Raw genomic sequence first — 144,179 nt, 5'->3', positions numbered from 1 at the left:
CCTCGTTATGGTAACTCCCAATCTTGAACTTCACCAAACATTGTTCACTAACCAAGACCTTATGATCATCTCGCATCCAAGCAATTTGATATGGATGGGATTGTTTCTCCCTTTTGAGCTTTATCTTTGATACCATCTCCTCTGACACCAAGTTGTCATTTCTCCCACCATCAATAATTATATCACAATATTTACCCTCACACTTGCGCCCCGTAAAAAATAGACTCCTTTGTCTAGGTTTAGTCTCAACACTCAGCAAGACCCTTTTATTAACCAAAACCTCTCCTCTTTTTACATCCTCTAAATGCAATGACATAACATCATCATCCATGTGAGAAACCCTTGCTTGACCGTCATCTCTCCTATCTATCCTTCCTTGGCATTGAGGGTACTCATAGGCTCGATGGCCTTCTTCATTGCGGTGAAAACATGTACCATAGAAACCTACTCTTCTTGAACCTTATCAACATCCTCTACCTCTTTTTCTTTGATCTCCAAAGTTTTTATCATAAGAGCGACTGAAACCCTCATTCCTCTAGTTTTAGCTAGGATCCATATTTTCATTTTTCTTCTGGTCCTCATTTTGGCCCACAAAAGACCTACCACCACCCCTTCCTCCTTGATCGTGCCCTCTTTTCTTTCCATCAGACCTTATTTTTATCTTCTCTTCAACTCACAAGGAAAATTGGTATGCCTCTTCAATGTTGGTCATTCTAACCAGACTTAAATCCTCATGAATGCTAGGTCTCAACCCATTAAGGTAATGAGAGACCTTCTCTTTGTTGGATTTCACATACCTTGTGCTAATAAGGACTTGATAAAAATCCTTTGTATATTCCTAGACATATTTCCTCACTTTATTTAACCCTTGCATATTCTTGAACAAATCAAGCTTGTAATCAACATGAATGAACTACTTCTTTAGTTTGTCCACCATGCATTCTCATCTTGTGATTTTATCCTTCCCTCTTTATTCCTCTCTAACTAAATCTCTTGCCACCATATTTTTGGCATGGCCCTTCTATTTGGCCATCATAAACATAGCCCTATCAAGGCCCTCAATATCCTCATACTCAAAATATTCCTTGAGCTTATTGATCTAGTCAATCAACTCATCTAGGTTAAGATTTCCCAAAAACATGATGACCTCAAGTTTAGGTCTTTTGCCCAGCTTGGAAATGGCCTTAAAAACCTTCTCCTCCACTTGGTTCAAGACTTCTCCTTCTTCTTCTCCTCCCTGCATAACATTTCCTTCTTCTTCATTTTCCTCCTCACTTTCATCCCTTACAACAAGATTCATCCCTCTACAGATCTCCTCTTGCAATACCTAAACTTGTCTCTGGAGGGTTCTAACCTCCGAGGAAAACATCCAAATATTCCACCATGCTATCTTTGTAGAGGCATATTCTCACTATCTCAAAACCCACAACCACACAGTCCTTATGCAAACTACCTCATAGTGTTGTTCTATCTACACACTTAGGAACTCTGGCTCTGATACCATTTGATAAAGGCACAACCCAAGACAAAATGAACACAATAGGAAAGGATAATTTTATTCTCAAAAATAATATGCTAGTACATTCATTATAGAAAAAATAGACTCAAATATATGCCGTATGGGCTTACAACATAACCATATTATGGAGGAAAAACCCTTCTCACAATACCTTCTCCCAAACTCCACAAAAACTACCTTTACAATGCAAGAAATAACCTTAAGTAACCCCAATTAGGTTTAGGATTAGGAATTCATTTTAGAATATTCTATTTGGAATCCACTGCCAAAGTAGAAGGTTCTAGAAGACATGTCATAAGTTGGTGCAAACTTGGAAGAATCAAGAAATGGTAGTCCAACTTCTATGAGGCATAACTTTTGATGTGGGGATTTGATTGACGATCCATGTACATTTATGGAAATCTCTCTGAGTGCTCTATATGCCTATTGACAAGATTATCTCATCCCCCATTTTTTGGGCATGTACAAGGTCATTTAGTGCCTCAAATCTGACTTTGAAGTGTTCTTAGGTCTCTTGGCAACTTAAAACTATAATAACTTTCAAATCGTAAATCCTTTTCACCTGATTCTTTTTTTGGAATGCATGAAATTAAAAATAAAATAATCCCTCCAAATTACACCCTCTTAATCATCATAATTATGGTTCAATTACAAAATAACTCATTTTCTATAATGGCACGTGTCCCGAGTTGCTCAAAAACACTAACCCAGAAAACTAATAATGGAACTATGAGAGTTGGAATCTCTATTTGGACCAAATGGGTATATAAAAATACAAAACAAAATTAAACAAAAACTAACACTAAGAATATTTTTGGGTGATACATGATTGACCTTACACCATAGGATGCTCCTACATCAAAAGATAGGTCAAGAATTACAACCCAATCATAAAGTGCATATCTTGCTTTTGCAAAGAAAATTTTTTGTTTGCCAATCAATTCATTTGAATCAATTTTCTAGATCAAATTATTGTTATGTGGTACGCTCACTGTTTGAAGTCATTTCTTATCTTTTTCCCCATGTTCGGGCTTGAAGGCCTCTGGGATAGATTGCAATACTTTGAATGAAGTAGAAATTGGAATTGACTCTTGTTTGGCATGCTTTGATTTGCCTTGAATTCTAAAGAGTAAATGCTTCACTCTGATACTCGATCTAGAATTCTCCATTTGTGAGAGCAGAGAACATATTACCTTTCCTTCAAAATTTTGGCCCCACTTCTTTTGTTATTACTTGATCATTGTCTTCTTGTCAAGAACAGTTACTTTCTTTGAGTTCTTCTTGTTTAATCTACTTGTTATAGCATTTTTTCTAAAGAATGGTATTATTGTCTCTGCTTCTCTTCAAAATTCACTTTGACTCGTTGGAAAGTTTAAAATCTTATTTTTATTGATTTCACTTTAACATTATTTGGAAATGGAATTTCTTGTACATATGAAGGTTAATGACGTTGAATTCACAGTCTACTTTAGTTCGCAAGAAAATGCTTGTAGGTGCTTGTATATTCATAGTCCTTTAATTTGTAGTCAATAGTAAGATATTATATTGCTTTGAATAATATTCTCTAGTTTTTCTTTGAATATTATTACTACTTTACAAGAGTAATATAATTCACACAAAGAATATACTTTGCATACAAAATATAATTCTTGCGTAGACACATATTTCTTTATTTGAATTTATAATTTAGTCCAATTAGTTATTAATGTAAAAAAAATACTATTTTCATTTATAAAATTTTAAAGCTTCTCACTTATAATATTATTTATATAAATAATATTTATATATTACGTAATAATTTAATAAAATATATTATGTGTGTTAATACTAAAATATTCACATGCAATCTAATTTCTCAAAGAATTAATTAAAATTTGCTACTAGTTTCATATCCAATTGAGTATACCAATAACTTTTTATCTACAAAACGCATGTTGGTTGTTGATACCTACAAAATAATATTTAAGAAAACTTGTAACAACTTTAGGAAGCACTTATCAAATTGTTTACATGAAATATTTTAAGTCTACTGTTACCACTTAATTGATATTAAAAATATTTTTTTAGGCTTTTATCTACCTTAGAAAATGTGAGAATATTTTCACTTTAGAATTGCAATATGATGGGTCAAATTATTTAAAATAAATAAATTCTAACTTTTGGACCAACATATAGATTTGATAAAATGCATTGTACATTGGTGGTTGACAATATTGCTTCTTGGATATTAGTGTGTGGTTGTAAGAAATTGTAATCTCAATTTATGTGTTTTATGGAAAATACAATGAAAATAGTTTTACTACCCAAGATATAATAAGTAGGTTCTCTTATCTATAATATGTATAAGTTTTTGGTAAATACATAAATAAGTTGTCAATGTAAGTTGATTATGTTAATTCTATATCAGTTGTTGGAGATCTGAAACTATTGTAACTTTAGTTTATCCAAAATATATGCTACTATCTAAAATACTTCCTTCTACAATGCTACATGTTTTAGAACATCATTTTTACACACTTCATTTTATTACATAAATCTTCATTTATGCTTTTTTAAATAGAAAACTTACCAATGTATCCCTTGCACCTCAGTTGGGTGCAAGTGCTAGTTAGATATATGCAAGTGAAATCATTTTGTATGAAGAGGAAAGTGAGAGAAAAAGGAATAAAGAGAAATTAATTGTTCCTTAATATGAAGATGTATTCATGTAAAAGAAAAAAATAGGGATGTGATTGTTGGAAGCTAAAATTGGAACAATTGTTATGTTTTCAAAAGAAAACCAAGTTTTACAAGGATCCTAAAATCCAAAAGTTGTTACATATCAAAGGGTTGTAAATAAAACAACATAAGCCCAAAAATAGAATTATGGCGAATAAAAAGGCCAGATCGAAAGACAAGCAAAAAGCCAAACAAAAAACCTACAGAAACCAAAAGACAGAAATTGATAATCCTTTACTTACTCCTCTGCCTTCCTTTCAACTTCCTACATAGTTTTCGCCGCTTCATAGGCTTTTTGACAATCCTCAACCATTTGTTCTTGATTCTTCAAGCATATTCAATCCAGCTAGCTATGGGTTATATCTATGATGGTTTCATCATCCATCCTACCTTCATCTCTATCCTTTTCCTTATTATCCTCCAGAAGACCCCTGACTTTTAGCTTTCCAGCAAGAGTAACAATGTTTTCATTGAGAGAGCTCACAATATAAATCATTTGGTTAGCCATGTTATGGTTGTAAGACTTCAAATTTTTCATCCTTTTTTGATGTCAAACCTTATTGGAAGATATTTACTACCTATATTGAGTGTCATATCTATTGATTGATGAAGAGGATTTGAAGAGAGATAAAATTAGATGAACTAGTGAAGATGATGAGTGATGTTTATGAGTGAGTATGATAGAATTACAATGGGCATTTCATCAATTAGTCTTTGATAAGATAATGTGTTATTTAAATATTAAATGAAGTGTAGAAGATAGTTGAACTTGATGTTTTGAAGAGAAGATAAGCAATTGAGTAAAACTCTAAGCTTGCTCAATTACCAGTGTTGGTCGATAAATGAAGCAAATGAAGTAGAAGATTAATGAACTCAAGAGTTAGCCAAGTAAATAGTATTAGTTGAGTGTTTTTTATGACTAAGCAATCTAGTTGAAGTCAAGCATCAATGATGACCGAGAAGAAGAGCATAGTGATAACTGAGCAGAAGATTAAAGTGATGACCCAGTGTTAGTAAAATAATAATTTATGAAAGAATCAAGTTCTGAGGTTGATATATTTAGAATTTTGAGATGGTCAAAATGTGTGAAAGATAAAAATTGATGAGATCATTTATTTAATGCACAAAATTTAGTTTTTTATTCAATCAAAGGAAAGGATTTGATTAGATGTTTCTAGATATATTAAGAAAGGAGAGGAAGAACAAAATAATGGAAGGATTTGATGAATCTGACCTAACCAGGCTAAGATATGTAGCAATGTTTAAGCTAAAATAGATCAAAGCTGTCTATTGAAGGAGGCATAAGAAATATTTTAGGTGGGGTTATTGTTTGGTTGATAAAAAAAAATTGGATAACTTGTGAAGAATGAAGTAGAAGAAGAAAAGTATGAAGATTGGTGAAGCATGATTGCTTGAAGGGTTGCCAAGCATATCAGAGAAGGAGAATATGATGGAGGCCATTCAATTAACCATCATGCTTCAAATAGATATTTGAATATGGAAAGTGAGTTGTGTTTTATAAATCGAACATATTGTTACTTTCTAACCATTGTGGTAGTCAAAATCCTTTAATCAAGGTTGACCTAATAGTCATTTTATAAATCGTTTACTCAAGGTGACATTCTAAAGGAATTTTCTAAGTCATCTAACAAGGCCACTCCTAATAGGGTGATTAAATCCTTTAACAAGGTTGCATCTAATAGTGTGCTTTGTAACCTTTAATAGGGTTGGATGTTAACCGAGCTCACTTTAGAAGAGTGGAAAGTTGGTAGCATGTTTCTAGTGATTTTTCCCAAATTGGATTTCCACATTAAATCTTGGCATCATTTATTTGTTTTTATGATATTTTATGCATGTTATTTTCATAATTATTCATTTTACTATTAGTCAGCACATATCAAAAACAAAGAGTCAATAAGTGAACAAAATGTTAAACTGATGATGAGAAGTTACATTGACCGAGCTATTTTATGAATTGGACTGAGTTGTTTGAATTTAGTAAAATTTAAAGTGGTAAATTTTGCTTGAAGACGACTAATTCACCCCACCCACCCCATTATTCTAAATCATTCTAACAATTTGTATCAGGAATTTGGTGCATGAAAGAAAATTTTAAAGGGACTCAAGTAAAAGATCAAGATATACGAGAGAGAGGTACCTAAGTTGAAGAAGGAAAACTTCCCTTCATGGAAAAGACTAATGAGATTGCATCTATCTAGGGTTGGAAACTCTACAACATACTACCTAGAAAATGGTTGCAATGATGTACCCAAACCCATGACTACTAAACAAATGAAGGAGAATTAGGAGCGTAAACAAATGATGGTAGATTGGGAATTTGCACTTAGTTATGTTGAATTTTATGATGTGAAGCAATACACTACTACAAATAAAATGTGGGACAAAAGGATTACTTTAGTGGTGAATATTTGCCAATTAGAAAATCTCACTCATTGGCGACCCCAAATTTGCCAAAAAATTTACACTTTTGAGGTGGTCCTATCACCCAAATTTAATAAAAATTAGGTCCCATGATTAGACCAATCGCCAATAATGATACAACATTATTTTAGTTTTGGTGATGTCTTTGCCAATAGAATTTAATCTTTTCACATGATACATTAAATATTTTTTGCCTACAATTTCTAAGGCTTTCCTTTATTGATAGTCATATTTGCCATTGTGTGGTATTAATCTAAGTTAGGTGAGATTTTAAGTACATATATATGACACATGTCTCTATTTTGGAGAGTTTCCTTGGAACTTTATATTCTTTCTCACTTTGTCCCAAAATACATATTATTATAGACACATGTCTTTATTTTGAGAACTTTCTCTAAAACACGATGTCCTTCAAAGATTTTTCCCAAAATAAGATTTGGGTCATTGATTAAGGACCATCCAAAAATTATAGAAATAGGGTTTCTATATGGTATATAATATAATATTAACTCAGGCTCATTTAACTTTCAAGTTCGATAATTAATTATGCTCCATATAATAATAATAGAATAATAGTTTCTAGGTATGTGTACTTATGAGCCTATGGCTTATTAGCTTTGATTTTCTTCAATAGTGAAAGATTCACCAATATTTATAAAATTTCAATAGGATTTGAAAAAATTTGCTGATAAAATTAAAAAATTTCCTACTTTGAAAAAAATCGGCAATAGAAAATTAAAATTTTCCCCTAAAATAATGTTGGATTCACCAAATTTTTATAGATTTTTAAAGAGGGAGGTTTCTTAAAGTTTTCCCTAGTGGGACAAGTTGGAAAATGTCCATAAAGGAGACAAAAATGTGTTTAGAGCTAAGGTGGAAATCTTGAGAGGTAAGTTTGATGACATGAAAATGAAAGAAGGAGAAATTGTTGCACAGTATTATAACCACATCAAGGAGGTTGTGAATTGTATTAGAGGAGATGAAGGAATCATATTTAATGAAACTATGATCACTAAACTATTAAGGACTGTACTCTATCTATGCAATTAAAGTATTTGTAATTCAAGAGCTAAGGTGTCCCCCTAGTAATGATCTTACCTTGGATAGTCTAATTGGTAGACTTACTACATTTAAGACGTCAAATTTTGATAATTATTCACCTGCAAGTGTTGAAAGTGCTTTCAAATCTCAACTAACATTTGATGGATCTAACAAAAAGAAGAAGATTAAACATGTGGAAAATGACAGTGAATCAGATGATGACCTTGGTGAGCTTGAAGCATTATTGGCAAGGAGACTACCAAGAGGAAAAGGAAAATACAAAGGTAAACTTCCTTTAAAAAAAATAACATGTAAGAAGGTTGGTCATATTGTAGATAGATGTCCTGACAAAGATGAAAAGGAGGAAAGGAAAGACATCAAATACAGAGGAAGGAGAGACAACAAACATAACCGAGGTAACAAATATTGCAAAGCAAAATGTAAGAAATCTTGTTACATTGTTGAAGAAGATGGTTTTAATAGTGGTTTTGATTAAAAAAAATCATGAAGAAGTTGTATATGTGGCTATGAAAGATGATTCTAATGAATATGAGAAATTTTCTTTAATCTCTCATGTGAGTAGGAATGATAAATGGTTGATAGTGGTTGTTCACATCATATGACTCATGATACAAGTAATTTTGAAAAGATAGAACATTATAATGGAAGTACTATTAATTTTAGAAATGATGCATCATGTTATGTGAAAGGCAAAGGATCAATTAAACTGAATGATAAGATTAGATGTGACAATGCATGTTGGGTTGATGGATTGAAATATAACCTATTGAGTTTGGCATGGTTGAACGGTTTAGGCTACCAAGTTGAATTCATAAATAAGAAGGAAAAGCTATATGATGTTGTTGGTGAACTAATTGGAAGTGGAGAGAAAACAAGAAGTAACTTGTTCTATCTAGACCTATCTGAAGATACTTGTCTATTTTCACAATTTGAACATATTTGGTTATGGCATAAGAGGCTATGTCATGTAAACTTTGATAATTTGGTAAGAATTAGTAAGATGAAAAGAGTTAGAGGGTTAAAAAGATTGAGAAAACCTAATAAACTAATGTGCAAACAATGTCAAATGGGTAAAATGACAAAGTCTAGTTTTAAGAGAAAAATCTATTCTTCTGATGATATTTTGGAGTTGGTTCATACTTATTTACGTGGTCCTGTTAGAGTACAAAGCTATTATGGTGAAAAATATTTCATTCTATTTGTTGATGACTTTTATAGAATGGTGATTGTGATGTTTCTAAAAGAAAAATATGATGCATTTTTTAATGTTAGTGGTATTTGGCTAGAGTTGAAAAGGAAACAGGAAAGAGTTTGAAGTGTATGAGATTAGATAGAGGAGGTGAATTCATATCATATTGTAAGGAAACTTGTAACAAAGAATATAACCATTTCCACATAACCCATAAAAAATTTGAAATAAATATAGAATTAAAATCCACATGTAAGAGAATAGACAACATACCCACAAAGATGTTACACAAGATATACCCTAGGAAACCCTCATTGAGGGAAAAAACCTAACCTTCAAAAGCATCCATCACCATGTATTATTCAGCAAAAAATATCATTGTAATACAACCATGGAAACCTTCAAAGCCATAGCCACAACCAAGCAATCCATGTGAACAAGCATGAAACCACACATCCCATGCCATGCTTCCAACTTTCACAAATGCTCCCTTGGCTAACTTGTCAAGTCTTGTCTTGCTCAACTCTTTCCTTTTTGCCTTTTGTCTTCTCACACAAAAACTACCCTTGTGGCTACTTATATAGTATCATATCCCACAAAACCACCAAGTGGTATTACATAAACCATATGCTAAAACCATGTGCTACCTAACCCATTGACCCCACATTTAATATTGAAAATTCAATTCTTTTCTCTAATATTAAATAATTACATGAAATATTATCACAATGTTACAATACAACTCATCAAGTATATACATGAGAATATTTATATGTTGCATGTTCATCTAGGTGTAACATTACATATATAAAAATAATAATAATACAATATTATGCAATGAGTGCAACACCCATTATCTCAACAATCTCCCACTTGTTGTATACATTACATAGGGTCAATATGTAGCCACATAAATGAGAAAGGGAACAATCCCGCCTAGCACATCCACCATCATGTATCAAAGTACACCATGTTCTCCATCCTAGTACCGACAAAAAATCAAAGTATCCAGCATCTCAAACATGAATAGTCTCACCTCCTATTATACCATTGCCATTGTACATACATAGAAGCCATCCAAAGAGATAGCCACCCAACTTGTCACATTAGAAGATCATAAAATTCTTTACCAACTAAAATTTCAAGCACAAAAAACCTAATCCAAAGGTAATCACATGTATCCATAGTTGTCAAAATATCTATAGCTGAAATAGCACCCATAGCAAGTGCCAAACCATCCAACTATCCATACCTCCAAAGGTATACCAAGTGAATCTCACATCATCAACATATCTAATTTGTAACCTGTAGTCACAAGCCTCAAGAGCAATACCTACCACATATATGCCAAGAAACTCTCACTGCAAAAGATAATGTCAAATTTATAACCAATCCACTTACAACATCTCAAAGAAGTGAATCCATGTAGTCTCAAGGATATTCACAATACATAAACCAATAACCTACAAGAATAATTCTCATAACCAATCTCCAATGCTCTCCCAAGTTCTCCACAAAAAATAGAGGAATGAGTTAAAGGAATAACCATGTCATCTCTTACATGACATATATGAGCACAAACCAATGATCACAATCTCTAAAAAACCTCAAATCCAATGTAAGAAAAACCAAACATCCAAGAAGATAACCAAGACCAATGAGAAACTATGTAAATTATAACATGTATCATGTCCTTCTACACACACCTCTAGATGTAAACTATACAAGTATGATCTCCTCCATAAAATCCCAACCTAGAAGCCTCAACAACAACCAAATCATAACATATAACTAATCATGGATGTAAGCCTCTCACAAGAAGATCAAACTCATAAACCATTCCTAAACCAAAGAATATACCCAATATAAAACCATCTCCCAAACTCAACCAACACAACAACATATGCAAATGGATATAACCAATGTTAATTCATCTCTTAAATGAACCCTCCAGAACTAACTCATATACCATAGCTTAAGATCCATATCCATGAAAGACAAGCATAAACATAATGCACTTGAGAAAATCAATGAGTTGTACCTTTCAAGTAGACAACCGCTAAGTAGACCAACAGTGGGGAATGAGAATACTCCTTTTGAACATACTATAACATGTCAAAACTCTAAATGTGTATCACGAGTATACCATGACATAAAAATAAAACCATCCTAACACCAAGGATAACATGTCAAATGAAAGCATAAACTACACCTTTACCAAGAACCCCATTAGTTCTCAAGATGCAACCATCTCTATACACCATCAAGAAAACCATCTCCACATACCATGAAGAACCATCTCCACACACCATGAAGATAACCAAGAACCCCATGAGTCCTCAAGATCTAACCATCTTCACATACCATTAAGATAACAAGTGCACCATGCAAATGTCAAAGTTGGTTTTGCAATAACATGATCTAAGAAAAACCTCCAACATTTGCAAACACTCAATAAATATATCAAAATTTATGGAAACATTGACTTGAATTTAATGGTGAGGTTTGTTTTTTCCTAGGAGATCATTTCTAAAAGCCACCCCCTAAAAACCTTATTTAAATGAAACATCCAAAAAACCCTTTTGTCAGACAATTTCACATGCCCAAAATCTACCAACATCCCATCATAACAAAAAATCCAAAACTCTCAAATCTACAATAAAAAACTCATATATCTTGCCCCTTTTTTTATTCTCTCATGCATTCCCATGTATTCAATCTAGGGTTACAATAATAAAACCATAGATCTGATACCACTTGTAAGGAAACTTGCAACAAAGAATATAATAGTTTCTACATAACCCATAACAGATCTGAAATAAATATGGAATTAAATTCCACATGCAAGAGAATAGACAACATACCCACAAAAATGTAACACAAGTTATACCTTGGGAAACCCTCATTGAGGGGAAAAACCTAGCCTCTAAAAGCATCCATCACCATGTATTATTCAACAAAAAATACCATTGCATTACAACCATGGAAGCCTTTAAAGCCATAGCCACAACCAAGAAATCCATGTGAACAAGCATGAATCCACACATCCCATGCCATACTTCCAACCTTCACAAATACTCCCTTGACTAACCTATCAAGCCTTGTCCTACTCAACTCTTTCCTTTTCACCTTCTATCTTCTCACACAACAACTACCCTTACGGCTACTTATATAGTAGCAAGTCCCACAAAACCACCAAGTGGTCTTACATAAACCATGTGTTACCTAACCCATTGACCCCACATTTAGTATTGGAAATTCAATTATTTTCCCCAATATTAAATAATTACATGAAATATTATCACAATGTTACTATACAACTCATCAAGTATATCCCATGAGAATATTTACATGTTGCACGCCCATCTAGGTACAACATTACATATAAAAATAAAATAATACAATATGACAATATTATGCAATGTGTGCAATAGCCATTATCTCAACACAGATGAGTTCAACATATTTTGTAATGATAAAAGAATCAAGAGACAAATGAGTGCACCAAGGACTCCACTACAGAATGGAATAACTAAAAGAAGGAATAGATCAATCATGGACTGTGCAACAACACTAATGATGGAGAAGAATATTTTACAAAAGTATTGGAGAGAAGTTGTAAGCATTGTAGTCTGTACTCTAAACCAAGTTCAAGTGAAGAAAGGTATAGACAAAAGACCTGTTAAACTTTGGTATGGATATGCATCTAATGTGAATTATTTCAAAGTCTTTGGAAGCAAGTATTACATATTAAAAGATGCAAGAAAAGGAAACTTCTACAAGGAGTGATGAAGGTATATTTCTAGGTTATTTCACTAAAAGAAAAGCTTATGAGTGTTTGAATTCTAACACTAACAAAATTATGGAAAGTGCAAATGTTAGAGTTGATGAATTTATGAAAAAAAAGAGTAAGAATGCAAGAATGAACTTGAATATTACAAGAATTTTTTCTATATATAAAAGGTGAACCAAGTACCTTACCTAAACCAAAGAAGGTAGTTGTCGAGCATCAATAGCCAAGTACTTCTAAGGTTCTACAAAATAGTTCTCTCAAGCATCAGTAGATTGTCAACCATTAGGCTATTGGAGATGAGTTACTAACAGAGACTACCAACCATCAGATAGAGGATGAGAAGGAGAGTACACTAGATGGAAATGAACAAGTAGAACCAAGTGAACCACAAAAAGAAGAAAGAATACCTAAACATATCCTGGAAAAGTATGTGAGCAGACATCATCCACAAATCAAATCATTGGAGATAAAGATTTAGAAGTCATGACAACAAGAAGAATGAATAATGATACATGCTTATTATGTGAGTTTGAAACTAAGTCAATTAAAGATGCTTTGGAGAATGAAGATTGGATCAAGGAAATGAATAAGGAAATTGATCAGATAGAGAGAAAAAAGACATGGACATTGGTACCTAGGACAAAGGATAAGAATGTGATTGGAACTAAGGGGATTTTCATAAACAAGCCAAATGAGAACTGTGAAGTCACAAGAAACAAAGAATGACTAGTTTGTAAGGGATATGCACAAGAAGAAGGCATTGATTATGATGATACTTTTGCCCCAGTTGCAAGGTTGGAAGGAGTGAGAACTTTTCTTTTATATGTTTTTTACAAACGATTCAAAGTGTGTACCAACTGGATGTCAAATCTACATTTCTGAATAGAATTTTGGAGAAAGAAGTTTATATTGAAAAACCTAAAGGATTTTTTGATCCTAGCAAGAGGAATATGGTATAAAAACTACACAAAGAATTTTATTATTTGAAGCAAGCCCCTAGAGAATGGTATGAAAGGTTACACATTTTTTTGGTAAAAATTGATTTTGCAAGAACAAATGAAAATAGCAATCGGTACTTGAAAAGTGAATTTGAGGGTAAGATATTACTAGCTGAAATTATTGTTAATGATATCATATTTAGAGGAAAGATTTATTGTGCAAATATTTTTCTAATGAGATGAAGGAGTTTGAGATATCAATGTTTGGTGATATCAAATTCTTTGTTGAATTTCAAGTTTATCAAATGACGATGGGTATTTACATTACACAATCAAAGTATATCAAGGAGATTTTGAAGACCTCTAGAATGGAAGACTCAAGACTGATTGGAAAACCTATGGTGACTAGACATAAACTTGCAAAGAATGATGATTCTACTAAGGTGAATCAAGCATTGTATAGTTCAATGACTGGAAAATTGTAAAATATTGTTCATAGAAAACCTAGCATTACATTAGTTTTTGGTATTGTAACTAGACTCTCTTCTAATACTAAAGAAAATCATATGATGGAAGTGAAAATAATCTTGAGATACCTGAAAGGAATGAAAGACTATGGATTATGGTACAAGAAGAATGACAAGTTTGAACCAAAGGTTTACATAGATGTTGATTGGGAAGGAAACATTGATGATAGAAAGAGTACAAGTGGAAGAGATTTCTTTTTAGGAAAGAGATTGATTTCATGGACAAGAAAGAAGCAAAATTGTTTTTCTCAATCTACAACAAAATCTTAATATGTTGTTGCAGTAGTTAATTGTTCTAACGTTGTTTGGATCAAGAAATTATTGAAAGGAATGAAGGAAGAGATCACTGAATCTATGGTGACATACTGTAATAATACAAGTGTTATTAACATGTCAAATAATCATGTGATGCATACAAAGAAAAAACACATTGCTATCAAGTATCATTATTTAAGAGAACTAGTTTAAGAAAAAGAAGTAAGACTAAAATATGTGAACATAAAGGAGCAGATAGTTGACATATTCACAAAGGAATTACTAAAGGATACTTATGAGTTTCCAAGAGGTAGGTTAGGGTCCATTTCCTTATCTATTGGAAACTAAGGAGAGATGTAGCATTGCATCAAATGTTGTGATTAGAATATCTTACACATTTATGTAGGAACCTATCACACTTTAGGAGCTGTCTAAATGTGTGAAAAGAGTACATATGAAGTTGGATGGAGTCATGAAGAAATATGAAAAATGGAGTGACATTTCTATATCAGTTAGAATAGTGACATGAAGGTAATGTATACTGAAACAAAACAAGGAAGATGGGATGGTGTCTTTGGCATTATTTTCAAAGAGGGAGATAATATTGCTACGTTACCATCCAAAGAAAGATGAAGAGTATATGTTGAGATGGAAGAGGGAGAATTTTTGTAAAGAATATTTTTGTTAAAGAGGAAGCCATCATATTGATGGAGATATATATGATAAAGGGAACTATTATAGTTTTTATTACAATTGGTATTATATTGGTGATGGTAATGATGAGAATCAGAATGAAACTAAGAAAAAGAGAACACAAATACATAGGGAGTTGACATTACAAGCACAGAAGGCATAATGAAGATTTTTGGATTACATGGTAGCTTGAACTGGTTCCATCAATGCCAAAGAGGGATGTTGTTGGAAACTAAAATTGGAACAAATTTTTTGTTGTCATTGTTGTCAAACCTTATTGGAGAGACTTTTACTACATGTATTGAGTACCATATCTATTGATTAATGAAGAGGATTTGAAGAGAGAGAGATAACTAGATGAACTATTGAATATGATGACTGATGTTGATGAGTGAGTATGATGGAATTGCAACGGGCATTTGATCAGCTAGTCTTTGATAAGATAATGTGTTATTTAATCATTATATGAAGTGTAGAAGACAGTTGAAGTTGATGTTTTGAAGAGAAAATAAGTAATTGAGTAAAACCCTAAGCTTGATCAAGTAGCAATGTTGGTTAGTCAATGAAGCAAATGTTGTAGAAGATTAAGGAACTTAAGAGTTAGTTGAGAAAATAGTATTATCCAAGTGCCAGTTATGACCAAGTGAGCTAGTTGAAGCCCAGCATTAGTGATGATTGAGCAGAAGAGCAAAGTGATGACTGAGTGTCAACAAAATAATAATTTGTGAAAGAATCAAGTTTTGAGGTTGACATAGTTGGAATTTTGAGATGGTCAAAATGTGTGAAAGATAAGAATTGATGACCTATCATATTTAATGCACGAATTGTGTTTTTAATGTGATAAAAGGTAATGATTTGATCAGAAGTTTATAGAAATGTTAACAAAGGAGAGGAATAACAAAATGATGGAAGGATTCAATGAATATGACCTAACCCTAAGGTCTATGGTGATGTTTAATCAAAAATAGATCAAAGCTACCTATTTAAGGAGGCATAAGATTTTTTTTTTAAATGGGTTATTGGCTAGTTGATTAGCAAATGTGTAGAGAACGGGTGAAGAACATAATAGCAAAAGAAAAGTGTGAAGATTGGTGAAGTGTGATTACTTGAATGGTTTCCAAGTAGATCAGAGAACAAGAATATGATGGATGTTAGTCAATAAACCAACATGAGCCAAATGGAGCCTTGAATTTAGAAAAGTGAGTTGTATTCTACAAATCAAATCTATTGTTACTTTCTAACCATTATGGTAGTCAAAGTCCTTTAATAAAGGTTGACCTAACAATCATTTTGTAAATCCTTTAATCAAGGTGACATTCTAAACAAATTTCTAAGTCCTCTAACAAATCCACTTATAATAGGGTGATTAAATCATTTAACAAGATCACACTTAATAGTGTGTTTTGTAACCTTTAACAAGGTTAGCTCTCAACCGAGCTCACTTCAAAAGAGTGAAAATTTGGTAGCATGTTACTGGTAGTTTTTCCCAAATTAGGTTTCCACGTTAAATCCTGGTGTCATTTATTTGTGTGAGTAATATTATATGCATGTTATTTTTTATAGTTATTTATTTTAGTATTAGTTGGAACATATAAAGAATAGAGAGTTAATAAGTGAACAAAATCTTAAACTTTTGATGAGATGTTACATTGACTAAGTTGTTTTATGAGTTGCATTGAGTTGTTTGAAGTTAGTAAAAGTTGATTTGGTACATCTGGACATTAGGATAATTGATTCACCCCGTCCCCCCTTCCCCCCCTCTCAATTATTCTAAATTAATGTAATAGTGATAAATGTGTGAGCATAAGAGAATCAGGTTTTACAAAATTGAGGTAACGTGATGTGACAAATTATAATTCGAAGGGGGGTTGATTGTGAGGTTTTTTTCAATCTAATTGATGAAGAGAAATGTTCCATGTGTTAAAGGAGGAGTACAAATCTGATTTGAAGGATGATAGATGTTGGATTGGTGTTCAACTTTAAATTCTCCTCTCTTCTAAATTATCTCTTTATTCTTCATTGTAAGGGGTTTAGGTGCAAGATAAATTTATTGTACAAATTGTGTGGACGTTCAAATTATTTTGATAGTAATATAAATGCCCAATAAATACAACATTCCCAAAATAATTACTCAACCATACTTAGTAAACCTAAATTTGCAAATATTAGCTCACTATATGTACTATTTTAAATTTAATTTCTCTCTGACATGAAGATCAAATACAAAACATACAAGTGTAAAATGCTTTTCCAAATGAAAATCATGAAGTACCTTGTTATTTCATTCTTGTATGAAATACAAAACATACAATTTAGAAACAATCAAGTGGTTATCACCACTATGAATATAACCTGAAAAGTAAGCACTAAGACATGTGCATGTATTCACCTAAATGAAACTTTATCCTAAGATTAATAACACTTATAGATATCCCCACAAGTAAATAAGAGGACCAACTAACAAGACTTGAAATTTTTTCTTCTCTTTGGCCTCTACAAAGTTTAGGTAGGTAGACCCTAGAGTTTATTATTTATTCACAAAATAACATTTATTACTATAAACTCCATTTTAGTAGAACATTTGCCTTTATATCTTCTAATTTAGAGAGCATACAAGGGATGTAAACTCGCTATTTCTCCATACCCTAGATAACTCTAAATCAAGTACAAGAAAATATTTTCTAATCTATAAATTAAACATATGAAATTTGATTTGGATTTAAAGAATTTATAATTATGCAAATCATAACCCTACTCAATTGATAATCTGATTAGTAATTTATCCAGTTGGGTAGTTTTCTCACACATCTGACACCAAAACCCTGTGATCTATTTAATTACCTTGTAGATAAGATCAATACACATTTGGAGCCTATACTTATCAACTTCATTTGCTCTCTTTTAATAAACTTCTCAAAATACATTAAGCATTTACATAATCCATTAGATTATCAACAAAACATATTATGAAATACAATTCAAAGAGAATTATAACTAGAATTCAATATACTTTGCTACTGAATTACATAAAATTGGGAAAATATAACCAAAGAGATGAGATCCAAATGATGTAACTCCAATATTTGTATTCTTTGTATTACTTCCTTGAAACAATACATATATATTGTCAGACAATGATCTAAAAGACCCAAAATAGACTCATAACTTTAATATTTTATTTCACTAAGTATCAAAAAATTGACATAGAAAATTGGACCAAAAAAAATAAAATCATTCTTGACATAAAAAGTTATTGGGCCCTTTTTCCAAGACTTGGAAAAACTTTTATAAAATAAGGATTACAACAAGTTTCAAGCTGTAAAGAACTTACAGATGTCATGTTTTCATTTGACAAATAAGTTTGTTACAAAAAAGAAAAAATAACATGAATAAAATATCTGGAGATAGTTCAAGATTGAACAATTGGCATGATGGGTGTTCAGGATCAACACTTTATTTATAATGTGAGAATACCCATAGCAAGTGAATCACAAAAGTAAAGTATCTCATTAAGCTAGTTTTCCTTCCTCTATTTGTCTCTCATAATTGATCCAAATTTGTTCAGTCACTATCTCCATCTGGCAGTGCTTTAATTTCAGCTATAACCTCCAATTTAGTAATGTTTGTCTCAACATCCATCCAACAATATTTAACTCACTCAAACATTTACCCCAATTTGAATCTATTATAACTCTTACTTTTGCAACAAACTTATTCATGTCCATTTCAACCTTGTACAAAACATCAATCATATCATAAATGGTTGACACAACTATTTCACCATTACAATAAGCATCAAATATATGATGCTTCAAAACATCTTCAAAATACATAGCCCACTCTTTCCATTCTTTTAGCTTTCCTTCATCATCAATGATTTTTGGCACAAAGCCCATTGTGCCCTCGAAAATTATTATTTTTATTTTGTATCATTTGCATCTTGCCTAAGAAGAAATCATCTAACTACTTGACTTTGATAATAAGTTTTTTGGTGGGGATAATAATTTCTTTTGGAAATTCTTTCTTTTGAGTCTGGATGAGGACACTTTTATCAAAAAATTGCATATATGGACCCTATTTTTTGAACAAAGGAGAAAGTAAGGATAGTGCCTTAGACCGCTAATATACTACACCTTGCAATGCAATGTAACTACTATAAACATTTTATTCAATGCACCTATCTTGCGAGCAAGCATATTCTTCATTGTGCTTAGCTCCACTTCTTTATCTATATCTTTTTCATCCACATCCATACCCAATGGTTGATTAGTCATTCCAATGTTGTCTCATGCATCTCCTTTTGTTTGAACCTCTTTATCACTTACCTCAATGATAGGCCTAGTAGTGTAAGGAAACTCAGGTGCGGAAATAGCTTCCTACACTAATCTCTTAAGGAAAGTATTGTGCAAATTCTTTTAAATCCTTACAATTTCATATTCAATATTATGTAAATAATAATATTGCAATCAACCATGAATACAAAAAATAGATAGAGAAATAATAACACATAAACACAAAGCTATGCTAGTGGGGAAAAACCTTTTGGTAAAACAACCCCACCCCTCCAAAACCTGCACAATGTATTATCTTCAACTCAAAGGTTACAACACACATACAGTGCAAGTTCTTTCAAGACATGGAAGACTTATCCAGTAGCAACCAACAATACACTACTCACCCTCCCTCTATAGACCTAAATGTTCTTATATAATGCACTTTACATTTTTAGGGCATCTTCCAAAGATATCTCTTATGTCTCACAAGAATTTGTCATAACCATTTCAGTCATGATTTTCTTACACATAATTAAATCTTCCAAAAATAGTTCTTACATGTCATAGGAATCTATCATAACTATTTCAATCATGGTTTCCTTACACACAATTAAATATTCCAAAGATAGCTCTTATGCATCATAGGAATCCATCATAACCATTTCAATCATGATTTCCTTACACACAATTCAAGATGCCAACAGATTCAAGTGGACTGACACATCAACATGCCAACTAGACATGTACAATCACACTTAATTACATTATTTGCAAAAAATACATTTACACAAAAAATAATAAGAATAGGAATTATCCAAGGTTGAGACACCTTATTCCTAACAAGTAGCACTTTTCAATGTTTTAACTTCAAGTTCCAATTATGCAATCCTTTGCTCAAATACATATGTCTTGTTCATTTCTTCTTCATATTTCTTTCTACTATATATATACTTTACCATAAGCCTGATATAATTTCTCTTCAAATAAGTTCATTTTATCCTCATTCATAAGTGACACTGTGTTTAACAAACTAAAAATTTATTTACCATAAGTAGAGTGGATGTTCCAAAAAATTACACTCCCCTATGGTGAATCTTTTATTTCCATCAATCTTGGTTTTTTAGATTCTAGGGAAATGCTCCATACTACCATAGTTTTGGCATCAATATTATGCCCTAACCCTCTTAATTGTCCATCTATGCTTACATTATCAAAAGATATAGACTTCTTGTGTCTTTTGATCTAATCCAACATAAATGAGGAGCTCAAATTTCACTAGGAAGCAATAGCATACCACTTCTCCTTACTAAATCTTTAGCCTCCTCCAGTAAAAGTCTCATTGTCAAGATCATATGCTTGCAGCTTTCCTACCATCTCAACCACTTTTTCATTTTAATCTCTTGGTTGCAATTGTAAGGACAATTCATTTTGTTTTGACTTGAAAATAAAACTTTTGAACTAATCAAATTTCACAAAGTCATCATCACCCAAGAAATCATGAGCTTGAATGATCCTATCATTTATCATTTTAGCTTCAATTTCTAGTTTTTTAGGAGTCTTATCAATTTTAGTGGCCTGTCTCATTAGAAATATTTTCCTTAAATCATCAAAGTATTTATTTTTCTTGGCATGATTTAGAGGGCCTTCTCTCTAACCTTTTGTGGAATTTCAATCAATTTTTTGTTTATTTCTCCCTCCTTGGGCCCAAGATAATGTTTTAGGTTTTTCTTTCTCCTCATCCACTTCTAGCACAATGTCTCATTGAGGAGACTTAGGTTCCACTATGTTTCTCAATTTTGGAGGCACTTGAGACATAATCTCTTGATCATTTTGAAGGCATTTATTGAACCTGTCTAGATATTTCTCTTTATGGTAAAAACCTTTAAATGAAGGATCAATTCTCTTCATTCCGTCGTCAATAACCATAATTTATCTCCATTTTAAGTTTTTTTTCATGCATTTATCTTCATCTAAAAAATCAATTATCATGTCTTCTTCCCACATGGGTGTGCTTAGGGGTAAATTGTATCCCCTCATTTGTCTTAGGGCATTCCTCAAAACATTATCAGGATCATATGTCCTTGTAGGTGTAGTTGGAAATTTAAAATCTCTTATAAATGCATCAAATTTCTTAATTGCCTCCTTTCCTATATTGAAATCACCAATATTAAAGTTTCTATAGAGAAAAGTCCCCCTTCGAATAGTAGGCCCTCAATACTCCCTATTCATTATAGTCAACTACCAAATGAATTTCATAATTCCCAACCTCTCAAGGACATATTTAGGAAAAATATGGGGTGGCTATGGGAATCCATAAACCCTCATAATAGTAAAATTATCAAAAACAAAAAACACTCCTCTAATCATGTCCCAATTTGTGGTATTCATCATAAAATCTAGTTGGTTTAATCAATTGTCTAACAATTCTTGGGACCCAGTAAGAAACAACACCTAACATGATTAAAATGGGATAGACAAATTATTGTAGAAAGAGAGAGAATTTACATAAGGGTAAAATATGTTCCATACCCTTGTCCACTGTTGTACTAGTAACCTTCCTTCCATATCTTCTATTTGTTCAATATAACTAGGGTTGATATAGCCAACATTTTCAAATAGAATCAAATGCATCAACAATGAGTAGTGGTGAAAATTAAAATTCTTCAACTCGCCTTGTGTCACAACAATCTCTTTGTCAATAGTATTTATTATATGTGTGACGTAATCATATCCTACATTTGTGAATTGATCTTATATATTGATAGCCATTATATACATGGCACTAGTAGCATTCATAGTTCCATCAATTCCCAATACTTTATCTAGGCCTAAGATGATATTCTGGAGATACCTTCTAAAATATTAAAGAGGCATGAAATCCCCTACTTTCTTTGGAATTTAACCCTTTTCCTTCAAAGATAGAGGAATATTCTTTTTCATGACTCTCCTAGTGAAGAAACTTTTATGTGTTTGAAAAGTTCTTTCAAGTTTCTCAAAATCAATTTTAATAGTCAGGGGTCATCCTAGATCAAAAGCTTCAATGAAAGTCTCCCTGTCTAGTATGCACAATACACTTTGATCCTTCTTGTGAAATGAATGGATGACTAGAATGTATTCTTTAATCAATGCTTTCACCAAATCTACATTGACAAAAAACTGGCATTACAATCTTACCGAAATTTTTCCAAGGATTTGAAGCAAGAGGCTTCCTCAATCTAGTCTCATAAAAGAACCAAAAAATATCATTTTTGTTTGTATTAGTCATAGTTGTGTCTCTATAGAAGATGTATGGATCTCTCAAAGCATGGGAATTCATGGTTTGTACATTTGAAGAACCTGGTAGGAAGTACACCCATTCATATGCAAAAGGACCAGGGATTTTTTTAGTGGCGATTAGTCGCCAATTGGCGAATATGTCCTGATCAGGCTATAGAAATTGGCAAAAAAAAAAATTGTATACTAGTTGACCGGTTCGCCCAAATTTTATAAAATACTCGTATAGTGGTTGAAACGTTCACCACTATTATTACATAATTTTAGTTTGGTAGTCGGGTTCTTTGCCCATATTTCTCTTTAATGTTTACTCTTATTCGCCATGAAATTAATTGAGTGTCTCTTTCGACGATCATCATTCGCCACAAAATTAATTGAGTGTCTCTTTCGACGATCATCATTCCCCAAATTCCCATTTTCCTATGTGAAATTTTTATTTGTCCTAGGACCCAATTCACCATGCATCACACACAATGGGGTCCCAAATTCCCACCCTATTCGTCCACTCGATTACTTGAAATTATGTGAGCTTCGCCAAATATTAGTTCTTATCATATGTAACGGTCGGCCCATTCACCAAAATGAAAACGATTTATTTGTAGTTGTCTATTTAAGATATATGAGTTTCATTATTGAAACATGCCAAAAGAAGGAGCCTTCTTCATAGTATTGCAATTAGTAGAGAACTGAAATGACTACGACTACAAGTCCATAGTATTTTATTGCAGCCTTAATTTGATAAAGGTGTCACAATCAAATTTAAATAGGAAGAGGAGTAGGACTAATGAAGGTGGAGATGTCCAAGAGAGGCCAATGAAATGCAGAAATATATCTTCATACTTTGGCGAGGGTAGACGCAATAGTGTCGGTCAAAGTAAGGAAGGTACATCATTAGAGGAGCCTGTACAATCTCAACCTACACAAGAGTCCATTCAAAAAATTGGGGAGCTTAATAAATCTGGTGACGGAGTTGCAGAACCTGATATCTCTAATGAAGATGACCTTGAAGAATAATATCCAATAAATAACCAGTACCAGGATGAATCAATCGACTTCGGTGATGTTGATGGTGCAATTAACAGTAACACTAAAGGGAGAGGAAAATTGAAAGAAAAAATTGATCATCACTGGGAGATGGCCAGGAGATTTAAATTTGATTGGGCAGCAAAGTATCCATTCATTAAGCCCATGGACAATCCAATTGTAGGTGAGCCACCAGTAGAATGCAAATGTGCAATTTGTAGTTGGAAGTATAAAAAGGAAAAGCGGTTGCAGCTTAAACTAGACACCATAGAGAAACATGTTGGTAAGATTTACGAAACCTCAACTGTAGATGGTAAGGAAATAAAAGTGGTAAGATATAAAACAAAGGAGCAATGTCAACATAAAAGGAATGCTGAAGAATATTATATGTTTCAAAAAATTTAGACAAAGCCTGGTGAAGTTCAAGGTTCTATTAATGCTATTTTTGCAAAAGCAAGTGAAGTAGAAGAACGTGGAAAAGTTGTTCAATTAAGTAATGTTTTCTATATTTTGAGCAGAGAGCATCCAATGACAGACTATCCAAAAATGAGTGGTTTTTTACGCTTTCTAAAAGTTCCTAACTATCCTGTCAGTCATTGGTTGATAAATAGTGGAAAGAAATGAGCAAGTTGTATTGCGCAGGTTGAAATAGAGGATGTACAAAGAAAAATAAAAGAGTCAACCTTTATTGCATTATCCTTAGACGAAGTTACGACAATAGATAATACGTCGTGGGTATGCATGCATGTTTATACTATACAGAATAATGTTTGCCAACCACATTTACTATCTATTGCTAAGTTGAGAGACAATGCGATAGCAAAAACTTTATTTCAATTAGTAAAGAGAAATTTAATTGAATATGGAGCTATGGATGAATTGACAATAGCGAAGAAGTTGGTCTATGTTGGAGCAGATGGAGTTTCAGTAATGCAAGGTCAAAGGAATGGTCTTTGCACAAAGATGCAGGCTTCTTGTTCACCATATGTTGTTGCCATTCACTGTATGGCCCATAGGATGAATCTTGCTTTTAGAGTTGTGAAGAAGTTTCCTTCAGTAAACAAGGTTGAAGATTTAGTAAGAGAGTTGTATGCATATTTTTGTCGAAGTCCCAAGCATTTTAGGGAATTTTAGCACTTTGCTGATGGAATTACCGATGGAAACAAGCTTCTAAAAGATGTTGATACTAGATGGATCTCTTTGGATGGACCAGTGCATCGAGTATTTTTCGAATATCAATCTTTGATTGGACTGATGCACGAAAATTGGGACAATGCAGAAAATCAAAGATGTGGCGACCTGCTTCAAAGGTTAAGCAATATAGAGACACTTTTGACTTTGGCATCTCTTCTTCCCATGCTAGAAGAAATGAGGTTAATTATGAAAAAATCCCAGCAAAGAGCCATGTATATTGCAAAATACGTTCAGTTGTGTAAAATGTCATGCCGAGCCCTCAATAGTCTCTATCGTACTGACCTAAATTTATCCGATGATAGATTTAATCATTGGCAGAAACTAACATATTTGGACAATCCTGATAATTATTTAAAGATCATTGAAAATGGAGATTTATGTGTTTGTGTAAAGGGATTTCAAATACCAATGTACTATAGTGCCCCAAAGAAGCGAGCTATAAGAGTTACAAGGGAAGAGTTTACCAAGATCATCGAGTCTATAGCATCTAGTGCAAGGGACATAGCCTATAGAGTTTCCTCTAAAATAATATCATGATTCCCATATGATCAACTGATTGAGGCCATGGCAATTGTGTTTCCTCAATATTGGTCCTTCAACAATAAGGAAGATTATCGTAAAAGGATGTTGATTTTGATAAAGGAATTTTGCAAATCTATAGAATTCAATGGAGTGACTATCAACAGAATATTAGATGAGGATCTTCTTAGATAGCAATCGAGCACCTTTGCAAGGACCTTGAAGCATCAATATCAATTAATGCGTAACCAAAATGAAGAGGGTTTGGCAACAAAGATTTGGATAGAACTAAAACAGAGCACATTGTTGTGTGAAAAAAATTTAGAGTACTTCAAGCTTGTTGATCTATGTCAAACCATGATACTAGGTTCAGTGGAGGATGAGGGAGTTTTCAGTGCTTTGGGCTTCCTAAAATCAAAGCTAAGAAACAAACTAGACAAGAATTTGGAATCATGCTTGAGGGTATACACATCTAGGTATAATGTCAATACTTTTCCTTTTCAAAAAGCAATGGAAATTTGGAAGACAAGATGCAAAAGAAGAGGGGTGGGACAAGGCAACACCATTAACCAATCTCCTATAGCGACTTTAAGTGGGACAAGTACAGTTGGCACTGGCAGTGGCACTAGCCATGGGATTGGGAGTCATAGAAGTGGAGGTCAGAGTGAACTTGAAGTTGAAGAAGACACAAATGAAAATGAAGAGAACAATGAAGCAACTGGACTACCAAAATTAGATGATGATGATGATATAGAGATGAATTGGAAAATTTAGGAAATTTCTGCTAAATTAGCAGTGGCAACCAATAGGTTTTTTTGAACTTATTAACTACTATATGATATCCTATCATTCAATGTTCATTTTAGAAAAGCAAGAAATTAGAATGTATTATGTTTCATCATTAAAATTTGAGAACAAAGAGTATTATTACTATAGAGTGTAGTTTATATCATGTCATCAATGATCATTCATATTTGAATTTGAAATTCCTAAATGAAATTTTGTTTTCTATTTTATTCATTTATTCAACATACATTGAATTGGAAAACATGAAAATTAGATAGAATCATAGATTCAATTCCACAATTAATAATTATTAATGGTTTTCATTTGCAATATTTAACTAATATGGTACAATTCTTGTAAGCCAATGACCCTGAATTCCCTTTTATAGAAACAAGGGAGCAATAATAGCTTTAGGTCGATTTGCCTAATGTAAAGTCTCAAAATCTAAATCAGTAAGACATCTACAAGTCTACAACATCTTTACAACTTTAGTTGTACATTTCTGCATTTGACAGGCCAGTTTAGTAAATTAACAATTTTAGCATAAGCAATAGCATCTGCAAGACTACAACATTGATCCTATTCAAAAAACAAAGTTCAAACTTGTTACTTTAAACTCAATTCTAGAGTCTAGACTATAGTATGTAGGATAATATGTAAGATATTCATATATAGTAAAGATATAGAGATGATTGAAACTGAAAGGACTTTCACATACAGACTATAAGTTTTTGTAGTATGCTCCATTCTTCTTCGGTTGGAAGGGCAAAAATTTTGATGTTATGGTAAATGACTTGCATTCTCGTCAGCATTCCATACTTGGAAGAGCGAATTTCAAGCAATGTTCGTTCCAGTAGTGCATGCAAATTTGTGAATGTTTTGATGCACTTTGCAATGCCTTCATGAGTTCTGTCCTAAGGAAGGTTGCCTAAATCAGAGGTTATTTGGTCCTCCAACTTTTGTTTGTAAACTTCTCTTCCAATGAAACCCATTGTTGAGAAATTAGGTCCAGGACTTAGTAAACCAAGAGATATCAATTTTGTTGTTTTATTGTTCATCTTGGTGAGCTTTGGCCCAAATAAAGAAAGAACTTCTGCTTCTGTTAGTTTTTGACATTTATGAAATATAGAGGTCACCTTTATTATTGAACCAATGCGGTCCTGAATTCCCTTGCTTGCCAAATGCCTATCAGCAGTGCTATTGATTTCTTCCATAATCCGCTTTGCATTTTTCTATCTCTAACCAAAATTTTTGTTCTCCTCAAGTTGCTCTTTCAGCTTCCCAAAAATATCTGTAAGAGCTTCGTAGAGTTTGAACCAATCACACAACCTATCAGTAGAAGTCTTTATTTGCCCCCAGAAGTAATTTTTTATTTGCTTTACTGTATTATTTACATGGTCATTCAAGCCGTTTTCATATTTTTTAATATTATCATTTGCCTTCTTTAGATCTTCCTTCATTTTTGAGTACTGGTGTTCACTATGTTTTCTTATTCGCTCTACTTTATTTTCCCACCCTTTTGCTTTCGCTTCCCACTCTTTTGTTTTTACCCTCTCATTTTCCAATTCTTTATTTAACTTATTATTTACATTTGCAGCATTCTCCAAGTTTCTGCATAACTTTGTTGAAGAGTCTTTTTCATCCTAAAGTTTTTTTTTCCATTTTTTCCAAATTTTCCCTCAGAGTTTTCAGTTCTATGTCCATTTGTTCTTGCTGTTCAATTGCTTCTTTAGAGCTAGAGGATGAATTTTTTATCCTTTTCTCTAATTCTTTGCACCTATTTACCGCTTCTTTCTCACTTGCCTTTACATTTTCCAGGTCTTCCTTTAACTTATCTATTGTGCCCTGAAGCTTTCCTTTCTCTCTCTCCAACTTCATCACTGAATTGTAGACCACTTGGTTGGTCAGTTTGGACACATTTACCTTGTCCACATTTTTTATTTTGGATAAATCCATTTGGAGGGTGCTAACTTGAAATTTAGATGGATCTAATTGATTCTCTGGTGGATTGTTATCTCTAGCTGGGGGCATAACAACCATGAATTCCATCATATCTTTATCTGGGTCATATGTGAGAAATAACCTGTTGGTTGCAGGTTCTGCATCACGAGCTGCAGCAATTGCTTCCATCTTCATTGTCTTACTATTTTGTCTATTCTTGTTTTTTTGATTTAAATTCATAGTTAGTTACAAATTCATTGTAACAAAAATAAGGATTTTGTGAGACAATTGAATGTTTGAATGGTGAAATAGCAGTAGCACTCGCTCTGATGTATGAGCTTCCACCAATACCATGAGGATAACCAACACCTAGACCCATTAGTGGGGTTTGTGGACTATTCTGAGGGTTTTTTCCTGAAGGATGGGCAATTGTTGGACTCACAGTCACCATTGGCATTGTTGTACTAGTAGTACTACTAATACTTGTCATAACCTTCTGCTTCTTTACACTTTCTTGATCTCCAGGACCAAATTTTTTTGCATCTATATACAATGTTCTTTTTGAACCACTACTTGTAGTTGTACCCATGATATCTACAGCTGTGGGAGTGACAATTGATTCGGATTGAATCTGAGTGCTTGGAAGTGGAACTGTAAATGAAGCAGGAAAAAATTTAATTAACTGAGATGAATCCAATGTGGATGGAATTGACTGAGTTGATGATTGATCTCCATGCCCAAGGCCTATTTTTTTACCATGTTTTGGTGCTATAACTAGTGGTTGAGGTGGTAACCAAACCCCTTCTCCACTGGGACCCAAACCACCAGAACCTTGGTAGCCCATTTTTTCTACAATTTCTGCCCCTTTGCTATATAGAATTTTGGTGGATGCATCAACTCCTCTATGAATTTGTGTACTGGATGAGGGATTCAAAGAATCCTGGTCATTGTAATCATCATCAGTATCACTATGATGTTCTTCAAGTGGATGCTCCTTATTCCACAATTCACCAAACATTGTATCCTCTTCAACCTCATCACGATCTGCAGAGGTCTTTGGCTCACCAAGATTCTTCCTCATTTCCCAAAATTGAGAAATTTTTGTTCGACTCCATCCAGCATCTATACATTCATTCATTAGCTCTTTTGGAATAGGTTTTGTAGATGGTTTATCAGCTTTCTTGTAGAAATTGGATGATGTCATGCCCTGCACTTTTCTTTTCTATTTGTGCAATGCCATTATTTGTGATGACAATTCCTGTATTGACATATTATTTTCAGCAACATATTTCTCCATCCATTTTTTGACCTCCTCCCAGGAGTTCATGTTTTTAAATTTTTCAATCAAAGGCATACTTTCATGTTGATATTTTCTTGCAAAAGTCCCAATGCCCTTAAGCCTTGCTCCAATTATGTTCAGTGGATCATACTGCTAGTGACTATCAACATCAAATCAAAAAATTGAAAAAAAGGCTTCTGCCACTTTGAATCCTCTTCTCTCAAATGCGAACCCTCCAAAGGAGAATGGCAAGGAGGGAAATATCATTTTCTTTTGCTGACCATGAAAGAGTACATCTGTGCTCTCCATTTGTCATACATATTCCAATGCAAATACCCTCTCTGTTACATGTATTGGAAGTTTCTAGGGTTCTACCCATGAATCATAAAACCTTAACTCAGTGTACTCTTCCATTAAGTACCAGTCAACCAATTGTAGTTCACTTCCGAGTTGAATGCAATTTCTACAAGTAATAGGAAATCTAGGCATTAGAGTGCCTTTAATTTTACGATACATTGGTGCCAAAAAGAAGTCTAAAAAATTTTTGTAGTTCCTTCTATTATCAATCATCCTTATCTGAGGTGTCCACTCATATATTGGATTTTGGCCTTGAGTCTGACTACAAAGCTTGTTTGCCTCAAATAATGCACAATGCTTTGCTAGGAGAAGATAGCACAAGTAGGTTGTGAATCTAAATGTCTTCTCTGAACCTCTTTGAATCATTAGTAATTGATCTTGCATGCAACGAACAATGTGCTCAATAAAATGATATCTTACTAGTTCATTTTTTAAATGAATATGATAAAGCATTTCAAGAATGCTGGCATCCACTTGTTTGTTACTATCCAATCCCAAACAAAATGCTAGCAAGGAAATATTGTCCTGTGCCCATGGCACAAAAAATTCAAAATCATAAGGAGGCATGTGATTTGGACTCAGCCTACAACCACTTGTTATTCCTCTAATATAAGAATCTCTCTGCTTTGCATCTAATTTTTCATAATCATCTACCAGCTTTCCCAGGTCAATATGTAAGTTTGACTATTGTTGTTGAAACCCTAAGTTCAACAGACTAGCAAATTCACTCTCAGTTATGAAAAAAATTTCCTCCTGAGTAATTTTATTCACACTTGCTTTTCTATTTTCATAATAATTTTTGGCGCAAAGCATAACAATTTCTGAGCAAGGGAGTACTTGAGGTAATGCCATGTGTGCTGACCCAGCTACCCACGGTGCAATTTTATTTGTAGTTGCATTTACACTAGGGTTAAATGAACAAAATTTTGAAGCCTTATTTGGATCGTTCCACTTGTTTTCAAGTGCAAATCTTATCTCCATTACCCTTATTTCCATGAATAACAGGATCATGTATATCATCGAATAAATCACTAAAACCTGGTGTTTTAAGCATATTGTGGAATTCTGTTATTTTGCCCATGTTATTCTTGGTATTTGTTTTGCCCATCATGGTAAATATTTAAACATAGCTACAAGCCTATAGGGGTGATTCAAAATTAAAACCTTACAAACTAAATTTTTTTATATAATATAAACAATAAAGTTGTAAATCAAGAGGCTTGAAAATTTTAAAATGTGGGACGTAAATTTTCAGGATTTTAGTAGTTACACTTACACATTCACATTCATGTTGCCCTTAGTTTCAACTTTTGCAGAGATTTGAGAGACTGTAGTTTGTTGCTTTCCTTAGACCAAAATCCTCAACCTAGAAATTAACAATTTGTAACTTTGGTGCGATGTAACTTTATAAATTGTAACCCCTTTCTAATTTCTAAATCTGCAGACAATGTATAACTACAAAATTAAAGAAACTTAACGTGCCAAAATTGTACAATCTGTACTCTATAGTCTATAGTCATCAAACTTGTCACACAGTACACTTTCAGTTTAAATGTGAGTGGAATCATGGACCACTAGTTACTAGACACACATTAAGTGTTAACTAACCCGTCATAATGTATTAATGGCATTCATAACATCACTATTAACTGCAAGTGGAATGTGATTATGTCAATGTGTTAACTGAGCAGTGACACATGTCATGATTCTAGGATGCGTTTGAAATGACAAGGTTTCTTTTTCCTTTTAGCCTGAAACTCAACTTCGATCATTGATCTATAAACATCCAATGGCACCGGTGAATGGTGTGGTGGCCCTGTGGGTCATGCGTCCCACTCCCATTAACTAAACTAGTCAAGTATCAGGATGACTCACATCATGAGTCAGACCTGTCAGTGTCACGTCATCACCAAATTGAAATGACATTGTTATTTGTTGGTCGACCGAAGAGTTTAGTGACACGTGTCATGATTTCAAGATGCATTTGAAATTACAGGGTTTCTTTTTCCTTTCAGCCCGAAACTAAACTTCGATCATTGATCTATAAACATCCAACGGCACCAGTGAATAATGTGGTGGCCCCATGGGTCGTGGGTCCCACTCCCATTAACTAAGCTAGTCAGGTATCAGGATGACTCACATCACGAGTCAGACATGTCGATGTCATGTCATCACCAAATTGAAATGACATTGTTATTTGTTGGTCAATCGAGGAGTTTAGTGACACGTGTCATGATTTCAGGATGCATTTGAAATGACAGGGTTTCTTTTTCCTTTCAACCCAAAACTCAACTTCGGTCGTTGATCTATAAACATCCAACGGTAATGGTGATTCATGAATGGTGTGGTGGCCCCGTGAGACTAACGAGTTGCATAATTGCATATACAGAGTAATTTAAGATAATATTACTATTTAATTTTAACTAAATATTTGGGAAAACAACTAGCCAGTACAATCAAAACTAATATTAATAGATTTTTAAGACATTATCTATACATTAATATTTTGAATTGATATTAATATTATTAATCATCTCAAGATTTAATATATAAGTGCTAATCATATAATTAACATGGGTCAATGAGTCTACCTCAAATCCTCAAATCAAAATTACAATTTAATATATTTGTTAATTTATAAAAAATAAATTAAATTTTCCATATAGCTAAAATTAAATATATTTCATAAGACACAAATATATATGTAAAATTTGTATTAAAATATTAATATTATATATTCACAAATTATATCTCTAACTAATATTATTTATCTTTAGCTATAATATTTCTACTTTCTTTTCACAATAGGCAGGGACTCGTGCTCCAACAGAGCAAAACTTTATTTAAAATCAAAAGAAGTGGAAAATGGATCTTCTGCGCAAGCAACAAAATACATAAAATAATAAAATTTTACCTAAATTTTGTAATGAAGGTAGAAATGCAATTATTTACATAATTAATCTTGGTAGTTTAACTTTACTATTTGGACATTAGTTATTAGTGCCTATCGTAGGAACTATAGGCAACGAACTTTTTTAACCAGTGTTTGAAATAAACAATTTTAACCAATCAAGTTTCACATAATTTTGTATTAATAAGTAATAGCATATTTTGCTATTAGGTAAAGTTTGAGGCAGGAACTACGTTCCTCTACAACCTTGTTTCTAGGGGAAATGTATTAGTGATTATCATTATAAATAATATTTTATATTCACATAGGCTTTTATAAACAATTCAATAGAAAATTCAAAAATCCAAAATATTGCAATGTTGCATAAGTAAGCATAAGAAGTTAAAACAATGAAATACAATTTTATATGGAACTAAAACTCTAGAAATTTCATTGATATTTCTTGAAATTTACAAATTTACAAAATCAGGGGAAAACCCTAGACTCTAGTACTATTGTACTATTCATCGTAGAAACCACCAGAATTGACCATGGTTGCGAATTCTTGTAGCCAGTGGTTGCCATCTTCCACTTCATCCAGGAAAAACCATTTTCAAAGAAAATTCAACCCAATTCTTGCGCATTTCCTATGGTGCTGCAACTGCCCAGCAGTCAAGCCCAGTAAAAATGGTTGCAGGACCACATTATGGCCAGGTTCTAGAAGCTTGTGGACTTCACCTACCCAAGGGATCCCCACTCCTAAAATTGCATGTTCAATGTCATCGCCCAAATATACTACTTTGAAAATCTTCCTCAGGAGCAGCACAATTTCAGCCCTTGCTTCTTTGAGGTCAAGCGGGGAGGCTAGAAATTGTGACGTAATGTCACTGTTGACACGATACCGATTCTCATTCTCCAAAAACTCACGCCCCAGAACCATTTTGACAGTAGCAATAACAAACTTCACACCAGAGCATGGAACAACCTCATTGCAAATTGACAAGAGGTTTTCCTCAGGAACATGACCTAGAAAGGCCTTCTCCTCCTCTTCCAAAGTGCATCTCAGGCAAATAGGGTTGTCCATCTTTACTGCAAAGTTCAAACTCTAAGTTCTAGCAGACTAACACCAAACAAACCAGACCTATCGGCTACCAAAAATGAGATGAGCAATGATGAAAGAAGTAGCTCAATCGCCTATAAATAAGCTTGGTGGGTAGGGTGCTAGGGATTATTTATTTTTTCCCATCCGATTGCCAATTCAATTACATTAAATTAGCAAATATTCTCAAATCTTGAACATAATTGCAAGTACGTGCCGAAAAGGTCAATTGTAATTAAACACTAACACCGTCCATTGTCCTGTAATGCGTGTGAAGCCGCTTAACTGATGGAAAAGGCTGATTGTAATTAAGACTAATAGTACTACTGCTAGTGGACTGTGGCATGTCCTGTAATGCGTGCAAAGCCACTTAGCTGATGGAAAAGGCCAATTGTAAATTGTAATTAACAGTGGCAAGACATCAATATACTATCTCCTACAACTTAAGTGATACATGCTGGATAGAAACGTGTCACCATTTCAGACACTTGAACAAGGTCGAGGCTTCATTCCAGACATTTGGTCCCGAAATAAACCTTCAATCATTGATATATTATCATTGGACGGTAGTCTGAATCATGTAATTAATATTCTATATGTAATTAATGTTTATCATTTAAATAACCCGAGCTTTGTTCATTTTTAATTTTTAATTTTTGTCTATAATCTACATGTAATTAATGTTTATCATTTCAATCATCTGAGCTTTGTTCATTTTGTATTGGTAATAATAACAAGTGCCACATAGTGGCATGTATTTGTCGTTATAGTTTTAATTTAATTAGTAATTAGAAATATAAGTTCAATTTGTAAATTGTCAATTTAAAGTAAAAAATATAATGGTCTCAAGTTACACTTGCGAATTATAAAATTTGTAAAAAATTGTAAACGGTTTTTTTATATCATATAACACATTTGAATCCTAGTTAGATTAACAAATAATCATTTTAATTATTTTTAGGAAGTAAAAGTCATTTGACTAAATTTTAATGATAATATTTTATATCTTTACTATAAATTTTTGTTTTTGTTTTTTACCTAATTGAATATTTGTAATTTTAAATTAGTTACAGAACCAAATAAATATGCAATACTTGCTAAAATGTTTCCTTTATTATTAAAAATATATTTTTACTTTTCCTTTCATGCAGTTATACAATATAAACCCATGATCAAAATGTGTATACTATTAAAAATATATTAAAGACATTTAACTAATTAAACTTAATACAAAATTTATCTCACAATTAGGGGTGATTGTCAAATTTCAAGCCTCACACTAAGTAATTAAGTGTTGGGAGGTTATAAATAGAACATGTTTTTAATTTAAGAGATCAATAAATTTTATTTTATAATATCCTTTTAAAACCGATATGTTCTATCAATATAAAATATTTAAATATGAAAAAATAATAGTTTATTTGTTGATAACAATTTAAAAGTACTTCATCAATGTTTTGATGGGAGTATGTGTACTTCATTAATTTTATGAGTTTTTCAAAATCTATATTAAAAATTGGTTCAATTAAAAATTTTAATTTAATTTTTTTAATAATAGTAAAGTTGTTGTTGCTCACTTAATTGTACATTTTTTTTAAAAAGATACTTTAGTCTATTTTATTTTGCATTCATCAATCAACTTGTATGCAAAATAGAAAAGATAAATCTATAAACTAATATTTACTCCGAAAATCTTTCCTAAAGAAAAGCAAGATGGAGGAAGTCTCCGTAAAAAGGGGCCCTATAAGAGTAAACAAAATCAACCAATAAAATTTGAGAAAAATAATTTCTACAACATATAAAATTGATAGATTAATAATAAAACTTTACAAATATTTAAATGTTCCAAAAATACTAATATATAATTGGTGGAAACTAATTAAACTAATTGAATAATAGGAGAGAGTGAATGCAATAGTATATTACCTACGAAAAATACAATAAGATATCTTTCAGCTTATTATATCTAGTTATAGATAAACTAAACTGCAATGGTATTGGTAACTGTCGATAAAAAACTATCAAAAATCAGTTGTACAATTTGGGAAGTGGTGTGTGGTTAGTGGTAGCATACTAGCGAGAGAATGTCACTATCACTGACATGGCATTTAATTCTTTCTAAGTACATTGTACTCCGCAGACAACTTACCTTGATACATGTCAACATTTCGATGACTACCTCAACAATTCTTCTTCCTTCAAGAAATGTTGGTTGAAATTAAACCTTAGCCATTGATTTTGGATCATCAGACGGTCTGAGTTCTCAAATAATACATTTAACATAATTACAGTGGTAGTGGCAAAGATTATGCTTCCATAATGTATGGTCAAACAACCACGTCTTTAAACCATCACTTGCTAGTTGCCAATAATTTATGTAAGTTGGTATGTTAGGTTAGGCTACTTATTTCCCATCTTTTGAAAATAGCCATACCAACTATAACTTTCTGAAAACCATTCACCATAACAAATAAATTAATTCAATTATTTGGAAAATAATTTCACCATTTTTTTATAAAAAAGGTATCGGTTATTAAAATATTCGCCAACCAACATTCATATTTCAAAACATAATTCGCCATCAATATTAATAATTTTATTAAAAACAAAAATTATAATCGCCATTATTTTATAAAAATTGTCTAAACTATTAAAAAATTTGCCACCAAATATCCATCGATTGACGCATAATTTGCCAACACTAATATTTTTTTTTTCACCCAAATGACATGTGATTCGCCACAATTTTATAAATTTTGGGAGGGGGGGTTCCTTAAAGTTATCCCTGAAAAGGACTAGGATTCTTGGCTTTAGTTTTACTTGAACTGGTAGGAACCTCTTCAATCTCTACCTCAGCAATCAAATTTCCTTCTCCTTCCACCATTTTTACAACATTGACACACTTACTGAATTCTTTTTGCAAATTCTCTTTTCAACAATGATGACCACTTCAAAATTATGACAGAAAATCTCATTACATTAGCTTCTTAAAAGCTTTTGTGAGTTAAAAATGACATTATTGGAATTCAAGACCATATGCATAAAATCTTTCAAATTTCTAGAAAATACTTTTCATTCATATTTTGCGGCATCGTACTACACTGTCATCAATTTGTCCTTTGTCAATCGCTATAACTACCCTTTACTTTGTATTAAAAATTATTTGGTCTCAATATAGGACACTTTATATGGGAACTTGTAATGTTGTGATTGACTTCTTCTTAACCCTAGTTGCACTTTTATGACCATCAATCTCAACATGCTCTTAACCCTTGTGAGATTGTTCTTTTCTTTACTTTGTGCTTATCTCCATGTTGCAACAATATTCTCACACTGGCCACCAGCTATTGCGATGTCATACCAAACTGCTAGCTTCATATTTATACTAGCCTAGAACTTCGCAACTCTAAACATTAAAATTTCTCAAAACCTTGCAAATTTGCGCTCCTAGTAAATCACCACTTCGCTACTATTAGCTACAAAGAGTCTAATGAAACTAAGATGTTGTGCTTATTACTTATTTCTAACTTTACAACCTCACAACCTTATGTCTTAACTATTAAGAATGATTTGAGAAGTTGTGTTCAATCTTCATTGCACCATCACATCCTTAACTTAATTCTTATACATCTCACCTACAAGGTAGTGCTCAACACTTTATATGATCAATCGTGACATCATAGTGGTCAAGAGACTAAGGCAAATTTAAGCGAAGATGTTGTGCTTTGACATTCCTTTAACCCTTATCACAACTTTGTGGCTTGAAATACTAGTGGCATTCCTTAACATGTGATGTTGTGATCATAATTATTTTCCTTTTATCTCTACTTCATAACTTAAAACTTTAAATATGAGCATACATCAGAGAAGTGATGCTTAACCTTTTAGACTATCATCACTACCTCGCAACTTCAAATCACCTCATAGGTCAAACTGCAAAGATGTTGCACTTATGGTTATCTTATGACCTTTGCAACATCGCAACTTGTAGTCTCATAAAATAATTAATATCAATGATGTCATTCTTAGCAACCTAATTTACCCATTTCACAACTTTGTAGGCTTATTCATAACTGTCAAGCAATCTGCAACAATATAGTGACCATAGTTTGAAACCTTTATATCACAACCTCATAACTTGAAATGATAACCTTAAATAATGACCAGAGATATCATGCCTAACTGCCTACCACCACTTCATAAAATGAAACCTTTAGTCTCAAACAAGCACTATGAAGCCCCACAATTCTTTCATACCACTAGATCACAACCATAATTTCACAACTAGACAAAAACTAGAGATGTTGAGATACACATGAAATCACTACTTTGAAAGCTAAACTTTAAAGTTCAATTTTTTACTAAAAAGTTTCAAACATTTAAGAATCTTTGAAAATATGATTCAAGATAAAAAAAAACACTTGGATTAAAAGGTAAATGGTATCTTAAAACAAGGGCTTAGAAATTTAAGGAAAGAGACAACAAATGAAATAAAACAAAACCCTCTTGCACTTTAAATAGGTCATTGCTTCAAGGATCTAGCAACATTTTATCAGCTTATAAAATAGGGCCAATAAGTCATTGTTAAGAAACTAAGTTCACATAAATTGAAATGTGTGATCCAATTATCACAACCATAAATACTCAAACTAGAACTCGAAAGCATAAAACAAAGAAAACTAATTTTGGATGATGCAAGATTTCCAACAACCCAAGGATTCTCTTGCATCAAACACCCAAGGATTCTCTTGCATCAAACACCCAAGGTGACAAGAAGATGTTTCATAAGGAATTATGAACATCTTTTTTACTCTACTAGTCTTAAAGGCATCAAGAAAGGTAATTAATGGTACTAGTACTTTGCACACTTTGCCTACAAAAGTGTTGTCATTGACTAGCAATATATCAAGTATGATGTATGTCATTTCATAATCACTGGAAGACATCAACACTAGTTAGATCTACTATGGAGATGAGGATAAACCAAGATAGCTAATCATAACTAATAAGATGAGTCACCACTTATGTGATAGGACAAAGTATACATGACTCACGCCATGGTGTGATTAATGCTCAACTGAAATGATAAAAAAGAAGAGTGGATAGATAAGAGACACCTATGCCTAGCTTAGAATGGAAGAGCTACCAATCTAGAACCTAGGACATAAGTGTCATAGGTTTTGCATGAATGGTTTAGACATGCAATTTAAATTTTGAATGCATCATATTTGGATGGGATATTTGTAGGATTTCATGACCCAGAGAAGAGAACATGGATATATGATTTGAAAAACTTCATTTTTAAAAGGTTTGTGTAGTGGATGTAGATGGAATCTACTGAACATCTATATGGAAAGAGAAGATCAGGAAGAAAATGAAGCTAATGCAGAATGGTGCACTGCAAGCAAGGAAAAGATAAGGAATGTGGTGAATCAGCTTTATCATAATGAACATCTATATGGAAAGAGAAGATCAGGATATCTTCTTGATATACACTAGATATCTACACACAAAGAGTGCCAAATAGGTTAGATCAATATTTAGATTGCTCTCTAATAATTGTAATCAATTAATAAGCTCTTAATTGAGCATGCTTAATTAGTAAGCATTCTGAAAATTCTCTAACAAAATACCTCCCAAAAGGAGAGTTTAAATCCTTTAACAAGGTAGTTTTAATGGGCTATTGTAATGCTAACATGTTGGGTTGTGTTCTCAGAAGGAACAACGATGTATCTCCTAACTTGGCAACTTTTTATGTACATTAAAAGACTAGTGGATATATAATTCCCACTGTGGTTTTCTTCCTCTCACTGAGGGTTTTCACATACAAATTTGTGTGTCACTTGATGTATGCTCTTGTATGTGAGATTATATATTTTTACCTTACTACATTTATTGTTGTTTTATCAGCTAAGTAGTTATTATTTAGTCTTGTTAGAACATATTTTAAGAAAATTGGTTAGAGTGTTTGTACTAATTCACCACCCCCCCTCCTCAGTACCTATTGGAACCAAAAATTAGAATCAAAACCCAGACCCTAGTAATTAAAAATTTGATAGCTTGAGGGAAGATCTAATAGCAGCCATGAAATACAAGAATCAATTTGAGGAAGCTCTTAACACTGTTGAAGATCTGAAAGAAATGTTAAGAGAATCACTATCAAAGAGAAAACAATCATGAAAAATTTGAGAAAATGGAAGAGAGTAGTGAAATAGATGGGTCTGAAGAAACAACTACTATACTTATGAATAACAACAAGAAGCTAAAACAATATGTCTCTTGAATAAATAAAGAACTAGAAGATACATCATATAAGCTAAGTCAGGCACAAAAGGAGAAAGGTAATGCTACACTAGTTGTAGAAGAAGTTGAGAACATACTAAGGGAAGTGTTATAAGAAAAGAGAGTGGTTGAAGAGGATTTCATGCATAAGGATGAAAAAATATATAAATTGAACGAGAAACTAAAGAGAACCAATGAAAAAAATGAGAAGCTAATGAATTTCATGATAAATCTGAAAAGATAGTTGAGAAACTCAAGGATCTAAGAAACACCAAGAGCACAACTAGTCTTGGCTATGAATGTGACAACAAGACTAAGAGAGGCAATTCATCTAGAAGCAAGTACTAGAACCAACACAAAAAAGGGGAAATATTATCTCAATGTAAGTATCTTAAGAAACCAACCTATCATTGTTGTGGAAAAATAGGTCACACTTCTAATGAATGTTGGCATTGAAAGGTCACACCTGTAACTTAGAGCACCTTCAATGGGTATTCAACACATGCCATCAATATGGTCATCCTCCTTGAGAGTGTAAATATGATCTAAATGAGGGAAGATTTAAAAGTTACTATTACTTTTGTAACATGTATGGGCATAAGGGTGAGGTCTATAGATCTAAGAAAATATTAGAACAATCATTCAAAAAATTGTTGTTGGAAGAACAAGTTCTCCACACCGATATGCTCAACCGGGAAGAATGGACATATTATAGAATACTACAATCTAAGAACTGGTTATAAAAACCACTTAGGACCATGGAGGGGAACAAGCTTAACTTGTTACTACAATGGCAAGATGTGTCGTCTTTCTAAAACATGTAAATCAAAGAGAAGATCTAACACACATAAAATCGACAACAAGGGAAAGAATAAGATAGTGGACAAAGAAGAAGCCAAAAAGGACTTCTACAAAATCTGGACTAAGAAGACAAATTAAAGTGTAGAGGGAAATCCTGATGAAGTCAAGATCTCACCAGTTGTAGGTGATACTTTAGAAGTAAATTAAAATAATCCAATCTTAAAGTGGTTAGGTGTGAAGGTGAATGCTCATAAACCAATCCGCTATTCAAAATTGGTAGATTATGCACCATCAAAGTAATAAGATAGAATGAAAAATCATGGAGTACCTATGACAAGACAAAATTATGAAGGGATTATGACCATTACAACTCGAGTCATTGACATTAACTGCAAGTTAAGTGGTAGGTAAGTGTCTTTTTTACCATTACATATTAATGTTAACCTAATGATTATTTATTGAAGGCTATAAATAGGCTAGCAAAGAGCCATTTACCACTTTCCAAACTTGAATTCTTGAGTTGTGCAGTTGGTGAAAACCACAATTTATAATATGCATGTTATTTACCTACAAAGAGAGTTCTAACCTAAAGGTGCTAAGGTAAAAGAGAAGAAAAGGAACCTACAATTGTTGCTACATTTCACCAATTAGATAACCATCATGGCATAGCAAATTCATAAGATTAAACTAGTAAATACAAAGGAATTCGATAAACCAAATAATGTGATCACTTTAGTAAAGGGAGATGCAACAAAGTAGATTGGAGCATTATCTTCACTACCAGTAGATGTACTACTTACCGAAGATGTGAGTGTCTAATTAAAAGTAAAAATTCTAGAACTAGGAGTAGAGAAAACTAATGAGGTATTTTCTCTATTCCTTGATAATGGGAGATTGAGATAAGAACATAGACATCTGGTAAACACTACATTGTATCATGCAATGGATGTTCCTATCTTTTTAGGATGATTGGGTAAAAATTGTACTAAGAAGAGTACATGATGAGTATATGTGGTTGGACAAGCCTTACAAAATAATTTAGGAATTCATCTAGAGAGTAGGTGGATTTAATGTCTCTGGAACAAATCTAACAATAGGAAAGGTCCCACTCAAAAAACCTATGAAAGTTGCCAAGGGAGGGAAGGATGGATAAGCATGTGCTATCAATAACATTCCAAATCTAGAAATGAATTTTATAGCAATTGTGAGAGCCTCCAGAATCTATTACTTAAGAAGGGGGAATAGTGTACCCAGTAGAGGAATATACAACACATACCAATTTATTCACAAAAATTCCCTACTTGACCTTAGTGGATGGCTACACAAGAAGTTAATAATTAACCTATGCAAGGCCAAGGAAAACTACAAGATACATCATCAATCAATTGGTTGAAGGATGTACCTATCACTAACAAGTTTGCAAGATGTGTATGGTACTAGGAAACTATAGAGATGATTTTATTAGGTCATACTTAAACAAATTTCAAAGGGATATTCAAACAAGGGAAATGATACCCTTTACCCTAGATGAATAATACAAAAATGAATTATTATTTTTTGGCATGAATGGTTTTCTACATGATACAGGTTATAGATCCTAGAACATATTGGCTAACAATATTCCAATTGAGATGATAAAGAAATAATCAAGGCCTTCTATTGAATTATTGTTGTTGATGCATGTAGACTTGAACCTACCAAAATGTGGCACAAGCATAATGAGGAGGAGTGCAATCATCAGACTGAAAAAGGACACATAATATGTAAAGAAGAAGACAAGAAGAGCAATCAAGAAGAAAGGTGGAAATAATTCTTAAACCAAATCAAGCAAGAAAGGTAGTGTGGCATAAGAGACAAGACTCACCATTGAAGAGTCACCAAGTCCACAAAGATAGACAGATATTGAGATTAACATTGACTTGGGAAAGCAGACCTCACCTAAACCTGAGATGATCACAATTGACACCAAAAGACAAGAAGCCTAAACTATGCAATAAGTAAGGGAGATGATGAAAAAGAAGAACAAATAAGAAGAAAAGAAGAAAACCTCTCCAATTATTAAGATATCAAACCCATCTACTTGAGAATCATCATCCAAAACATCCAAACTAACAAAGAAAGGTAGAAATTTACCTCATCCACTTTCAATTGAAGATTTGATAAATGATATAGTGCACAATAAAAATTACAATACTGCTAGGTATAGATATTCACTCATGAATTAGAAAGATCAAAATAGGGTGATTACTATTTTTCTACTTAGTCTAAGGACTTATAGTAGAACACCAACAAAAATAAAGGATCTCTTGCCAAAAGATTTGGCACCCATCATTCAGAAAAGATGACAAGTTAGGATTGCAAAACTTAGAATAATTTTGGAAGATTGACTAACCAAGGTTAGGCCAAAATATGCCCCACTGGAAAGAAAAATATATATAGAAGCCTGCATGGAATAATCTTCCACTCAAGAAAGCATAACACTGATCATCACAAAAAGAGAGTAAGAGGCATTTGAACGAGGAATGGGCTATTGGAAGGTTGTCGTAGACCAAATTGAATTATAGTGTGCACAAAAGAAGGAAGATCAAGACAAAGATCAACTTTCTCAACAAGCTAATCCAAAGGGAAAGGGCATCCTACAATAAATAAAGAAGAAGAATATTAAGCCCATTAGATCTAATAAAGTAGTTGAAGAAGAGGGATATGTAGAAGAACTCCTGGAGAAACTAGTAAACTCAAATCCTCTTACATCACCAAGGAGAGAGGCACATACTACTACTCATAGCATGGAATTACCTATAAAGGAGAAATCCCCTAAGCTAATTTATCTGCAAACATACTCAAAAAATTTTGAACAACTAGATACTGAAAAGGAAGGTAGGTCATCCAAAAGAGACTAAACTTCAATAGGAGAAGAGTCACCAACAAGTCAAGAAGCATCACTGGCACCTCCCACAAGCGAACCTAGAAAGGATCTTGAGCTACCACAAGCACCTAATCTAGATGAAACACATGTGTAACAACAACAATCTATTAAGGATGAAAGAGATAAACAAATTGACACAGTAGAAGAAGTTCTACACACCCATACAACATTTATACTAGAGAAAATAGGAGAAAGGAATAAGGATGAGAAGAGTCCAAAAATGAAGATGACTCAAACTACATAGTATGCTCTTGTAGAGGAAAATACACAACAAGAAGTTAGCAATAACACACTAGTTATATGTACCTCACAAGAGTCATCAAGAACGACTTTAGGAACAACTCATGACCCATAAAGAACAATGCAATCCAAATCAAAAAAGAGGAAAATTAAATTAGACAAGGATGACATAGAACAAGAAAGGAAGGAAAGAAGGAAATGATTAAGATTTTCATTCTCATCCTCATCATCTTCAAGTTCTGAAGATGAAGGATCACTATTTGAAAGAGATTCTCAACCAGTTGAAGACGTCATAAAATTTCAAGAGGAACTAGACAAGGGTGCTAGAAAATTGAAGAAATGAGTAACAAAGAACTTGATGACCACTACAAGTTGTTTCATAGATTCTCTGTACTAAGAAGATCTGGCAAGAAGAAGAAATGATTTCAAACATTGATAAAATGAAGAGATATAATTATTAGGTTATCCACCAATGCTTAGTATAATGTTGACATTTATCTCATAAGCCACCTTGAAAAATGATTCAAAACTATAGACTTTGACAAAACTACTGGGGAGATAACTACAAGAAAACAAAAGGAAGTGCTCATGCACCTAACTAAACAATGTACAAAGGAGCTAACAGAAACAAGGAGCACTACAATAGAACTTATAAGGAATATTTTACCCATGTTGCAAAAAGTGTTAGATTCCCAAAGCTACATGGTAGATTTGGAGAACACCTTGAAGAAATCTCATGAGGAGCTATAGGTTACATGGAACTCATTTGACATTTTGATGAGTGTTGCAACTATTAACACTGGTAAAATACAAGCAAGGCTAAATTTGATCAATAGGATCAAGGAACAACAAGCTAACTACACTTCAATGCTCTATGAGATACATTGCTTCCTATCCCTATTGGTAGGAATTATCTAGGAGCATCTAAGAGAAGTACAAGAATTAATTTCCACTGGTATAGTAAATACCTTAGAAGAAATGGAGACCAAACTAGTAAAGATAACATGTCTCACCCTAGCTCTTAGAAAACTCTGCATCTCATGGAAGACACAATTGGATAATGTCAAGATCTGATACTTGACCATTTTATGACCCTTTTTTTGGAAATGATTGAAAAGATCTTTGAATGAAGAATAATGGAGCTGGTAAAGAATGTTTTCAATCATTATTTTGTCATTGATGTCAAACTTGCTACTTGCAGGAATGACAATTGCTTAAGTGATCCAAATACTATCAATTAGTTGATTGACAAGGAGGAGGCAATCAATAAGATGTAACTAGAGCACCTAGAGAAAGGTTGAAGTTATAATTTTGTAATGAAGTATAAGGATCAGCTAAGCCATTGATGAAATAGTGTATTGATGACATACTCTAAGACACAAGGAATGGACACACTCAGATATACTCAAAATGCAAGGTTTAACTAAGTCATTTATAAAGCATAACTAAGTTCATTTGTGAGAGCCGAGCAAGCTAGTTAGGGCTGAGAAAATTCTCAGTTGAAGCCGAGCAAGTTCAACTTCAATGTGTGCCGAGCAATTCTTCAGGTGTCGAGCAAGATCATTCAGGTGTCAAGTAACACAGTAATCCTATAGGTGTCGAGTAAAGCATAAACATAGTGGATGTCGAGCAATCCAAAATTAGATAGTGCCAAGCATCAGTAAATGTAGTAGAAGTTGAGTAACACAGAAGGAATCGAGCATCAATAAATATAGTAGAAGCCGAGTATCCCAGTTAATGTTGAGCATTAGTAAACCAATGATGTCAAGTTGTTGCATTATTTGTTAAAGTCAAAAGATTCGCCAGATTAGTAACGATAATTTTGTTACATTGAATTTTGTGAATTAGTTGGATGATAAGGATGATGAGTACATGTCACAAAATTTTATGTAAACCATTCAAACCAATTCCAGGTGAATACTGATGAAGTTTCTGGAAGAAACAATTTGGAGGGGAAATAATATCATTTTCTAAGATCAATTCAAATTGATGAGCGAGAAGACTTGAGTGGGAAATGAAAAATAAAACTTCTTTATAAGGAGTCACTAGTTAGAGATCAAGAGAGGGGCATAGAGAGAGAGTTGGTCATAAGTGTGGTCATTTGAAGAAGCCAAGAGAAGGCTAGAGTGAAGTGTCAAAAAGAGGACACAGTGAGGAGTAAGTACAGAGGATCAAGACTCTAAGTTGATCAAGTGACCATAGAGTGCATTGGCATAACGAGTGGAAGAACTCAAGGAGACAGATCTTGAAGGGTGAACAAGTTGTCAGCACTGCAAGGAGGAAAAGCCAAGCAAAGAAAAGAACTAAAGGGAGATCTGAAATCTGTAAGGTTAGAGTTGCAATCTTTATCAGGTCAAAACCTTTCTAATACTTTCTTACCATTTTATTAGACATTGAAATCCTACATTGCTAGGTTAGCTTAATAGCTAGGTAGATAAGCCTCAGGAAAAGGATAGAAGATCCCTAGGAGAAGGATAAGAGATCCTTAGGAGAAGGATAGGAGATCCTTAGAGAGGGATAAAAAATTCTTTTGAGAAGGTGACTGTAAATCCCATGGATTTGGGTGGGCCTAACAACTCTATGCAAATCATTTAATAGGGTGACATTCTAAGTTGAATGTTCTTAAGTCCTCTAACAGGGCACACTCGTAACAGGGTGTAGAAATCCTTTAACAAGGTCACATCTGACAGTGTGTAAAGACTTTAACAGGGTAGGCCTTTAACATCGCAAACCATTAGAAGTGGTTGAAATCAATTGTGTAGTTATTTTGTGGGTGTCATCCCCACCCCAGTTTTACCTTCTTATTCCTAGAGGGTTTCTGGGTCACCAAAATCCTTTGTGTTATGGTGTGATGCATGTTTACTTTTCATGGTTATTTAATGTTTAATTTCATGCATGATGATTTCAATTATATGCCATTAAGGATTTGACAAAAAAATTGTATTGGACATTATTGGACCTTGGATAACTGATTCACCCCCCTCTCAGTTATTCTAAAAGAATTCTAACACCTTTGCAATTTATGACAAAAAGGGGGAGATGTATTAATGGAATTAATGGAAGGATATATTAATGAAAGGAGATCTAAAAGGGGGAGATGTGCACAAAAAAGAGTTGTATAAGGTTAGGTGTAAATGAAGGGAGAATTATACAAAAAAAAAAAAATTGAGATGCATATTGGAAATGCACAACAAGATCAAGAAGATACAAACATGAGGATGGAGCAAAAGAGGAGATGAGCATATGCAAAGACATTGCAAAGGCAAGGTCCAAATTTACATGATTGACAACATTAGTGAAGGTTCTATCGGTATCATTAGCAAGAAGCCCAAGAAAGGAAGCAAAGGTCAATTGAGATTGATCATAATTTTTTCCATAAATGCCAAAGGGGGGGATTTTTGACCCTACTAGTCTCAATGGCATCAAGAAAGGTAATTGGTGGTGCTAATACTTTGCACACAAAAGTGTTGTCATTGACTAGAAACTAATCAAGAATGATGTATACCATCTCATGATCATCAATAGACATCTACACTAGTTGGAACTACCATGGAGATGAGGATAAACCAAGATAGCTAATCAAAACTAGCAAGATGAGTCACCATAGATGTGACACAATAGTGTATACATGACCTGCACCATGATATGATTTGCTAAACTGAAGTGATAGAAAATAAGAGTAGATAGATAGGCTACACCTAAGCCTATCTTAGATTGGAAAAGCTACCAACCTAGAATGTATGATGTAGGTGTCATGGGTTTTGCATGATTGGTTTAGACATGCAATTCAAATTTTGAATGCATCCTATTTGGGTGGGATGTTTATAGGGTTTCATGACCTAGAGAAGAGAACACATATATATGATTTGAAAAAAAAATCATTTTTAAAAGGTGTATGTAGTGGATGTAGATGGAAGGAGAGAACTAGAAGGGTTGGACAAAAAAGAGATGTTGTACAAAAACTGAGTAAATGAAGGCAACCAAGACAATGCAGAATGGTGCACTGCAAATAAGGCAATAATAATGATAGGTGAATCAACTTTATCATAGTAAACGCCTACATGGAAAGAGAAGATTGAGCTATCTTCTTGATATATGTTAGATATATATACACAAGGAGTGCCAAATATGTTACATCAATATTTTGATTTCTCTCTAATCATTATAATCAACTTATAAGCTCTTAACCAGACATGCTTCATTAGCAAGCATACTGAAAATCCTCTAACAAGGTACCTCCCAAAAGGAGAGTTAAATCCTTAAACAAGGTAGCTTTAATGGGTTATTGTAATCCTAACATGTTGCAAACATTCATAACTAGATGTGTTCTTAGAAGGAATGAAGATGCAGCTCCTAATAGGGAAACCTTTTATCTGCAATAAAAGGCTAATGGGTATATTATCCCCACCATGGTTTCTATCCTGTAATTGGGGATTTTTATGTACAAATCTATGTGTTACTTGATCTATGCTCTTGTATGTGAGATTGTATTTTTTTCCTTACTGCATTTATTGTTGTTTTATTTACTAAGTGGTTATTATCCAATCTTTTTTTTTAAATGGTTGTTAAGAATATTGATTGGAGTGTTCATACTGATTCACCCTCTCTCTTAGTATTGGTTGGGACAAACACATCTAGAAATATTCAAAATATAAATCCCATGCTCATCCTTAACCCATAAATATTCAACATCAGAAACAATTGAATTTTTTCCAAGATTATTTTTGCAACTCATTTCTTCACTACCAAAAACAAATCTGGTACTACTACCTAGCTCAAATAAATTACTTTTGTTATATAATCTTAACCAATTATTACCAACAATCCTTTTATCTTTACTCTATTATTTACCACCTAATTAGGTATCTATTGCAAATAAATATTAGACTGATTAACATTAATAACTATCTTATATATAGGCTCTACAACATCTATTTTAAAAGTCTCAACTACACCCAATTTCTTTGCACTACTTCTCTCCTCATCCTTCAAATGAATTAGAATAAACTTTCCTCTCTTAGTCTCAATAGTAATGGTATTCCTTCTACAATCACGAATAGCTCCTTTGTCATATTCCCAAGGTATACTGAGAAAAACATGACAAGAAATCATGTTAACAACATAAAGCAAAACTTCATCCTTCTAAGGTCCAATACTAAAATTAACTAGACATTTCTCTCTAGCTTGTACCCAATGATCATCTTTAAAATGATTGATTCAATAAGGAGAAGGATTTTTAAATCTCTACGATCCAAGTTTTGTACCATCTCTTATGATATGAGATTATCAATGCTACCACCATCTATGATGACTTCAACATTTGCCTTTTGTCTTGCAAATAGTTCTAAACAAGTTTCTCCTTTGCACTAGTTATACTTCATGCTTAGCCAACATGATCCTTCTAAGCATAAGAGATTATCCTATCTCTGGTGAAGCCATACCAACTTTAGGTTCCTTCATAACTTGATCCTCCTATACCACTAGATATTCAAAAGCTTGGTGTCCCTCATTACCACACTTGAAACAAGTATCCTTGAATACCTTACTATCAAACCTCTTCCTTGAAATCCTCTAAATAGATTCAACTGTAATAATTTGTTTCCCTTTATCCAAAGTAACCATTTGTTTGTCCCTAATCTTAAGGTCACCTTTCTTTCTATTTAGTTTATCTCCTTCCTTCAGGATATACTGATAAGCATCCTCAACTAAACTAATCCTAAACATACTCAACTCATCTTGAATATTAAGTCTTAGACTATTTCGTACCTCACAACATTTTCCTTGGAATAATTAGATACCCAAATTTGATTTTCATCTTTCAAAACTCCTCATTATACTCTTTTCTTAAACTAACAAGTCCTTTTGCTTGAAATAATGTAAACTATTAAATAATTTCAGTTCATAATTATTGGATATGAACTTATCTTTAAGTATAGAGACTATAAGTTTCCATCTATTGAACTTAAATTCACCATTATCCTCTCTATCCTAATGTAATTATTTTCACCACAAGGCAACATGACCCTTCAACTTAGCCTGTATTAACCTTACCCTCTTTGGATCTCTAAAACCTTCTAGCTCAAAATAAGCTTCAAGACCATTGATCTAATCAATCAAGTGCTCAGGATGTAATGAACTAGAGTAGTTTGAAACCTCTATTCTATGAATCTTACCAACTTGTGTCATAACTTGCAACAATATTTCTTCTTCTGTAGGGATATCTACTTTAGGGATTTCAAGATCTTCAACAACTTCTTCATACTCATCCTTTGTCTCATGACTACTTATTAATCTAATCATAATATTATGAATCCCATTGCTTATTTCAACTTTAAATTCTTCAAACATGTGCTCTAACCTCCTAGGATTCATCCTTCTAAGTGGCATACTTAATTAATTCCAACTGTAATATCCTCAACTTTGGCAATCTTTTCACCAACATGAACCACAACAACTCTACTAGATTTGCAATTGTTTTAACAATCCAACTTGTGGAAGTCCTATGCAATTGTGATTCAAAACCAAGATCTTTCACCTCACAACTAAGAAATTTAGGGTTAGATAAGTCACTCATTCAAGATCTAACTTGGTTCCTCATTTTGATACCATATAATGTGTACAAGGTTGGTTAATCCCCAAAAGAGATGACCAAATTCCCAGCAAAGGGTCATAGCAAAAAAATAAGAGATATAATTATAAATAGCACTTTATTAAAAAAAGATCCAATTAAATTAAATGAGCATCAAACATGTTAGGTTGTGAGGCCTTCCTAATTATAAATAATACATGAATCTAGATTACAAACAATTTATATCAACAAGCCTCTTCTTGATGATCTTTGTATTCTTCTTCTTCCTCTTAACCTCTACTCTGCTACTGCTATGCCCCCAAGATACATCTTACATTACATAAATAACCATCATGACACACATATCAACTCAAAATAAGATGGATCCCTTTAAATTAAGTGAGAAAACACATAATTAAGCATAAGGAACACTAATGACCTTATATATAAGTCCACACATGATCCAAGAACCCACATGAAAAGTCATGAAACCTTGCAAGTGAAGACACACTAGTATAGTTGCCCTTGTTTTTTGACCAAAGGCCACTTTGGCTTATGATTTTTATTTTATTTTTGTATATGTCCCAAAAAGGTCAAAATTTTGACCTCTTTAAAGTTTAACATCAAAATTTCAACCAACACAGGATATAAAGCAAAAAAAATTTAAAAATTGATTCTCATTTCATTTCATTTTGGCTACGCATGGGCGAGAGAAATGGGTAAGTGCAATTCATAGGTATCTAATCAAATCTTAACTCAGCAAGTGATTTGAAAGATAAATTAATAACATTTGAGGTCAGTTTAAAGATTTCGCAAAGATCAGACAAAATATATTTGAGGAAATCTTGCTAAAAAAAATCTAACCAGACTCAGTAGATCCTTGTAGTGTGGACTTGTCCTTAGAGATTTAAAGACTTTGATGCAGGGTTTAAGCCATTTTTTAATGGTATAACCCAAAATTTTTGGATACAAAGAAATTATCCCAGGCTTAAGTCCTATAGCATGTATCAAGAAATCAATGATTTCTTCCAATGTTTTGGTTGAAGTATGAACTGTTATAGGATGTAACTAAATAATTTGACCGATTTCTTCCTTTGTCAGACTGAGATTCACCACCTCTTTAGTTTTCACTTCCAAGGTTCCAAAAATAAGGTCTTTAATCACATTGAGGGATCATGAAAATGTTGTTGAACCTTCCAAAATGCCTATACTATTCTTCAAGGAAATACTCATCAAAACTTGAGGCACCTCTTTCAAAGTCTAGCACAAATGGATCTTTAAGCCAAAAAAGGTTTCAAAATGGAGGAAGCTAGGGGTGACAGTTTTTTAAAGATCAACCCAAGCAATCAAAGTGTACAAAATACAATATGCATTATGTCTTGAGTAGGTAACCCAATTTTTTTTAGAAATTCCAGCTTGGGCTTCCCAATGAGTTCAAGAAAAGTTGTGTATCAAAGAATGATAACATTAAGCTCATTTTCAATGAATCCAATTTTTTTAAAGAGATCAATGACCTTTCTAGCATTTTGGCTAGATTTTCTCCTCAACAGTTGTGGGTTTCTTTTCATTATAGTTGTCACTTGAAAAGAAGAAAACTCAAAATTATTTTGCTAAAAGACTTGAAATGATATTGAGAGGGGTATTCAAATGAGATGGTGATGATGAAGAAAGTGATGAATGTGAATGATGGTGACTGCACTTGGATTATGCTCATCTTGGAACAACTGTATAACTTGTCGATGCATAAACACTGATGCAAAGTTGAATATCAACTGGAGATCTATGGAACCAACAAAGAAACTAATTGTGAACCAACAATTTTGTTACCCTTGCACATGCATCAATCTCTTACTCTAAATCCATACATATTTTTGAGAACAATGAGTCTACTTCATAATTCCCCAGTTCCAAGTATTTTGAACAATTATAACTCTAGTCATATGTTTTAGGCAAATCAAATGTTTCATATTTTATATCTTGGCCAAATATTGCAATACAATAATCTTGACCACATTATGTGGTCTTCTAAAATAACACATTGCCTGGGATGTTCCAATACCTTTCTATTTTTCAGTCACACACATGTTTCTTGTACCACCACCTTTTTATTCACATTTTATTCATCTCACTCTTTTATGGCTGCATAGGTATCACCTTTATTTGGGTTTGATTTGCATACTCATCTTTCTTGGCAACCTTTCTTGATCTTCATTTCTAATTAGAAAAAAGGTTGGATCCATTCTATTTATAGTTGTTAATTAATATTCCTCTTTTACAAAAACCATGTCTCCATCATTCCCTACATTACACTTCTAATTTAATCCCAATAGGAATGTTTATGTTTATAACCTCTTGAAATTGCCAAGTTTTCTACAAAACTCATAAGAAATGTCATCAAAATTGTTGGTTAGATATTATCTCATGAGAGATCATACAAAAGTTTTGGCTTTGATAAAGGAATCACATAAACATTTATCCAACAAAAAACAACAAAAAGGCTTTCCTAATTCCTCAGCATGATATCAAACTCTCTTTTTTTTGGGTCATAATGCATCATGTTTATTGTGCCCATTTCTCCTCAACTAAGGACCCACAACAACAATGCACATCATTTAGTAATATATTTGCATGATTATGGCTTTATATGTATTTTCTATGTACTTGTGATTTTATAAATTCAAATTTCTTTCTTCCAAATTTATATCATATTCATAGAAATGACTATGGTATGAAGATGTGTGTTGCCTTGATCAAATAGAGTATCTTTAATTTTTTCCATTCCATTTATGTGGTGTTCTAGTTTAAGTCTTTCCAAACAAGAATCCAATAACTCAACAAACACATCAAATGATTCTTCTCAATAGGATCCTCCTTGAAAATCCATATGGGATGGATAATGTTTATCATCTCTCATGTTGATCAGTTGAAGAATATATCTTCTTTCCAGTAATGATGTAATACTCCATCACTCTTTATTATGCCCCAATCTCATTTTAGAATTTCATGTCATTCCTGAGATCCCGCTCATTTTTAGCATGTCAATTTAATTCATTTTGTCAAGAAACATGATATAGATTCAGTCATTGATTTTTCTAGCATGGGAACATTAGTACAATATTCTTGTGCTTGAGCATCAACTTCTAAATATTATGGATAACTTGAGATTCTTTCTTCCGCTTCTCCATATCCCCTTTCTATATAATTTCTTGGGTGTAAATATTTTTTCTTCCTTAGGCAATGTAGTACAAATTGTTGCTATCTTTAAATCAGTTATAGGGACAAGATGTAAAGATTCATAACTTCCCACTGAAAAAGTCCATGACATTCAGTTCCTATTATGCACAAGTGGGCACTGTTGGCATGTTCAAAAACTTGATACATAAACTTTTATGTAGTTTTTTCATGCATTAAAGCATGGATGATATAAAATATAATGCTTTACTATACCTTATCTTGGCTACTTAAAGCCTCATGGCTTCTTTGAACCAAGTATTGCCTTCACTTATTTCTATTTAATACTTTATCTCTTCTACCCACAAGAAATGCATGTTATAGTTTTGGAGGTTGGTACGATAGAATATAATATATTACATGCAATATGCTTACCATTTTCCACATTTGAAACTTATATCACTACTCCTAGTGTAATGAAAAGTTCAACTCTTACAATTGTAATTTATCCTTAATCACTTCTTTAAAAAAATATTGTTGTAAGAAAGATTATCTCCCACTACATCCCCCATTTCATATATGTATAAGAAAGACATTATGAGATTTAAGGATAGAAGTGATGTGCATAGGGTAAACATGCTTCACAATGTTGAGTTTAGTAGTAGTTACAAGATAGATTCTACCTAATGACAAATCTCTACTTTGGTTGGTTTTGCTCATGTTGTCATATTTTTCTCAATTTCTTGTGCTTGTTGTGGTTCCCTATCTTTTTTCAGTTGGCTTTTTGTTTTATCAATAATCATAATTCTTCCTATCAACCTTTCTTCCTTATTATGTGTGCCATTATATTTTCTCCAACTACTTGTTTTCATCCATTTGGCAACATCTCTCCCAATGCCTATCATCCTTGTCTTCATGTCAATTTGGCATCCACATAGTAGCCTCTTCATTCTTCTTATATATATATATATATATATATATATATATATATATATATAGTTTTTTCTTCTATATATATATATAGTTTTTTCTTCTTGGTAACGTGGTTGATGTTGCTCTTCTTTTGGTATGACAACATCTTCCTTATGTTTGAGCCTTTGATATAAAATACCAAATCTAATTTCACCATAACCAAAAACTGATTAACTTATTCAAAAACCAAACCATACCCTTCTACCCCTCTTCATTATAATGGATTGCATGATATATACCATAGAAAATGACTTCTCAACTTCCTAAAGAATACTATCCAAGCGTAAAATCTTGATGACCCTTCACATTCCAAGATTGTCATTTTGCAATAAAATGTTGTCAGCAGCATTTTTGACAACTTTGCAATATTTTACAACTTTTTCCATTTTTGACATTTTATGCTACCACATGCCTACTTGGCACCTCAAATAGGTCCAAAGGCTTATAATGAGCATTTTAACATTACATTTTAATCCATCTATGGTTTTACGTGTTATTTTACACCTTTAGAGTGAAAGGCCAATCAGCTAGGCGTGGGCCGATAGAGTGAAAGCAGAGCAACTAGGTGTGGGCCAAGATGGTAGGTGTTAAGAGTAAAGGACAATGTTAGCAAACTGTTCCAAGTAGTCATTGCTAGAGAAAAATGTATTTGTAAATCTTGTATAATCTTGTAATATTTTGTTATTTTTTATTATATACAAGATACTATTGATGCTTGTATGTTTACATTAATTTGTATATTTATAGCCTGAATATTTTCTTGTGAAGAAAGACTATGGCTACCAATATGAACTTGGAACAAAATAATGAGACAATTGCTAGATTGTGGTCTCAGTTTTAAAAAAAAGTTGATAAATGTAATTTTCTTTGCAAAAAGTGTAAGAGCTTAAAGAATCAAAGAATTCTAATCACAATAGCCCACAGTCATTGTAGGAAATATGGTCATGTTGAAGGGGGCATAATTTTCATTGATTAGTCAATGTGAAATTCCAACTAGAGGAACATGGAGGTGTAAATATCCAAGCCAAGGATAACACTCCCATGGAAGAAGATGATCCTATGGCAGAGAACACAATTGAAGATGATGGTATTGGCATAGCTAATAATGTGCTAGAGGACATGATTGAAGAAGATGGTATTGGTATAGCTAATCAAGATGATCATGATGATGGTACTAGCACATTTGATAATGATGATGAAGATGGTCTTGATATACCTATACTTGAGAAGGCATATGAGCCCCTATACTAAGGCTCCCAAATAACTTTTCTCTTTGCTATAGTGTTGTTTGTGAACTTGAAGGTTATGAATAGTTTATCCAATGTAGCAATATCATGTATGCTAAACTATGCCATTTTTTTCATCTTCAATATTAGCATACCATTACGATTCATTATATTAACAAATCATATTTTTTGTTGTAGGTTGATAGGTGAGTTTTTGTTACCACTATCAAACATTATGCCTCAAGAATTATCTACTATTATGAATTAAATTGGAATGAAGTATCAGACAATACATGCATGTCCCAATAATCACATTCTATATCATAAACAACATGAATTTGCAATATAATGCCCTGATTGTCATATTAGTAGATATCAGTAAGATCAAATAACAAAAAAATGTGCCTCACAATGTTCTTTGGTACATTCCTGTTATTCCACATCTTGAACGATTATTCAGGTGCACTAGCTTGGCACAATTTATGGATTACCATGTATGCAATAGAAATCAAGATGACATTATGTGAATTTCTATGAATGGATTTGCATTTAAGGACGTAGAAGATAGGTGGCCAATATTTAAAGAATAACCTCGTAATCTGAAACTTTCATTGGCAGCAGACAATGTCAATCCATTTGGAGATATGAGATCTATTTACTTAGTGTGGCCTATTTTTGTTATTAACAGTAACATTCCTCCTTGAATGTTCATAAAGAGGGAGCACATAATGTTGTTAATGATAATACTGGGTATTTTTCATTTAATAGTTGTCTAAATTAATTTATAAACACAACATCAAAATTATCATAATAATTATGCAATGTTTCTATTCATTCAACTAGGTAAGTACCAAGTTAAAGATATGAACGTGTATATTGAGCCCCTTATTGATGAGTTGTTGAAGTTATGGAATGGAGCCACTATGTATGACATCTCTAGACCAATAGGATAAAGACAATTTCAATTTCATGCAATGCTTGTATGGACAATACATGATGCCCCTGGGCTAACTCACTTTTGCGGTATGTTTTATTATCAAGGTCACATATTTTTGGTATGTTATAGTGCTTACATGTTATTTTTGTATGTTTAAGTTGCACATGATATTTTAGGTCTTCAAGAAAAGGGAAAATTCACATGTCTAATTTGTGGTTTGAAGATGAAATCTCGTCATTCAAAAAGTTTACAAAAGTAGGTGTTCGATAAGTTTAGGAACTTTCTCCACAATAATCATTAGTATCAAATTACTTAAAAACATCTTTTTAATGGGAAAGAAAAGACAACATCAAGGTCACGAAGAATGATACCTTATCTATGGAAGTTGGAATACAATAGACTACATCGTCGAGGTAATGTCATTCCATTTAATGATTTTTGCTTGAAATTTATATTTTGATATTATCTTTTATTTATTAATGATGTAATTGATGCTCATGAAGGTCATCAAGGCATCAATGACCAACTTCCTAGAGGAATACAAAGTTCTCTTACTTAATTTAATAGGTTGTTGTACTACAAGGATCTCCCAATTGTGCATTTATTTGATGCTATGCATATTGGAAAGAGTGTAACAAAGACACTATGGAAAATATTGGATGGAAGGCGTGACAAATAAAAAAATGCCAAAATTTGTAATGACATTCATGAATCCAATCATGCACTGAAAAATTCATTAAATCAAATAGTAATGGAGACCACATAATACGAGTGGCCTTCCTTGGTTATTAATGGAGAAACAAAGTGATGCATTAAAAAAAGTCATAAAAAAAATAAAAATCCCACAATATTTGCTACAAATATAAGAAGTCTTGTATCAAAGAAAGGTGCTTGTGGGCCAGGGGCGAAAACACATGATTGGCATACATTTGTTAAGGTAAGTCATGTTGTATGTTTATAATATATTTGTAAAATTGTATGTAATTTTATTGCATTATTTTATAATATATTGAAAAGATAAATTTTTAATTATTGCAGTATGTCCTACCTCTATCCCTCCCACACCAATTTAACAACAGTGTTAAACAAGTTATATATGATCTTAGAAAAAAATAAGGTTAGAAGTGTTATTTCTTAGATTTGTTGTACATATATATTATATTTACACCTTGCTTTACTTTTTATGTAATTTATTGTATATTTTTTTTCTAAAATCTCATTTATATGTTATTTTGTGTTGAATCTCTTTTAGGTGGTTATCATCTAAAAAAATTGATAAAATAGATATAAGATATTGGAAGAAGAAAATTCCTCAACTTATGTGTGAAATGTGAAAGTGTCTACCTTCATCTTTTTTCAATGCTCAAGAACACTACCTCATACATCAAGTCAAGGAGATTGAATTGTGTGGGCCTATACAAACTAGGTCAATGTGGATGGTTGAGAAGCATTTGAAATTTATGAAGGGCTTGGTTTGACAAAGAGCACATCCTAAGGGTTTTGTGGTAGAAGGATATATGGTATACCAAACCATGGTGTACATTAGTGAATATCTTCTTAAATTTGTAGCAAATATCCATGTAGATCACATTTGGGATCCCAACTCTATTAACAAATTCAAAGGTGAGTACTTGATGGGGAAAGGTAGATTGAGGAAAGTGAGAGGTAATCATAAGATGTTATTGTAATTTATTAATTCTTATAAATATTCAATACAAGTTTTTTCTAAGTGGTCTATTTGTTTTCTTTTCAGTTGGTCGTGAGTGGGATGCATTACATTTGTATATTACAAACAATCTCGATTGGATGATGGTATCGATTCAACAATCTCAAAAAAAAGGTTGCTCATTAACATGGGATGGTGTTGCATCATTAGTTAAAGAAGTTCATCGTAATGGAGATTCCAATATTACGCCAATGGTTCTTGATCTAGCATATAGTTTAAGAGGTAGAAAGGTATGTATAAGATTACTAATCATCACCCATAAGTTTAATATCAACTCATGGACCGATGCAAATAATCTTGACATATTTGAATCATTGCAAATCAAACACCACAAAGCTATGTACTACCATGGCCATAAATTTTGCATAAAAATGTTAGATGAAATGAAAAAAAAACTTGTGATTCTAGGATAAGTGCATTCTTTGAGGTCACTAATATTTTATCTAAAATTGACATACATCTTTAAAAATTTGAAAATCAATACTATGGCATTTTGGATGATATACTTGAGTGTGAATTTAACTCATTCAAATTAATTCTATTTGTCATCAAATCATATAAGTTGTGATTGAATCAAAATGATCCTAACAGGATAGTTATTCAACATGATAGTGGATTTACAATGATCTAAGTCAGTTGGAGATGATCCCTATGTTCTTCCAAGCCAACATGAGCAAGTGTTTTACTTTGGCATTCCACATAAACTGGATTTGTTATTTTTCATTAGACATGATCCAAGAGGAAGGTCAATAAAGTATAATGTGATGGAAGAAGAAGATACTGAAGAATTAGAAGATGAAGTAAATGATGATCATGAACAACTATTACACAATGACGATGAAGAAGAAGAAAAGATGATGATTTTGGTGATGTTAACAATGATGGTGATGATGATGATGATTGTGATCATGCTGATGAATATGGTGATGATCAAGGCAATTATGGTCATGATGATGATAGTCATGATAATGGTGCTAAAGATGATAATGATGGTGATGAAGATGGGGGTGGTGTTGGTCATAATGACGACAATGATGATAATGATGATGGAGACAAGTACGCTGATGATGATAGTCATGATGATGACATGAACGAAGAGGATGATTAATGAAATGTATGTTGAGGTATGATCAATGTCACATATGAGGTATTGATTTATTCATGGAAATTTGTATGACTTGTATGTTTTTAATAATTAAGTTAATATGTGTTGAACTCTAGTGTCATGGAGTATATACAATGATTTTGCATAGGTACCACACATAAAGTAGAGGTAGCATACATATCATGTAATTTTTGGCTAACTTAAGATAAATAATTTACATATGTAGGAAATTTAATTCCTTTGACCAGGATCATCCACAATGACATGGATTGACAGGTATAAGTCAATAGACCCTATAGATACAATTTATTATGAACAGGGTCCTGAATTAAAAAAATTAGCTCATTACATCTTTTAAGGACCTCTTTGGAAAAGATATTTTTGACAGTGCCTTACTTCTTAAAAGAACATCCAAACATATAAAGACTTTGAGGGACCAATATAGAAGGGCTCTAAAGGTTAACCCAAAGTATGAGCATCCTCCTATGATTCCACCAATGGAGCGGAATGAAATAATAGAAGATGCAAAAGAGAAAAGGCTACAAAATAAACGAATTGAACCAGAAGAGTGCAAATGAAGGTATGTCATGATCATATTAGTTAGAATGTAATCATGCACTAATTAGTGATCTTTGTAAATAGATAGTCAAACATGTTTAAAAAATTTCATAGACTACAAGACACATCAAAAGCTATAGAAGCGGGAGTACAAAAGGTTGGCCAATACAAACTTGGCTCTAGTGGCTATATGAAAATTCACTCTTAACTTGTAAGTAAAAGCAATGGTTTTTCACTTTAATTTTTTTTATATAAGGTTTCAAACAATTTTTTTAAATTAAATTATACATGCAAAACTAATGATATTAAGCAAAAAATATAGGGCACAAAATTCACTGTAGAACCCATGGATGAAGACAAAAAAAATGCCTTGAAGGAAGGCTATAAAGTCATGGTTGCACACCTATGCCAAGAATCTGAAAGCCATACCCAAGACTCTATTGTACCAAATGAGACACAGGTAAATTGGTCAAATGAAAAGTGAATCAAATTGAATAGTTGAGAAATTTCATGTTTCGTGTTAATCTCCAACATAAATTGACTATTTCTATTATATAATTATATATATATATATATATATATATATATATATATATATATAACAATGATAACAATGTGCATGGCATTTCAATGCAGCCTTCAAATCCTATCACAGAACCTGTGCATGACGAAGGCCATGATGTGCATCACAGTGGTGGAGGTATTAATTTTCTATTAGAAATAAATTATGTAAATTATTAATAGAATTAAACATCTTCGATTGCAATTGGTTGTACATGTAACCTTTTTCTGAATATTTTAGAGCATGTTGAACATCATGGTGAACAAGTGAAGCATATTCGAAGTGTTCAACATGTTGAGGTGGCGGCCAATCAAAACATTATTGTACATGATGTGGCATTGTCAAGTAAAGAAAAATGCATGTTATGTTCTATTGGTTAATAAAATAATTGTAATAGTACAAAAAAAAGTATGTGAATGTAACCCATTTACTTGTTATTGTAGGAGATCCCCCTTTAGTGCAATAGTCTCATGCTCCTAAAAGCAGGAGGAAGCATCATAATTCAACATTACAGCCACAAGAGGAGGAGAATGAGGAAGATATTGATCTCCTATTAGTCTATTTGTTAAGAAATCTAAGAAAAACCAAAAAAAAAGAAATGATTTTTAAAAAATACTCTTTGATAAACCTTGTTTCATAAACTTTGTTGGATAATGAGACAATGTTGTTTTAAGTAATTATCTATGAATCTTGCATATTAATATTGAATTTTATGTCATGTTAATGAATATTGTTATGTGTTAATGAATTCTTGATTAGTTTTTAGTATTAATGAATTTTATATCATATTAATAAATTTTATGTGATTGTATTGATTGAATATTGTTATAGTTCATAAATGGATGAATGAATAAATGAAGTATGTAATTAGTGTTAATGGGGAATTTAGATTGATGTTAGGGGGGAGGGGGTGAGGTTAGATGAGCTCCCACCTTCATGTGATTGACTAAGTTGTTAAGTAGAAAATATTAAACTATTCTCGAAACCAAGTGAAGCTCAAACTAACATACCCTCATTATTTAATCAACTTCATTCGTTCTAGGTCTTTGCTCATAAGTGCATTTTGAATGTGTCATTTTTAGACAACTATTGAATAACAAATTGGAAGGGCCAATACTTAACTTGTACGATATGATTTGGCTTCATTTTGTGTAAGTATTCTCTTCTTGAATGCATCAAATATGCATGGTTTATGAACTATTTGAGATCTTATTAGTCTATTTCATTTTTCAAAACTCCCTTTGCTTCTAAGAAAACTAACATTAAAATCATATTCTATTTCATATACAAATAAATTCTTATATGGACACATTAACAAGGCTTGCATATAGGGGTACTCTATGTTTAATCTTGAACAATTAATTTGTGCTTAGTGATGATGCTTGAGTTACTTTATCAAAATTTGACTATAAATACTCTATTCACACTTATGCGATACTAAACTAAATTTATTAGCAAATCATATGCATGATGCAAACACCATAGTAATTTGATAGAGTTTTAAATTTGGGTAGATTAGTTTAGTAGCTATTTTAATCAAAGAATGTGTCAAACCAAAATCACAAGAGTCATGAATATAGTTTTAGTTCATTCATATTGAAAAATTTCACTACATTTGAATTCAAGCACAAATATGATAATATCACTTTAATCTTTGCATATAGGTATTTATCATAAATTTGAAGCAAGTTGCATGGTTTAGTGCTATTCCATGGGGGGAAATGGTAGTTGCATGGTATGGTGTTGGTGTTGTTTTAGACTTTTTGGTTCAATTTGGCTATTCAGTCACTACAACGTGCAAAATCATGCATGTTAGTTAAATTTTATTCTGGTTATAGCTATACTGCTTATGTAGTCATACGATTTTCAAGTAAAAACCTTGAATTGTGGCAATTTTAAATAATGCTTTTGCAATGGGTTTGGTTGATTTACACTATTTTTTTAAAAAATAGATTAGCTCATTTGTTGGATTTCATAAAAAACATTGGCGAACATTTTATTGATTAGATTTTCACAAAATTTTGAGTATTCATAAAACTCCATGCCTTCAAATCTTATGACTAGTTTTAGTTTTCTGAAATAAAGAGCTCCACAAACTATTTTATACATTTAAAAGTACTGAAGCTGGTAGTAACTTCTTCCATGTCTCTAGAAAATGTAGCATAGGTTTAGGGTCCCTTGGCTCCCAGGAATTTGATTAGCCCAATAAGACAACAATAGAGATTGAGAAATCAATATAAAATTACTATTTAACAAATATTGAAATAACTCATAGCATTCAATCAATTGAACAATCAATCAAAGCAAACTTGAAGTTTAATCTAAGGAACAAGATAAATGACACAGAGATGATATCACCAAAAGATCAAATAAGCACATGTAATCCTTGTATTGAAGTTGATATTTTTCACCATAAATACATGTGTTGCTGGTGCATATAGATAACACAATCTAGAGTGGACAAGAAAATGTATCTTTCTATTGAAAAATTGTCTATATGAAAAAATATGGTTGTTTTATCTCCAAATTCGGTCTTTATATTTATAGACAATGAATTGGTTACAACATGAAAAGACATGAATTTTTATTTACAAAATAAACTAAATCAGCTAATTGATAAACCCATAATTATACGTTGTCTCATCCCCTGAATAGCAATCTGTTTTACTTTTCACACTTATCGCTATAACAATAGCGATAACCCTATCACTCATCACTATATAGGAAATCCCCTTTCTGCGACCTTCGATAGGTGTTTTCGCTATAGAGTATAACAATCACAAATTTCAGTCTTCGTTGCTAGTTTTCATCTTATTGCAATAATGCGTAGCGATACATAAATTCCCATCACTCATCACTATGTCCATTATTCTCCAAATGTGATATGCGATCAACTTTGATCCATTGCTATAGGCAATGACAACCCCTTTTGAAAATCAGACTACTTTATTACTGTAACACATGGTGATCAACCGATCTTATTGCTAATTGTTGCAACACAAAATTCCTTTCTTCAATCACCAAAAGCACTTATCGCCATATCATATAGCGATGCAACCCACTTCATCGTTGATCCCCAAAATAAAACAAATCAATTCTGACTAGTGATAATGTCATCACCTATTATCGTAACCAAAACCTCATCTCCCCACTCGCTGATGATTGTTGAAGGTTATAACGATACACCCTTGTTTATCGCTCATTGCCATATTGACAATATGTCTTCTCTACGTAGTGATAAACTTGATCGCTATATGTTATAACGATATCTCACCTGACTTAGAAGATGACCTTGCTACTATCACCACAAAATGCAATGATACTTGATGCTTCATTTCTATAGCTATAGCAATTTTTTAGAAAACCTTCTAGATTTGTCAAACTTTCGACCGATCTAGGTCAAAACCTAACAAAGTTTAGTATAACTCTCGAGTAGACATGGTCAAACTTCCAACCAACACATCGATGAGGTCATCGTAGTGGGTTTGGCATCCTGTTCGGATGGCCCACCCTTTTCGACTAACATTGGTGGAAGGTTTGATAACAACATATAGCAAAATGTTGGTGCTGATTTCTCAACCTTAACCAAGGCTGGTCGAAAACTCAACCAACCTTTGTCACAATTTTGATGAAACAATCAATTAGGATACCGTCGTTGGTTTGGCATCATGGTTAGATGAGGAACCTATTTTGACTAGAAATGGTTGAATTTATGATGACTATAATGGCCAAATGTCAGTGCCAATTTTGACAAGGACTTGCATCAAAAGTGTGACCTAAACAAGGATTCGTCAAAATTGCAATGGGAAAAATACTCACAAGGCCATTTGTGGATCATTTGACCAACTTGGATAGAAAATTCAACCATTTTTCATCAAAAATAAAGGCCAATTCTACTAGTGACAATTATTGCATAAGAAAACTACCATGAATCACTTGATGAGCCAACAAATAACATGCCACCTGAGAAAATTAATTAGATCTTCATAAATACAAAACATAAAGAATCACAACCTTAGGAAGATGATCTATTATAGGTCCTTGCTAAGAAACCAAGTTCACATAAACTAGAATGTATGATCCAATGATCACAAAAAAAAACACTCAGATTGGAACTTGGAAATAGAAAATAAATTAAACTATTTTTGTGTAATGCAAGATTTCCAACAACACAAGGATGCTCTTGCATCATGATAGGATTAGGATCATGAAGGAGCATGTTGTTATCATCAAGATTCATAAGAAAGGAGGGTTCAAGATCAAAACAACCCATGAGTCTATGACTTCTTATAACCAAAATATTGTAGGGTGGACTTAAAGTGGTAAAGCTAAGACACAAAGGTATCAAAGAAATTGAAGATATGATAAGAAAATATTAACAATGTAGGAAAGGTATAATACAGAGGAGAGATGATTAGAATGTATAAAAGGTAGATCTATTCATGAAAGTATGAAATCTAAGCAATATATACCAATGCATCAAAAGGAGACTCAAAATGAGATATGACTACCAAATCAAGAAGGTGTAGTAATAATATGTAATAAGTTAGGTTCACCAAAATGTAACATAAAATATTGGATGCATAAGAGATTATGGGTATTAGTTAACCTTTTATGCACATTAAGGAAAGAGAAATAGGGATCTTCAAGTAGAACCTTCAAGAGAACTCAAATTAGATTAGCAAAACCTAGAATGGATGTTGAGGTGTTAATGCTAAACATGAATCCTTTCAAATATGTATATTGAAGGATTTATTTCAATGTTTGTTCTTCTCTTTATTATTATGGATTAATTGATTATGTCTGATTAATACAAGTTGATTGACTTTATGTAATTCAAGTAAAGTAAAAGAAAATGTGATAGTCAAGTACATAAAGAGATCTAGTCTAACATGTTAATGCAAATGCCATGAAATGAAAATGAGGAAATTAAACTTACCTTGAGGGATAGTAGAGGAAATAATATCAAATCTGAAAATGAACTATAAAACTACAACAACAACAAAAAATTGAGTTGAATCCAAAACCTATAAATTGGAATTTATTTACCATCAAAATCTGGAAGCCTTAAAAATATGTCAACTTCTTGGGTATAGATCGACCTAGGTACAAGTCAATGTCAAGTTGTACATTTTTTTCTTCACAAAAGCCTGATAATCAAAAGTTTTGATAGAGACTGTAACCCTACATCTGTAATTCTTGATTCTGTGGATACGGAAGTCCACTAAACTACTCCCACATTCAAGAAAAATAGAAATTATTGGGAGAAAGGAGCTTGCCTTAGTTAAGCTCTCATTTAGGAATTAACCTCGTAATGAAATGAAAGCATTTAAAAGAAAGACAAATACAAAAATTCACCTTCCTTGTCAAGTCTCTATGGATGGATTCAAATCCACTATGCACAAAGATGTATAATATTTGTATGCAAATGTATATATGATGTAGGATATCTTCATAAATGCAATGGATCTATAAGTGCCAAATCATAGATCAATTAATGTAAGTATGCTTAAAATATTGAGTGTTTAAATTCTTGTGTGCTTGTGCAACGTTGCTGAATGAAGATCTCCTTCCTTGATGGCAAAATCCACTATCTACAATGAAGAAATAATCTAGATCTATGTAAGGAAATACATGCTTAATTGATTAGAATGAAGGCTTTCAATAAATCTTTGCTATCTTGTCTTAAAATTCTTAAATGCACCTTGATAAATTGCTTATAAATTATTATTGGAATGTACACTTGCTCATGAAAGTGTGGATCTTGTTTTCAAGTTGATGGATCGAGTGTCCTTTGAAATAAATTGAGTAAGCCTCCTTTTATACCAATTTCAAGATCAAAATCAAGAATACTAACTGCACTAGGAAAGAAAGAAATAAAAAAAACCTTGAAATAGTTTAAGAATCTCACAAACAAAACCCTTTGAGTATAGATTAATCTTGATCTATACTTGAGAGACATTTTGCATGGGAATCATCTCCAAGATCTTGGGGGTGGAAAAGAAATGATCAAAGATAAACAAAAACTTGAGACAAATACAGTAAATCAAGTATAAAAGCATTCATGTCTATAGGAGATTGCTAAAATGGGTCCTTAAAGGTCTTTAAGATTTCAAATTAATGGGTGTTAACTTTTAAGACAATATATACTGAAGGTGTAGCTAAGCAACCTAAGGAAGAAATAGATGCAAAAAGAGGTAATAAGAAAATGTTGCAACAATAGAGGTCAAGAAAGATGTGGTTTAAGAAATAGAATGTGAAGATCCTATTGTTGATGGTGATGGACATGTTCGAGTAGTATGAGAGCATGAGGTAAATTTGGACAAGTTTTAGAATATCGAATGTAGTTTACCTTTATTGAAGGTAGGAGAAGATATAGTTGCAAATTTGCTTGTGGGAATCAATTGGTTGCATATAGAACATGTTTCAAGGTACTAGCGTAAGTGATTGGTTTGTAGTGGGCAAGATTCCACAAAGAAGGGGAGGATAGTAGAGAGTATATAATGTTCCCTTACTCTAATCTTTTAGGGTTGGGGACTTATTAGTTTAAGTTAAAATTCAAGAGACTTCTTTCTATTAAATCTATACTCTAAATGAACTTGGATGACATCAACACATTTTAAATCTTTACTACACTTACATTTAATGATTTTTAATATAAAATATAACTTGTATTTTTTTAAAACACATGCATTTTTCTTGTGTTATATATAAAATATATTAGATATAAATGATATATTTTTAAGAATCATAATACACACACAAACACACACACACACACACACACACAAATATTCATAATATTATTTTAAAAAAGTATTTACATAGTGTATATGTGAAAATGCAGCCTATGCTAACACACACACTTCAACATGATCCTTATTTGCGGATTCATCCCGGGATGAACATTGGATTGTTCATCCAAAAATTAGCCGACAAGGCGACTTGTTGCCTTCTATCTAAAGGGAATTGCTTGTTAGATATCCTCAGATTTGAGGTGTTTAAGCAACCAGACCCTCTAAGAACGAAGGATTTAAGAAATGAAATTAATCTATATGATTGTGCAGATTAATCTAGAATGAGAAATGCATTCTAATCTAGGAACAATTGAAACAAAACTAGATTAACCTATGCATATTAAGCTAAATGAAATTAAGCTAAGGATGCAAAGTGTATGCAAAAATGTGAGCAAATGTGAGTATGAATTTCAAGAGCAATTCAATGCAAATTCTAATTCATCCTCCCCCAAAATGAAGAGATGAGGGTCTCTTAAATAGACTTTCCTGGAATCCATCAACGGTTGAGATTGATTTCAATCAATGGTCAAGATTGAAGATGAAGTTCAGTCATAAAGGAAGATTCCCAAATTAAAGGGAGTTAACTGATTTAATTTGAGTTGAATAAGGAGTTAACTGATTTAATTTGAGTAGAATAAGGAGTTAACTAATTTAATTCCTTTTTGATCAATAGTGAACTGAAAATTTCTCTTTTTTGAACTGAAGAGAGATTTTGGTGAGATATTTAATTTAATAAAATGAGATATGCTGTCATAATTACCTTTTCTATTTAATTAAATAATCCTTTAATTAATCAGAGACACTTTTCTTATTTAATTAAATAACTTCATTTAATTAATTAGGAATGGCTTCCCATTTAATTAAATAACTTGTTTAATTAATTAGAAGTAAGTTCTCCATTTAATTAAATATTTTCATTTAATTAATTAAAATAGGCACATTTATTAAATTAAATAAATTTAATTCCATAGTACATTAGCCTTAAGATATAATTTAATTTAATTAAAGTATAAATACTTAGTAATTAAATTAAATATTAATCAATAGGTTTAATGTGATGAATATGAGTAAATATTATAGGAATTAAATAATAAGCATGATGAATGCAGATTAGGGTTTTCTGCATCTGACAATTAAGTCAAGTAGCGAGTAGCCGAATAAGAATTTGCCTAATGGAATAGGACTTTAGGATTGATCAGAAATAGACCAGAATTGGTTGAGATGGCAATGAGCCAATTTTGGGGTATTACATTTTGCCCCTCTTGAATGAATGTGCAAGCAACACGTTCAATTCAAAGATAATCAGAAAGCATGATGCGAACATGAGATTGGTTCTGAATTTGATTACACGGAGACCAATTGATAAGCTTTTAAGGATTATCTCTAGAACAGAGCTTAATCCCAAGGAATCCAAGTAGAGCACTTAGATACCTAAGATCGATAGCATTTAAAAGACTATCTCCAAAACGAAGCGTAATCTTTAAGGATCCAGACATAATGTCTAGATACTTGAAATTGATAAGCATTTAGAAGATTATCTCCAAAACGGAGTTTAATCTTCAAGGATCTAGATAGGACACCTACATACCTAAAATTGAAAGCATTTAGAAGACTATCTCCAGAACGGAGCTTAACCTTCAAGGATCCAGATAGAACACCTAGATACCTAAGATCGATAAAACATAACAAGGTCCAATCATGAGTCGTAGAATCATCCCTAGAACAAGGCTTGATCCTTAGGAGTCAGGGTTTAAACTGTCCCAATACCTGTCCATCAAACTCTAAGAAGAGCTATTATAAGGTTGATCAATTGATTAAAAGATAAGATAGGTAGCAAAGATGCCAGATAGAAGGGAACAAGATGCCCCGAGTGATGAGATGCCCCGAGTGATAAGGACATAAGATGGGAACCAGATGCCCCAAGCAATAGGTATTTAATGATGTTTAATCATCCTGCCCCCTTGGGAGCGAAATCGAAAGATGACATACCAGAAATATGATTTGACGCAGTATATCATGAGATATAGGAAAAATCTGAGATTCAGCAGAATATAGAAGAGATCAAAACGATCAAAAGAAGATTCAAGGTTGATTTGAAATGATTACGAAGTCACAAAGACCAAGTTTGACCAAACATTGACCAGATTTAGCCACAGTTGACTTGAGTTGACTATTTCGAAAATGATTTTTGAAAAATGTAGAATGTAGAGATGAAAGGATTCCAAGAATCACAAAGTATCAGAAATATTTGGGCTGCACAAGCGTTCGATCGCGTCAGTCCCCAAAATTTTGAAACACATTTTTTGAGGCTCTTAAGTGTGTCAGATTTTGAATTTGATCCTGAAAATGGATCCAGAACGGTCCAATTAGCCAGGGGTGTGATTTTTGCACAAATCCGAGCACTTTGAAAAATTTGGGTCAACAACTATATAAGGGCTCAAAGGGTCATTTTCAATTCATTTGTGCTTTTTGTCTTTTATTGATTTTGAGCTCTGAGAGAGACATGGCAGTCAACGTGAGACATCATCGATTTGAGCGTTTTAGACGTCATGGCCGCCCAACAGACTACGGACCACCGGTGAATCATCGAGTCCCTTCTTTCATACTTTTGTTTTCACGCATTTCGAGGTCATTTATTGCACGTTTTAGCATGTTTTAGGATTGTCAATTTGGTCTTTGCGCAAGGCCTATCTCTTCTCGCGCGAAGATCTTCTTTCTTCGCGCGAAGAAACAGGGTGCGCTGTTTCTTCGCGTGCGGCCAAAGAATCTTTGCGCGGGATGCATTAGGTTTCATGCGAAGATTTAGATTCTTCGAGCGAGGCGATTCATTTCTTGTGCAAACAGCTCTTTTTTTTCGCGCGAGAAGATCTTTTATCACGCAAAGAAAGAATGATTTTGCGCAAAACTAGAGAGCTTTCGTGCAAAATCATTCTTTCTTCGCACGAAGAATCTAAACCAGTGATATTGGCCTCATTCATCCACAAGTCCCAAGTCCTTTGGAAGCAATTTGGATGATCAACTCAAACACAAGTGCATGAATCCATCCTTAAAAGTTCACACTGTCTCCTCTAATCGACATGTGAATGTCAAGAAGGAAAAAACAAAAAAGAAACCGCAAAGATCCACTATTCAAAGAGCTCACCAAAGAAAGTGTGGGTTCTTAAATTTGTTATTGATTAAAATTCCAAGATTTGCATCATGAGTTAATAAATTTTTTTTTATGAAAACACATAAAAATTTTATTAAAAATAGAATTATGATCTAAAAAATTTGAAATTTTTACTGTAGTCTATAGAAAGTGTCTAAAATTGGCAATAAAAATTTCAGATCAAAATGTTGAGATTTATCTGATAAATTAAATTTTTTATGGAAAACCATAAAAGAATTAATAAAAATATATTTTAAATTTAAAAACTCTGAATTTTTTATTATGATATTTGGACATCATCCTAAACTTTCAATAAAGATTTTAGATTTTAATTCGATGATTTGCTATGTAAATTAATTTTTCAATGAGAAAACCATTAACGAATTACTAAAAATCCAATTTTGGATCCAAAAATTTTGCAATTTTTACTGTACACGCCAGACATTGTCGTGAATCTACAAAAAAAAATTAGATCAAAACGTGTTATTTTACTTACTCAAATAATTCGCATATGACAGAATCATTAAAAAATATATAAAATAAAGCTTTAATAAGAAAAATCTGAAATTTTGCATGTGATTTTTCCCTATTGTCTAGAACCTTTAGTAAAAATTTCAGATCAAAATTCATCAAGTTGGTCTACTTTTTATGAAAGGATTAAAAAAAAGAATTTTGATCAATTTTTTATTATTATTTATTTAAAAAAAAAAAAAAACTTTAGAATATGAGAAGGAAGAAAAAGAAGATGAAGAAGAGAAATAGAAGAAGATTAAGAGGAGAAGAGGAAGAGGTTTCTCAAATGCTCATTTTCTCATCATTGTTGGATGCCTTCTCGAAGTGTCTTTAAACCTGCAACAAGACAAACCTACAAAACAAGATATAAATAAAAAACTAAAATGCAAAACAAAAAGAATGAGGCCAGAAAATTGATTTCTCAGCCCCATGGTGGGCGCCAGAAATGTATATGTTAAAATGCGGCCTATGCTAACACACACACTTCAACATGGTCCTTATTTGCGGATTCATCCCGGGATGAACATTGGATTGTTCATCTGAAAATCAGTCGGCAAGGTGACTTGTTGCCTTCTATCTAAAGGGAATTGCTTGTTAGATATCCTCAAATTTGAGGTGTTTAGGCAACCAGACCCTCTAAGAATGAAGGATTTAAGAAATGAAATTAATCTATATGATTGTGCAGATTAATCTAGAATGAGAAATGCATTCTAATCTAGGAACAATTGAAACAAAACTAGATTAACCTATGCATATTAAGCTAAATGAAATTAAGCTAAGGATGCAAAATGTATGCAAAAATGTGAGCAAATGTGAGTATGAATTTCAACAACAATTCAATGCAAATTCTAATTCATCCTCCCCCAAAATGAAGAGATGAGGGTCTCTTAAATAGACTTTCCTGGAATCCATCAACGGTTGAGATTGATTTCAATCAACGGTTAGGATTGAAGATGAAGTTCAGTCATAAAGGAAGATTCCCAAATTAAAGGGAGTTAACTTATTTAATTTGAGTTGAATAAGAAGTTAACTGATTTAATTTGAGTAGAATAAGGAGTTAATTGATTTAATTCCTTTTTGATCAATAGTGAACTAGAAATTTCTCTTTTTTGAATTGAAGAGAGATTTTGGTGAGATATTTAATTTAATAAAATGAGATATGCTCTCATAATTACCTTTCCTATTTAATTAAATAATCTTTTAATTAATTAGAGACACTTTTCTTATTTAATTAAATAACTTCATTTAATTAATTAGGAATGGCTTCCCATTTAATTAAATAACTTTGTTTAATTAATTAGAAGTAAGTTCTCCATTTAATTAAATAATTTCATTTAATTAATTAAAATAGGCACATTTATTAAATTAAATAAATTTAATTCCATAGTACGTTAGCCTTAAGATAGAATTTAATTTAATTAAAGTATAAATACTTAGTAATTAAATTAAATATTAATCAATAGGTTTAATGTGACTAATATGAGTAAATACTATAGAAATTAAATAATAAGCATGATGAATGCAGATTAGGGTTTTCTGCATCTGACAATTAAGTCAAGTAGCGAGTAGCCGAATAAGAATTTGCCTAATGGAATAGGACTTTAGGATTGATCAGAAATAGACCAGAATTGGTTGAGATGGCAATGAGCCAATTTTGGGGTATTACACATAGTATAGATTATAATATATAAATTTATTGTAAGTTTTATGATAAACACTAATTCTACAAGAATTTATTATATATAAATTCCTTTGGTTGAGTTATATGCCTTGCTACATTAGGGATTGGTATATCATGAAGCTATGGTATTTGCAAGTTGTGGTGAAGGGTATTTGTATATTATGAAGCTATGGTAATTAATCTATTTGTCAAGTCCACTTTGGGCTAACCTAAATTTATATTAAAAACACTTTTAGTGATTTATTTTCTTAAAAAAATAAACAACTTAAAACTATATCATAATATCAACTTCAATGAACATTTTTAATGATTATAACTTAAATTACTTTTGATTTTTTATTTTAACGTAAAATTTATATGCACACAATCTAACATTCTAAATTATTGTATGCCATCACATGAGTCTTCTTTTTGCAAATTGAAGCTTCATCAGTGATGTTGAATTCGTAAAGAAGAAACCAAACTACTATCTCCACATCAAGTCTTTTAAAATATTTCCCATATAAAATAATGGTAAAAACCAACATGAGGTTGATATATCTATGGGCCATCCCACACCATACAATAAAGATACAATTCATTTAATTCTACATTTCTAGTAGTATTTATTCTCTCATTTAATTTATTGTACATGGATATGAATTAACAAACATGACATTAGTTTCTGGTGCATTGATAGAGTATAGTGGCGCTTGAATGATGAATGAAAGATTTAATAATGCCTGTGAGGGCAAAGCAACCTATGGGACCCCCTAAAATAGTTGACACATCAAATGAGGGTGCCAAAACCTTAAATAACTTGGAACTCTATTTTTAAATATGCTCTTCAACAACAAATTTTGGCCACTACATTTGTTATCATGTTTAGTTGTGTTTCTTCAAATAAGATACTTAAGTTACCAACTGCTAAAATATCCTCACAACTAGAGCAAATGTCATTTTATGCTCGACATTCCATGATATAATGTTGCCCTGTTTCACCACTCTCATTTTGCAAACTAGACATATTCTCTCCTACCATTATTCCTTTGGTATCATCCATCTACTTGTTTCACATCTCAAATGACAACCTCTTGAACTAGTCCTAAGTTGCGCTATAAATATTTTTACTCTACATTTAATATTTGCTTCTATGTATGCTTTCTCCTCATGATCTCTCATGTGGTTAATCCCTTAATATATTGAGCTTTTTAGCACCCATTTTGTTTTGACCATATGATACTTACAATTTTTTCCCTTATGAATTATTTTATTTTTTCATTGCTATCCAAACACTCATACATATAAACATTCCATTTCTTAGTCCTTTTGATGTTTTATTTTGTCCACATGTTCTTTCTTCTATCTAGTATCTCTTTTATAGTCAATTTAGGCAAATGGTGTTTTTCCCATACTTTGAGTTTTATTTAGATAACAACTGAACCATTGTCGAATGCTCTCAAGGGAATATGCATGTTTCTGCCAACAAGATCTTATATGGGATAATAACCTTAATTTTAAGGCAACTGATGATTAGATGTTTGTGAATCCTCTCTAATTGCCTCCATTTTCTATCTAACATTCTTCTACCCCAAATTTCATATTTGCAAAGGATCACAGGGGTAATCGAAAAATTTAGAAAGGATCTTGGCTTTCCAATCCCATAACTTTGCATTCCTATATCTTTTTTGTAAGGAATATAGCGCTTTCTAGCCTCCCTATATTCTTTTTGATATGAACATTTTCCAGCTAAGTTTGTTGTGAAAATTGTTCCCAGGATACTTGTACCTAGTTACTACTTCTAAACGTTTGCCTTTGAAAAGAAGTGTTTTATGTCTTCATTTTTTTCCCAAGTGAAGATCATAACTTTAATTTTGTTACTGAGTTTGACATCACTTTATCTTCTCTAATACTAGAGGGGCCGAAATATCTACAAAGGCATCAATACTTTTTTTAATTAAAAAATATTTTCTCATTAATTTAAAAATAAAATACATTGTTTGAAGAATGATGAACGGATGCTTACTATTGGATGAAACCCTCAACTCCTTACTTTCAAATAATAAACACATAGTCTATCAAAAAAATCTTTATTAATATATTGAGTTTGTATTTAATATTTGTTCTTATGTATGCTTTCTCATTATGATGTTCTATGGGGTTAACTTCTTTGATATTGTAGGCTTTTTTACTTCCTTTTTATTTTGACCATATGATACTCCTAAAATTTTAACATAATTTTAAAAATATTTCTTCATTGTTATATGAACATTTACTAATACTAACTTTCTATATTTTTCATCCATTTTATGATTTTCATCATCCACATATTCTTTCTTCTATCTAATCTTTTCTCAACTATCAATTTAGACCAAAAATATTTTTCTAAACTTTAAAATTGTTATAGACAACTTAATAACCATAATATTGTCCAAACCTCTCCAGAGATGTTTAATTATTTATTCTAAATATGATTTCATAAGAGTCAGCGATTGTAATTTAGGTCTAGTAATGATTATATGTTTTTAGATTCTCTATTTGCCATACCAAAACACCCTCTTATTTTTCCAATCCACAACTCTGCGTTCTCATTTATTTTTCCATCTACGAAATTGAATTTGTTGTGAAAGTAGACCCCAAAATACGATGAAGATTGCCTTCAAAAGAGAAGTGTTTTTGATTTGGGTAAGGAAGTCCATTTTCTCAGTCCCTTCCAAGAAAATACACCGAGAAAATAATGAACGCTACCGAATTGCCTCAGTGGGATGAAACACTCAGCTCCTCACTTCCCAATAATAAACGCGTAGACTATGACTTTGTATTTTCTCTGTATGTGGGGAAGAGCATCTAAATTTTTTTTTGCGCCAAGCGACCCTTGAATCTCCTTCGAAACAACTGCACTGAAATCCCAAACGAACTCTTGTAAACCAATGTTCAAGGGGATGTCAAAAAGGAGGGTGGATCCGGAGAATGGGGTAATTCATGGCAGTAGCAGACCACGCAAGAAAAGAGGAGATCCAGGTGTTGAAAATATTGCGTGTGCCTCTGTTTCAGCTCAATTAGTTGCAGTGACATCATCCTCTCGGATTAGAACAGCTATTGGTCAGTCTGTGGCTGCTACGTTGCTGGATTTCATACTCACAACTCTGCGAAACTCATCGATGGATTCCTCCTCCGAAGAACTTCTCTCTGATGGCTTGTTTGCAGCATTACCCGTGCTTCTGGATTGTAGGTAGGTCATAACCGCACGGACTCAAAACTCTATGGTTGTTTCTTTCTTGGGTTATGCTCGATTGTAAGCAGTACCGTAATTCATTATTTGATGATGGTGGTGGTGGCCTGCAATGTGCATTAGAACAAATTGGTCTGCTCGATCCCATTGAATGTGTTGGCAATGCATTTGATTTTGCCCTGTCTACATTTGATAGTCTTTGTCAAATCTAACTTATAAATTACTTGAAATCTTTCCGACTAATGTTCATTATGTACTACTGGAATTTGGAAGTGCCGAGTTACTTTGTAATCATTGGACTGTTATTTTTTTTATCGGTAATAAAGTATGTTATATTAATGTAAAAAAAAATGCGTATAAAAGTAGATTGCCATTGAGGCAAGATCAAACTTGAAACCATCCCCCTGAGATACCACCCAAACCACCATACAAACATAGCATTACATTGGGATCACTTGCCATGCAAGCCAAAATGTGATCACCATGACAGTAAGCAGAAAGAAACACCCACAGACATTGCAAAAACCACCCACAACCACCCACAATCATCATTCACATGAATCACTGGGCTGCATCTTCGTGGGATAAATTAGGAATTGCTTCATTCTGAGATGGCTCCATCCTTCCCCTATGCACAGTAGCATGGCCAGAAGACTCTGCACGATCTGCCAGCAACGAGCCATAGCTGCATTCTCTCTCGTCGAGACGGCACCACAAGCCTTGCCCAACCCATGTCCCTGCCTGACTGGAATCTAATGGCAAACCATTGGACAGCCGGAGTCATCAATGGGAGCATTTGATTTAATGGAAGTCATTTTCCTTTTCCTGGATCTTGGCTCAGCAGCAAGGGCATGGGCCTGCGTCAGTGAGCAGAGATAAAAGGTGAGTTTCCACCAGCCCATTTGTGCCACTTGCATGTGGGCAGACGGTGGGTCAGCTGAAGTCCAGACCAAGGGTGGTTGTAGTTCTCCCAAACTGCGGCCAATCATACGCCAAGGGTGGTGGCCCATGCGCAGGCCCTCCCCTATCTCGGCCCTCTACAATATGTCTTCAACACCCACTCCTCACTTGTGGGCCAAAGTGTCCCTAGCCACCAAACACACCTCCAATTTGGAATCCGCCACCATTAGCCCCAGTGCCACGAACAATGAGGATATATCCAAATCCGACCGTGGCCGCAGCCTCCAGTCATTGTTCAGATACTCCTCACCAAAAATGAGCTTAATCACCTCCTAGAATATGTTGTCATCCAGCTTGAACATGTTGTGCAGTTGTTTAACTGTGATGGCTTCTTCAAAAGACAGAATCTGGCCAGTAGTTTTCAATGAGAAGTTTGCCACCCTTAATTTCCCCACAAGCTCTGCCTACAAGTTTGCTACAACAACAGAGGATGCAGGAAACAACATAAAGAGTGGTATTAAAAACTCATGAAGACTACTAGAAGAAGTGAACTCCAAATCTGAAGTCATTACGATTTTGCATTTCACACACTGCACTGTACTTGCCCCATTCCTCTTGGGCAGTGCCAGCCTAGCATTCCGTCTCCATTTCATAAATGGGAGAGTCCCAAAGCCAAATAACAAGGATCAAGGACACCTTCCTTCACTTGATCATAACTGCCTAACCTACTGAGCCATGATGCACATGTCATTAGTGTTGGACTAACCTCCAATGTTCCCCTTTGAGATTCTTGACATGGCTTAACCGTCTCCCATGTTCTATAAATCTAGTGGTTGTATCAGGCATTGATAGGTCAATCTTTTGATGCAACAACTACTCTAGCTTGTAACAAGTGGTATTAGAGCTTGGTCATAGGTTCGAATCTCCTTAGGTAACACTGGGGGAGGGGTTGTTGGACTAACCTCCAATGTTCCCCTTCGAGATTCGTGACATGGCTTAACTGCCTACTGTGTTCTATAAATCTAGTGGTTGTATTAGACATTGACAGGTCGATCTTTTGGTGCAATGACAACTCTAGCTTGTAACAGTTAGAATAGAATACAATGGTTCTTTAGCTCTCCCAATTCATCATTGATTAATCACATGTCCAACTCGTGTGGAGGGATATCATTGAAAAACTTTGTGATTTTTAAAGTGTCTTGTAAAGAACCTGCCACCCATACATTAGATATTTGTCAGCTAAAATGTTAGCCTCCCTAGGTACATGAGAGATTCTGGATTCGTCAACCTCCTCTAGTAAAGTTCTGGCTTGTTTGATGTACTTGTCGAGGTACCATGCATCCAAGTTTCCTTTTGCTATACCATTTACCGCAATCTGGGAGTCTCCCTCAAGATGTAGCTTTCAAATGCTAAGCTTGATTCCCAACAAGACTGCATCAACTATAGTGAGGCACTCAGCTTGGTTATTCGTGCAACCTATTACCTTTGTTGCACTGAAAGCCAAAATGCTCCCATTCGCTGACTTGGCCACCACAACCACACTTGAGGGGCCTGAATTTCCTTTGGAAGCCCCATCAAATTTGATTTTAGTTCACCCAGAATTTGGTGAGGACCACTCCACACAACTTTGTTTATGTTTAGACAGAGAATCAACTCTTGAAGGCACATGAACGAGCATCATTGGATTGTTATTAATATAAGTGGGTAGAATATAATTGCTTTTTTCTTTGTGACCCTTGTACTTATCTCAATATTTTTCCTTATATTTGATAGATACCCATGCTTGTCAGTAGCTTCCATTTTCAGACCATGGCAGGAAAGAAAAGAGTAATCTGGATTTGCATGTCATCCAAGAACTCAAAATTTTCAGTACATGTACATAAAACATCATCTGTAGTAATTTTTTTATTAAAGGCTTGGAATTTAAATATCTGATTAATGTGAAACTGAGAGTGGAGGTGTGAACAAGCCATTGAACTGGAGCATTTAACTATTTGACAAGTTTTTATCAAAAAGACTCTTTCCTTTCATTCTTCATTGAAGTTATTTGGTTCAAGAATGGAGTTCTGGACTTCAAACTTGTTAGAAATTAAAGTCCACCAAGATAACTAAGCGTGGGGGAGGGGTGAATCAGTTATGTAATTAAAACAACTCTCAATATCCTTATTAGTTCTAAAACATCTAAATAGTAGATGCAACAACCATAGAAAGATGGCTGTACACAATAACACCAGATTTGTTAACTAGGGAAACCCTTGATCAAAGGGAAAACCCTGGTGGGATGATGCCCACAAGATGATGTACTAATATAAATGTCCCTTGTGAAAGGATGGACCCTGTTAGGAGTCAATGAAATACATGCAATACATACGAGCCTCTATTAGAAGACTCTGAATCCCTGTTAGGAGTTGTGCCAACCCTGTCAGGAGTTGAAAGGAAGACATAAGGACCCACTGTCCAAACAACTTCAGTACTATCCTCACTGAATAATACAAGTCTACATCAACAGCTGTCCAACTACACTTTCTCTTGCCAAATACAGTTCCTTGTTAGCTCACTGTGCCTCAATGACACCAATCTCTTCTCTGATCCAAAAGATCTTCGCATATAAGCTTGCACAATACATGATATGATCTCACTGATCTACACACTGCCACAAGGAAATATCTTTCCTTTATACCAAGTCCTAAAACAAATTATTGAGTTGACTTTGAGGCTTTCCCAATTTACAATAATGATATAGGACCAACTTAAGATGTTACATTACACGTTACATTAGAATATTACATCTTTTTCACAATTGCAAGTAATCTGTCAGCTCACAGCCTTGATAACTTTTCACTTGCTGATCAGCTGAATATGCGTGATTAACCAAAGCATCTTCAACCTCTGTCTCAGTGTGCTCAACGAGATTCCATCTCTATTGGGAGATAAGATCCAAAGATCAGTATCTGCTTTCCAGAATTGCTGTCTGAAAGCTGCCTTCATCAAATCCTTTATAACTCGGTCTAGTCTTCATATTTCCGTACGCGCTCTTAACTGTAGCATCTAGACATACCCTAGAACATAATCTCAAGTGCGCATAAGCTGATCTTCAATCCTCGAACTGCACAAAGACAAAGTCTGTTTGCTGCTCTGCCAGTCTTCTTAAAATAGCCAGTATGTTGGCATCAATGATAAACTCTGTCATGAATGCAACACACAACCACTGAATCATGTCTCCAACATTGCTAGGATATTCCCCCATAGGAATACCATCAGCATGCATGCTAACAAAACTATACCTTATTTATTCTATATGTTCTCATGGCGCAGATTACAAAAAGGCTGCTACTCGCAGTTTTTCTCTCACATTCCTAAATTTGTAGAGCCTAGAGTCTGACTTATAATCTTCAACATTATATTTTTCTACAAGTAAGCATGTAGTATAATATCGAACTTCTGCAAGTTGTGTACTAACTTCTTAATATTCAACCTTTTATGCTTTTCCCTTTCTTCCTTTGGGGTCTCTAATAAATCCTCTTCTAAATCCTTGCTCATTATTTTCTACACTGGGGTTGACTTGCACTCCTTTACACCTCTCACAAAAGCTCTGCAGATATGCTTTTACTTCTGGAGGTGCCTGGAGAAGTGAGCTATTATCTGCTTCTGCTGTACTTAAGTTGTAAATAAATCTCTTGTTCTTCATACAATTTGCAAAACCATGAGCTTCACCTGTCTTAAATGTTAAGCTTTCTACAAGATGTTTGCACCTTATTCCTAGCAGATGTTGCACTTCTGGGAAGTAATATATGCTGCAAAATTAGATTCCATATTTTCTTCTTTGGAAAAATGAATAAAGGCAGCAGATGTTTTATGACCTCTTATCTTCCATTCCAAACCTTGATCTGTTTATCTGCCAATATTTCTTAGTATTCTTTCTGCAGAATGTGCCTAAGCTCTCATTTTTTAGAGAAGCGAATCAATTTCCTTTATCTTATCTACTGAGTCCATTTGTTTCAACATTCCTGGTAGTGTTAGCTAGATTTTTGTCTACGATGGATTCCCATCTATAATGATTTCTTTTATCTAGCTTTCAGAGGCAATATACAAGCATTCCCGTTATTTCAGCTTCATTGTTGGAAGCTTATTACCGATTGTAACCAGAGGTAGGGATAGTTTTTTCTCTTTCTATCCTTATTTTTTCCTGAAGATTCTATATATTCAAAGGGTTATGAAGGTTCATCAAACTTTAGTTTGTACAAGTTAGTTAAAATGAGTTATGCTTATCCTTCTTGCTACGTGAGGGAGGAATTTCCATTATAATTATTGGGTCATTTTTTGTACAATCTGCCTACCACTTATTTTTGAGAGCTTCAATTTTCAGAAATGGTTGCAAAATAATGTGATATAAAAATCAGTGGATGGGTGTTACTGTCCAATGTGCAAAGCATTTTGATTTTCTGTAGTGACATGAAATGCTTGCACTACACAGTTTATTATGAAAGTTAATTTTTAATGGTTCAGCTTGTCACAGGTATCTCTCTGGAGTGCAGAAATTCTTGGGGCAGCAGCTCTTTACTCATATGAAATGAATGTGAAGGTTGCTAATGATAAAGAAATTGTCACCGCCCTTATAACAATGATAAGGAATCAGAAGCTAGATATTTCAGGAACCGCTTGCAATACACTGATGGATTTGGCAACAACATTGGCTGGAAGAGAAAACCTTCGAGAAGCTGGTGCTATTGAACAACTTTTGTGAGGACAAAAATCCAGTTCCCTTTATTATTTTGGAATATAAAACTACCCATGCTTTCTAATAAATAAAATTTGCAGGTTATTCTTTTGTTTCTAGTATTTCCTTTTGCAGATAAGCTATCCAACTTTTGTTCAATTCAATTCACATTTGAGGCAGGTGATCTGGAAAATGTTCTCTAACATATTTTATAAACAATTAAAACAAGAATAGTCAGATCATGTGGAAAATGTTTTCTAACACAAATGATTCAATCAAGAAGGATGTAATATGAGGTAGAAATTACTTATTTTGTCCCGTGTTGAATATCATTCATGAAGACTCACTAAAAGTCAAGATGAAACTGTAACTGTTGAAACCAAGCAACATCCACAAGCCATTATCTGTAGCGTTAAACTGTATAGCTAGTCATAATGGTTCTAGATTGTATGCAAAGGAAGTGGATATATTCTCTTTTGAAATGATACAGTTCAGCTTATGGTGTTAGCGGCTGCAAGAATGAGCTCTTTGAATCTGATCTCTGCTTGTCTTTGTTTTTGTGCTAACCCTGTTTTCTTGCCAGCGTGGATATACATATTTTGTTTTTTTTTGTCTATTTAAATTATACTCTTTATTACCTCCAAGATCATATCATACAAATTCCATAAAATGATTCTGTATCCATGATATAGGAAGTTTATTATAGTCTCTCTATTGAGACATTTTGGTTTGATTATTTTATGTGCTCATTATTGCTGTGACTACACACTGATATGCAGCAGGTACAGTTGTTTACAGCAGTGGTTAAATGACAGATTTACTGCATCGTAATCAGAATGCACTTCTTATCCAGAGATGGTTTGCTTAAATAAACCGAGATCTACAATATTTACAAGAGAGATGAAAATACTTGCAATCTCGATATACCCAGATTGTTGCCATATCCATTGGGCCTTGACTCATTAGTAACATGATATTTGAGATTAAATTAACTTTGGACCATACCTGGAGGTGCTTCCCTCTTTGGACTCCCGTTCCTGTTGATTTCCACATATGCTGTTTTCGATTTCAAGTATCTTTTTTTGGATTTTGGAGGTGCTTCTAGACGATGCCATTGTTTTTTATTCACGTGTTTCTTCAGTCTTAAAAAAAGAGGACTCAATGGACTGTAGTTTTGAACAGAAATTAAAGCTATGCCATGGTGAAACTATTGGGATTTTATGAAACTTCTGAAATAATGTTTGTGCAAAGCAGACAGCTGCAATTTAAATAATAAAAAGTTATAAATTCCTTGAAATAAACAAATACTAATGTACCACTCCAGATTGACTGAATGGTAAAAGATAAGTTCATGTGAAAATATTTTTACCGATTACCTGTGTTTCTCTGACTTTTGGAGATGTGGAGATGCAGTCTGAGGGATGGCAAAAGCTTTGCCAGATTTTTGAGACCATTATGAACAGAGTAGATAATTTTTATTTTTGATACAGGAGATAAGGGACTTGGAAACCTCTCCCTTTCTATATTTTTGTGGAAACAAAATATACATTTCATGTAGTTTTTCACCCTTAATAGGGAAACCAAAACCAGATGGTTCTAGTTTGGAATTCTGGAAATTCACTTGAAGCAAACTACAACTATCATAAGCAGATTAAAAACAAAAACAAAGAATATAAACCTAGATTTTCTCTCCAACACCTACAGGAGGCTAGTGTGAACCACAGGCATCACTAAGCTCGCATTGCAAACCATCCATTTGAATCACATATTTTACTGCTCATTTGTCCCTTCCTGCTGTTCAATTGATTTGGCAAGGGGATGGAGAATGAAAAAGAATTTGCAGGCGAGCCAAATCTTTGCTGGGATTAAACCCTTAACTACCTTTCACAACAAATTTCTGTAGTTTCTTTTACCACCCCACCAAAGCTTGAAAACGAGCTTTCAGCTTTATGAAAGACAACAGCCTCAGAATTCAACATCTGCCAGAGTTTAGATGGAGGTTAAGACTCGCTGCTGACTCTACATTTTTATTTTTGCATGCTAGTGTTAAGTTTATAGGATTGTTTTCTGCAAATGTAATAACACTCCTGATTATTTCTGAGTTTCCAAGTGCAATCCAAATGCATATATATAGGTGTAGAAGAGACACGTCTCTATGTTAATCAATATTGGTTATGGTAAGTTAATTTCCATTAGACATGATTAACAACAATATATGTGTGTGTGTGTGTGTGTGTGTGTATTTGTCTAATTGATGATTAATCAAATGCAATAGTGTTTAACCAATAACCATTGGGGATTAACTCTAGATCAATTCAATCTAACTGAAGCTACTATTAAGATAATATCTTATACTTTCTATAATAGTCAACTACTTGTCTGTAGTCCGTCTTTCAGTCTAGATAGGAATGTTTCCTATCCTGTCTCTAGTTTTGTTTCTAATTCCGTCTTCAGTCTACGTTGTTTCTTTTAGAAACAACGTCTTTGTAATTCTTTATAAGGAACACATTTGTTCCTCTGTTAATCAATGAATCATCCGGAAATCCGTTAATCTGCCAACTCTTCTTGAATCTTGTAACATGGTATCAGAGCTATTACTTAAATTTTTTCGAAAAAATTTATAATTTCTTCGGGAAATTATTTGTTTAAATTTTTTCAAAATTATTTTTGTTGAATTTCTCTAAAACCCGCTTAGGGTTTTCGGCCTAGAGAAATTCCCGAACTCGGGTCTGCCTATGTTTGTTCAACACACTCTAGCCCCATTCGTCCATGCACATCGATCCTTGAAGAAAAATCTGCCATTTTTTATCAAGAAATCTGAAGTTTTTTCAAGCTTTTTTTAGCTAGGGCCGTTTTTTTTCGAAACCCTAATTTTTGGGGTCGAAAAAATATTTTGTTTACAGATTCTTGGTGGGTTTTTCGAGAACTCAACTGGGTTGTCGTCCGTTTTTTTTGGGTGCCTTGATTTTTGTGCCTCAATTTTCGAGCCAGCGGATCCAAAAAACGACAGTAGATTCCTTCTGGGTTTTTTGAGCTCTCTTCTGGGTCATTCTCTGATTCTTCTAGGTCTTTTGTATTTTTGCCTCGAAAAATGTGCATTTTCATAGTTTTTCATTGAAAAACGTGCCATGGCATCTCTGACAAATATTCTACTCGAGCATAATTCCAAATTCAATGGTCGCAATTATGGAACCTAGAAGCAGCGCATCATCGCAATCTTCGAATATCGAAACACCGATCAACTTGTTCTGGGTGTTACGCAGCGTCCGACTTCTCCGGGTCCTGATCAAGATACATGGGATCTGAACAATCGAGAGGCAAAATGCTTCCCAGCCAACAACACAAGTTGTCGAGCTTCCTGATCAAGGCGAAGCTGCATTTTTCGCCTTCTGAATTTGTTTCTATTTTTTTGGGTTTGTTGATTTTCTCCTCAAAAATCATTTCAAGTTGTCTGTAATACGCAAGGTTGCGTGAGATTCTGGGTTTGTTGATTTTCTCCACAAAAATCATTTCAAGTTGTCTGTAATACGCAAGGTTGCGTGAGATTCTGGATTTGTTGATTGTCTCCTCAAAAATCATTTCAAGTTGTTTGTAATACGCAAGGTTGCGTGAGATTCTGGGTTTGTTGATTTTCTCCTCAAAAATCATTTCAAGTTGTTTGTAATACACAAGGTTGCGTGAGAATCAGGGTTTGTTGATTTTCTCCTCAAAAATTATTTCAAGTTGTCTGTAATACGCAAGGTTGCATGAGATTCTGGGTTTGTTGATTTTTTCTTCAAAAATCATTTCAAGTTGTCTGTAATACGCAAGGTTGTGTGAGATTCTGGGTTTTACCGTTTTTTCCACAAGAACGAAGTTTTGTAATTGCAACTTATTTTGAGTCATAGCACTCTTCTGGCAAAGCTTCTTGGTTTCAGCATTCTGTAGATCCAGGGAGGGTCTCAGTTATCACAGAATGTTCCGTCATCCGTACGTTGACCATTAAGGGAGGGTATTAAGATAATATCTTATACTTTCTATAATAGTCAACTACTTGTCTGTAGTCCGTCTTTCAGTCTAGATAGGAATGTTTCCTATCCTGTCTCTAGTTTTGTTTCTAATTCCGTCTTCAGTCTACGTTGTTTCTTTTAGAAACAACGTCCTTGTAATTCTTTATAAGGAACACATTTGTTCCTCTGTTAATCAATGAATCATCCAGAAATCCGTTAATCTGCCAACTCTTCTTGAATCTTGTAACAGCTACAACTTTAACACTCCCTTTTAGCTAGGGAGGATTGTTATAGAACACATTATGCTCTCAAGCATATAGAGAGATATCATCTCAAAATGATATTCTTGAATTAACATATATCCATCAAATCAGATATAAGCTAACTGATGCTATATCATCAACACTCCCTCTTAGAAAGGGAGGATTTAAACAACACAACCATCTCATCAAATGGTGATCTAATTCTGAACAATCTTATCAATCTCACATTCTTGTGATATGAGCACTAGCATCAATACCATGTAATATTCCCAAGTTTTAGTTAGCCTTCACGTTCTCCAAAGTCTAAGTGGAGGATAAAAAAATTAAGTCATTCAATTAAAATTAAAAGGTGACTTTGTATTAATAGCTTCTAGGGTATGTATTAATTATTGGAAGGACGGAAGCTTCTCGTGATTTAATTAATTATTGCCAGGGAGGAATTTCTAGGGTATGCATTAATTATTGGAAGGAGGAAGCTTCTAGCTCTTGCAATTAATTAATGTTTAGTTCCTTCCAGAAGGATGAAGAAAAGGATAAATAGGGCTGAAAGTCTCATTGCAGATCAACGGATGATTATGACTTGCATTTGATAAGAGCTTGGATGTGTGAATCATACTCCCTTCTTTTGGCAATAGAGGACATTCATTCTTTGTTGTAACATTCTAGACGTCATTCCCTTAGGGTTTGGCCTTTGGAATACATCTCTTTGTAATTGATTGCAGCATTCTCAGCATTAATATAATTTCAGCCTTGGTTCAGCTTTTGGGCATTCCTGGGTGTCCATTACATACCAAGATGCTCATCAGCAAGAATATCATATCCTAAAAGGATTATCTGATTTTTGGCACACTCCGGGACAATACTAAATGTAGTCTATCAAATAACAACTTTGATCTTAGGGACAACAAAATAGTCTCCGTTATGACAAGTATTGTGATCTCCGACACACTCTGGGACATCAACTTAATGTAGCCTATCATGATATGATAGTTATCATGGTCTCCGTCACATTTCGGGACAAAAAGTTAATGAAGTCTATCTTGATAATAGATCAAGAGCTCAAGAACACCAAATGCAGTATCATGATCTTTGACACATTAGGGGACAACTTAATGTAGTCTATCATGATACGTTTGTTATCATGATCTTCAACACATTCTGTGACAACAACTTAATGTAGTCAACCATGATAATAGGTCAAGCCATTGTTAAGATCATCACCTTAAAATAGTGACCTCACAACACAAACATCGATGAAAGATCGTCACCTTTCATGATGTTTTCCAACAAAGTCATGTAGTAACTCACATGATATCCACCATGAACCATATCAAAGGGTGGAGCAAGGGCTTTCACTTAAACTTCTCTCTCACATCAAACATGGCAAACTTCTTTTTGTTTAATAGATCTAAGAACCTTAGCCTATTTGACAGTCAATATAGGCAGTATCTTTGACAGTCAAGTTAGGAAAATCGTCTAGTTTCTCCTCTGAATGTTGATTCCTTTTCTTTGAAGAAACTAATCACAATCTGTATAGTTTCTTCCTCTTCAACAAATGTCTCAATTCAGTCCTTAAAAACAACATAGGAAAGTCCTTCTCTCTTCAATTTGAAGACAACCATCCTTCTATCATATCTAGGTGTCAAAACTTATTTCTGATTGAAACCCAAAGTGTTTTTGCTCTATTATATCCCAAGCCACTCATAGGTCATCATCACTGTCATCCCATCGTACCTATACACGATTGCTGCACAACTCTTATGGCTCCTTTTAAGAAGCATGGTAAGTGTGATTTATTATTATATCCGCCACCCTTTTAATAGAGAGTGTCACTCTTATACAACCGCCCACCTCAATTTTGAATGGTTATCTTTTATTTGTTAATAAACTCTATTTGCCACCTTTCATGGCCACTTGCGATAATCATTTATATAACTGTCATCACATGGTCGACCAATCAATTGTTGCTGCAGGTTTTGGTTGCCCGACTTGGACACTTCCTTTAAAATGTGTATAGCCAAAGAATAAGCCATGATATCTAATGAATGAGCACGATACATATTGCGATGAACGAGCGCAATATAAGTCACAAACTCTGATGAATGTACATGATATTTGCCCACGAGCTCTCATATATGTGCCCGACGTTCACAATCTCTGTTGCAATCTCCAATGATGTTATGAATGAACAAGATGCCTCATCGCAACCCTCGTTTAATTATGGCCCGTCTTATCATCGTTTGATCAATCTTCCTGTGGACAAATGTGTTCGGTATGCACTTTGCAATATATGTATTATCCTCTGCGATATATATCATTTAGACTTCGTAAGTGAGAATGTCTTATGCTATCTATGCCACGATAACTATAATATTTTCTGCAGTCGATATATCTTTGTTTTATTATCCTTTCGATTTTCTCAGTTTAGAGCCAGCCACCTAATCTACCATACTAGGGCAAATAGACAATATCAAAGACAACATCTAAGGGATTTCTTAATTCATATTGCTCATCAGATACAACATCCTATAAAGTGCAGATTCTTATTGTTGTTGTATGAGGAGAAGGTCGTGATTTGCATCCACCAGTATCTTTCAAAACACTTCCCGAAGCACTCCTATCACTTTGGCTTGAAGTATTTCCTTGCTCTTTATGGATTGCTTTCGTTAATGGAATCTTTATTTCTTGTGTCATGGGTGATCTAATGAGTATCACTTGTACAATTTTATTCTCAGTACGAAAGAGGTTAACCAGATATGAACAATGCATAACACCAAACCAGAAGTCTAAATCCAGATTTTATCTCTCAGCAGCTACTTACTTATCATGGAGACCACCACTACGATTGCCATGAACTCTTCAATAGTGGGTCCGTCCTCCATTTGAGATGTTAAATTTATATTTAAAGAAGCTCAACAACCTATAGATTTGATAGCTGCATAGAAACAACAGTCTCGACCCTTTATGAAGCTGACTGCATAATGTGTGCTGGTCTTACCACAGTGCTCGTACTTGGATCGATTCCTACGATGGTCATATGCTGACATTATCATGTGTAAAATGTTCCATTTCCAGTCGCTGGCAATTGATGGTCTTACAGGTTTATATGCCCACCTCCTTTTATATTCCATCTCTTTTATATATTTGTTTTCTTCATATTAAACCTAAGTTTATAGTGGCCCACCTTCCTATGTGGTCGGCTTTGTGCATTGTGAATTTCACAGACTTTATAGTCCTTTCGTTTATCAATTCGTATAGTCCTTTCGTTTTTTTCTTTTTCTTATTTTCTCATTCGATTCCTGTTCCTTAGCAAATAAACTCTAATTTGATTTATTCTTGATGCCGACGGCAATAGCTTGGTGATTATGTAATTAAAGAGCAAATGTTGTCCATATTTAAACAATTTGCAGTCCCAATACAGTTAGCTGTAGTCTCCTTCAAACATCCATGTGGCCATACCAGGCATTTGCTACCTTCCCAAACAGTACAGAGCCCTCCAATATGCAGCGTGGCCCCTTGAACTATAATGCAGGCTCTTAAGAAATGAAACTCAGGCCCTCAATGATGAAACACTGACCTGCCAATACCAACAATGCCGCAGTAGGATTATATTGGTGCTCAACTTTTTGCAAATAAATGGCCTCCATTTGAGAAATAGTGTTAGAAGATTCCAAGGTTCTCAAGGGTGCTATTTTTTTTTAATAAGGATGTTCTAGCACCTGGAAAAATAAAGGAGAAAACCAGGCAAATGCAGAGTTGATTAAGGAAGAGGATTGGGGTGTTATGCTGAAGATAGAAGATAGATAAGATAAGATTATGATATTAATGTTCAACAAGAGACCACAAGGGTTTATGGGACTGAGCATACAAACAAAAGAGCCGACCAAAGCAGGTGCACCAAACGGTGCCAAAGAAGAATACATTGCAAAGATATGTTCCCAAATATAAAGTTTCAGAACCAGGAAACTAAAGATGTATGCTAATCTCAATGATCAAAGTTTGTTGAAATCTGGAAACCATTATCGAAGTTTCTCAATGCAACCTGTTGCATTAATTTATGCCAAAGAAGTGAGAGAAACAAATTCTCAGCAACAACACTGCAAAGCTACAAAACCAAGAAGTTGGGAAAGAGAGACTCACACAGTGCACAGATACGTTCCTTTTACATACAGGAAATAGCACACAAATCAAAAGAAGCATAATTAATACTGTTGATTTAATGAAGTATGGATCAGTACAGAAGGAATGTGCAATAATTATCAAACTATATTATTATAATTGGGATACCATTTCATGGAATGTCGTCTTAGCAAAGTTTGCAGAAGTTTATTTGATCAGGAGGCTTTTGAAACATATAAGCAAACACAGTTGGTAATTGTATAATCAAATGCCATAAGGTTTGCAACCGTCCTCCCTGTATGTGGAATGACTTGAGGCATAATATATCAGCATATAAAAGTACCTATACTGTACGATGTTAGATATGCATCAGAGGGATTTGAGTAAGCCTATAAATGCTCCAGTTTTTGTTAGCTCTCCACAACTGTCATGCACGCCCCTATCTTTCATTTACACAATTGATTTCAGACAGAGAAAAGTGCAGGTACCTATGGGAATCAAAGCGTCCAAGTCTTAGGTTCACTTGTGGAGATGTCTACCTTCACAATTTCTTTGAGAGCAATCAACCAGAAAACATCAATCCAAGGGAATAGTAATAGGTCGACATGAACTCTGAAATACACTGGTTGGATATAGGGAGCTCTATGAATTTTTATACTTGCTGTAGGTATTATCTGCATTCATGGAAGCCAAGACAAAGAGAGTTGTTTTTCAGACTACGCTTCATAGAAGGCAATTAGAAATGGCATACAGCGATTGCAGAGATTAAGGAATTATATGTCAGCCACATACATCAAACTCTACTTGCATAAAGGTCTAGAGTGAACACCCAGTCCAGATATATCGTTTGTATATCAGTATATAATCAAATCCAGTTTTGTATCAGTATAGAACACCATCTAAACACAAAGACTTAGTATATTCTAATCAAGGAAGGATGAAGACTGCTGTGTTTAGGGATATAGACCTTTTTCATGATACCAACAGGATCTTGGATGATTAGCAGGCAACACTGGCAATAATTGACATGGGCATCCGGAAATAAATCGTTTTGAAGATTTATGAAATATCTCGTACCTTTTTGAGAGTGAGATTGCAGAGAATGTTTGGATGAGTCAATAGTGTTAGCGTGTATCGCATGTTGCCAAAAAAATTATTTTATAAACACTATGAAGTCTTCAATTATAAGCATGGAAGGTGTATGGAGGACATGAGTCGGATATGGTATATTATACTTGCTGTGACTTGTATCTACGTCCTCACACTAGGAAAGTACTCTTGGCTTTGTGGCTCCCTCTCAGACTAACTTTAGGGCAATCTTCAACGACAATATACATAGCACTGATGGATGAAAAAGACAAAAATGCAGACAAATTTAAAGTTCCGCGAGGGCATGGTAACTGAGAATCGGTCAAATTTGAGAGCAATCGATTTGGAATTGTTTAGACAAATTATATCTACCAAGTCACCATGATCGTGGATTACATGTGAGTAAGAAGCAATGAGAGTATATGTCGTGCCTTTAATCAGACATGAATATGACAGGGCATTTGTGGGGAATATTATTATAAATTTGAAACTACTGTGATTAAAGTAATTCAAGGCATTTCGATTATGTTTAGAGGGAAGTTATAAATAATGCAATTATTTACGGAGAAAAGTCATTTAGTTTTTTAAAAAAATTACCTTTTCTTGAAAAGGAGATATGACTGTTCTTTTGAAAAGTCACGTCTTCTATTGAATGGAATATAAATAGGAGATATTTCTAACAAAGCACATCTAGAAGAGGAGAAATATTTATAAGAAGAAAGATATTTGTCTGGATGAATAGGGAGCAAAATATGACTTTGTAATATATTCTAATTTTTTAATGATTTATAAAAGCCTATGGCTTTTTGATTATTTACATAGCATGGAGAATTAAATTGCAGTTGATTAGTCCTTTATAATCAATTTTCAATTCCGTAAACAATTTATGTCAGATAAGTGGACGAGGTCATCTATGGCATTTTAAACTTGATCATCGCAAGTATTGTGAAATATTTAATTGTTTATGAATCTGTGTCCACTTTGTCTCCCTGACCTTAGGAGTTAAAGCACAATCTGGACTAGTTTAGAATTGCGTATATATATTTGATTTGTTGCGTCTTGATTATTAAACTGTTTATAGCTTATGTGCATAGAACATTATAAAATTATATGTTATAATCTTCATTGTAGCCGACTCTATTGCCTGAATAAGCTAAAGCATTGGTCTTTTTATTGTTGAAGCATTGAATTTATATTTGAAGTTAGAAAATCTATAACTTCCTTCTTACAAACCTCAAATCCATTGTTAATAGTCTTATACAAAACATTCATTTCAAACTATCACATAACTCCATGTTAATCAAGTTCAAAGACCTTGTTAGCCAGAGAACTCACCAAAGCTTTATTTTGCTATAGAAAAACCTTGAACCAAGCAATCAGCATTTGAGGTGTAGCGGAGCCTAAAGTGCAGGGAAATCAAGGTGATTCTTGTTCGTTGGCCATAACTGATTGCGGAACTCTATTGGAGAATTGGCAAGCTCTTGGATTTCCAATCTGTGGTTTTGGGGACCAACACTCAGAAAACTTGACACCAATCAATATGGCTGTCCAAGATATAGAAGTAACAATCATAGATGTTCAAAAATCCAAAGATCAGAGATATTAGGCATGCAGAGAAGAGATCACACACCCTTATTGTAGATGAAAAATCATCCCCAACGAAATCTGAGAATATTCAAAATAGGTCCACATCTTTGATGACCCGTGCAGATTAATCATTTAAATATCATTGTCTTGTATTCTTTGCGATCCTTATTTCTGTGATTTCCTTTTCCAATTTTCTATTTGATACCTTGAGTTCTAATATCAGAATTGTCCAATGGATCTTTCTAACATGCTTATAATCATTGTCTTACATTTACAACCTTGCTCTGATACCATGTTAAGTTTATAGGATTATTTTCTGCAAATGTAATAACACTCCTGATTATTTCTGTGTGTTCCAAGTGCAGATCCAAATGCATATATATAGGTGAAGAAGAGACATGTCTCATGAAGAGACATGTCTCTTTGCTAATCAATATTGGTTATGGTAAGTTAATTTCCATTAGACAATTTCTAAGTCTTAGTTTACAAAACTTCATAATATGTTTTTTCCTCTTCGTACAAGGTATATGTTGCCGTAAATGACAACCTTAACATATCTTCTTAGCCAAATTGCCAACAGAGCATTCATGGATATGTCATGAACAAATATCTTCTTTGGTAAGCATTGCGAGACTTGATGCTTGTGCACATACCGGAAAAGATACGAGTATGGTGAATATACATATGGTTGATATTTAGGATCATACCATACTCCCGATGATACCATGAGGTAATATCTATTAAAATGGATGTCATGTTGATGTTCTTGAATATTGTGTTGAGATGGTAGAAATTATCCTCCCCAGCTAAAAGGGAGTGTTATTGATTTGTAGCTTCAGTCGGATAAGTCCAATTGATAAAATCAAATCATTATCTATTATCATTGACTATCCATTTTCGTGATATTGTTATTTATATTATTAATGTTTATTGGACTGACATATACATATCTGTGTGTATGTCGTGTTCTTAGTGATCCAATAAATATTAATAATTACATTATTGCTCAAGATCAATTAAAACTTTGAATGTCGATCTGATAATGATCGACTGTTTTCATACAAAGTCGATTACACATATTACATTGCTGTTTGTAAAGACAGTTATAGTTATATATATATATATATATATATACATATATATATATATATATATACACATGTATATATATATATATATATATACATGTATATATATATACATACATACATGTATATATATATATATACATACATGTATGTATATATATATATACATGTATGTATGTATATATATATATATACATGTATGTATGTATATATATATACATGTATATATATATATATATATATATACATGTGTATATATATATATATACATGTATGTATGTATATATATATACATGTATATATATATATATATATATATATATATATATATATATATGTATGTATATGGTTGAATATTATTATTGTTGGAACATATATTTGTGCACGAGATATATTTGTTTGCATATCACACATTGTAATCGCACATGCCAAGATACGATTATTGACCTCAACAACGTATTAGCCAATCAATGACTAACGTTAACAACAGTTATGAAATGGGAAGGGGCATGTCTCAATGTAGAGACATGTCCCTATGCGAATGAGATTCACGTAGAGACATATCTTCATATATATATATATATATATAGAGAGAGAGAGAGAGAGAGAGAGAGAGAGAGAGAGAGTTGAAGTGTTCTTGGAAAACCCATACAATATCAATTGAGTGCCATTACAAGTTACACAATCTTTACACACACACACACACACATGTATGTATGTATATTATTTTTTATTCTAACAGATTTGCATAATTCTCTTTAGAATATTTTGCTAACCAAGGAAAGAATTATATCAGACTGAAAAGATATCATAACAGTGTTGATTCTAATATAGTGCATTGAAAATTAAAATTACCTCTCTATATATAATCTGATCTATATTCTTAACATATTTGTGCGTCTCTTTGTGCCACATATCAAGTCCTGTTTCTACAACCCTGATCACAACTTCCTTATAATAAAGAGAATAAGCAACATGAAATGGCATGCCATTGGCAAATGAGAATTTTCCAATGATATCTTTAGCCTAATCTTTGGTCTCTAGATTGTGTAGTTATGCCACCAGGTTTGGGATTGGAGTTGAAATTTTGGCCTTGTGTTTCCTCTTAGGCTTTGTTGAACTTGACAGAAAAAGAGAAACTTGTGCTTGTTGAGAGGTAGTAGTCACAAAAGGTGTCTATGTTGGTATTGAGATAGCAAAAGGTGTGGAGGTATTACCACTAAACAATTTTATTGTCTTTGCCCTTTGTTGAAGTGAGAGTTTAATATATTACGACAAGAGATAGCTTCTATTTATATTTAATGGTTATCTATTGTAATCTACTATAAATATTAGAATCTTTCTAATATTTAGTTACTGATTAGTTACCTATTAGCTAGAATAGAATCATTCTATTCTTGACGACTGTTTCCTAAGGAAACATCATTTATTCATTTGTATATATTGATCTAATATATCAAGCAAGTATTTTACCGATTACTACTTCCTGTAATATGCTATCAGAGCAAATATTTCAATTTTTTTCGAATAAAAATTAATAATTTCATTTCAAAATTATTTGTGCAATTTTTTTTCGAAAATAATTTTTAGCATATCTACTCTTGTGAGCTAAGGCTTCCTGATCATCTCACTCCAAAAAATTGCGTGTATTTTCTCTTTGACAATTGTATGTTTCTTTGTTCCTGCAATTCGCTTTTTTTCAACCTATTTGTGGTGCATTTCTTCTTCAACCTTTGTTGAAAAATGATGACCATTTTTGTGTTTTCTTAAACCTGCATTGGAAAACAACGACCATTTTACCTTTATTTTTCACAATCTTCTGCATTTTTTCGGCTTCAAATCTGGTCAGGTAGGGCTTCTCCTACCTTTCCAATCTCTTCTAGGATTTTTGGTGCTCTGTTTTGACTAGTTTTCTACAAAATTAATACAAGTCTGATGGTACTTTGGATAAGTACAAATCTCGTTTAGTTGGGAAGGGCTTTCCTTGGCGTAAGACATTGATTATGAGACTTTTTGGTCCTACAACAAAGATGAGCACTATCAAATTAGTCCTAGCCATGTTAACACATTTTGGTTGTAAGGTCCATTAGATGGAAGTCAAGAGTGCTTTCCTGATTGGTGACCTCCTAGAAGAGGTCTACATGACACAACCTTCTGGTTTCAAGGTTGCTGGTAAAGAACACTAGGTTCTTAGACTGGTGAAAGCTCTCTATGTTTTGAAGTAGGCCCCTAGGGCATAGTACATGAAAATTGATAAGTACCTTAGTGATGAAGGCTTCTAGAGGAGTTCTTCAGACTCAAATTTGTATATCAAGACTTTTGACAGTGACATCATCCTTCTAGTCATTTATGTGGATGATTTGATCATCACTGACAGTTTGACATCTTTGATTCAAGGAATGAAATAGAGTTTATGCTAGTCTTTGATATGACTGATCTCGGGGTCATAAATTATCGCCTAGGTTTTAAGGTTTGGCAATAGTCTTCTGGTATATTCATTTTTCAGTCCAAATATGCCAGGGCTCTGTTAGACAAGTTTCATTTGCAAGATAGCAAGCTTGCATCTGCACACATGGATAAAGGTCTCAAGTTATCAGCTAAGTCCAATTTTCCTCTAGTTGATGTTACTACATATAGGCAACTAGTAGGCAGCCTCATTTACGTCTCTATTACTAGACCTGATATTAGCTTTGCAGTCAGCTATATCTCACGGTTTATGACAGCTCCCAAGCTTGATCATTGGATGACAACAAAGCATGTGTTTTGTTATATGAAGTGCACTAGAAATTATAGACTTCATTACTCTTAGAGTTCTAATCTTAAACTTAGGGGGGTTCACACATTCAGGTTGGGCAATTTTTGTTGATAAAAAGTTAACTTCTGGATATGTGTTCAATTTGGGATCTGGTGCTATCACATGGACTAGTTAGAAGCCATAGGCAATTTCTCTATCCTCTAGAGACGCTGAATATAGAGGGATAGTTAAGGCAAGTTGTGAAGTTGTTTGGCTTCGTTGGATGCTTGGGGATATGCAGATGTCATCAACAGGATCAACTACTTTGTTTGTTGATAGCAAAGGCATTATCAAGTTAGCATAGAGTCCACTCTTGCATGAGCGAACCAAGCATGTGGATGTTCAGTGTCACTAGATATTGTAGCTGGTTGAAGATGGGACAATAGACTTGCAATATGTTCCTACCACGGATCAGACTACAAACATTTCTCGCCGCGCCACTTGGTCCAGATAAGTGTGTCAAATTTAGAGGACAACTTGGCGTAGTGGATAGATTAACCATTAAGGGAGGGTATTACAATAATAGATAGTTTTTTTTATATTTAATAGTTATCTATTGTAATCTCCTATACAAATTCTTAGAATCTTTCTAATATTTAGTTAGCTATTAATTATTTGTTAGCTAGAGTAGGATATTTCTATTCTTGATGATTGTTTCCTAAGGAAACACCATTTATTCATTTGTATATATTGCTCTATTGATCTTTGTTAATATATCAAGCAAGTATATTACCTATTACTTCTTGTGATATAATATATATCCACACCCCTTTATTAATGATGTGAAGGAGGTGTTCGTTCACTCTTGTAATATTGCCACTGTATTCAATTGCACAAAAATAACATCTCTTTGGCCGTATCCCCCTTGAATCAGTACTTTTATTGGTATTTATTTTTGTCACAAATTGCCATAAAGGGGTCTTTGTATAGGATGGACATCATTATCAAAATCTTCCAGCAACTTTAAATTGCAACTGAAAATTTCAAAACTCTCAACTTATGCCTTTTTTTTCACATAGTATATTGTTGAATTTGGATTCTTGAATTCCCCCTTATTGTCACCTTTGTTATAGAGATCACATACTGTCACTATAGAAAGAAACTAAAAGTAGAACTTATAGTTTACATAATTTAATAAGGATTTGTTATGAATATTTTCCTTTTGTTTTCTTTATTTTGGCTATAGTAGAGGGTACATAACAGTTGCAATACTTTGTGGAGAAGAGAATCCACCACCCTCGAGATTGATAGAAAACCAAGGAGCGAATTGAGCCACCTCACTTAACTAGTGCTTTAGTGAATGCTAAGTAAATAAAATGGAAATAACTTTATACCATGTACTAATTAAAATTATTTAGCTATTGGAAACGAAAGAGCTACTGGTCAAGACCCTTTGCTGAATTTCACTAAATTATTGTCTTGGATGCTTGCGCGAGTCTAGACACCTATACAAGTCTAGGACCATAGTGCTAATTTCAGATGCCAATGATGCTCATGCGTGTCTTGTTTTAAGAGGGTAGGGGAATTGAGATCAGCGAGTACAAAATAACTAATTTGACAATTCAAAAGTACTACAAATGTAAATGATAGGAAATTAATTATGAAAAGAAAATGATTATACTAAAGAAAACAAAGGGAGAAGGGAGTTCTCATAAGCTAGAGTTAGAAGAATCCCAAGATATCACACCATTTCTTCTTTAAGTCTTGCACACATAATGACAAGGAAAAATGTTTGCCTTTTTGTTTTAGATGCCTGTTGAAGTCAGACCCTTGCTTTGGTATTTCGATCTCCACAGACAACTAGATAGATAGATATGATGATAAATAAAATCGATAAACAAGAAAATAACAACAATATTGACGGAAATATTTAAGAACTACAATATGCTAATCAAATAAAGGTAAACGGGCATGAGGTAACTCCTTTTCAACGCCAAGAAGTCGAAGATTGGTTGATTGAAGACTATAGTAAGCTTGTGCATGATGGAGATTGTTGGACCAATGATTTGATAAGATTATTGAGTTGTGAAAATTGTCAATAATGTTGTAGGGATCTCAAGAGAATTATCCAAAATCCAAATGGAGTGTGAGAGATTGATTCAAATGACCAAGAGAGGGAAAATGAGACAAAAATGTGAGTTTAAACAAGAAAGAAGATTCCCAACGGTGGACTCGTTAGAAATTTGTTCAGCACCCCCCTCGTGATTCGTGACAAGGGCTTAACTGCCCCTTGTGTACTATAAGTTGTGTCGGCTTGGTTTTTCACATCCAAAAAATTGTTGCATTTTACAGTGAAAACCTAGTTGACTCTTTGAAATTTGAGGTTGTGTGTTGAAACTTGTTTGCCCTAGATAAAAACCTCAATTTTCATAAGACCCTTATTGTTATTTGTGCCCCAGGTTTCAAAAAATAAGGTTGCATTGGCTCATTTTAAAACAAATACGTGGGAAGCTCTTCGCTTTAGAGAATCTTTATTCCAAATTTTCCGTGTTTATTTAAATACTTTCTAGAAAATCATTTGTACTATTAACTTTTGTTTTAACCTTGGTATGGTCTACCTTGTCAAATCGTCGATCAAAATAAGATCAGTGGTAGGTGCTTTTCGACATTATGAAAGTGCCCAACCCTTAGAGAATGCATAAAGTGAAAACATGACATGTAGCACGGATGATGTCACTTCCTTTATGAGCCGCAAAAGGGTAGACCTATCATAACAACTCAAGGTTGTCAGATTGCTATTAGGACACGGTGGAAAGTTCGAGCTATTTCATTGAATGAATTTGGTAACTTGGACTATTTTAAAAAGAATTTGTTGCATCGTCGATCATCTGAGGATCGATGTTGAGCACTTTCTTGCAATATGAAGTTGAGCGGACTTTAGTGAAGGCGGGGAAGCACCTCATTGACACGTGTTATTGCCGAAATCATCTCTGTTATGGACTGCCAATTTGGAAAGGTGTCAGAACAGTCGAAAAAGTGTCAAAACACTTGGCAGGTTAGCTCAATTTCATTGGATACTGTTGATGACTAGTTTCAAACAAAGTGAATCTTGTGGAATTGTTGATCGTTTGAAGATCAACTGTGAGCACTTTCCCGCTTTATGAAGATGCTCAAGTTTTAAAGAAAGCGGGGAATTCTTGTCAACATGTGTTCAGGTGGGGTCAGTGTTCCAAAGTTGCTAGGTAATGCTAAGGTGGAACACCTGCCAAATATATTATGCTGATTTGCTGAGTCTTCTATGTGTCTAATGAGTTAGAGGGTGAATGTGTAGTGGGCCCGAAATATTAAAGGCAAGTGCAATAATACCAAAGATTTTTCATGATCGTCGATTTATAAAGATCGACGATCAACGCTTTCCCGCAATTTGAAACTGCTCGAACTTTAGTGAATGTGGGGAAGCGCCTTGATGACGCGTGAGTAGTTTCACAAAAGGATAACACAGTCATTTGGTTTTAATGCTAAATCATCTGATTTATAAAGATTAACGGTTGAATTTTAAATTCCACGGCACGATGTGAAATATGATTGTTGGGGCATTAATTCTGATCAATGCTGTTTCGTGTGAGGCTAATTTTGCAATAAGGATTTCGATTTTTCATTATTAAACACTAAAGTTGTAGAATTCTCACAGAGCAAAGATATTCATAGCTAAAGGTGCATTTTTTTGAGGGTTTCGAGTTACTGCTAACGAAATTTGGAGAGGTAAACAGGAAAATCGGGTAAGTGTCTGGATTTTTGGATAATTGAGAAAATACATTCATAGTAAGATAATTGTTCAAAATGCCTCCACGAAGGTATTTCTTAGAAAAAGTAGATTACCTAAAAAGGGCTGTGCATGATGATTTTTTTGAGCAAATGCCACAATCCATAATCGAACTTTCTAGGGGAAAAGAATTCATACAAAGAACCCTAGGTTATTGATCAGTGAGAGTTTTTATGACAAAGCAAATTGGTTGAGAGATGCTGAGGTATTTGTCGGAGGTTTAGAGCTATTTCGTAAGTGGTTTGTAGAAAGAAGACTTGATACTCCTTTGAATAATGTATGGGAATTTGACATTGGCAAGTTAATTATCCCAGGAGTTTTCTTTGATGACGACTTCCAGTAATGTCAAAGAAATATGATCCAGTAACCAGGACAGTGAAGAATCGTGCTGGCAATAATCTCTTTAGGGTTTCACCAGAATTAATTAGAGAGGCTTTTAAGTTAAACCCTATCCATGCAGTTCATGAGAAGATAGATATGGAGGATCTCCAGGCTAGGTATGACACACAGAGGGTATATTTTAGGGGAGGACCACTACAAGAACATTTTGTCAAGATAGGACAATTACCCTTGGTTGCACCGAATACTCCAACGCCATTGTTGAGAAAATATTTCAACCCCAGAGCACAAGCGCTGTATTTCTCTCTGCAAGATTTTTCGAATGGATGAACAAGATCACATCCCAAGTTCTATTGTCTTCATCATTGCTCAAACCCTTCAGTATAGTATGAGTTCTATTTTTTATTTTGCTACTCTCTTGGCAAAAGAGATTCATACTAGATTAATAGGTATTGCAAAGGCTAAAGTTAATAAGCCTTTATACTAGTACTCCATGCTAATGTACATATGTTTGTATAAGGGAGTTACCTTTTTCTCTAAAGAAATGAAATTGGATTTGGAAAAAGATGGAGAGAATCTACCTGTCCAATTGTGGAGAGCAGATATGACATGGGAGGTGACTAATGCAAGCTTTGTCAGATTTGATAGGTACTTTTTCTTTAGGCTCATAATGTTATTGGTTGAAGATAGCCCCAGGATACCTCAGTCATTGTTAGAACTGATTAGACCAAAAGATCATGCAAAAGGATTGAAGGTTAGTCACAATTGGGGGGATATCATCCCATATTCAGTGTCCACTGTATTTAGAGTTTATGGTTTTCTTGGAAAACCACATGCGTTACCCTATCAAGTGCCTTTGAAGGTGGGAATTGTAGAGATTTTGTGGCAGATAGGATCAGTGGAAGAAAGAGAATTGTTGGGAAAATCCAAATGTACTTTCTTTCCCCAAATTACCATGGCGCATAATTTTGTTTTTGTCAGAAAGGGATGGAGGCACTTAGAAAAGTTTCTAGACAAATATCAGATGGCTCAATCCATTCTCGCTTCATAGGCCTAGAGGGATTTTATGAATTATTCAGAGAAAGAACAAAAGCCAAAGCCCAGAAGCACCTTGTATATTTCCCTGAAGATATAGTTAGGAATAAGTTTTCATTGCAAGAACAAGAGGTTAGGAAAGAAAAATGGAAAGTGTATAGTAAGGTTTTGGATTTTATAAATGTCGGATTATGATCCCCTTGGTGATAGAAAATACTGGGGTGCAAAGATAGATTTGCTTATGGATAATTTTGTTGGGTTTATGCAAACTTTGAATGAGAAGAGGGAAGTTTTGACCCAAACATATCTAGACAAGGCCATTGAGGTTGAAAAAAGATTGGCAAGTAAGACGATCTTGAACCCAGGGCAGTATACATTACAGAGAAAAGGTGGGTATGTAGTGGCAAAGAGTGTACAACCTGTGCCTCTTTAGAAAAGACAACTTTCTAAAAGCCCACTTTCTGCACCTACTCCTAAGAAACATAAATTGGAACAAGGATCCTCTTTTAAGGTTGAATAATACTCCCCTACCCAAACCCCACTCCGAATAGATGATGAAGTGTCCTTGAGAGAGCAGTTGAGACAAATCTGAGGGGAGAGGGATATTGTAATTACAACAGATATAGAGGGAGTGCCCGAGGAACCTCCTATGCCAACATTAGTTCTCACTGTGGGAGACTAGAGAGGTAAGGAAATAGATCCTGTAGTTGCATAGGCATCAAAGAAATTTATTGATGATGAGAGTTTTGTGAAATCAAGAGCATTTGCTCAATTTTTGTGGAGGAAAAGTATGAGCAATTTTGAGGAGAAGTACAAAAGGCTTAAAATAGAGCATCTTGGCAGGCAGGATTCTGAAATCGAGGAGATCAAGGGCAATTTTATTGAGGAATTTGCACAAATAACTCCTAAAGGGGGTAGGCAGCTGTTGAAGGATTCTGGAGTTTTATTGTTACCAGAATGGGATATTGCTAATGCCATGATTTTTGATACAGTAAAGAAATCAAAGGACACCCAGTTTAGAACTGAGGAGGAAGTCCTACAAGCCCATAAGGGGTGAAAATATAGTGATGGCCATCAGGCTTTAGTCATGTGGTCCATCCAAAAAAGAGACAAAGGCAAAATGCAAGAAATTTCAGATTCCGAACACGCAGGTAGCCTTATTGTTTACAGGGCAGAGGAAGTGGACAGTGAAAAGGTGTCCCAGATTACCAAAGAAATGGTGGATTTTGGAGTTGTAGTTGCTGCAAAGGATAAGAACAAATTTTTGGAGCTAAATGCTAGATTTGAAAAAGTATTAGAAGCCTATGAAGAAAGAGGAAATAGAATACATCAATTGGAGGCTCAGATTACTCAAATGGAAAAGCAATTGGGAAAAAGAAAAGTAGGAGAATCTAGCCAGCCCAAGACTACTTATCCTTGTCCTCCGATTGAAGCTTTCAAATCAACTCCTCTTGTAGAAATACCATATACCCCACAGAGATCCCAATTTTATATGGTTGAGGATTTTGAGGAAGAAAAGAGCAAATTATGGACCTTGCATGTGGAACTAGGTGTGCAATATGAAGATAAGATAAGAAATACAATCATGTATTTGGTAGACAAGATTGGCTGGCCTACATTTTATGAACAATTGTCAAAGTTAATGAATATATGGAATGAGCTGAAAAATAATGAGGCCGCTTTGAAGCCAATTGTGAAAAAATGGAATAATAGGGACAAAGATGTCACTATATTATGTTTCTCAGTCATTAGTTTGTCTTGTGAGCAAATAGAGAAAACCTTGGACATGACTAATGACCTCTCTGATTTTGATGACAAGAGAATTGCATTGCAGAGAAGGATCATTAATTATTTTTCAAAGTATCTTAATGAAAGTTTTGAACTCTTCCCTCATGCACTCAAGACTATAGATAAATTGAAAGACAAGGAAGAATGGGCCAAAGAATTGGATGATTTGATATGCATTAGATTCAATAAGGTCATAAATGAAAAGGGCCATGCATGGTTTGCCAAAACAACTGAGGCAGTTGTTAAAGTTCAAATATTCTTTGATTCTTTTAAAAGGGAGTTTGTTGAAATAAATAAACTAGGAGAAGATGTTCTAAAGAAGCAATAGGAAATACTGAATTCTAATTGACCAGATGACACACTTTTCAACAAGTGGATGACAGATCTTGTACAAACAAATTAGTTGGCATCTGAAGAAATTGATGAAGATGGGGTGGACCAAGATGAATTGCAAATAATTGATGCATCAGTTAAAGCAGAAGAAGAAAAAGATAAACAATCGATTATAGTAGCAAATATAGAAGTCCAAACTGATTACTTGGCAGCAAAAGAATCAAGTGTAATTGTTGGCTTGTCAATACATGATGACCTAGAGGGAGAACCACGAGTTAGAATTAGTTTTCAAATATCAGAACATGGTCCACCATAGGCAAATCAAATGGTCACACAGTCCGAGGAGCAACAATTACATCTAGGCCAATCATCAAGTGAAACTCCTCAACAACAAAAAGATGCAACAAAATTGGTCCCACAAAAAGAAGATACATGATGTTGACAGTTTGTTGCATAAATTTTTGTCTCATTATGGCAATAACCTTTTGTATGTAATATCTCTCGTCTTAAGGACAGCTGTCATTCTTCGCTTAGCCTTGGTTTTGCAAAACCTAAAGAGTAGAAAATCCTTGTGATTTTGTTGAAGTTGGGTCCAGATCTGAGGACTTCTTAGTTGAGCGTAAGAAATAGCTAACTCTTAGGCTAAGTTGTTCTTCATTATCCTAGTATCAAGTGTTTTGTTGCTTGTTAGTTTTGAAACACCAACAAGTTGAGTGGTTGTATCAAGCATTGATAGATCGGTCTTCTGGTGCAGCAACAATGCCACTCTAACAAGTGGCATCAAAGCTTGGTCACAGTTTCGAATCCTCAGACCCTCGGGTAACACTGAGGGAGAGATTGTTAGAAACTTGTTCAGTGCCCCCCTCAGGATTCGTGACAAGGGCTTAACTGCCTCTTGTGCATTATAAGTTGAGTGGTTGGATCGGGCATTGATAGATCAGTCTTTTGGTGCAATGACAACGCCACTCTAACATGATTGCCTAGGGAGGCATTGGATTGCCAAAAATGACAGATGTAAGATCCTAACAACCACCTTCAATTTGCAAATTTGTGGGACACCCCTGCCATATTGGCTAATTCGTATCACACACACATCCTGAACCAAAAAGGTAACATGGTCGAGAATTCAAATGAGGGAGATGATAAGGTGAGCGGGGTGAGATGGAGGCTTAGGTGGAATTTTGATTTTCAGCTAAAGTAGAGGCATTTGTGTGATGAAGAATTACGCAAGGTGTAATTTATGACTGCATTTGTTCCCCACTTCAATGAGCATAATATTAGTGGAATGTGAGTTAAAGTAGAGAAAGAAATCATAGTGAGATATGGAGGGGAAGTAGATTCTTCTATCCATGTAGAGTTCCCCCTAAGGAAACCCAACGCTTCGCGAGATCGAATTGCAACATGTAAGCTGTGCATACAAACATGTTAGATGAAAGATATAATGGCGGTCAAATAGATATCTCAAGATAGTGATCATTGAGATTAATGAGCAGCAAATTGTTTATGCTAGATATCCATATGATAGGGTGATTTTGGATTGCGTTGGTAGCGAATTCTATTATGCTAGATAGTTGTACGATAAGGCAGCTTCCTATCACACTAGTGTAAGTAGCAAATTGTATTATTCTAGATAGTCGTATGATAGCATGAGAGGTTTGTGCTGGTACATGTAGTAAGTTGTGTTATGCTAGATGGTCGTATAAGAGAAAAAGATTTTTGATAGTGGTTTAGCCCCCAAAAGGTAGATACGGTAGATTAATTCTTTTTAAGTTTTTGGAAATGCAAGTGATGTAAATATAATAGCCCCCCTCTTAGATTGGAACATGTTGCACATAGGGGAACATGATGCATTCAAATGAGATAAAAGTTGTGGTGACATGTCAGCATAGTGAGATGCTTGTATGGAATGTCACCTCACATGACATCTACATCATCAATAGAGCATGCAAAAATAGGGGGTTCTAATTATGCGGTGTGATTTTTAGTATATAACTACATATAGGTGTCTCATGATGTTGTTGAAGTTTACAGATCTGAAAAAGAGCACTTGAAGATAAAAGTAAAATAAAATTTGGGTCAACGTGGAAGAAGGCTTAAATATCGCCGATCTGAAAAATAGAAGAACGAGACAACAAATGGAAGAAGTGTATAGTAGGTTACCCTTTGTTTCCAAGTGCTGATGGGGTAACTTGTTTTCTTTAGAAGGGAACACCATTAAAAGACAAGATCAAGGGAACATATATAGGCACACTCTAATCTTCAGATAAAGAACTAAGAACTGCCTCAAAGATCTTCCACTAAAAGATTATTATCCTCTTAATCTTGATCATGTGAGGAGGGAGGCAGAGAAATGATCGGTAAGGCAGCCTTGTTTGCCTCACTAACAACAAAAGTTGAGGGAGATGCCACTTCAACTTTCTCATCCAAAAGCTCCATTGAGGTGAGAATGAGAGATCATGTGAAAATCATTGTCAATGACCAAAAGCAAGTTAAACATTCATACCTCATAGGACAAAAGCATATGAACTTGAGGTAAGACAAGAGGAGCTAGATTGTTGACAAATTTAGGAGCCTTCTCCACAACAAGCACATATACAAATAGATTGTACATTGGAACAAACTTTCGATAACAAAATTCAGGCACTAGACCCTAGTTGAACTTTCTCTTAAAGGATGGAGGAGATACCTTCCTATCCACTATAGTGGGCATGAGGTCGCAAAGCTAGAATGAGGATCAATAAATAGCACCAACTAGGTAGATATGATTCCGTTAGACACCACCTATGTATGCAACATGTTAATTGGTTTAGTAGAGGGATATCGAGCAACAAGTTTATTAGTGAGGGCTCCTGGGAGATGATAACTTGGGCCTGCCTAGGGCAAGACCCACCATTCACTCTCATAGTAGGAAGAAAAATTGAAGAAGCAATGAGATGGGATATGGATACAAAAGGAGCAGTTATAGGTGTGGATACAAGTGGCACAAACATAGGAATTGAGGATCGAATCTTTGCTTTTGTAGTAGCCTCACTCTCCAAGGTCCTCACCTATTGACAATTCTTTCACTTGTGTGCAAGCTAGTTTCATGTAGGTGTAGACTAGGATGAGAAGCCCACAATGGTTCAATAACATCCTCTTCATAAGGGAGGGCGTTGATGTCATGGCTAAGAAAGACGAGGGCCTTACAACAAGGTACGAGGTGCTATCAAAACGATTACTTGTCTCGTTTTGGGAGCAGTTGGAGGACTAGGGTGAACCTTGGTGGTTGGCAGGCAAGATCCAAGGGAGATGGATGAGCACATAGTGACCTCTTACCCTTACCATAAATGATAGGGCAAGGGGTGTATGCTAGGATGAGAAGCTTGAATTGAGGGTGAGCCTTGAAATTTTGTATAATGGGTGCCCTTTCTTTGATTGCACTAGTGTAGCCATAAGAAGAGGAGGTACTACTAAAGATTGCAAAGTCTTCAATAGACATGAAGGTTTTCCCCAGGAAATAAATTTTCCCTTAGCCCTCGTAAAGAAGGGAACACAAGGCATAACATGTGAAACAAGGGTGTGTTGAGATGTAGGGATGAAGATTGGAGGAGCTACAGATTTATACAAAAGTTCCCTGATTTTATAATTGTTATAAGCCTTGATCAACAAATCCTTTAGGAGATGCAAAGGTGCTGCTAGAGATGGCCAAAAGTGGTCCAAGAGAAATCCTCCATAGGATATTAATGGCAAATATCTAGTGACACCCTCGTGGGAAAATTTAAGCACTTATGAACTACTTAGGGGACCTCCCCCATAGAGATCAATTAGGAGATACGTAGCTTTACTTAGAAGAGTTCTAACTCGGGAATGAGGACAAAAGCCCTAGAGACTGTCTGTGGTCCCACAATGACTGTCAAGGGGGAAGGCATAGCCGCTCCTGTATTGGAATGCTATCCTTGCACTCATTGTATATTGGTTGATGTGACTCATCAACAAAGATGACCTAGTTTGTAATGACATTGACTTTGTATGGTAGGATCAACCATAACACCTTTTACAATGTTTCCATTGATTTGCTTCTGACCATATAAGGGAGAAGGCTCTCCATAGTAGGGAGCATCCAAAGTTGTAAATGTTATGTCCATGCTATGCATCCCTGGCTTTGGGGATGAGATAGGAATTATAGTCACCACGTCCACAAGTGGATTGCTACCCAATATATGGGGAGAAGATGATCTTGCAAAAGGGTCAGCTTGGGTTCACCCAACTACAGAGTAGGGAATTGGCTGCACATAAGATTGAGAGAATCCCAAGGAACAAATCGATCCTTGTGCCACCTCACTTAACTAATGCTTTGATGAGCTAGGGAGATCAATTTAGTAAACTAAGATTACGCTTAAATGTGAATGCAAGCAAATAAAATGGAAATAACTCTACACTGAATTAATAAAAATCTATGCCCCACAAAGTTTTGAGGATAGGCATGGCAGGGAGTGGGGATGGGGGGATGTGTTTCCGGTATGAGTCGTCTTTACCATAGTTCAAAATCTCGTTGTTTGCTACTTATCGGCGAGGCAAAAATTAAAGTTCTCTGCAAATAATAGAGCTAAATCGATAACTTCTCGAGAAAATATCAAGAATTTAAAAATGACGTAAATTTAATTAGAAGAGCATTTTTTTTATGAAATTCAATAACAATATGTATCTAATGAGTTAGTAAATGAGTAAACAAACCAAACAAGCTGCTCTAGATATTTATTAATGCAATATGTAACAAAGTTTCATCCTAATGTGGAATGTCGGTGGCTGTCTTTGTAAAAAGATAATCATAAACAAATGTCAAGTAAAATATGAAACTAATCTACATCTTCCTCTTTTCCTTCCAACTAAAAATAAAAAGAATTTAGAAAACTTTAGAATTTGGAATCTGCTTCGAATCCACTTGTGATCTATCTACTACAAGGCTACCAAACTCTTTGCCGAAATCCTTCTCTCCAAACCAAAGTAACAAGAATCGGAATCGGCAAGGCCGAATCAAATCGTGAATCGGCCATGAATCGGAATCGAATCGGCCATGAATCGGAAAATTTAAAAAACCCTTGAAATTTAGTGAGTAACTTATTTCATAAACCCTTTATCGCTGATTCGATTCACCGATTCACAAAAAATCGTTTGGCTTGAATCGAATCGCCGAATCGCGTGAATCGCATGAATCGCCGTGATTCTTGGAACTATGCTCCAAACACTTAAAATTGAAAAACAAAAATGAATGGGCAAGTCGCTGGGTGTCCCAATTTTACTGGTGTCACCCAAGAGAAGTAATTAAGTTATCACGAGAAGTTGGCAATTTATCACAGAGAAGTGGCCAACTTTGAGGTCTTCTCAGCTTGAATTTCTTGCCAGAAAACCTTAAGTTTTCTCGTTTTGGAAAAGTTATTGCGAGAAGTAGAGATATATGCCACTTCTCGAAGAGATTTTAATCTATGGTATTTACTAGCAATTTTTAGGGGATGGTAGTGTACACCTATTTACAAAATAGGGAAATTTTTATGCGGAGAGAAATTTCAAATATTCATAACATTGATAAAGCATTCATCATAGACATATTAGTAGCTTAATACATAGCATTAGACTTGAATTAAGATTTCCCATGTGAACTAAAAAGAAAATTAACAAAATTCAAATGCTTTCATTGTCAATATATGGCAAATATATAGAAAAAATGGCCAAAGTCTCCAAGTTTCAAGCATGAAATGACATAAATATTAAAATGCAAGTACTATAACTAAATTGCTAAAGAGTAAACATAGAAGCTCATAATAACATATAACTCTCCATAATGAGTAGATGGTAGGTCTAAGAGTGTGAATCAAGTAGATTTGAGGCCCTAACCTCTTCTTTCAACTGTTTTCACTCCTTGACCAGCAACTCCTCTTGCTGCTCTCCTCCTTTGTGCATGTGAAAATGAATTTCTTTTTCTTCTTTTTGGTTGTTTTTATGCTAAATTTGGGTTTTGGGATTGTTAAATGTGGTTTGGGTGTCCTTGTGGGCCAACTAGCCTTTTCTTCAATTAAAAAAATGTTATTTTAAAAGTTGGTCATCCAAAAATTATGCCGCAACGTCCTTGTACTGTAGAAGGGATGGTAGTGGGTCAAAAAACATGGGATGAAGCATATCTAAAAATGTTCTATCTACTGGAAATGAAAGAGCTATTGTTCAAATTGTTTGACAATTTTGCTAATTCATTGTCTTTAATGCCCGTGCGACTCTAGGATGATTGTGCGACATTTGTGCATCCCATACAGACATGGTACAAAAATCAAGACCAACATATATGAAACTAGTAACTAATCTAATAGAATTAGAAGTACTATAATTGTAAATGATTGGAGAGAGAATGAAATGAAAATGATCATACAATCTGGAGGTAGAAGAATCCCAAGATATCTCACCACTCCCTTCTTTGATCTTGCACATATAATGAAAAGGAAAAGTGTTGGGTTGCTTGTTTTAGAGGCCTGCTGAAGTTAGACCACCATTAGGGTGTTTCCACCTCCATAGACAACCACTAGATGGATAATAGATAAAACCAATAAATCATAAAATAACAATGATAAAGATAGAAATGATGAAGAACTACGGTATGCCAAGGGTAAATAGGCACGAGATAATCCCCTTTCAAAGCCAAAAAACCAGAGCTAGGTTGATTGAAGGCAAGATTAAGCTTGTGCGTGATTGAGATTGTTGGAGCAATGATTTTACAAGACCAACAATTTGTTAAATCCGCCAATAATGGTTAAAAGAGCTCAAGAGAATGATCGAAAATACAAAGGGAGTGTGAGATTGATTCAAATGACCAAGAGAGGCAAGATGAGGTAAAAATGAGAGTTCAAATAAGAAAGAAGGATTCTTGACATCAATGGATTGTCTACGGAGGTGTTACACTACCCACAACCGAAGGTGTAATTTCCTAACAACCACCTTTAGTTTGCAGATTTACAGGATGAGTGTGTGCCACACAGATGTCTTTGCTGCGGGCACGTGTCCTGAACCAAACAGTTGACATGATTGAGAATTTGGACACGGGTGATGACAAGGCAAGTGGGGTGAGATGGGCACTGAGGTGGAATTTCAATTTTGGGCTGAAGCGGAGGCATTACATGATGATGAATTACATGGGATGTAGTTTATGACACCACATATTTATTATTGATTAGCTAAATACAATAAAGTTAACGAGTTCTTCAAACACGAATATTTGCCTTCTACTTTTTTTACTTCAAGTCACCCATAGCATGAATTAGAGGATATACAAAAGTTTCAGTTATTGTTTCAGTTATTGGAGATTGTTTGATTAGCTCAATAAATAGAAATTAATTTCACACAAATTTTGTTTTTCTGCATTTGTGCTGCACAACACATAGAAGTACAGGACAGACGAAAGTTGCAATCTTTTTTGAGTTAGATTCTAAGATTGCTTGATCAATGAGTTGTATACACACAAAGTTCTTCCTCTATCTCTCTTTTAAGTCATGAAATTTAGAAGCAAAGGATGTAAATAATTTGCAATCCTTGTTTGAGTTATATAAGAACCTAAAGATATTATTTGATTAGCCTAGTCCAACTAAAGTAAGAAACAATCACTTGTTATTCAAAGAATAGGGTTTCCCTTTTGGTTTGTTACTTAAGATCATACTAATGTTTCATGGGCTCTTGGAATTAGAGGACACGGATACAAGTTCTAGGGAGTCCAATATTTTTTCCTAAAATTTGTGGACCCTAGCGATGGTAGCTAGAATAATATAAAATAGTTAGAATTAATAATTAAAATATGAAAAGAAAGTGCAATTCATCTATATCTATCTATCTATCTATCTTGGTTTGTAAAATACAACCTTGGGGTTCGCTTTGATTCTGTTGCTTTTGAAAATTGCATAGACATGTTATCATGAATCGATGTTGTTGTAGTTGTATTAAACAAAGGAGATGGAAACTCCTTATATAGATTTACAAAGATGATGTTTCTAAAAGAAACAATCGTAAACAAAAGATGAGAATAGAAACTCCCTAATAAACTAAGGTTTAACTAAGATGACCATTAAAGAAACATTATAATATTATAATAGCCTCCCTTATTGGTCATTGTCTAACTGATGTCTTTTGATCACAAATTCTTCAAAACATTTTGTTGCTACTGAGACTCTCCCTGGACTTGCAAAATGTTAATGACCAAGAAGCCAAACCCTGTCCAAAAAAGAACAAAGAAGGGTGTCCCCTTCTTCAGAATGCTTTGCAACAAGAGACAAGAGTCTGTCACTGACTCTACCACTGAGATGAGTTTGCCACTAACCCCCCCAGAATCAGCAAAACATCTGACTAGAAATCATCACAAAATATCTAACTTGATGTTGGATAATGGAGTCGCTCTTCCCTAGAGATAGACAAACACTGAGAACAACTAGCACGATTTTGAGGAAAAATCGATGAACCCTTCAAACTTTGCAGATGAGCATGATGCCTCAAAACAAACTGCAAAACGACACAATCTTTATAGGAGAAAAATCAGAAGAACTGAACATGATTTTTGAGGTGAAAAATCGATCAAAACCCAACATGATTTTTGAGGTGAAAAATCAATTAAACCAAAACATCCAACACACAGATAATAGAATTTAAAACTTCATTTTTGAGGAAAAAAGGGTAAAACCCAACAGATGATTTTTGAGGAAAAATTATAAACCCAATAAGGAATCCCATGCAACTTTGCAAATTACATAATCAAAATGTTTTCGATGGAAAATATTATGAAAACCCACCAAATTTTTTTTGAAGGGAAAAGCCCATCATAAATTTTTAAGGGCGGCAAAACATGAGACTTCGCATGGTAAACCAACGCATGCAAGTAACATGCAAGTACATGCAATAAACATGCAAGTACATACACCCCTAAAAAATTAAAGACTTTGCTGCAACCAAGAAATCGCGGGATCAAAACCCTTAACTAGGCTTGCGATTTCCAGCAAAAATTCTTGAAGACTAACCACAAAAGTTTCATAAAATGCCTCTAACAATTTTGATTTCTAAAAATCTAAAAGAAAATTTTGGAATAAAATTCCAAAACAAAAGAGGCTCAAATTTTTGTTAAAAAATTCTCCAAATTTAATGAAATCCCATCGACTTGCTTTGATACCATGTTATGATAAATCAATGTTGTTGTAGTTGTATTAGATAGAGGAAATGAAAGTGTTGTTGGGGAACTTGGGTAGTTAAGTAGTTTGGCATAACTGAGGGACTTACACATGTGCGATGGTTAGCCTCGCACCCCGCAGACACTATATATATGTATGAACCATGAACCTTCTCACTGCTACAGAGGAGGAGTCCTTGTGGAGATCATTGCACAACAGAGGAATCAAGATGACGTTTTTCTGGGAAGGCCATAGGAGATGTTCTCATGGATATCGTGAAAACTCGACTGACAGGTTCAAGTCATGCCTCCGATATTTCCTTTCCACAAGGTTCTTTGATGAAAACCTAATAGGCAACAAATTGCATGATTGGGCTACATTATTATCAGAACGCACGTATAAGTTCTTGACGTTCCAACATAAAACTTTTTATATGCCCCATTATGCCATTGGGCTACTCCTGGATGTTGTGGTTAGACAAGTTTCACATGACATTTTGTCGAAGGAGATCAAAGTGTGACCATTGGTGCCTAGCGAGGCCTCCATTATGAGACAACAACACTTGGATACGCTTGGCAGATAGAAGGTGGTAGGTCAAAAGCAAGCTGGACAGTAGATAGATGCTCATGAGAATATTGATAGTGGGCGATAGGACACCACAGAGAGCGAGGGTGCCATGGACGAAGACAACACTTAGGTGGACAAGGAGGATGAGACAGAGGCAGTCAAAGCCTCGATCACTATTTGAGTGTCCTATGTTGTCTTCCACAATGCATTTGGTGCTCTCTATGGGTGCTTCCCCCATCTCGGGGTTTGACCAAGTTCAGATGCTTGTTGTTATGACTCCACCGGTTGTAGCGACAGAGAGAGCCCTCGAGCCGGAGTTTGCATTGAAGGAAGCTTCAGTAGTAGCACCTGTCACAGAGAGTAGATGCCTTAGGTGGCGGATACTCTTTCAAAGGGAGGAGTTACAGAGTTGCAACGTTCGCCATCCAGAGATGTCACTGAGGAGGTTGAGCTAATGGAGATTCAAGAGGTAGAAGGCAGCACATCACAAGTTCGACTTGAGGTGATTGGGTCAAAAGCCATGGTGACAATTGATACAACACTATTGGTTGATCTGGCGGGAGATAGTTGCAAGAGTGTGACAGAGGGAGATCATTTTGTAGCAGCACCTAGGCACCTAGTATTACAGAAGTAATTGGTAAAATACTTGCTTGTTATTAACAGAGACCAGACGGTCAATTTATACAAAAGAATGAGATGATGTTTACTTATGAAACAATTGTAAAGAATAGAAACATTCTATTCTAGAGAAAACAAAAAACGAAAGCAAAACAAAGCTAACTAGATATTTATAATAGATAACCATTAACTAATAATAGACGACTTATTATTGTAATACCCTCCCTTAATGGTTAATCTATCTAGAACACCAAGCTGTTCTTTGAATTTGACAAACTTATCAGGACCAAGAGGCTTGTCGAGAATGTCTGTAGTCTGATTTGTGGTAGGAACATACTGCAAATCTATAGTCCCGTCTTCAACCCGCTGTTGTATGTAATGATAGTGAACATTCACATGCTTGGTTCATTCATGAAAGACTGAATTTCGTGCTAACTTGATAACGCCTTCATTATCAACAAATAGAGTGGTTAGTCCTGCGGGTGACATCTGCATATCCCCAAGCATCCAACGAAGCCAAACAACTTCACATCCTGCCTTAATAGTCCCTTCGTATTCAGCCTATGTAGAGGAGAGAGAAACTGCCTATTGCTTCTTATTGGTCCACATGACTGCACCGGATCCCAAACTGAACACATATCCAGAGGTTGACTTTTTATTATCATCAGAGCCCACCCAATCTGAATTTGTGAATTGAGTTTAGGATTAGAACTTCGAGAGTGCAGAAGTTCATAATCTGAAGTACCCTTCACATAACAAAGCACACGCTTTGCTGCCATCCAGTGATCAGCCTTAGGAGCTGTTATAAAGCGTGAAATATAGTTGACTGCGAAGCTGATATCAGGCCTAGTAGTAGAGAGGTAGATGAGGTTGCCTACTAGTTGCCTGTATGTAGTATCATCAACGGAAGGAGAATCAGACTTTGCTGATAACTTGAGACCTTTCCCCATAGGTGTAGATGTAGGTTTGCAATCGTGCATATGGAATTTGTCTAACAGGGCCCTGGCATATTTGGACTGAGAGATGAATATACCATAAGAATGTTGCCAAACTTCAACACCTAGGCAATAATGCATGAGCCCAAGGTCAATCATATCAAAAGAATGGCATAAATTTTGTTTGATTCCTTGAATCAAAGATGCCGAATTGCCATTGATGATCAGATCATCCACATAAATAACTAGAAGGATGATGTCACTATCAGTAGTCTTGATGTATAGATTTGAGTCTAAAGAACTCTTGAAGCCTTGACCACTGAGGTACCTATCAATTTTTATGTACCATGCCCAAGGGGCCTGCTTCAAGCCATAAAGTGCTTTTACCAATCTGAGAACTTGATGGTCTTTACCAGCAACCTTGAAACCAGGAGGTTGCGTCATGTAGAACTTTTCATGGAGATCAACATTCAGGAAAGCACTCTTGACGTCCATTTGATGGACCTTCCAGCCAAACTGTGCTGCCATGGCTAGAACTAATTTGATGGTGCTCATCTTTGCAGTAGGAGCAAAGATCTCCTCATAATCAATGCCCTAATGTTGAGAAAAGCCCTTCGCCACTAAACGAGCTTTGTACTTATCCAAAGTACCATCCGATTTGTATTTGATTTTGTAGACCCATTTGCAGCCAATAGGTTTCTTCCCTAGTGGAAGATTAGAAAGGACCCAAGTGTTGTTCTTCAGTAGGCTCTGGTGTTCAAATCTCATTCCCTGTTCCCACTCTGGAATTTCTTTAGCCTCGAAATTTGTTTGAGGTTTAAACACACTGTGAATGTTGGCCATGAGAGCAAAGTTTATAGAATTTGTAGTTTTTCTCTTTTTTCGAGTAGTTCTATCAATGAGCTCATCATCACGAAGATCAGGAAGTGTCTTAGCCCAACACAGGCCGGATAGGAGAATGACCAACATTAGTACCAAGAGATGCTTGATCAACAAGATCCTCATCAGAAGAATCTGGATCAAACTCAGGTGAAGCATCTACAAAGCGAGGTGATCCTAGCAGGAGAAGCCAGAGGTGTCTGTACAGGTATCATTGGTATAACTGGAGCTGCAAGAGCTATCAGAACCCTCTCATCAGGTGGATATAATGGAAGCCGAACTGCCAAATCATGAGCCATCATGGGCTGGTCTGCTGGATTAGGAACAGGAGAAATAGGCATGAATGGTCCTCGCTGCTCATCAAAGACTACATCTCGACTGTAGATGAGACGAGATGTCTCAACATCGATTAAGCGGTAGGCTTTGTGAAGGTTGCTATATCCAACAAGCATGGGTTTTTGACTCTTGGCATCCAATCTGGTGCGCGAAGCATCAGGGATCCCAACAAAATCAAGGGAGCCAAAAACCTTCAGGTGATTGATTCTGGGCTTGCAACCTAACTAGGCCTCTTTCGGAGTTTTACCTTTGACTGCTACTGTGGGTGACTGGTTCAACAGAGAAACTACAATGTTAATTGCTTCTGCCCAAAACTACTTCGGAACATATTTGTGTTCAAGCATGGTTCAAGCCATCTTGATGATTGTCTTGTTTTGGCGTTCAACTGCACTGTTCTGTTGAGGCATGTGGGGTGTGGTTAATTGGCATTTGATGCCATGTGTATCCAAGAAGCCGAAGAAAACATTATAACAAAATTCCCCCCCATTGTCTGATCTAAGAGTAATAATAGATTTTCTAGATTTTTTTTCAACCAAAGGTTTAAACTTCTAAAATACAGGAAATGCATCTGATTTCTTTTAAAGGAAATACACCCACATTTTTCTACTGAAATCATCAACAAACAACAGAAAATACTTGGACCCAAGAACAAAAGGAGTGGCCATAGGGCCGTAGATATTAGCATGTACAAGTTGAAGTACCTGAGAAGCTTGCCATGAGTCGCCACTAGTAAAAGGTGTACGATGTTGCTTCCTAGCTTGGCATGTGTCACAAACTCCAAGCTATTGAGTCTGAATCTCTGGCAATCCAAGAACAAGCTCATCTTGAGCAAGGTGAGAGAGATAATGCACATTTAAGTGCCCATATTGCTGATGCCAAAGTGTGCTAATAGAAGACCGTCAAGCAGCCATAGCTAAGTCCCGAGAATCACCAGAATCAGTAAGTCTAAAAAGAACATGATCCTCAAGACCCACTGCAATAGTAGACTTAGTCGCCCGATCAATGATAGTGCATTGATGTAAACTGAAGGTGACGACCAAGTGTGGAGAATGTCGCAGCAATTGACTGACTGAGACTAGATTTAGTTCCATCTCTAGAACGTAGTACACATCAAGGAATATGAGATTCCTCCCAACAGATTGAATCTAAATGTTGCCTTTATCGACAACCTTGTACTCTTCTCCGCTACCAAAAATAATAAAGTTTGAATAAGGCTGGTAGTCAGTAAACCAGTCTCTGCGGTGAGTGAAATGACGAGAGGCACCTGAATCAATGTACCAAGCATATGGCTTCACATGATCGACAGGTCTTTTAGCCATGAAGGCGTAAAAGGAAAATTCTGCTTGCTTAGTGTGCTTTGCACTGTTAAGCTTTGGGCTGTGAACCCGATTGCTTAGACTGTGCAGCTAAGCGTTTCCGATATTCAACCTTCATGTGTCCAAACTTGTGCCAGTAGTTGCATTGAATGTTCTTCTTTTTGAAACCATCTGATGTTGGAGTAGAAGACCTCTGCTGAGGTGGCTGCTGAAACTTGCCTTTATCCTTTTGAAAGAATTTTGCAGCAAAGGCTTTCTCTGTGGAGGTGGAACTGGAGCTGCTACCAAAATGTTGTTTCCACTGATCTTGCTGAAGCAATAGTGTGTAGAGATCAGTGAACTTCAAATCAACACCAAAAGATGTGATGTTGAGTGTCTCGATAAAACGCTCATAGGATTTTGGTAAACTCCAAAGAGTGATAACCACAGTATCGTCTTCCTCCATCTTGCGACTAATGGCAACTAATTGATCATGAATTTCTTGAATCTGATTCAGGTGTGCTTGGAGCACGGTGCACTCATCCATGACAATAGAAAACAGAGTGTTTTCAAAAAGAAGGCTCTACTTTTGTTAGAAGTCTTATGAAGACCTTTGAGATGTGTCCAGATCTCGGCAGCTGTCTTGCTGGATGGAATCTGAGAAAGCTGATCATCGACCACGAATAATTTGGGAAGCATCACTACCTCTCAATTATTCAAATTCCATGTATCTTGATCAGGACCGGGAGAAGTCGGACGCTTTGTAACACCCGAAACAAGTTGATCGGTGTTTCGATATTCAAAAATTGTGATGATCTGCTGCTTCCAGGTGCCATAATTTCGACCATTGAATTTGGAGTTATGCTTGAGTAGAATGTTTGTCAGCAATGCCATGGCATGGTTTTCAATGTAAAGTTGTGAAAATCTGTGAAGACACGTTCTTCGAGGCAAAAATGCGGAAGACCCATAAAAATCGGAGAGTGACCCAGAAGAGAGCTTGAAAATCCCAGAAGGAATATACTATCAATTTCTGGATCCGTTGGCTTGAAAATCGAGGCACCTAGATTAAATGAATGACAACCCAGTTGAGCTCTCGAAAAACCCATCAAGAATCTCTAATCAAAATATTTTCCGAGCCCAAAAATTAGTTTCGGGCAAAACCCTATCCGACAGTAAAACAAATTCCAAATAATGGCAATTTGGGCAAAAACGTTGCAAAAACAAGGTCAAAAAAATAGCAATTTTAACAAGTGACCAAAGCTAGAAGGAAATCACGGTAGTATGGAGGAAAAAACGCATATAAACTCAGAAAACCGATGCCTAGAGGTCACGCGAATAGAGGGAAAAGGGCATGGAAAATGACTTGTTTTTGCAATTTGCAGAGCAATTATCATGTGTGCGACAAGGAGGAAAAACGATTGCAAAACCCATTGCTTGACCCTGTAAAATGGTCCAAAGAATGGCATGCATTTTGTAGTGAAAAACGAGCTCGAGGAATTGCGATTTGGCGCTGTAAATCACGATTTTCAGATGGATGTCATGATTTTCTAGTCACGAATTGTAGGGAAAAAATCACGATTTGGAGCTCTAGATTTTTCAGACACTATTTGCAGAGAACAAAACCTGCGATTTTTCCAATACGTGATTTGCACAGAGGGTTTAAACCCTAGTTCATGATTTTAGGCTGATTTGAATTTCTCCAGGCACAAAACCCTAGGCGGGTTTTAGAGAAATTGACTAAAAAACTTTTGAAAAAATTTAAACAAATAATTTTTAGAAAAATTTAAACAAATAATTTTTTAGAAATTATTAATTTTTCTAAAAAAATTAAGTATTAGCTCTAATACCATATTATAGAAGTAATTGGTAAAATACTTGCTAGTCATTAACAGAGACCAGAGGGTCAATTTATACAAAAGAATGAGACAATGTTTCCTTAGGAAACAATCATAAAGAATAGAAACATTCTATTCTAGAGAAAAAAAAAAACGAAAGCAAAACAAAACTAACTAGATATTTACAATAGATAACCATTAACCAATAATAGACGACTTATCTATTATTGTAATACCTAGAGGCATGCGAGTGATTATCTGTTGTGATGGTTTTAGGTTCCACCAGTAACTCTAGGAACTTCTATCCAATCTCCAATGAGAGAAGACCTCCATTTTGATGACATGACATTGGATAGTGCAATGCAGGGAGAGGTAGTTGCACCAGAGTTGGAGGGTATAGGGGGTGAAGAGAAATTGACACATGCAGTGGTAGTAGATGTAGTGGAGGGTGGATGTCCTCTAGGAGTCATGGTAGAGGCCAGATAACAAGTGAAAGAGGAAGAGCCAACACACGATACAATCAATGAGGATATGGAGGCCTATCTTGCTGCTCTTAGTGATGTGGTTGATAGAGGCAGGAGGGTTGCACAAAGAGTGTTTGTAACGAGGCGTGAGGAGGCTAGGGAGGAAGCTAGGGTAGTTGTAGCGAGATCTTGGGAGGAGATAGCTACCCAGTTAGCCACTCAATAGGTGGCTTGGGAAAAGGAGGACACAATACTCGTGGCGCAGCTAGAGGCAGCCGCTAAGGGTGAGGTGGAGACATAACTTGCAATAGTTACCAAGGAGAAGTGTACGGTGGAGACACAACTTGTAGCAGTGACAAAGAAGTGTGTGGTGGAAACACAACTGGCAGTGGTAGAGACCTAGGTAGTCGAAGCCAAGAAGGCATGCGATAGGAAGGAAGCTCAATTGAATGATGTAGCCTTAATGTTAAAGGAGGTTGTCAAGGCAAACTCCTAGGTACAGGCAAATCTAGACATCCGTGCTTATAGGTGTACCAACTCTAGAAGAAGTTGAATCCTCTAGCATCATAATCAACTCCAGTTGGGGAACTTGAGTAGTCAAGTAGTTTGGCATAATCGAGGGACTTACATGGGTGCAATGGCTCGTCTTGCACCCCCTCAGACACTATAGGTATGAACCTTCATAAGCAAAGACATGTATATTGCGAATGTAACCTTGTGTTCGGTGATTAATGAATATATGAATTACTTCTGAGTTTTTTATATTCCATGTGTCAAATATCTTGCTTATATATCTATGCATTAAGTTCCTGTTAGCCCAGGAGCTTAAACATAAAGCTCCTTAGATAGATTTACAAAGATGATATTTCTAAAAGAAACAATTGTAAACTAAAGACGAAAATAGAAACTACCTAGTAAACTAAAGACTAACAAAGATGACCATTAAAGAAATATTATAATATTCTAATATTCTAATAAGACATTGGTTTTCAAATCTGCATTTGCCCATACAATACTAGTTTTGTATATATCACAATGCATTATCTTTTACTACATGGGCCAATGTTAAACAAAACCTAGAATAAGCTTAGGCACTCCTAATGTTTATACTAAGGATCACTGCCAGTGCACAATTTTTTTTTTTTCATCAATCTTGCAAATTTATACTATTACTGTAATTCTCTTATTCCAGTCTAACACATTTTCCATTAGCAGAGCTTCATCACTTCATCTAGGACCTTAGATAGATCATTTGGACATATTTTGATTGTTTGGCCAGTAATACAAGACCCAAAAATCTTCTTGCTAAATCCCACTCCTTTACATAGACATTGGTCTTCAAATTTGTATTTGCCCATACAATACTAGTTCTGTGTATATCACATTGCTTTATCTATTCCTCCCTTTAGCCAATGTTAAACAAAACGTAGAATAAGCTTATGCATTCCTAATGTTTATGCCAGAGATCTCTGCCAGTGCACAAACAAAGACTACCATATTTTGCAATTTTTTACTAATACTGTAATTCTCTTATTCTAGTTGAATGCATTTTCCATTAGCAAAGCTTTCATGACTTAATCTAGGACTATAGATAAGAAATCCCAGTCCTTTTGAGGCCAGGTGTCTTTCAACAGTGATAGAGGTGGAACTATTGGAGAATACAAAAGGGTCACACTCCACAATATCTCCTCACCACTTGGGTTTGTTGAAGTCAAAAGGCATGGGGATCCTATTGCCATAGGATGCCTCGTCTAGAATTTCTTCCATGTTTCCCAGTAATCGACATTTAACCAGGCTAGTCTGTAAACTCATTATCACACTTTTCCCCTCTCCCATATCTAGCAATGTAGCTATGAACATGAATATGATGTCTACATTAACCCTATACCAGTGGTCTGCTCACAAGAAGTCTCTGAGAAGAATTGCACTGTGCTTGGTTTTGAGCACATTGTAAGCATTGCTTAGTGATAGTGCCTAAATGACCATTTGTTGTTGGCAAGATGTAATCTAACTGGAGTATCCATCATAATTTGCTAGACTTAAAATTTGTTGTTTTCTTCCATGTATTTATTAAATAGGCTCTTCTACAAAGTGCTATACACAATAATATCCAGATGTATTAATTAATGATTATGGAGATAGGATATGTGAAGCTTGCCCTTGTGATTCGGTCAGTTGGGCATCAATGCAATTTGAATGACTTCAATTCTATTTTTCATGTCTCATCCACTGCTACCTTCATCATTTAATAACTTATAAAATAGTTTGGTTTCTTTGTTTCCCGAGGTAGCTAGTGAGTCAGCATTTGTGTTAGGCTCATGGTAAACGTGATTTGGTATAAATCTTCTAATTTTGAGATCTTTATTTGAATTGCTGGGAGAAAGGGCTTTTGGTTCCAATTTTGAAGAGTATGCGTCCTCAAGGCATCAATTGCAAGTTTAGAATCACCCACAATTATTCACTTTTGGCAGTTTCAAGTCTAGACATATTTGCAATCCAAGCAACAATGCTTGGAGATTGACGTCATTATTGGTTGCATCCTTGAGACTTTTTGATACTTTACATATAGTGTTGCCTTTCCAACCTTGGATAAGATACCCTACACCCAAAAGTCTGGGATTTTTCTTTGATGGCCCATCAAAGTTCAATTTGGTCTATCCCTATGGAGGAGGCTCCTATCTCACTTCTGCCATTTTCTTGAGGGTCTCAAGTTTCAACACTACCACTCATTAATAGGGCATAGTCAATATATATTTATATAAATATATGATAGATTTATTGAATTATTAGAGAGTTTAACCTCAAAAGTGATTTATTCTTATAGCGAGTTCAAAATCAAGGTTTGATGAACCAAAAATAAATAATAAATCAACTAATAGTAATTTAAATGATTTTTTATATAGTTTAAAGTTTATAGAGGAGGGCTTGTGTAATATATGGCATGGGAAGGGAGGTTGAGGGCTTTATAGTTGAAAAGATGGAACATTATAATTTGTTTAGTTTATTATTCACTTTTCTTGAATCCTAAGAAATAGTAACATGGATTTAGAAACTGAAACATTCATGAGAAAAACATGTAGGGATTATTTTTGATATAAAAATGTTTTTTTGTTTCTATTGACATGGAGTTTCCTTTGCAAAGGGGAATGTCCTCAAGATGATCTTTAGTAGTACTTGAAGATGATTGTCCCCAAGATATACATGTTCTATGTTCAGCGGTTTTTGTCTAGGGGATGTGTCCGTGGTGAACATAGGATTGCATGAAGTACAAATGTAGAGAATACACAAAAAGGAAATCTCATATATTATCTTAATTCATTTTATTTAATATTTTGTAACTGTATATAAATTAAAATTAAAAAAGCTATAGGATTTCTAATTTCCTATCTAGAGGATACGTAATCTATTTGCTAACTTTTAACTTTTGAAGTAAAACTTAAAACTTGAAGATGGGAAGAAAAAAATGAGCTCTCCATTTTAATTCTATCTTAATCTTTATCATTATGAAAATAGAAATAAAACAGCTATCTAACTTGAACGTAATAGTAAAAATTTGAAAATTGGAAGACATGAGAAACAAGCAACCGAGTATTTTATGATTTAATTGGAACTTTGAAGAAAAAACTTGAAAATGAGAAATTGAAGATGTGGAACATTTCTCTTCCTCTTCCTCCTCCTGCGCTTTCTGGGTAATATCAATTAAGCATCAGAGAGTGTATCTACGGTCCTTCAGGATGGGGGCCTTGTTACACTCCCCTTTTAGGTTTATTTTTAATTTATTAAATGTTCAATGGTGGTTTTTCTTTTTCTTTAATTTTTTAAAAATAAAAGGATGTGAGATCTCTTTATTGCTGAAGCATGTTTGCTTGTCTAGTGGCTGCCCAATTGCCCTCAGCAAATAATGTTCTGGACGCTCTAGCATCCACATGGAATGGCCATACAGGCACTTATGGAGATTGCCACAAAAGGGGATGGTAAGTAGAAGTTCCTTCCTATCTCACTGCCCATGGGACACCCCCTTCCTGGGAACAAGGGTTTCACCCCCTTCTGAACACTAATTATACATTTTATAAAATTATAAGCAATATAATGCTCTACAATATAACAATTGCCATGAGCCAACCTCGGAATGCAGGAATATGTTTTTGCTGTCCAAGAAATGTGGCCCATATTCTGCTGTTTAAAAAATTTGGAGAAACAAATCTGCATAATATACAGGCAGAGTGGGATTTAGCAGTTTTTTTACTTTGGGGGGCTGAGTTTTGAGATTGGCATGCCTCGTTGTGTGGAGGAGCCACCTTATTCTGATGTGTTACTGTGATCATAGAATAAATGTCTTCATGCCATGCTCACTTTCCTTGTTTAGTCTATTGTTACCTGAAAGGTAAGTGCTTTTCTTCTGAAAGTGAAAGGAAAATAAAGGATTAAGGGTACACTTCTATAAAAATCTACATTTTCTAGCATGTACATAGATGCTCAAGACTGTTATGCCTTAACTACAGTAATGAATCTGCTTTCCTTTATATGAAATTTACAAGTAGCACCTAACTAGGGAACAGTGGAAGACAATTATAAGTTCAGTCAACACTTGGACTTGAAAGCTTGAGAATTGTCCTTTCTCTCTAGTGCTTTCTCCTTTCCAAATTTCAAATAACAAGTCAACTTTTTTTGCCTTCCTCAGTGGGCAGATTTCAGGGCTGCAAGAATCTGAACACTCTGTATCTTCTTGAGTACTGTGTCCCAAAAGCACACATTTGACTGGTCATGTCACTTGACATTTTTAATAGGGCAGAATATATTTTAGACTCAATGTAAATCTTTACACTACAAGTTTATGAGCAATGGCTACTGGTGGTGCTTGAATTGACATTATAAATCAATTATGCTAGGTGAAGAAAGCGATAGATATTACTTGGGATCTCATTACTTTTAGTTGCTGCATGGATTATAGAAATATGCTTTTGCACCCATAGACCCATTTGTTTAGTTACATACCTGCATATTTGTAGCTACTCCTGCCTTTGTACACCTTAGGAAAGTAGAATACATATTTTTTCCCATGTGTATTTTAATAAGGGTCCATGCATACTTCATTTTGCATTTAGTTCAGGATATAATTTTTATAAATGTCACTGCTAATATGACTTTTGGTAGTTATGTGTTTTGTCAGGTTTCCCATTCTTTGTGCAAAGGTGAAGTAGATGTTGCTGATCCAAAGCATTTGTCAATATCACATGGCACACATTCTGCCTTACAGATGGAGCGGAATGAGTTTCTGATGCTGATTCTTGAGGCAATATCAACTCTGGTAACTGATGACAACAACCATATGGCAGTCTTGTCAAAGGATATTGTTTCTGTTACTCTGTCTTTTATGCAAGAACTGTGGGCTAGGATCCAAGAGCAGAATCAGAAACAAATGCAGATTGTAGGTTGTAAAGATGACAATAATTGGTCAAGTTTTTCCATGAAGAGCTGTTCCATAGCAAAGGTGATTTTTAGACTAGCTATAGAGCAAGTTGTCCCCAATTGCTCAACGTACTTTGTTGATATGGTGAAGAAAAGTTTTTTTGGAGATGCAGGTTCTTGCTTTATGCATTTTGCACGATATCATTGGGAGAGCTGTCCAATGTTGATAAGAAACACAAAAGAGAGAGAAAGTGACAATGACCTCATTTCCTTATTGATGGGAGCGACATCGAAGCAAAGAATTGATGATCTATTAGACCAGATATTGACAGGAATGATCTCCTGTCCACCTATCTCTGCAGATAATTTAGATGTATTAGGTTTTCTCAAAGAGATACAGGACAGTCTGGGTCATCCCATGGTTTGTGGCCAGGACATTCGAATTCTAAGATCAGTTACAGAAGAGGTAAATGGAGAGTTTTCAAAGACAGCACCAAGGACAAAAGAAGAACACTATTTTGGAGGGTTTAATCACAGCGTAGAAGCAGAGATACCTAAATTCGTCTGTTTGCAAGATTGTAAGAAAGCATATAAAATGGGCTATACAATTGCAATAAGAGGTATGGAATTCCGATCTCATAAGATTGCTGAAGTAGCAGAGGCTTTAGCCATGATGTTTGGACAAGCCTCTGTGGGTGCCAATCTCTACTTGACTCCTCCAAACTGTCAAGGCCTATCTGCTCATTATGATGATCATTGTGTCGTAGTTTGCCAACTTGCAGGAAACAAGATATGGGCTATTTCTCCTCCTGAAAAATTGCTTCCTCGTTTATATGAACCTTTAAGTGCTGTGCATAATGCACAAGTTGGCATCGCAGACTTTAAACAAGTTCTCCTGATGGAAGGAGATATTTTGTATATTCCCAGAGGATTTGTACATGAAGCGCACACTATTTGTTACAATCAAATGTCGGATGAGAGCAAGCTATTTGAGGCCTGTCTATGTGGCCATGACAGTCACCCTAGTACTATGGTTACAAAGACAAACATGACAGAACAAACACATGGCTTTGATAATTTCCAGACATCACAGTCATGCTGCATTGATAAAAGTAGTTACCTCTTGTTCCATGAGGCTACTGGATTTGATGCTTCACAGAGAGTTGCAGAAGAATCTGCTAGTGATGGATACTCCTTGCATTTGACCTTTGGAATTGAGATAGAGCCTCCATTTTTGTAAGTGTTCTGCATTGGTATTTCAATATTTTATTTGTATTTCATAAAATCTTGCTCTGCTGATTTAATTTCATAAAAATATCTTGAACAAAGCTTTTACTAACACGAAAATGTGGTGGAAATGCACTTGCAACTAAATCCTTGTGCACACATTTCACTAGGCAGGGTGTAATTTTCAAGCGCTGTTGTATTTTTTTTCATTTTTCTATTTCAGAAGCATCTGTAAATTGAAACTAATTTGGACTCGATGAATGCTTGCCTCTAATCTAGCAACACATTTTCATTTGTTGGTTTTTGATCCTAATTCACCTCAAGGTTTTATAATTTATTTTTTTATCTATATCCTGTGATTATATTAGCTAATCATATTTTCTCTTGCGTAGTGTGTTTAAGGATTACCTGCCCAAGACCGACCTCTAGAAATGCTTTCATTGTTTTCATCCTTTTGCTTTCCTAACTATTATGATTCTTCTATACCTTACATTATTTAAGTGAACGCAAATATGTGTTCCGCTGACCTTTGATCAATTTTAAACATCAATATTGTTTCTTTATTTCTTTAAAGTGGATATTATCAACTTGTCAATTTATCAAGTGTTGTCCTCAATTTTGACATTACAAAATTGAGGCAACCCTATAGAATATTCTCATGGATTCGTAGGTGCATCCTCTTTGTTTGAAGGCATTGATGAGGCATCATGAAAACAGTTCATTATCTCCGAATTGTTCTTTGTGTAGTCTTGTCTATGTGTTCTTTTGAAGGTTTTCCGTTGAGATTATCCCTAATTTGTTTGTTGGTAAGAATTTTCCTTCTTGTACTGCAAACACTCAATTTTTGGTGAATCTTCATGTCCTTTCTTTGTTTTTCTTTACATTGTAAATAGTTTGTGGTCTTGTTTTGCCTTAGGTGAATACCCCTTGGGTTTCCACTCGATTCAAGCTAACTTAGTTTTAAATCGGAGTTGTCTAGCTCAAGTTATAAAGGGAAAAAGTGGGGTTTTTCAGGTCAACTGCATATTTTTATTAAAAACCTCATAAAAGTGGGCTTTTATTGACAATTGCACAAAATAAAATTATATTTGATATTTAGTGGATTTTGTAGTCCATTTTGAAATTTAAACTCATTTTGAGTTGATTTAACCATAGTTTTTTATGTTTTATGAAAATAGCCTATTTCTAGACTATTTTTCATGTTACTTTATTTAAAATTATAATTAGATATTAAATATAATTACATGAGATAATTTTAGTGTATAGAGTGGGATTTTTATTGCATATTGCATATATCCACATGCAAAACACTTCTTAAAAACCCACTCCCAATACATTTTAAGTCCCAGCATCGTTAAAAGTGTGCTTTTTGAATGCAATTACAAATGTTATTGTATTTGAAGTTCATTTTTAATAAACAAATGCATATGTATTTTTAATTGCCATTTAGAGTAGATTTTTGAAATATAGTTGCATGTCATTTTGACATGTAAATGTTAATTGAAAATGAGTTCTTTACTCATATTAAGCTTAAGTGGGGATTTTGGACAAAAATACATATGTTTTTGATTCAAAAAATTGTTATCCCTTAAGCTTAAGGCAAAAGTGGCGATTTTCAAGCCAATTGCATATGTTCTAAACATGTGTAAATGCTTATAAGAAATGCATTTTGACTTATAAATTCCACCTAAAACAAAAGTGGCAATTTTCTATCATATTGCATATGTTTAAAATATATGCTCATTTCTTCAAAAAATGTGTTCAAGACTTGGTGACGATTTTTCACCGTATTGGATGTTTCCAAACACGTCTTTGCTTTCTTAAATTGCGTTTTTCTTCATATAGAGGGAAGTGGCAATTTTTAAAGGGAAAACAAATACTAAAAACACATGTAAAAGCTCCTCCAAACATGTGTTTTGCCCTAGACAAGAATTTTTGCCAAGAAAGCACGTTTTTGTGTTATGTTGATGACTTTCTAAAATACGTTTGAAGGTAGCATTTTAACATAAGTTTATGTGGTAGCGATTTTCTTTGCTATTACATGACTTTGTTATATGCATTTGCATTCTAGAACTGCGTATTCTTACCTTCAGCATTTTTGAGGAAGTTTTTGTGCATATTATTACATGTTTTGGGCCTCCAAAAGTGCGTTTTAGTATCCACAACATATTGGCATATACTTTTGTCCAAAAAAGACCCGTTTTTAATCTAAGACAAGGCGTTTTTTGAGGCTTCTTGCAAAGTGGTGATTTTTGAAGAAGAAACATATGATTCTCCATATGCGTTTTGCCAAAAACAGCCCATTTTGGTCATGATTTTCACCACAAATATGTTTGATTTTGAGGCATTTTTGCATTGAATCTCTTCAAGAAGCTATCTAAGGGAAGTATTATCATTTCAAGCTTGTGTTTCATCATTTTGCAAGCTAATCTTTGCCCTAGACGTTGTTTTGGCATGTCTTTGCATTTGGAGGTGCTAGGTCAAAGTTTGTTCCACATTTTAGGCATTGCATTTCTCTAACCATCTCCACATGTCTAAATTCGAACCATGTTGTGTGGATTTCAAAATCTATTTTAGTCTTTGGCTTTGGACAAATGTAAAATTCTAAATCTCTTGGATTATTTGAGATTTGCTCGAAATTTTGGATAAAGACTTGCCTTTCTCATTCTTGATGGAGTTGAGGTAAGATTTGTTGGGGTATTTTTTCTAAGGCATTTGTATATATTTGTCTTGAAAGTTCTTGGAAATCTTTGTCATTTCCTTTTTCAGATTTGCATCTCTTTTGTAAATGAAGTTGCCCCTTCTATCTTCCATCTTCTTCTCCAAGTTGCATGTGCAAGGTTTCATTTGCTTGCATATGCAGTCGGGTGTGAAATCCTATTCTCAAAAGAAAAGCAAGCTCACGTTTTCCTCACATGTGAATGCAAGATAAAACCCCATCGCTATGCATTCCATGGACCTCCATATGGCTGCCCTATGGTTGAAGTTTCTCTCACATGCTTGCTAGATAGATTATCTGTTTTTGCACTTATTAAAACATGCTATGCCCAATGTGTTACCCATTTTTCCTTCTCATTCACTTAACTCCAAGCTTGCTGGCCATATGTGCAATGGACCATCGAAAACCCAATTTTGGTTTTTCTAATCACTTTTTAGCCATTTTGCTTGACCCATTTGCTCATTTGTTGTCCCTAATCATTTCACGCCCTTTCTCTATAAATACCTTGCTTGAATCTGTTTTTTTACACACCCAAGTTTGCTATAGACCCTTCATATGACGATGTTCATATACTATGGAACTTTCATGTGACAATTTGCGCAAGCACACCATTCAGCAATGTCAAGAGAAGTTACACTAACAAAAAAGAAAGAGACTACTGTTGGATTGAATGACATTCTCAAGTCACTCAATCATCAACTCAAGTTGCTAGACGGGGATCTTGGTGTTTGGAATAGCATGACGGAGATTGATTTGGACTTCTTGTGTGAGTACGAAGTCATCATGTTTGTTGAGATGTACCATGATTAGGCACATATGATGACCAACAAAGAGCAAGTTTTGCAAGGACTTGTAAAAGATGCAAAGGCAACAGTAGCCAAGATAACTAACCAAGAAAGCATGATCAAAGAGGCATTCAAAGGGCTATCATGCAAAATCATCACTGAAGATAGCAGACTCAAGAATCAAGATGTTCTCATAGAGTTCGCAGAGGCCATCCGTTTACAGCTTGAAGTAGATGACTTCAACATTATTGTAATGGATACATTTGCAAGCTAGAAGTATTCATTGAAGAATCTACAAAAATCAAATGGAGATTTGTAACAAAGAGATATCTGAAGCAACGAGCAATACTCAAGAAGGTTACAATGATCTCGCAACGCTCTGGTGAATCAGATGCTACAATTGTATGTGAGTCCCTGTGGAAGTTTGGAGAGCTAGTTGATACCAGGTGACTACTTCAAGTCAAATTTTCGTATGCTTTAAGTAGAATAGCTGTAGGAATGCTACATGTAAAGAGCATCTATGTTGTAAGTACATGATAACATGCACCTGTATAACCAGCTCATGTAGTTAAGTTGCATTCGCATTAGGCATGCAATTTTGATAGTTAGTTAGAGATAAGTCAAGGTGGTTGAGGTTGTTCCACTTTTCGCATCACCTTTCTCTCTCCTACAATCCTATATAAAGGAGGGAGGTCATTGTAAATAATCATCTTTTGGAAAGACAAAAAAATTCTGCCAATTTATTTGTGCACTCTTAAGACTTTGTACTTGGATGTAAATCTAAATTGCTATCAATAAAAGAGCCAACTTTCTTTCAAACTTTGTGTTGATTGAGGCTGTTATGTGATGACATTTTCTAGATATTGATTATGAGTTTTAGAGCTTTGATCAAGAGGGATTTGAATTTAATTGTACAGACTTTGAGCTGCCTATTACATTCAGAGCCAATTTGAACTTTTGAAGACTTTGTGCTGTAGGAGGACAAATTGTAATTGATAGTAGTGGTTGTAATCACTTAGATTTGAAGACTTTGGGCTTCAATTGTAAGTGTTTTTATTGAATTTGAGAGGATCTAGTAAGAGACTTTGTGCCTTAATGGTTATTTTGTTTGAGTCTTTATTCTAGATGAATGCAGGAGACTTTGGGTTCCTGTGTTTGTTTCACAAAATATAAAAAGTAAGCTGCTGCCCCTGGTGTTCTTACGTCAATTCCTAGGTCACCCGTATTATCATAGCAATAAGACACTTTTTGTTAACTTGGAAAGTTAGAGTTGTAGGCAAATCATTCCTGAAAAAAGAGGAATTGATCAAGAGAACCATCCTTTTTTTACTTCAGCTAAGTTCCTATTGAAGCCACCTATGGTAAGAAGAGAGCCTCCCCTATTGCTGAGAGGAGAGAGAAATCTCATGAAATTTTGTCTAAAGTCACAATTTTGCAAGTCCTAGTCAGTGACGTACAATTTTTTTAGCCAACATCAAGTTAGAATTAGTGAATCTAATGCTGCAAAAACAATTTTTGCAATAAGAGATAAACAATACAAATTCTGAGAAATAATTTTGTCTTAGGTAATACCCCAATGAATTTTCAGAGGAATGATAACTCCCCTTTAATGATGAAGTCTAAAACACTAATATTCCTCTTATGCTTGGCCTTGCCACCATACAAAGGTTGTATAGAAAAAGTTTGATGCCATGAGTATATCTTTGCAAATTATGTGATAAAAATAACATTCAAATGCATTTGCAAGGGTTTCCTTCCTCTAAACTGTACTTAAAATATGCAAAAAGATGATAAATATTTATGATGATGTTTTTCATTTCAAATTGTTTCATTGAAAACATTTTTTGGCTGTTTTTTTGCTTGTAGATAGTTCCAATATTCAGCAAGAAACAAATGCCGTAGAAATTTATCATTAAGAAAGGATTGGGATTTGATTGGAAACAAGCTCGCAGGATATTCTCCAATATTGCATGATGAGAATTGAGTGAGATTTTCCATTTTCATGTCATATGATTATTGAGGAGTCCCTTCTTTTGGTGATATTAAAATTGTCATTGATGTGAAGAAAGAATGTTACATTAATTGTCATTAATATCAAAGGCATGAAGAGCATTTTGTCCACAATGGAAGGTAATCATTGACTAGGACAAATTTATGAATGCTAGCCGAACACCTTTTGTATTGGCATTTATGTAAAAAAGGTGTAAAATTATGCTGATTGACTGTCTCATCTTGGTGCCTTTGAATTAATGCCACCATTTTGGTTAACCCCCTTTGCACTAACATTACAATGCTGTCTGACTCCCTTTGAAAAAGGTATCTAAATGAATCCCTTTATGTACATTAAAAAAATTAAAGATAGATAAATTGAAAAACCTATTGTTCCTACTGTGAATCTTAAATGCCCAGGAGGCCTGCTGGCTAGATTTTGACCTCAAAATTCTTACCTTTACTTTGATTTTTTATAAAAGAATACTTCATTTTCTAAAGCAATTTCAGGCTTACTCTGATTTCTAGCTGCTTCAGTCAAAATCATGAACTGTATGAAACTAAAATCTGTGGGGGTATTTGAGAAGAGGTAAAGTCTAGAATGGCAAATCATGGGTTTAGAAGGCAGGAATGTGGAAAATATTTTTAAGGCCATATCTGTTTATTCTTATATATTTAATGATCTTTAATTAGAAACTATAACATCCTTCAGGTCTTTCTCATTTATCATATTGCATTTAATTTTTGAGTGACCACTTTATGTCTGATTATATAATATATTTGTTCAGCATCAGCATGTTCAGATAGGGAATTTTCTTCTGGCTGGTCTATGGTACCTTGACTCTTCCTTGTGGCTTATTGGATTTTACTTGTCGCACACTATGGCCAGTCTTTAATACTTGGTCTATAATTAATTATTAGAGTTAAATCTCTCTTTATTTGTTTCTCTCTCTCTTCCATAGATTTACTTCTACAATGGTCACTCCTCTTCTATGTTTCCATATTCTCTCTCTATTCAATATGGAAACTTTCTCTTTCTCTTTTGTAGATGTTTCTTTATCTCTCTTCGTTTGTTGTAGAAACTCTCTTGTGTATACTTGTATGTATATATAGATCATTTATGATCTCTGTTTAATAACACATTCATTATTTTACGATAATATGCTATCAAAACTCAATGATCAGCTCAAGTCTGTTTTTTACGCCTTTTGAGGATCCACTTGCAGATTTTTTGCTTTGAAGTTAGATTGACTATTAATGGAGGGTATTAGAGTTAAATCTCTCTATCTTTGTTTCTCTCTCTTCTGTAGATTTACTTCTATTTCTAATGGTCACTGCTCTTCTATGTTTCCATATTCTCTCTATAAATGTCCCCGCAAATGAACCCACCAATGTTGTCATTCCCCTCAACTTGCGCGACCTTCGGTCAAGCTGAGTGACTTCCTATGGGCTGCGGTTCCTTTGTTTCTGCAAGTTGCTCCTGTGTGGTGTGGTTCTCTTTTCCGTTTTTCACCTTCTGTTTTCTATTGGATGGATTTGTCATTTTTGGCTCTGTGTGTGGTCAATCGTTTTGTTATTTGTTCAGCCTTGTTCAGGTGGCCCGTGGCCGCTACTGCTGTGTGTTTTCTTTGTTTTCCTCGCTCTCGCTGCCTGGGTTTTGTTTGCAGTTGGTTCTCTATGGTTGTGTTTACCTTCGTTTTTCCTATGTCTATAGTTGGGTTTCTCCTGTACAGGTGTGATCATTTGCTTAAGTTGGACTTTGAGAATCAACATTTGTGAGACACTATGCAATCTCTCTCTAAGACAATTAAGGATCTTAAACAACACACTTATTCTAATACGACACTCAATAGTTTCTTTGCTACATTCACTTCTAAAACAACAGATATTAAAACTCATTTTGACTCCAATATTGATCATCTTGGGGAACTAGATACTATTAAAGACAAGCATACTGAACTGATTACTAAACATACTTCCCAGTGTGAGAGTCCAAACAACAAATTAAATCGTGGCCTCCATTTGTAACAACATTGGTTCTGCACCTCTCTCGGGCGTGGAAAAGATTGTTTAGGGGAAGTTTGACAATGAGCGTGTGAGGCATGCCTGTGAGCTCAACCTGTGTGTTCAATGTGTTTCTCCCTCTACTATAGACCCTACTTTAGCTGTGTATTCTTTCCTTTGCGATCAACTTCCTTAGGTTTTTTCTGTGCCTGACAGAATGCGTGTTCTTAGGGAGAAGAGGAAGCTTTTCCCTCTTCCCACTAAGATTTATCTTGATGAGGATCTCATGAAATCACCGGTGATAGAGCTGAAACACTCCAGGGGACTTGTTGCAGACGCAAGACACAACGAGAAGTAGGCAATTATTTGGAACCTCAGAGATGTTATTCACGATTCCCCTCCCCCTGGTTGGGAACCAAGACTGGCCTCCAAGCCCAAATGACAGTCTCGCTAGCAGTTGGGCAGGAGGGACCCTTTCATCTGTTCTCTACTTGTCAACTGCTGGAATGACAATGGCACTTTATGGTCCTTGCTTGGTCTTTTTCGGGATGCGGTTGTTCTGCTGATATTTTGGTTGTCACTGAGACTCATGAGAGTCTTGTCCGTCCTCTTCCTGGGTTTACTAGATACCAGTGGCTTTCTGTATGTAGAGGTGAGGTTCGGACTTTTGATGGGGTTAGAGGTTCGAGAGGAGTTGCCTGTTTGATTAGAGATGGTAGTTTTCAATGTTACCTTTGTGGTCCACTCTTCACTCTGACACCTCTGCTAGATTCATGAAGATCCGTATTGAGCGTACTGGTCATCATCACAGGGATATCTTCGTTATTGTCTGTTACTTTCCACCAACCTCGGCCTACGGTCTGCACAATACTGAGGATGGTGACCCCTTTGTGGACTTGCACGAGTGCATTTCCAAGTTCTCGGCCATGGGTGACATCATCATCTTGGGGTGCTTTAATGCACAAACTAGAGATCTTTAGATTCCTCTTCATGATTGCAATTCAAACTTGAGTAGTACTTTTGAGACTGATCCCACCAACTTAGGCCCTTCAATGCCTCTAGGAGGATTGCCATGGGTTTTGTGCTGCGGTCGCCACCTCCTCCAGCTTTGCGAGCCCTTCAACTTGGTGATTTTGAAATGCTCTCGCTTGTGCCTCCTTCATTCCCTCCATTTGCTGCTTCACCATCACCCGCCTCCCTTTAGCTGATCATGCCCTCCTTAGCCTCAATTTATTTCTCCCGTTACCCCTCGCCTCTCCTTCCCCACCCCTCATCCGTGGTGGCCTGCCCCCATGCCTCATTTTGCTTCTCTGAGAATGATCATGACCTCATCGCCCTCCTTCTTAGACAACTCCCCCTGCTTGCTTCAGTGAGTCTAGCCAAGCTTCTTCCATGTTCGCCTTATTGGCTGTCGTGATTTGGGAATCAACTTTCCTCTTCATCCCCCACTACACGGCTCCCTCTCCTCTCAGTCTCAAGCACCAAAATACCTATCCTATGAACCAATGATTTGATGATGACTATAAGTCTTTCTATTGCTCTTTGCGTTCAACTTTTATTGCTCACTCCTCCTATACATAGATCTGATTCTCTTACCACTACTTTCTTTGCTACAAGAAGCAGTTGTACAGTGCAGATCCCTTTGCAGTGCACTCATGCACTACCCCAATCTCTTTTGGCACACTTTGTTCCCCCATCACCCTCCTCTGCCCTCCACCCTTGACCTCTGCTCCCTTGTCTCCCATACCTCCACTCTTTATGACATTTCTGTCCAACCCTCTTTCCACCTCACCCCTCCATCCCACTGCCACTCATTCATTGTCTCCAACATTTGTGAGGTCGTCGGATCCTTGAGGTGTAGTAGAGCATCGAAGGAGGAAGGGTTCTAGGTGGAGATCTTCAAGCTTGGTGTCTCAGTTTTGTTCTTTCCTCTCTGTGCTCTTTAATAGAGTGGTTTGTAATGGCTTTCCAAATTCTTGGTCAAGGCCTGATCCATAAGGCCAAGTTGGCTTCGAACCCTGACGACTACAAGACCATCATGATTGGGCATACTTTTGCCAAACTTTACGCCTCTATTGAACACTATTTTATCCAAAGAGCTCAATAAGAGATTATCAGGTGAGGGGTTACGTTGGTTTTCTTGCGAACTTCCAAACCATGGACCATAACTTGACGTTGCAGACTATCATTGAGGACGCTCAACATCTCTTAAGGAAAGTCTATTGCTGTTTTGTGGACTTTCGTAAGGCATTTTTCTCTATCCTCCAGGTGGCGCTTTTTCAGAGGCACAGGGACTTTGGAATCTCAAAAACTTTACTCATAGTTATTATGAAGCTTTATGAGACTGTAGTGGGTAGATTCTGGACTCTAGAGGGATTCTCTGATCCGATCGAGAGCACCATTAGGGTGAAGCAAGGCTGCCCTCTCTCCCCACCTTATTCAACATCTACATTAATGAGCTTGAGGCTTTTCTCAGAGATTCCTCACACCCCAACGATGGTTGTTACTTACATCGGGTCTATATTTCCATTTTTCTCTTTGATGACAATATGGTTCTTTTGTTCTCCTCATCGGAGGGTCTTTAGAGGCTTCTTGATGGGTTGGCCTCCTTTTGTGACTCGCGACAGCAAGTGGTGAACTTGGGTAAGACTTGAGTTATGGTCTTCAATTGCTTGAAGACCTCCCATCTCCAGTTTTACTTTCAGGGCCATGAGATTGAGATTGCTTCCTCGTACACCTACCTTAGGGTTAAGTTCTTTGGATCCTGCTTTAGTTTGGTTTAACAAAGGGTTGGGATCCCAATCCATGTTGGAGAGACAATGTTTTCAGACATCACTTTCAAGACATTACATCTAAGTTGTCCCTCATGGACTCCTTAGTCAGGCTGACTGTGTTATATGGCTCCATGATGTGGGGGCCCTCTTTTCTAGATTTTGACTGGGCCTCAATTGAGAAAATTCAAACTCTTTTCCTCCGGTGTATCATCAGATGCCATCGATCTACTCCCCACAATGTTATTCTTGCTAAGTCCAGGGCCCATCCTTTTAGGCTTGGAACCATCTTTGATTTGGTATGGTTCCTTCATTATCTTTGGGGATTTGCAGACTTCCTTGATGGTTGCAAGAGATATTCCTACTTGGCTTATTGCTCTTGAGTTGTTATCTTTGGTTTTGACTCTACTGCCAGGACTCGTTGATGGTATGCTCAAGCCATTGCTTTGCTAGGCTTGATCGTCTCCCTCCCTTTCAATTTTCATTGAATGCTCCCGCTTACCGCCACTCTCAGCAGGAGTTGAACAAGCATGTGAGACTCAATATTTATAGACAATACATTATCACAATTTGGAGCACCTCTCTTGGGTTCGAGGATGGCCTTCTAGCACTTCATGGTTATTTAGGATGGGATTATTGTGCATTCCGTATGCTCCTTTAGTCCACTCCCACCGGTTTTAGATTTAGATTGACCATCATATTGCAGAGATGACCGGATTTGTCGCCTTTGTGCCTTGGTAGAGGCGGAAATGGAGACTCACTTATCTTTCGCTTTCCCATCTACAATAAGATCAAGGGGAGCTTTTACTGCTTGTTCAGAGAGTGCAAATCTCTTTTAGCTTTCTTTAGATAACCGACCAATAGTGCCTTGCACTTTATCTCCGAGAGACCACGCAACTTCGTGACTGCACTTTGTAGCTCCTATTCCCACCGACCCAAGCTTCGGATGAGCTTATCACTGCCTTTTTCTTGCCCATGTCTCTTGTTCGGGGCATGAAGTGGCCGCTCAATACTCCTATCTCCAGTCATACCAGATCTATGAGACCCCACAGCGGGTCCACTTGGCATTGACACTCCATTTCCAGCGCTACTTAGAGATGGTCCGGGACTCTTGGTTGCTCAAGACCGACCCATGGTGTTGGACTTCTTCCCACCTAGGAAGGACCTCTAGTCTTTCCTCGTCAGCTCTTTTGCTTTCGTGCTTGCTTTTTCCTGAACACTATTTTGAGTTCTTGTTTTGGGTTGTTTCCTTGTTTGTATGCTTTCAGTCCCTTAGACCCTTTTTGTGGTCTCTTGTTGGACATTAGTAAATTTATCTTATCTTATCTCTATTCGTTATAGAAACATTCTTGTGTATACTTGTATTTATAGATCATTTATGATCTCTTTAGTAACACATTCATTATTTTACCATAATATTAATGAGATTCTTATCATGTATGGACAATGACATATGTTTACACCATCTGAAAGCAGAGCAGCACTTTCTGAAGTGTCATGAGAAATCTACTTCTGAACTGTGTTTCTGGTTAAACAATATATCTCTGCTTTGGAAAAGAGAAAAACAAATATGGAATGGAAAATGGTGCAACAAAGATTTTAGAATTAGTAATATATTAATAGGTAATGTAAAAGGAGACGTGTCAAACCAGGAAACTGCACTCTCTGACTGTCATTAACATAAGTTATGTATACTTATTATCAGGTGATGCAAATTTACATTTGAAGATCTTTTCAATTGGTTTACTTATCAGTATTTCATATGACTTGCGATACTTGTCACCTTTTCTCTATAATCTCTTGGGATTTTCCATTTTTCAATTAAATAAATAAATTGGTACAATAATTTAGAACTAATATAGTTCATAATTCCAAGGTGTTAGCAGTGCAAGATGAAAGGAAACTGCTGGATGCTGTTTTATGTTTGTTGACATTATATTGCTGTGATTTCTTATGTTGTAGGTGGGAAGGTCTTATACACATTGCTCTTCATTACTGGGAACAACGCCAAAAAATGGAAAATAATATACACAATTATGGTTCAGAAAAAAATTTCTACATTGCAGTACAAATATTACATACTGCAATTAGGGACTTGGGAGATTCGTGCAGCCTTTTACGAAAGGCTTGTACAGTTGCTGCACCTTCTCTGCACCATAACAGAGGGAACAAGGAGTGGGAAGTTGAATTTGGACCTGGTACAAACATTGATACCAGTTCACCTAGGTGGGATGAAGGAGTTTCATCTTCACGGGAAGTGTTTTCTAGCTTAGTAGGCATGGTAAGAAAACGATGCAACTTTGCAATTGCATATAGACATATAGAGGTTAGTGCAAGCCATTTTATATATGATTTGTTTCCCTGGATGAAGTGGCTTCGGCATCTATCTCCAGGAGACACTAATTCAAGTAGTCAACATGGTCTGAATGATCCTTTTGAATTTTTGAAGGAGATATTTCCACCAGGTGAAGTGAAAATATTGGATTATGAAAGGGTGTTCTTGCAAGTGAAATCCAGATTTTGCAATGAGATTAAGTTTGAGGAAGCATCCAAAGGCTTTCTATTTCTTCTTGAAAAATACAGGAATACTAGAAAACAGTTTATCAATGGAATGTTGGCTTTGCATTTGAAATTAATGAAAAGAAAGTAACAATAGACTCTGTTGTGGTTCCATTACATCTAAAATATTTTTCAAGTGGTCAATATCTTTTGTTGGTTGTATCCCAGTTCAGTGGAAAACTTTAATTGTTAGTATTGTACTGATTACTTGAAATCTTGCAGAGAAATCACTTTTACGATGGAGACTTGTTAAAACATATAGAAAACAAGTTGATCTGTTATGATTGTTTACCATCGAAGGTAGGAATCACCACACTATATTTTAATATAAGCTTCAGTTTAAAAGAATGTCAATGATTCAATACACATCTAGTGCGGTATGTGCTTAGTTTAATCAATATTTTTTTTTCCGGTTGATGGTGGATAACCAGTTATGTAATGAAATTTTGAGTTACTAAATCATTTGCATTAAATACCATTACAACGTTTTCAGTTATGACCAAATAACCTTAAAAGATGAAAATTATGTCTAGCATGTATCCTATATGTTGTTGGATTTATAGGAATAATATCTTCATATATTTTCTTGTTGAAGGTTGTATTTTATTAAAATAAATTTATACAAAACCTTTTTGTGCTGAACAAAAGCTAATGAAGAACATTCTGATATTTGCACTGGATCAATTTAGATGTTTTCACACATTCATGACTCTACTACACAAGGGAGAGTAGCATCGATCCTTGCATGTTTTAGATGGTCAATTGTCAGCTCAATGTCAGATTGTGCAGACAACAATGATGTAGGGATCTTGGTTTCCATATGATGCTTATTCAAAATATTGCAGACAGCAAAAGAAGGTAACAATAAGTATCCTGTAAAAGCAGGAAACAATTAACATAGGTTCATATAAAAATCTGCAGGGCTGAGAAAAAGAAATCTATTGAAAGTTTAAACATCCTCATTATGTGTTCCTTGATCAATATCAAGATAAATGGTTGGATTTGGCCATATCTTTGCGATGACACAACCGGAGTGAGAGTAGAATGTAGCTTTTCATTTTTACTGATAATTTGCTAACTTCATAGCATGTCACAAAATTTAATGTGATGATGAAAAGCTTCGTTTGGATATAACAACATATAAAACTATTGTGAATACAGAAAGATATTGATACAAAAGGTGCTATTTTCTCAATCATATAGTGGACTCCTTCCACTCAAATAATTCGTAGCCCTCATAAATAATCATTGCCTTCCATGCAAATAAATTCAGCTTTGCAGAAGGAAAAGTGATATCTACAGTACAAATCAAAACAAATGTATAAAATAGATAATCTCTGTGAGTGATTATGGGATCATTGCCATTGTGAGGTGGTAACCTCAATTTATGCTGGTGTTAATGTAAGTCTTTGTGAGATTGCACGGTAGATAATTTTCCTTATTTTTTCATACATTTACCTCTTCATACTTCAGGGGTTTGAAACAAGTATAAGGTTCGGTGTGTTGTTCCATGGTAAATTGCTAAAATTGAAACTACAAAATTGCAAAGGGGAGCCTATAAGACATAGATTATCATGAGATAACCTGAATTCCTCAGGAAAGTTGGATGATATAGAACTGAGATCGATGAAGAACATACAAGTTCGAATCATGATAAATATTAGAAAGTATTCAAAATAATTATTCTGTAATAATTTGGATTGCAAAATTAGTCCACTGCAATGTTAAAATGTAAAATAATCTCCTGCTAAAATTGAAACAGACCAATCAAACATCTATACAGATTTTATTTGAAACAAATGAAATAGAAGGAAACAAATTTCCTACACCCTGCAATATTCACAACACAAAGTTTGGCATTCTAGTGAAGAAAGTTACAGCTATCAGTAACTCAAATGGCAAAGTTGTGTATATAGTCCTTTTAGAGCCCACAATCTAAAACATGTAGTACAGTTATATCCATGTTTGGAACTACTATATATGACAATTTCTATGTGGTGTACTTATTTTAATCACTTTTTTCTCATGTGTAAGCAAGGACCTTCAAACATTTCTAATGATTACTACTGCTTCTTTCTGCTTGGAACTTCAAGAGTTAATATATTTTGTGAATTACCTTGCATTTTCCTTTTCCTTTTCAAATGCAGTCAATTTCTCCTAATGTAACTTAAGCTATTGCTAGAATCTCTAGTTACAGAAAATTGCCCATTATGAAAGAAAATCAACACTAAGCAATATCAATGTGCTAATTAACTTTTGTAGTTTAATGAGAACAAAACAAAGAACCAAAACTCAGAATCGGGAAGGCCTACTTGAATCGTGAATCGCCTATGAATCGACTACAAATTGGCAAAGTGAAAAACCCTTGAACGATTTAAAACTTATTTCATGCATCCTTTATTGAATATAACTTACACACTATAACATCATCAAATATAAGCTAACATACATAAACAATAAAGATAAATGACAAATCCATCACATATGTAAAATGTAAATTGTAGCTTAAGTAAATAAAAATCATAGGATCATAATGAGTCATGTCATAGATATATAGTATAAATGTATTATGTATGTAAGATGAAGATCGATAAAACCAATGACATCTAATCAAATCATAAATGTATGCGGGATGAAGATCTATGAAACATATGTCTATTTGTAAACAAAATGAAAAAGAAGTCTCTAGCTCAAGCCTCCTCATCATCATCCTCAAGTTTGGTCGTAGCCTTAGCCTCAGCCTCATCCGTAGCCTCTGAGTATCCTGTATGCCTTCTAGAAAGGCATCTAAGTAGGTCTTAGAGGACCGATTAGCCATAGCCCTCGCATATGAGATGGGTGCACAAACATCACTAGGGCATGTGTCATGTGTGCATGTGTGTGTCTGCGACTGCTTGAACATGCTCTAGCCTCCACCTTTGCCATGGCCACAACCTCATCCTCTCAATATACTTGGTCAACCCACTCATGGTTCGCCTTAGCAAAGACTACTGCATCTGTAACCTCAGTGAGCCACTCTGACTTTGGACCAATCTCCTCGACAATGATCAAAGAGGAGTCAATGCCCAAAATCTATTTGGTCCTAAGGTGAAGGTTGTAATGAAAAAATACAAGATCATCCAACCTCTACATAGACAACCTATTTCACCTCTTGGAGTGGATATGCTTGTACATAGACCAACTTTGCTCACGTCCAGAAGTCCTGTTAGGCTAACTCTAAATACATATGACAATCCTCTGAAGATTTGGGTTGAGGGCCCAAATATTTTCCATCTAGCTGAAATAAGGGTAAAAAATAATAATTAGTCTCATTTACAAGTACAACTTTAAGGCTGAATTACAAAATCAATAACTAAAATGCATAAGTCGTAACAATTAACTTTAAGAATATTTTTTTTTACCTGACTATAATGATGTGTGAGCTTCTATGGCTATCCCACTAGAGAAAACTGACCCTTCCTTATTATTGAATTTGTCCAGCTCAATGATTGCAACTGAGGCATTGCCATCACTACTCAAACTTTGCATCACTGTATGAAGGATGGTTAGAACCCCTCATCCGCCCTAAAGCCAGGAAGGAAACGAAATGCTAGATTCAGGTAATAGGCTACTGCTGCACAGATGGACCTAAGCTAATTGTGCCATGTCCTATCAATAATGTACCAAATGGGGTCATACTTCTTTGACACTTTTACATACTGAGCTCCAATTGCCTCCTTGGTCCTATCCATGCCCTCATATATGTAGCTCATAGAGGGCTTCTCCCCACCAATAGTTCGTAGGAGAGATGCAAAGGGCTCACTAATCAACATATAATGTAAAAAACCATTTGAGTCAAAACTCAAAGTAAAACAAAATCATTAAACAATAAAACAATAAATTATAATACTAAATGTTAAATTTTAAGAAATTTACCTTGATTATTTCTTAACTAGGTGCCCAAAAACCATCCTCATCAAAGAGGCAATTCACCGCATCTAGTCACGCGGTGGTCATAGCATAGGAAGAGGAAATACACTCCTCCCCACCAAAAGTGTGCTTCAATTCTTCCCTTGATGTCATTAAAGACTTTAGTATGATAAAATTCGAGGCAAACCTCGTGATGCTAGGATGAGCTAACTCTTGTTGTTTTGTATATTTATTTGTTGTAGTGAGGACAAAATGCATGATTGTAAATAAATTTGCATATATTTTAGGCCCCTTCTACGCATGATTTGATCCACTCAAGCTTACCAATGTCCTCCAACATGAGGTTAAGGCAATGTGCAACACAAGGAGACCAAATTATTGTGGGGTGCCTCTTCAATACTTAATTAATTAGAAACTTACATATGTTAAGAAACTTAAAATTAGAAAAGTTCAAAACTTGATAAGTTAAAAGTTTACCTACAACGACATAACTTGCTACATTATCCATCGCCACCTGCACCACATGTTCTTCTCCCACCTCTACTACGACTTCCTCAATAACCTTACACAGGTACATGGTATTTTTGACCTGAGAGGAAACATTAGTAGATTTGATAACCATGGTGGATCCTACAACATTTTAAATAGAAAAACACAATTAATTATCATGGATCATCAACAAATCAAAATTTAAATTATTCAACCATAATTC

At 34.7% G+C, this 144,179-nt stretch overlaps 1 protein-coding gene across 2 annotated transcripts; it reads left to right on the top strand.

Annotated features, from left to right (window-relative positions):
* Nucleotides 1–75,531: 75,531 nt before the first annotated feature.
* Nucleotides 75,532–139,672, top strand: LOC149557954 (uncharacterized). 2 transcript variants are annotated; one of them, XM_089832402.1, is made up of 4 exons: nt 75,532–76,195; nt 81,602–81,835; nt 125,250–126,740; nt 138,962–139,672. In XM_089832402.1, exons 1-4 carry the CDS (start codon nt 75,894–75,896, stop codon nt 139,647–139,649), a joined length of 2,715 nt encoding a protein of 904 aa, XP_089688528.1. In that variant the 5' UTR covers nt 75,532–75,893; the 3' UTR covers nt 139,650–139,672. The 2 variants fall into 2 exon arrangements, with proteins under 2 accessions (XP_089688528.1, XP_089688529.1); XM_089832403.1 differs by having other exon boundaries at nt 76,058–76,195; nt 81,612–81,835.
* Nucleotides 139,673–144,179: the final 4,507 nt, after the last annotated feature.

The sequence above is a fragment of the Cupressus sempervirens genome, chromosome 5 (assembly GCF_028749045.1).
Source record: "Cupressus sempervirens isolate cs-2001-9-10 chromosome 5, ASM2874904v1, whole genome shotgun sequence".
Classification (NCBI taxonomy): domain Eukaryota; kingdom Viridiplantae; phylum Streptophyta; class Pinopsida; order Cupressales; family Cupressaceae; genus Cupressus; species Cupressus sempervirens.
This window is presented reverse-complemented; position numbering and strand designations above follow the sequence as displayed.

Excerpts from the sequence above, each read along its gene's own strand:
- LOC149557954 (XM_089832402.1), top strand. The coding sequence starts at position 75,894 with ATGTTCAAGGGGATGTCAAAAAGGAGGGTGGATCCGGAGAATGGGGTA. Across the intron at positions 76,196-81,601 it reads CCCGTGCTTCTGGATTGTAG|CTTGTCACAGGTATCTCTCT; the intron begins GTAGGTCATAAC and ends TTAATGGTTCAG. Across the intron at positions 126,741-138,961 it reads GAGATAGAGCCTCCATTTTT|GTGGGAAGGTCTTATACACA; the intron begins GTAAGTGTTCTG and ends CTTATGTTGTAG.